Source organism: Hyla sarda, chromosome 6, assembly GCF_029499605.1.
Source record: "Hyla sarda isolate aHylSar1 chromosome 6, aHylSar1.hap1, whole genome shotgun sequence".
Taxonomy (NCBI): domain Eukaryota; kingdom Metazoa; phylum Chordata; class Amphibia; order Anura; family Hylidae; genus Hyla; species Hyla sarda.
Window position 1 is genome coordinate 185,043,003 of NC_079194.1, and position 144,179 is coordinate 185,187,181.

The 144,179-nt window shown below is 45.6% G+C and overlaps 3 protein-coding genes across 5 annotated transcripts in view; 2 read left to right on the plus strand and 1 right to left on the minus strand.

The window, feature by feature from the left end:
* Positions 1–3,146: 3,146 nt before the first annotated feature.
* On the minus strand, positions 3,147–12,984 carry TRAPPC2L (trafficking protein particle complex subunit 2L). Its single transcript, XM_056526054.1, has 5 exons — positions 12,839–12,984; positions 8,463–8,635; positions 7,271–7,358; positions 3,944–4,023; positions 3,147–3,860 (listed from the first exon to the last, which is right to left on the minus strand). Exons 1-5 carry the CDS (start codon positions 12,869–12,871, stop codon positions 3,815–3,817), a joined length of 420 nt encoding a protein of 139 aa, XP_056382029.1. The 5' UTR covers positions 12,872–12,984; the 3' UTR covers positions 3,147–3,814.
* Positions 12,985–13,033: 49 nt separating this feature from the next.
* On the plus strand, positions 13,034–112,564 carry GALNS (galactosamine (N-acetyl)-6-sulfatase). Of its 3 annotated transcripts, none has more exons than XM_056526051.1 (15): positions 13,034–13,260; positions 65,527–65,613; positions 81,959–82,082; positions 83,849–83,923; positions 84,438–84,540; positions 85,573–85,716; positions 86,446–86,512; positions 87,232–87,359; positions 87,910–88,049; positions 88,154–88,257; positions 92,630–92,766; positions 97,179–97,281; positions 97,578–97,696; positions 106,315–106,432; positions 111,241–112,564. In XM_056526051.1, exons 1-15 carry the CDS (start codon positions 13,150–13,152, stop codon positions 111,325–111,327), a joined length of 1,647 nt encoding a protein of 548 aa, XP_056382026.1. In that variant the 5' UTR covers positions 13,034–13,149; the 3' UTR covers positions 111,328–112,564. The 3 variants fall into 3 exon arrangements, with proteins under 3 accessions (XP_056382026.1, XP_056382028.1, XP_056382027.1); XM_056526053.1 differs by lacking the exon at positions 13,034–13,260 and adding an exon at positions 15,933–15,979; XM_056526052.1 differs by lacking the exons at positions 13,034–13,260; positions 65,527–65,613 and adding an exon at positions 81,035–81,174.
* Positions 112,565–135,804: 23,240 nt separating this feature from the next.
* Positions 135,805–144,179, plus strand: part of APRT (adenine phosphoribosyltransferase) — an 11,078-nt gene continuing 2,703 nt past the window's right edge. Inside the window, exons 1-4 of the mRNA XM_056526055.1 lie at positions 135,805–135,983; positions 136,479–136,582; positions 142,956–143,089; positions 143,549–143,627. Coding sequence (XP_056382030.1) covers positions 135,901–135,983; positions 136,479–136,582; positions 142,956–143,089; positions 143,549–143,627 — 400 coding nt within the window. The 5' untranslated portion in view covers positions 135,805–135,900. The remainder of the gene's footprint in view (positions 135,984–136,478; positions 136,583–142,955; positions 143,090–143,548; positions 143,628–144,179) is intronic.

A 144,179-nucleotide genomic window follows, 5' to 3' on the forward strand; every position in this document is an offset into this window, starting at 1 on the left:
GGTGTGGCGGCCGTAATGCCTCCTCCCCTAGACTTGCATTAAGGGGGCGGAGCCTCATCACTATGCTCCAGTAACTGTTACCACTTCCCCATTTGTCTTTAGGAGTACATCACAGCAGGCCCAAACAATCTAATAGTGACTATATAGTCTGTTTCTTCTGTGCTCCTCCAAAAGAGTGTACATTTGGGAAACTGACACAAATGCAGTCTACTAATGATCCATTAAAGTAGAAGGGGGACCTTCATCACACCTTGTGCAGAGGAGTTGCCCATAGCAACTGATCAGATTCCAGCTTTTATCTTTCAGGAGCACTTTTTAACATGAAAGAAGCAATCTGATTGGGTTGCTATAGGAACTGTCACTTTGCAAAAGGTTTGATAAATCTCCTGCGGTGGAACACACCAGCATATATTTGCAGATAAAAAGACAACCTACATTGAAAATATTATGTGAATGGGGCTTAGGGATATGGTGGTATTTAAGATATCGGAGAAATCACCGAAAAAACTCTGACAACCTTTATTAGGCTGGGTTCACACTACGTTTTGTCCCATACGGGAGCGCATACGGCAGGAGGGAGCTAAAAGCTCGCGCTCCCGTATGTGCTCCCGTATGCCATTCACTTCAATGAGCCGACCGGAGTGAAACGTTCGGTCGGCTCATTTTTGCGCCGTATGCGCTTTTACAACCGGACCTAAAATCGTGGTTGACCACGGTTTTAGGTCCGGTTGTAAAAGCGCATACGGCGCAAAAATGAGCCGACCGAACGTTTCACTCCGGTCGGCTCATTGAAGTGAATGACATACGGGAGCGCATACGGTCACATACGGGAGCGCGAGCTTTTAGCTCCCTCCTGCCGTATGCGCTCCCGTATGGGACAAAACGTAGTGTGAACCCACCCTTAGGCCATTTAAAAATAGAAACCATCCAAAATACTAAACCAGGAACCACAATTGTGGTCCAGGTCATGATAGACAAATTTTTTTTTTTAGAAAATGCAATAATCGCATAACTCTGCCAGTCACAATATATATATAGAAGTATGAATGATAGGAGGTGAACTATCTAAAGGTGGGGTGTAGGTAGGGAAGGAAGGGGGAGGATCTGTCCGGGGGTGCAATAGGCCTAGATTATATAGATGGCCACTACCTCACAATCTCCCTGTTATTTATTCCCTCACACTACCACTAACCCTAGGCTGAGTTTATGCCCTGATAAGGGTGGCCCCGCACAGGAACCTAGTCTGATCTGAACCTGTATACCCTATGATAAGGGAAAAATGAGTGAGTGCCTGTCTCTCTGTGATGCCCTAAATAACTTATTGGACAGGGAGGTGAAACCCAGAACTACGGTAAGTTATTTAGGGCACCCCAGTGAGAGAGAGGCACTCACTCATTTTTCCCTTATGATAGGGTATACAGGTTCAGATCAGACTAGGTTCCTGTGCGGGGCCACCCTTATCAGGGCATAAACTCAGCCTAGGGTTAGGGATAGTGTGAGGGAATAACAGGGAGATATTGAGGTAGTGACCATCTAGATCTAGGCCTATTGCAGCCCCAGACAGGTCCTCCCCTACCCACCTTTTTAGAAAGGAGGTGAACTATCATTCATACTTCTATATCTATTGTGACTGGCAGAGTTTCTTTTTATTTTTGTCTAATTATCGTGACCTGGACCACAATTGTGGTTGGTTCCTGGTTTTTGGTTTAGTATTTTGGATGGTTTCTGAGGACCCTTATGGGTTTCTCTTTTTAAATGGCCTAATAAAGGTTAAGTCTTAGTGGGGTTTTTTTCGGCGATTTCTTTGTCCGCTAAGAGCATTCTTGTACAGTGACTTTTATTTAAGATATCACATGCATGTACTGTGACTGTTTGGTGGAGCTGTGACACTTGATCTAATGCAAAATAGACCCAGTGCACGGGGTGGAAAATCCAAAAATAGAGATAATCGAGTCTTGGACTTTTAGGAGCATAACACATTGGGGGATATTTATCAAAGCTGTCTATGTCCCGCATCAATATAGACCAAACTACAGAGGGTTAGGCTGGTCTATTGTGCGCCTAATTTATCAAAAGGAGAAAGGCTCTTAATAAATTCTGTGCACAGACTTTGAGATCTATACTTAAGATTGTATGTAAACCTGCTCCAACATGGACTGACATTTCAGTGTACTTTCAGCCGATGCAACTTGTCGCTGAAAAGTCGCTTTTGATAAATTCAGCACCAATGCACTTTTCTGTCCAAAATAGACTAAAATGCATCATATTCTAAAAATCCTCTAAAGCAAAAGTCTCACATATTTAGAGTGCGACTTGCTGTGCAACAAATTTAGACAGTAATAACCAGTCTAAATCCTTTGATAAATCTCCCCCATTCACTCCCATGGTATTCCTTTCTTTTATCCTGTGAACACATCAATATGAAGGGCTGAAGCCCAGTATATGATAGGGCTGCACGATTTGTGGAATGTGTGATTATGTTATGAGATTGCGATACAGATGGTAAAATCCCCCCATTTCATATAGATATTCCCATCATGTGATTATAGCCATTTCCACTCATTTTATCATAGACATTCTCCTCCATACTATAAGGGGAATGGCTATATGAAATGAGGGGATGAGCTATAGCAGGGGAAACTGCTATATCACATGAGGGGAATTGACTTTAGGAGGACAATAGGCTATATAACATGAGGGGAAATTGCTAAATGAAATGAGGGAATGGATATATAAAATTCATAGCCATTCTCCTTATTTTACATATCCCATTTCCCTCCTATATACATTCATGATTTCATTTAACCCATTCCCCTCCTATAGCCATGAAATGGGGAGAAATATATTTAATTCCTCCTCGAATATCATGTCATGGACCATGACTGGCCTATGCACAATGTCCTTAGTTATTCCAATCTTCAGAGTAAATAAATGAGATGCACTCACCCAAGCCTATATCTTGCGGCAAACTATTTCTTATTCATAAAAATGGCACAGTGGGTAGATGCGGGGGGAAGCAGCCTCGCAGCAACTGTTTCTAGCACGCCAAGCGCACTTCCTCGGGCAGCCCGAGGAAGTGCGCAAGAAACAGTTCTGTTGCTGCGAGGCTGCTCCCCCCCCCCCCCGCATCTACCCGCTGTGCCATTTTTAATAAGAAAAAGTTTGCCCCAAAATATAGGCTTGGGTGAGTGCATCTCATTTCTTTACTCTGAAGATTGTTTGCTGTGCTGGTTCTTATTGGATTGCACCCACGTGTTTCTATTTTGCTTCGGTCTCCCATAGACCCTATTTGTGGATTGCAGTGCTGGACTCACTTTACCTTTCTTTGTTGCGGAATCCTTTGTTAATCTATTTCTCCCTCCCATGTGTCTTCCATGACAATATTGGAGCACTGGGAGGAAGTAGCTTTAAATCACTTTCTCCCAGTGCTAGGCGGAGCAACGTTCTGCGCATGCCGGCAAGCAGCCGGAGCCGCAACATGGAAGCCGGGGTGAGCTGCTACCATCACCAGAGCAATCGGACCAGCCAGAAGTAGTGAACCTGCAGCCGCAGGTAATAGCATCATTTTCCCAAGGCCAATATCGACATATTGCAATATGCAATTATCGCGTTGTGATTGCAATATATTGTGCAGGCCTAGTATATGACATACTCCTTTCATGTTATATGGGTATGATTGGCAGAGAACTGATCCATTGGGATATTAACAGTTTCACGGTTACTGACATCAGGATGGGAATAGCATGAAGTATCATAAATGACTGGAAACAGAAACTGGCCTCAGTCACTTCAATCATAGAAAATCCTAGGATGTTCAGCATGCTGCTATCATCATAGAGGTGACAGTGTTATCAAAGGCCCTGAAAAGAAATGAGAAGATAAAGTCATCTATCAGAACAGTAATCATTCTACTGGAAGTTATACGTTTATTTGGCAGGTTTACCGTGATTGAATAGGGTCTCCAGGGTTATAGAAGGGGTTACACATCACATCTGTATAGGAGTTATGAAGCTTCCGGAACATCTGATGTGTTAAATAAAAACACTTAGAAACACATTAGAAAATCTAATGAATATCATCAAAGTCATCAATCTCATTTGTATATTAGGAAAATGTATACAAAGCATGAGAATCACAATATAAATATTTACATTATTTCTTCTGAGGATGAGCTAGACTATAGTAATTCAGAGCAGTGGTCTCTAAACTGTGGCCTTCCAGATGTTACAAAACAATTCTCAGCTGGGAGTTGTAGCTTTATGACAGCTGGAGGGCAACAGTTTGGAGAAGAGTGTAAAAAGTATGTGCATAATTTAGGTATGCTGACATTTTCAGCCCCATAAGCGGGCAAAATAAAGTACACACACAGTGTAAAAGAAAAAAAAATTGAGCATCTGGCCAAAATCCCACAATATTTCAGGGAACGCATAGTCCTTTTTAACCCCTTAAGGACCAAGGACGTACCGGTACGTCCTTGGTCCTGCTCCCGTGATATAACGCGGGGTTACACGGTAACCCCGCATCATATCACGGCGGGCCCTGCGTCATAGTGAAGCTGGAACCCGCCACTAATAGCGCGCGGCGCCGCGCGCTATTAACCCTTTAGCCACGCGCTCAGAGCTGAGCCATGCGGCTAAAAGTGAAAGTAAAAACTGCCGGTTAGCTCAGTGAGCTGTTCGGGATAGCCGCAGCGAAATCACGGCATCAAGAACAGCTTACAGGACAGCAGGAGGGCCCCTACCTGCCTCCTCGCTGTCCGATCGCCGAATGACTGCTCAGTGCCTGAGATCCAGGCATGAGCAGTAAAGCGGCAGAATCATCGATCACTGGTTTCTTATGAGAAACCAGTGATCAATTTAAAAGATCAGTGTGTGCAGTGTTATAGCCCCCTATGGGACCTATAACACTGCAAAAAAAAAAGTGAAGATTTAACCCCTCCCCTATTAAAAGTTTGAATCACCCCCCTTTTCCAATAATAAAAAACAGTGTAAATAAAAGTAAAAATAAACATATCACCGCGTGCGGAAATGTCCGAATTATAAAAATATATCGTTAATTAAACCGCTCGGTCAATGGCGTACGCGCACTTTTCGATCAATAAGTCCTATCAATGCAAAAATGGTACCGTTAAAAACTTCAGGTCACGGCGCAAAAAATGAGCCCTCATACCGCCCCATACACGGAAAAATAAAAAAGTTATAGGGGTCAGAAGATGACAATTTTAAACGTATTAATTTTCCTGCATGTAGTTATGATTTTTCCAGACGTACTACAAAATCAAACCTATATAAGTAGGATATCATTTTAATCGTATGGACCTACAGAATAAAGATAAGGTGTCATTTTTACCGAAAAATGTACTACGTAGAAACGGAAGCCCCCAAAATTTACAAAACGGCAGTTTTTTTTCAATTTTGTCGCACAATGATTTTTTTTTCCTGTTTCACCGTAGATTTTTGGGTAAAATGACTGATGTCATCACAAAGTAGAATTGGTGGCGCAAAAAATAAGCCATCATATGGATTTTTAGGTGCAAAATTGAAAGAGTTATGATTTTTTAAAGGCAAGGAGGAAAAAACGAAAATGCAAAAACTGAAAAATCCCCGGTCCTTAAGGGGTTAAAAAGTTATTTAGGGAAAAAATTTTATACATCAACTGGCTCCAGAAAGTTAAACATATTTGGAGCTGCTGAAGTTGAGTTGTTTTGTTCTTTTCTGCTGTGCTCTCAGATGACACCTGTCTCGGAAACTGTCCAGAGTATAAGCAAATCCCCATAGCAAACCTATTCTACTCTGTGTAGTTCCGAGACAAGCAGAGAGCACTGTTGCCAGACAGAAAAGAACAACTCAACTTTAGCAGCTGATAAAAAAACCTTAATCCTTCCAGTACTTAATAGAAGTAATTTACAAATCTGTTTAACTTTCTGGAGCCAGTTGATCTATATTTAGCAAATTTTGGAAGGTTTTGTTTTAACGTTGTACACTTTTCGCTAAAAATGACATGTTTTCTTTATTCTGTGGGTAAATCCAATTAAAATGATACCCATGTTATATGCTTTTCTATAATTGTACCGCAAAAAAAAAAAAAAAAAATCTCAAACCATTTTAACAAAATTAGTATATTTGAAATTGCCCTATTTTGACCACCTATAACTTTCTCATTTTTCCGTATATTTTTTTATGTTTATGCCGTTCACCGTATGGGATAATTAACAATATATTTTAATAGTTCAGACTTTTACGCACGCGGCGTTACCAAATATGTGTTTTTTTTACGCTTTTTTGGGGGGTAAAATGGGAAAAATTGATGTTTTACTTTTTTATTGGGGAGGGGGATTTCAAATTTTTTATTTTTTTTAAACTTCAATAGTCCCCTTAGGGGACTATTGCTAGCAATCATTTGATTGCTAATACTGTATAGGACATAGCACTGATCAGTATTATCGGGAGACGGCTGGAGCCAGGTGAGGGGACCTCAGGCCACCATGCTGGATGATCAGATCCCTGCGGCAGAGCTGCGGGCGATCCGATCATCCATTCAAAGTACCGCGATCGGTATTGATCACGGCATCTGAAGGTTAATGGCGGACATCCGCGCAATCGCGGATGTTCGCCATTACCGGTGGGTCCCTGGCTGCTGATAGCAGCCAGGAACTGCCGCGCCGGTCATGGCGGCGCACAAATGTATGTCATGGTGCGTTAAGTACCACAGCCCCATGACGTATATTTACGTTCATTGTCGTTAAGGGGTTAACTACAAGCAGGACCAGACTCAGTGGGAGATTAAAACCTGTGTAGAGAAAATGTTGACCAGTTGCCCATAGAAACCAAACAGATTGCATTTATAAAAAAAAGAGGCCTCTTAAAAATGAAAGCGATCTGATTGGTTGCTATGGGCAACTGGTCAACTTTTTCTCTACATAAGTTTTGATAATCTCCCCCTCAGTGTTTATGAAAAAATAAATAGCTTTTTTCCCTTTGTGTACGAATTAATTATTTCTCTTGAATGTAAAAAAACAACAAAAAGCCCCAGATCAGATCCTGCATTTTTTTTAAAAACTGCCATTGACACAAAAAGTGAACCCAAATGAGGAAAAATGTCGCACAAAAATCACTGTAGGTGGAGCATTTCATACTTCTCTACTACCTTCAAGCTAACGTGTTATTTTTCTGCAAAACAAAGAAAATGTAGGTAAAAGTGTACAAATGTTTTACATGTACTTCACACTTGAAACTACAAGTCAGCTATTGTGGCCCCGCTCTGTACTTACACTGCGGATCTCATTGTCGCGGAGAGCTGTGTTTGAGGAGTCAACCACCATGACAAATTTGACTTTGGAATTTGTAACATAACCATATCTGAAGGCCAGTTAAGTATGATCATATTCAGAGAGAAATGAAGTCTCATTGATTTCAGTAGGGTTCCTCCCATGCAAAGTTTTCCCTGTAGCCGCTGCACTACATAAAGTGCTATGTTCTGTTCAGGGAGCTCATCTACAGAATTTGTCAAAATAGGAGGACATGAGGGAGAAAAACAAACAAACTGTATTTTTTTTACCCATTCAAATCCTGCAAACAAACAGAAACCCAATGGACCCCATTAAAAGTTACAGGGTGGTGTCCATTTTGCCGAGTATTGCCCAGCTTTCTCTCTATTGATGCGCAGACTGCACATGTTGGGTCATTGTTCAGCACCACAATGGATGATCAGCTGATCACCACTGCAGATCTCCATGTATGACACTCATTACTGTGATGGAACCACATAATGATAACAAGGTGTTTTAGCTTCTGCTCCAGAACAAAAGCAGCAGTAATATGGTGGCCTAAAATATTAGCCCCAATAACTAGTAAAGATGTCGTCTCATCACACAAAACCCTTTTCAAAACAGCTCAATTTACCAAGAAAAACCATAGCGAGCAAGACACTTTCCATACAGTGGCTAATACATAGGACGTGTAGTATTACATGGCGTCCATTTAGACAAGTAGTCCGACATAATACAATGATGGCCTTATCCTTTAGAACAGGAGCCTTCTCTATGAGGTCTATATGCTCTAATACAATGTTTTTTAAACATTGTGTGGGAGATTTATCAAAACCTGTGCAAAGGAAAAGTTGCCCAGTTGCCCATAGTAACCAATCAGATCGCTTCTTTCATTTTAAACAAGGCCTCTGCAAAAGGAAAGAAGCAATCGGATTGGTTGCTATGGGCAACTGGGCAACTTTTCCTCTGCACAGGTTTTGATAAATCTCCCCATGTCTCCAGCTGCAAAACTACAACTCCCAGCATCCCAGGACCGCTTTTGGCTGTCCGGACATGCTGATAGTTGTAGTTTTACAACGGCTGGAGACAAACTGTTAGGAAAACACTGCACTAATAGGACATTTGGACTTCTACTGTCTTTTTTTAGGGAATGGAAGAGTAGGAGGTCCCGATGGTGTTCTTCTAGAAAGGATACACTTTGTAGTCTTCTGTGGGATAAAGAAGTCCCAGGTACAGTTCCCTTTGATCCACGAGGGCCTTCCCCATGGCTGAAATCTTCTCATCCACCACATCCAGGGAGGTGTGCACAGTGTAATGGAACTTTAGCTGGTTCTCGGTGGGAATGCTGCGGATGTAGAGCGGATAATTCTGCAACAGAGACCAACAAATGTTACTGCATCCCACTGTGGGAGGTTCATCACATGACCAGTGTAATGTTAGGCCCCTTTCACAATATAAAGTTGTTCCGTTAAAAGATCCGTAATAAACTTCCGTTAGAAAAGCCTTAAAAACAGATGATAAACTTCCGTTACAAAATCCCATTCAAGTCTATGGGATTTTTTTGATTATCCGTTATGACCCGTTATAGCCAGTCATGAATAATGGACGTTAATTGTGACGGAAGAAAAAACGGCACATGCACTAATTTTTCTTCCGTCACCAGAAAAGGGTAAATTAATGGCCATAATTTTTAACATAGAAGTCTATGGCAAACAGATGAGCCTTTATGTCATCTGTGTGCACCTGGTTTATAATATCAGTTATTACTTCTGAGCATGCTCACAAGAAGTGACATCAGCAGACACCTGCAGTGCTGAGGGACTACTACTACTCCCATTATGGAACAGACTTGTTTCCATGATGGGAGTAGTAATTCCCTGGCTGCGGGAGTGTGCAGACAGCTGATGGATTGATCACACCGGGTCCCACATCTGAGACCCCATGCGTTCAGAAGTTATTAAACAGGGGAGCGGGTGGTATGCTCCACTCCCCTGCGATGTACGATGTATTTTGCTGCTGAAAGAATACTTGTCTTTCATAGCGCTGCGGCAGCATCTGTATATAGAAGTACTGTGGGGGGCAGATAACGCTATATGTCTGGCCCCCACAGCACTTCTCCAATCATATGCCTCCGCAGCACTATGAATGAAAAGTATTCTAACAGCAGCGCATTTTAACAATAGCATAGAATACTTTTCATTCACAGCGCTGCGGCAGCATATGATTCTAGAAACGCTGTGGGGGCCAGACATATGGATATATGTCTGACCCCCGCAGCGCATCTATATACAGAGGGGGAATCATACATATACACATGGAGGGAATAAGGGGATGCACTGAAGTTTAAAAACCCCGCAGTATGGAAGAGCCATTCAGGGCTCCTGGCGGGGAATTTAAAAATGAAAGTAAAATACATTGTATAATCCAGGGGAGTGGAACATGTCGCCCGCTCCCCTGTTTAATAACTTTTTATCACATTGGGTCTCAGAAGTGAGATCCAGTCTGATCAATCCCCCAGCCCCTGTACTACAACCCCCATCATGGAACAGAGTCTGTTCCATGATGGGGGTAGTAGTACAAACACTAATGTAGCCTCCCCAGCCTCCGGCAGACTCCCACAGCCAAGGAACTACTACTCCCATCATGGAAACAGGTCTGGTACATGATAGGAGTAGTAGTAGTTTCTGCGGTGGGAGTCTGTAGGCAGGGGTGTTAAAACGGCCATACATGACCGATGTTATAACAGGTCTTAACGGATGAATACTCATAGGTGGAGATTTATCAAAACCTGTGGAGAGGCCAAGTTGCCCAGTTGCCCATAGCAACCAGTCAGATCGCTACTTTCATTTTTCATAGGCCTTGTTAAGAATGAAAGAAGCGATCTGAATGGTTGCTACGGGCAACTGGGCAACTTTGCCTTTCCACAGGTTTTGATAAATTTCCCCCATAGTGTGAAAGGAGCCTAAGGCTAAATTTCCACTTGTTTTTTTCTTTCTGGCAGTTTTTGAGCCAAAGTCAGAAGTGGATCCATAAGGGAGGAGAAGTGTAAGTTCTTCCTTTATATGTCCTATTCCTTTTGAATACATTCCTGGCTTTGGCTCAAGAACTGCAGTGACAGTTTTCCAAAAACTGCCAGAAAAAAAAAAAAACAAGGGAAACTTGGCCTATAGGCAAAGCCTAAGGCTATGATAGTTGCAGGTTCTGCACATAACCCTTGAACTACATCTAATAACTGATCCTCATAATCAGAGAACGGAAGATGCGTGCTTGGGCTTTGTAACATCTTACAAAACAGCATTTTCCTACCAGTGTGCCTCCAGCTGTTCCAAACTACAGCTGCCAGCATGCCTGAACAGTCAAAAGTTCTATGTCTTATTAGAGCAGGGTTTTCCAAACAAGGGTACCCCCCCTCAGTGTACAGTACCTCTATAATGTCCTAGAGCAGGGTTTTCTAAATCATGGTACCTCCCACTACTGCAAAAATACATTGTAGTTTAGCAACAGCTGAAGGCACCCTGGTTGGGAAATGCTATAGACAAACAACCCCCAACACATCCTCAAAATCAGAGTATAGCAGTTGTATGCAGAGGGCTGTTGTAACTCAAGGGGAACAACAAATCCCTGCATATCCTCAAAATCAGAATATAGCAGTTGCATGCAAGGAAAAGTACAAACCCATGATGAACTAGAACTATCAGCATATCCTCAGACTAAGTCAGGAGCTGGAAAAACTCTCAGAGAACTACAAATCCCAGCATATCAGAATAAAGCAGATGTATAGTGAGTTGTAAAACCCTATGGAGAACCACAACTCCCAGCTTATCTTTACAATCAGAAAAGTTCATGCTGGGAGTACTACACGATCAGTAAACAGCACTTATGGACTGTGAGTATTGAAGCCATGGCTGCATTCACACCACGTTTTTGCAATACAGTTCCCGTATCAGGTTATTGAGGAAAAACGGATTCCTCAAAACCTGACTAAACTGTATCAAAACGTGTGTACAAATTTTAACCCGTATACAGTTAAAAACCGTATCCGGTTTGAAAACTGACATCCGGTTGCATCTGTTTTTTAAGAAAAAAAGTATAAGTTTTTAACTTTTCACTCCATTTTGAATAAAGTTTTACTTGTTTGATTTAAATTCCAAGAAAAAAAAACTGTGCAAAGTCAAAAACCGTATGGTGAAAACCTGATGGAACTGTATGCACATACAGTTCTGTACGGTTCCCATTGACTCCCATGTTAAAAAAAAAAAAAATGTATACGTTTAATACAGTTTTTCAACCGGACCTAAAACCGTGGTAGGCTGGGTTCACACCACGTTTTTGCCTGCGGTCGGGAAACCGCATACGGCCGAAAAAGCAGCCGACCGGAGGCTGCGGTTCACTCCGGTCGGCTCATAGACATACATTAAATACGGTTCCCGAATGCGGCTGAGTGCGGGCGCCGCGATTAAGCCCCGCCCCCTCCTCCCAGCCGTATAAGGGAACCGTATTTAACAAAACGTGGTGTGAACCCAGCCGTAGACTACAGTTTTGGGTACAGGAAAAAAACCTGACAAAACCTTACAGGATGCAAAACGGACACAACCTGATGCATCTTTTGGCATACGGTTTTCAATATGGTGCCATACGGTTTTCACATAGAAAACTTATACGGGAACTGTATTGCAAAAACGTGGTGTGAATGCAGCCTTAGGGTGGGTTCACACCATGATTTTACTATACGGTTTCATAAAAAAAAAAAAAAAACGTATGCAACTGTACAGAAAACCGTGCCCATAGACTTCCCATTCAAAACCGTATGCACCATAATGTATACGGTTGTCTCAGTTTTTCAAACCATACGTTTTTTTTTACTTTCGGACAGAAAACCGTGGCCCACCACAGTTTTTGGTCTGGGTGAAAAGCTGTATTAAACCGTATACATTTTTTTTTTTTTTTAACATGGGAGTCAATGGGAACCGTATGTGCGTACAGTTCCATCCGGTTTTCACCATACGGTTTTTGGCTTTGCTCAGTTTTTTTTTCTTGGAATTTAAATCAAACAAGTAAAACTTTATTCAAAATGGAGTGAAAAGTTAAAAACTTTTACTTTTTTTTTCTTTAAAACCGGATGTAACCGGACATCATTTTTCAAACCGTATACAGAAAAAAATTTGTACACACGTTTTAATACAGTTTTGTCAGGTTTTGAGGTATCAAAAACCTGATACGGGAACTGTATTGCAAAAAGGTGGTGTGAACCCACCCTTAGAAAACTACAAGTACCAGCATATCTGCACAATGGAAGCAGTCAGGTATCTATAACGATAGAGAGGGCCTATAGCAGCGTTTCCCAACCAGGGTGCGCCCAGCTGTTGCAAAACTACAACTCCCAGCATGCCCGGACAGCCAAAGGCTGTCCGGGCATGCTGGGAGTTGTAGTTTTGGAACAGCTGGAGGCACCCTGGTTGGGAAACACTGACCTATAGGCTGATCACAGATAACACAGTAATCTGTGATCAGTACGGATCTTCAGTATCCACCATTAAGATTATTTCTATATAAAACTGCGCTTTAGCTCACCTCCTTAGCGATGACAGACACACACACCGCCATCTTTGTCCTCCCACCAACGTGACGTCCGCTACCAGTCACGTGCAGTATTACCCGACAGACAGGTTGTAGTTGTAATCACGTGATAAACGGTTCACGTGGTTATCCTTCTGGTCTTACGGAGGCCGTGCTAGTCCAAAAAACCTTGCTGACATTGCGCATTGCGTTCCTGTCAGAACATATGTGTCTCTGTGTGACTCTTGTGGCTTTCCCGCCTTCTTGCTTCTGGACTAAATCCTGGGATAAAGCCTCCAGAACTGACATTTTTTCAACAGCCTTATATGTTTTGCCATTGCCCCCATAAAAGAGGCAGCTGTCATATGTTACTTCAAATCACAGGACCACAAAATATGTGCAAGTGTGTCTGTCCTATTGTGTGCTGCTTCTCTGAGGTAATTTAGTACCTCCATTAGGGTACGTTCACGTGCAGATTTTTCTGTGTTTTTTGCTGCAGATTTGGAGTAGCTGATTTTTCTACCAATTGAAATCTGAGGCTGGAATTCCACTTTTTAGTTTTTTAACAAAAACGCCAGTTCTGCTGCATGGCGTTTTTGCGGGCAAAAAATGCTGCTGCCAGATGTTAGCTGTTAATGAAAAAACACAAAATTCTTTTTCCACTTAGCGTTTTTCAGTTTGGTGTTTTTTCACTCTTTTTCAGCTCCATGGCGGTTTGGCAAAATCGCAGCATGTTGAGCCTATGGCGTTTTTCTCTCATAGAAGTCTATGGGAGTAAAAAAAAAATGCCAAGAAAAAAACGCCATGTGGGTTTTAACTTTGGCGTTTTTGCAGGCGATTTTTATTATTTTTTGGACTTTAGCGATCCAAAAAAGTGATGGAGATACATTTTTTAATAAAATTTCGTAGAGTACCATTAAAAAAATAATAAAAAAGATACAGTAGTAATGGAATTTTTTTCCAATTTTTAACCCCTTGAGGACCATTTTGGCCTTAAAGGAGATGTCCGGTGCTCACTTTTCTTATTTTATCCGTTCTGGGCTGAAAAATAAAAGAAAATAAGCTTTCTCTTACCTGCCTAGGCTCCCCCGATGCTCCAGTACAGGCATTCGGTCCCCGGGCTGTATTCTTCTTACTTCCTGTTAGCCCGGCACATCACACGGAGCTTCAACCTATCACCGGCCGCAGCGATGTCCCGCCTCGGCCAGTGATAGGCTGAAGCTCCGTGTGATGTGCCGAGCTAATAGGAAGTAAGAAGAATACAGTCCAGGGACCGAACGCCTGTACCGGAGCACCGGGGGAGCCTAGGCAGGTAAGAGAAAGCTTATTTTCTTTTTTTTTGCAGCCCGGAACGGATACAATAAGAAAAGTGAGCCCCGGACATGTCCTTTAAGGACCAGACCAATTTTATTTTTGCATTTTCGTTTTTTTCCTTCTCGCCTTCTAAAAATCATAACTCTCATATATTTTCATCCACAGATGCATATGAGGGCTTGTTTTTTTGCATCACCAATTGTTCTTTGTAATTACATCACTTATTTTACCATAAAATGTACGGTGCAACCAAACAAATATTATTTATGTGGGGAAATTGAAAAGAAAACAAGAAAAAAAGGTTTTGTTTTCACGCTGTACATTTTCCGGTAAAAATGACATGTTTTCTTTATTCTGTGGGTAGATATGATTAAAATTATACCCATTTAAATGCTTTTCTATAATTGTACCGCTTAAAAAAAAATCTTAAACCATTTTAACAAAATTAGTATGTTTGATATTGCCCTATTTTGACCACCTATAACTTTCTCATTTTTCCGTATATGGAGCGGTATGAGAGCTCATTTTTTGTGCCATGATCTGTAGTTTTTATCAGTACCACTTTTGCTTAGGTTTTACTTTTTATACATTTTATTAATTTTTTACGTTTACGCCGTTCACCGTATGGGATAATTAACAAAATATTTTAACAGTTCAGACTTTTATGCACGCGGTGATACCAAATTTGTGTTCCTTGATGGGAGTAGTAGTACCTGTAATAATTGACAGATCGCCCTGGGTCTGTTGCGATCCTCCCGTATAATGTATAGATGCGGCCGGCCGCTCTTCTATGGTCCCCTGCACTGACGTATATATACACCTATTCATATTCCCCGCAGAGAGCTGTGATTGGTCGGATGGTTCCAGCCAATCACAACTCTCTGTGGGAAATATGAATATGTGTATATATACGTCAGTGCAGGGGACCATAGAAGAGCGGCGGCTGCATCTATACAGTATACAGGAGGATCACAGTGGGTGTCAGGAGTGACATCCGCTGCGATCATCCCATGTTGGGAGCAGTAGTACCTGCAGTTAAAGACAGATCACAGCAGGTGTCACTCCTGACATCCACTGCGATCATCCCTGAGATGCGGAGCGGCTTTCTCCTGCGCTTGCATCTCTGCTCTGTACTCTGGCTGGCCAGTGATATGAATAGAACATCACTCATTCATATTTCCCTCAGAGAGCGGTGATTTGCTGCAACCATCTGGGCAATCCCCACTCTGGGTGGGAAATATGAATGAGTGAGGTGAATTTTTATTCACATCACTGGTCGGCCTGGAGTACAGAGCAGAGATGCGAGCGCTGTATAGAGCCACTCCGCATCTCGGCAATATTGTGGACGATCGGATCTGGAGTCAGAAGTGACACCTGGGGCGATATGTCTATTAGTACAGGTACTACTACTCCCATCATGGAACAATGATGAAACACACACATTATTTTTGGTACCCAACAGATTTTGTAAAAAAAAAACGCCAAAGGGGCCAAAAATGCAATTTCAACTCAAATGCAATTGCACTGGCGTTTTTTCTGACGTTTTTTCTGTGAAAAAAAATGCAGGAAAGAAAACCAAGTGGAATCCTAGCCTAAGGACAGCAAAATCCCTAGCCGGAAATTTGCAGCAAAATACATGTGTGAACAAACCATTAGGGTCAGTTCACTCATCCTTATCAAATTTCGCTGCCCATTGACTTCAATTGGTAGCAAAATCTGCTACAGCAAATCTGCAGCAGAACATACGCATGTGTGTGTGAACGTACCCTTAGACTAAGAAACAATTAGCTAATATGTCACAGATTCACAAGACGTACACTGAACTCTACAAAAATCCTGCAGGTTTGGATTTTTAGCGACTGTTGTGTCACTTTTGTATAATGTTTTGTGTAGTAATGCAACCATATTCACTATCATTACTTGTAATGTCACCACTTAGCCCTAGCCTTGTATTAGACCTAAATACCCTCACTTTTTCAGTGCCAGAACATCAACGACCCTGCCTTCCAACCTTCTGACAACATACATAGGTATATAATAATAATGACAGCAGCTGTGCCCCCACAAGAAGAAGCCAGCGCCTCCATAATAATGACAGCAGCTGTCCCCCACAAGACATAGCAAGCGCCTCCATAATAATGACAGCAGCAGTGCCCCCACAAGACATAGTCAGCACCTCCATAATAATTACAGCAGCTGTGCCCTCACAAGACATAGCCAGTGCCTCCATAATTATGACAGCAGCTGTGCCCCCACAAGAAGAAGCCAGCGCCTCCATAATAATGACAGCATCTGTGCCCCCACAAGAAGAAGCCAGCGCCTCCATAATAATGACAGCAGCTGTCCCCCACAAGACATAGCCAGTCCCTCCATAATAATGACAGCAGCTGTCCCCCACAAGACATAGCCAGCGCCTCCATAATAATGACAGCAGCTGTGCCCCCACAAGACATAGTCAGCACCTCCATAATAATGACAGCAGCTGTGCCCCCACAAGACATAGCCAGTGCCTCCATAATAATGACAGCAGTTGTGCCCCCACAAGACATAGCCAGTGCCTCCATAATAATGACAGCAGCTGTGCCCCCACAAGAAGAAGCCAGCGCCTCCATAATAATGACAGCAGCTGTGCCCCCACAAGACATAGCCAGTGCCTCCATAATAATGACAGCAGCTGTGCCCCCACAAGACATAGCCAGCCCCTCCATAATAATGACAGCATCTGTGCACCCACAAGACATAGCCAGCCCCTCCATAATAATGACAGCAGCTGTGCCCCCACAAGAAGCCAGCGCCTCCATAATGATGACAGCAGCTGTGCCCCTACAAGACATAGCCAGTCCCTCCATAATAATGACAGCAGCTGTGCCCCCACAAGACATAGCCAGTCCCTCCATAATAATGACAGCAGCTGTGCCCCCACAAGACATAGCCAGTCCCTCCATAATAATGACAGCAGCTGTGCCCCCACAAGACATAGCCAGTCCCTCCATAATAATCACAGCAGCTGTGCCCTCACAAGACATAGCCAGTGCCTCCATAATTATTACAGCAGCTGTGCCCCCACAAGAAAAAGCCAGTGCCTCCATAATAATGACAGCATCTGTGCCCCCACAAGAAGAAGCCAGCGCCTCCATAATAATGACAGCAGCTGTCCCCCACAAGACATAGCCAGCGCTTCCATAATGACAGCAGCTGTCCCCCACAAGACATAGCCAGCGCCTCCATAATAATGACAGCAGCTGTGCCCCCACAAGAAGAAGCCAGCGCCTCCATAATAATGACAGCAGCTGTCCCCCACAAGACATAGCCAGCGCTTCCATAATGACAGCAGCTGTCCCCCACAAGACATAGCCAGCGCCTCCATAATAATGACAGCAGCTGTGCCCCCACAAGACATAGTCAGCACCTCCATAATATTACAGCAGCTGTGCCCCCACAAGACATAGCCAGTGCCTCCATAATAATGACAGCAGCTGTGCCCCCACAAGACATAGCCAGCCCCTCCATAATAATGACAGCAGCTGTGCCCCCACAAGACATAGCCAGTCCCTCCATAATAATGACAGCAGCTGTGCCCCCACAAGACATAGCCAGTCCCTCCATAATAATCACAGCAGCTGTGCCCTCACAAGACATAGCCAGTGCCTCCATAATTATTACAGCAGCTGTGCCCCCACAAGAAAAAGCCAGCGCCTCCATAATAATGACAGCATCTGTGCCCCCACAAGAAGAAGCCAGCGCCTCCATAATAATGACAGCAGCTGTCCCCCACAAGACATAGCCAGCGCTTCCATAATGACAGCAGCTGTCCCCCACAAGACATAGCCAGCGCCTCCATAATAATGACAGCAGCTGTGCCCCCACAAGACATAGTCAGCACCTCCATAATATTACAGCAGCTGTGCCCCCACAAGACATAGCCAGTGCCTCCATAATAATGACAGCAGCTGTGCCCCCACAAGAAGAAGCCAGCGCCTCCATAATAATGACAGCAGCTGTGCCCCCACAAGACATAGCCAGTGCCTCCATAATAATGACAGCAGCTGTGCCCCCACAAGACATAGCCAGCCCCTCCATAATAATGACAGCATCTGTGCCCCCACAAGACATAGCCAGCCCCTCCATAATAATGACAGCAGCTGTGCCCACATAAGAAATAGCCAGTGCCTCCATAATAATGACAGCAGCTGTGCCCCCACAAGAAGCCAGCGCCTCCATAATGATGACAGCAGCTGTGCCCCCACAAGACATAGCCAGTCCCTCCATAATAATGACAGCAGCTGTGCCCCCACAAGACATAGCCAGTGCCTCCATAATGATGACAGCAGCTGTGCCCTCACAAGACATAGCAAGTGCTTCCATAATAATGAAAGCGCCTGTCCCCCTACAAGAGATAGCCAGCGCCTCCATTATAATGACAGCACCTGTCCCCCTACAAGAGATAGCCAGTGCCTCCATAATAATGACAGCACCTGTCCCCCCTACAAGAGATAGCCAGCGCCTCCATAATGACAGCAATTTTGCACCCACAAGAGCTAGCCAATTCCTCCATAATAAAGAAAGCATCTGTGCCCCTACAAGAAATAGCCAGTGCCTCTAGAATAAAGACAGTAACTGTGCCCCACAAAAGATACACAAAAGAGTACCCATGTCACATTTTTGTAAATATTTTATTTTATAATTTAAAGTAGACCTGGCCATCTCTAAAAGAGAACAGTGGTTCCTGCAGACGTTGGGTCCAATCTGCAGGACCCCATTGGTAGGAAGGCTGAGGGGGTCTCTAGAGACAACATGTTGGCCTCTTTTAAGTCAGTCATTTTGGGCATAGATTTTTTTGTGTGATGCTGCCCCCCGGCAGCTCAAACTATCCACAAAATCTATGACCCTTGTCATCCAAACATAACTTGTGTAGCCTTCCATTAGAACCCAGCATATTGTTTGACAAAGAGCTAGATCGCATTATGGAAGGAATGCCAGACAAGAAGTGCATAAGCCTTTCCCAACAGTCTAAACAGTTATGAAGACACAGCAGTTGGCACTCCAACCTCTAATATTAAGCTGGCAAAAATGAACACTTCACGGACACAGGTAAGTGTATACTGGAGGTTGTGATAATCAGTATCGCAGCCACTGTGGTGCAGCAAGCCCAATGAAACAAAAGTCCAGCAATCAACTATAGTAATAGAATTGAATGGGCCGCACTCACCGGATCCATGTGCAAAAGATACTTTACTTTATTTTCTTCAGTGCAGGTTAAAATATTCCATACATGTAGACGTAGGAGATAAAACCAACGCTGTGAGTCAGGACATCATCAGACTGATGAAGCGAGTCTGAGCATGTGCAATGGCTGTCACCCAATGATGTCCTGACTCACAGCGTTTGTTTTATCTCCTACGTTTCCTACGTCTAAATGTATGGAATATAAGTAACCTGCACTGAAGAAAATAAAGTAAAGTATCTTTTGCACAAGGATCCGATGAGTGCGGCCCATTCATTCTATTACTATAGTGGATTTCTTTCCCAACAGTACTTTTGTGGTCAGGGTAGGCATTTAGTGGGCATGTCTGCTTCTCAGCCGAGCACCCCAAAGAGACTGGCGTGCACAGTCCCGGGTTACAAGACATTCCCAAAGTTCTAAGGATAAAACATGTTCACTCTGACTTTGGGTCTCATCAAGGTTTTTGGATTTAAGCTGGTCGGACTTTGCCGATCTTACATCCTGCTGCCCTTCTGCTTGTTTTTTGTTTTTTTTAAACATATTTTTATTGATTTTCAATTAACTGAATAACAGACATATAAACAGTTCCCATAAACCCTCCCCCTCCCCCCCCAACCCAAGTAAGGAAGAGGATGCCACACAAAAGAACACCAACACGAGGACAACACCACAGACAAATCCATTCACACACACTAAACCAGCCATACCTCACGAGCCCCTCAGCACCTGTATAGCCAGGTTAAGTAGGAGAGGCACCCCAAGTCGGAGGATCCGTAGAGACATCCAGCAACAACCATGGAACCGAAACCTTGTCAAATTTTTTTGGACATTTCCTACTAACATAAAGAGCGTGATATAAGGGGACATATTTATTCAATAGAGCTATCCACCGAGCCAGAGGGGGTGAGGACACATCCTTCCAGGCCATCACTACAACTTTGCGTGCACAAAACAAGAGGAATCGGACCAAAATACATCTATAGGAGCCCTTCTCCAACCCATTTACAACTCCCAGCAGACACACTTCTGGCGTTAAAACAAAGGGGAATTCCAAGTAATCTGACAAGAAAGTCATCACCTCCCTCCAGAATGGTGCAACACAGGAGCAATTCCAAACCGCATGGAGAAAGGTCCCTCTTTCTCTCCCACACCTAAAACAGACCTCCGACCCCGAGACCCCCATCCGATGCAGTCTAACAGGGGTATAGTACAAATGAAGGATAAACCTGGATTGAATAAGCATATCCCGGGCGCTTACTACAGTAGGATAATACGTTTTAACAACCTCCCTTCACATATCCTCAGACAGAGTAGGAATATCCTTAACCCACTTCTCCTTCACCATAGCAAACGGGTCCGGACCCACTGAAGAATAACTCTGTGTAAGTGGCTTTGCCAAGTCGACGGTCCCCAGGAGCAATTCCAGATCGTTAAAAACAGGGGTAACCTCCAGGGAGCCAAACTGCGTAGAGACCGCATGTCGCAACTGAAGATACCGGAAGTGGGCATCCCGAGGGACATCAAAACGGTCTCGAATCTCAGCAAAGGAAAGAACGGCACAGTCATCTCCAAACAAGTGCATGGCAAATTTGATTCCCCGGGAGCTCCAAAATCCAGCTGCCTCCAACCCCCGTAGGTGTTCCAAATGTGGATTACCCCACAGGGGTGCTCTTGGAGAGACATCCGGCTGAGGAAAGCGTCTGGTAACCACCGACCAGACCGCAGCCACCGTCTTAATAGGGGCTGGTAAAGACAGAGAGGGAACATACCTGTATAAAGTATTTGTCAACATAGTTACATAGTAACTCATAAGAACCCAGGAAAGCCCCCGCCAAAGCCGTAGAAGCATTAGAAAGGTCCAGGTCGATCCACCAGGCTGCGTACACCAGCTGCGAGGCTAAAAAGTAATTATGCATATTAGGGTCGGCTAGTCCCCCCTGCTGCTTAGTAGCCTGGAGCAGAGCCTGTCCCAACCTTGGAGGTTTATTCTGCCAGTAGAAGGATCTCAGAGCCCGGTTAAGTTTAACAAAGAAACCCTTGGGAGGAATAATAGGGGATAAGTGAAACAGGTAGAGAAACTTGGGGAGATAAATCATTTTGAATATATTAACCCTACCAGCCAAGGACAAAGGCAAGGAGCCCCATGCCTGCAAGCGAACAAGTGTAATGTTGAGGAGGGGATCTAAATTAAGGGCCTGAAACTCAGAATTGCTAGGGGACACCTCCACTCCCAAATATCGAAAGCGGTTTACTACCTGCAACCCGTTAGGAAGTACAGAGGGCAAAACCCCTGTACGGGACAAGGACATTAGAGACGACTTAGCCCAATTAACCCGCAGACCCGAGACTTACCCAAATCTCTCCAACAGGCAGAACAGAGCGCTCAAAGAGTCCCCAGTGTCAGCCAAGTATACTAAGGTGTCATCTGCATGTAGAGATATGTTCTCAGTCAGGGAACCCCTAGTGACCCCCCTAATCGTGGCAAAGGAGCGAACTGCCGCCGCCAGGGGCTCCACAGCTAAAGCAAACAAAAAGGATGATAGAGGGCACCCCTGCCATGTGCCCCTACCCAAAGGGAACGACTCTGAGATCTCCAAATTAGTATGTACCCGGGCCCTGGGGGAATCATACAACAGTCTAACCCATTTCCGAAAAATAGGTCTGATCCGCTGATTCGCATCAAGCACCAAATATAGTGCCACTCAACGGAATCAAAAGCCTTATAGATACCAAGGCTAACCACGTAACCAGGGGAGACACTCTCCTCCGCTGCGGAGATGTTGAGCTGAAGTGGCATTACATTCACATCAGTCACCCTCCCCGGCATGAACACAGTCTGGTCAGGGTGAACTATAGAGGAAATGACCCCCCGAAGTCTGTTTGCAAGGAGCTTCACTAAAATATTTATTTCCACATTGAGGAGGGAAATTGGGCGATAAGAGTCCGGCAAGGTCGGATCCTTCCCTGGTTTAGGCAGCACCACAATCAGAGCCTCCCTCGTAGAATCAGGCAAGGCCCCAGACTCAAAGGCCACCGTATACAAATTAAGGAGGATGGGGATCAATTTCTCCTCATTCAGCCTATACCAGTCCCCCACCAAACCATCAAGTCCCGGAGTCTTCCCAGAGGGCAAGTCTTTAATAACCCTGGAGACCTCTTCAGCTGTAAGTGGGTCATCCAGTCCAGAGGACTGGAGCAAGGTCAGCGGGACAAGGGGGAGACTTCTCAGAAAGGACAGTATCATCTCAGGGGTCACCCCAGAGGAGGAATATAAGGAGCTATAGAAGGAAAGAAATACCTCATTAATGACCGATGGGTCAGAGCTAAGGGATCCATCCCCAGCACATACACAGGGTATGGAAGCCACAGGGCGGCTTTCCCTAGACAGGTAGGCCAGAAGTTTACCATTTTTATCTCCAAATTCAAATATAGCTGCCTCCCTCTCAGCCAGTTTCAAATGAACCCTATCCTTCTGGACAATTAAAAGTGACCTCTGAGCCCTAGCCCACTCCCTCTCAGCCTCCGGGGTAGGGTCCCGCACCATCACTGGCTCAAGAACCCCTATTTCTGACTGTAGCGCCTGCTCCCGAGCCCCCAACATCGCCCTTCTGCCTGCAACCTCCACCATAAATGCTCCCCTAACCGAGGCTTTATAAGCGTCCCACTGGATGAGGACATCCGGATGGGAGGCATTATGGGCCCAATAGTCTGAGTGAGCAGTCTCCAAGGCAGAAGAAATTTCGTCCGCCTGAAGCCACCCAGGGTGCATTCTCCACAAACGAGAGGAAGGCCTATGACCCATGGACAAGGTAACTATTAAGGCGGAATGATCTGAGATCCCTCTACTAGTATAGCACACCTCACTCACCGCCGGCAGCAGGTCAGCCGAAGCAAAGGCGAGATCGATTTGGGAGAAGGTCCTATGCACCGAGGAGTAATATGAGAAGACGGAGGCATCCGGGTTTTTCGATCTCCAAAGGTCAGTAAGGCCTAACCCCAGACGCCAAGAAGCTAATGCAGAGGATACGGAGTCCACAGCACTGGTGCGATCGAGCCGGGAATCAGGAACCACATTGAAGTCTCCTATAAAAAGAACAGGGTCAGTAGGGAAGGAAGTAGGCTTATCCACAATCGATTCTAAGAGGGTCACATGAAAGGGAGGAGGCACATACAAAGAGACTAGATAAAAGCAGAAAGAAGACAACGCACAATGTAGTATCACATATCTACCAAAGTGATCACAGGAAACTTATCAAGGGGAGGGACTTAGAGACAAGGACAGAGACCCCTCTAGCAAGAGAAGAGTATGAAGAGTGATAACCCTTTGCAACCCACGCCCTCTTCAGGGCCAGAACCTTTTGACCCGTGAGTTTCCTGCAGACAAACTATATGTGGGGAATGTCTCTTGACAAAGTCTAAGCACAGCGCCCTCTTAAACTTGGAGTTGAGACCACGGACATTCCAACTTAAAATCTTAAGGGACCCCATCATGAAGCCTGAAAAAAGCATTAACTAGCCTACCCTAGCACAAGAACCCAACTAGAGGAGCTCCCATGCACACCACAGACAACACAGACAGACAAGACCGACATTACACAACCAAACAGCAAAAACAGATGAGAACTGTAAAACATCCCCAGAAAAAAAAAAAATAGAAAAACAACAATCCCTGTCTAACACTAACTAAACCAGTGCAGACCTGTACCCCAAACTAGAAATACGTAGCATGCGAGTGCAAGAGCCCTACACAATCCACCAACCACTGCCCGTCCCATTAACAAAGAACAGAACCCCCTGACCCACTATCCCAGGGGTCGGCAACCCGTGGCTCCGGAGCCGCATGCGGCTCTTTTAAGCCTTTGCTGCGGCTCCGCGAGTCTGTCCCGGTCACCCTTACCTTTACGTTTACTCACCTGCCCTGGTGCCATCGGAGCGGAGTCTCTTCTTCCGGGGCCGCGCGGATCCTCACTGTCATGTGACAATGTAACGTCACATGACAGTGATGTCGCCGGCCTGTGCGCTCAGTCGAGGAGCGCCGCCAGGAGAGGAAGACGCCTCGCGAGGAGCTGGTGAGTACCATTACTCACTTGCTTAACCCCTCACCCGCAGCAGCGTTAATGCTGCCGCGGGGTGAGGGGTTAACGCTACAGCTGCCCCCCTCTCCCCAGCCCACCTCAGGCCAGGGCCTAAAAAAAAGCCCACCCCAGGCCTGGGCCTAAAAAAAAGCCCACCCCAGGTCTGGGCCTAAAAAAAAAAACACCCCTGGCCTGGGCCTAAAAAAAGCCCACCCCAGGCCTGGGCCTAACTAAAAAAGCCCACCCCAGGCCTGGGCCTAACTAAAAAAGCCCACCCCAGGCCTGGGCCTAACTAAAAAAGCCCACATCAGGCCTGGGCCTAACTAAAAAAGCCCACCCCAGGCCTGGGCCTAACTAAAAAAGCCCACCCAGGCCTGGGCCTAACTAAAAAAGTCCACCCCAGGCCCTGGGCCTAAATAAAAAAAAGCCCACCCCAAGCCTGGGCCTAAATAAAAAAAAGCCCACCCCAGGCCTGGGCCTAACTAAAAAAGCCCACCCCAGGCCTGGGACTAAATTTAAAAAAAGCCCACCCCAGGCCTGGGCCTAACTAAAAAAGCCCACCCCAGGCCTGGGCCTAAATAAAAAAGCCCACCCCAGGCCTGGGCCTAAACATTGTTAAGTGAAAGTCCTTTTTTTCTTCAGATTGACAGCTGACTGCACGATCTTTTTGTCTTAAAGGTTGCAGACCCCTGCACTATCCAGTGAATTCCTAGAGGGAAGCACAAACCTCGGCCAGCTATCACTGACATCCCAGCCGCTAGCTAACTAACTAAAAGAACCAGCAGTCCATCAGGAACATCATTCTGGCGGCTGAGTCGCTCTAGGCGTGGCCTCCGCCCACTGCAGCGCCTCCACAGGTGAGGTGAAGAATTTGGTGGTGCGTCCATCCACCACCCGAAGCCGAGCCGAAAATAGCATGGCATAGCGATACCCCTTGGAGCGGAGTGTGGCCCTGACTTCAGTGAACTGGGTGCGCTGTTTTCTCAATTCCACTGAGAAGTCTGGGTAGAAGGAGACCCTGCTGTCACCAAAGAGCACCTCTCCCTTGATCCTCACGGCTCTCAGGATAGCGTCCCTGTCTTTAAAGTGAAGAATCTTTGCTAGAAATGGGCGTGGAGGCCCCCCGGGCACAGGAGGTCTGGCAGGGACCCTATGGGCTCTCTCCACAGAGAAGAAGGGAGAGAAGGTATCCGCAGGTAACAGCTCTCTCAGCCAGGACTCCAAGAATGCCACAGGATCAGTACCCTCCGCCTTTTCCGGAAGGCCTACCAGCCGAACATTGTTACGCCGCAGTCGGATCTCAAAGTCGTCCGCTCTATCCACCACACCCCGGAGCTGCCGCTGCAGATCAGAAATCTGTTGAGGGATAGGGCGAAGTGTGTCCTCGACAGTAGAAACTCTATTCTTCACCTCCGTGGTGCGTTCCCGAAGCTTTTGGGTCTCATGGCTTCGGGAATGCACCACGGAAGCTCGTCCACTATAACAGGAAGTTATGGTAGAGAGAATTTCCGTAAAGCGCAAGTCCAGGAGAGCCCCATCATATTGGAACTTATCCGGCGAGGGGAGATGTGAAGGCAAGGCACTACCAGACGGCTCCTCAGATCTGGAAAACTGTTGCAACGTTTTAGCAGCATTGGCCGCCACCGTGGAAGATAAAGGAGTCTGGGGGACAGAGTCCCTCTGGGAGAAACCACTAGCCTCAGAGGGGCCATCATCTGAAGAAGCTTCATCATCCAAAGGAGGAAGAAACATCCCAACGCCTGACTTGCTGCGCTTGGATCGGTCCCATAGTTGTACACAAGATAGCAAGAGGTTCCAAGGCAAGAAATGCAGCAGCAGTATGGGGCCACCCAGGAGTAGCAGAGCCCCCACAGTAACAGCAGCACAGTCCAACACAGAAGAAGTTAACAGTAGTACCAGAGCCCTCGCAGGAACAGCAGCACAGTCCAGCACAGAGGGAATTAACAGTAGTACTTGAGCCCTCACAATAACAGCAGCATTGTCCAGCACAGAGGGAGTTAACAGTAGCACCAGAGCCCTCACAGTAACAGCAGCACAGTCCAGCACAGATGGAGTTAACAGTTGTACTGGTGCTCCCACCGTAACAGCAGCACAGTCCAGCACAGAGGGAGTTAACAGTATTATCAGAGACCCCGCAACAGCAGCACAGTCCAGCACAGAGGAAATTAACCGGAGTAGCATAGCCCCCTCAGGGACAGCAGCACAGTCCAGCACTGAGGGAGTTAACAGAACAACAGCCAACACTGTGCTCAACCGTCAGCCTCTCTTAAGTCCCAGCAAGACTTGTATAGGTAGTACTACTTGCAGCTCCAGGAGTTAAAGGGCACAACACTGCAGCGGCTACTCACTAATTTAGCAGGTATGGGAGCTAGCCGACAGTCACTCCCCTCCACCAGCAGCCAGGATAGTACAGCAGCACCTGCAATTGTTTCCGGCCGTCCCAACAGCCCAGAGAGCGGGGGTTGCCCCGGTAACCAAGTCCAAGACGAGGCCCCACCCACGAAGCACAGCAATGGCGGGCTGCTGCACTGTAATCCAGCGGCCTGCCGAGACCTTAACAACAACGGGGACACCCTGGGGCACCTCACCGGCGTTTCCAGGAGCTCTCCAGAGGTCGCCCGGCACCCAACACCACCTCCACACAGTCCCCACCGCAGCCGGCTCTGCGCTGCGCTCGTCCTGCCGTTGGCACCGGAGTGGAACCACAAGCCACACCACTGACAGCACCAGTGTCCGGGATCTCTGAGATACCCTCAGGGGAGAGATACGGTGGGTCAGGGGGGAGCAATAAGGGGAAAAATCACAGGGTGAGCGGGAGCTCAGCAGTAGTGCGTCCGTTCAGCTCCCCATGCAGGCCACGCCCCCTGCCCTTCTGCTTGTTGACGGATGCCTATATCACTTTTTAGATGCCTGGACCCTTCACATTCACGACTCTTGGGTCCTAAGAATAACTGCAGAAGATTATTTCATAGACCTCGAATCTCCCCCTCTAGACAACTTTGTAAAGACCAGGATTCTCTCTCATTACAGACAGAAAATTCTAGAGGCCTACATGCTGGAATATATGCAGAAAGGCACCTTGGAGAAGGTTCATCTTCTAGAGCGTGGAGCAGGGATCTATTCCGCAGTCTTTTTAGTACTCAAAGTTAACAGGGACTGGAGGATAATTATAGATCTAAAATTTTTCTATCAGTATGTAGAGCTCAAGCGATTTCAGATGTAGACAATGCCATCAGTTGTCAATCTTTTTTGCCAGGGTATTTCCTAGCAACCTTGAATCTTATGGATGCCTGTCTTCATATTGCGATCCATCCTGCATTGGAATAAGGATCGTAGTCCAGGTCTGGGGTGGGAAAGGGGCCTGAAACACCTTCAGTTTATAGCCCTTCTATTTGGAATTTCTGTGGCCCCACACACATTTACCAAAGTGGTGGTTGCAGTAGCTAAACATATTGTACTCCCTGTCTTATCAAGCATTGTCCTCCCTCAGTTAGTTGGTGGTGTCGTGTACAACCCTCGTGGATCATACTTACTACAGATGCATCCCTTGTAGGTTGGGAAGCTCACCTTCTGAACAGGACAGTTCAAGGCTCTTGGACTTAACACGAGAGACTTTCTGATTTTCTGAACATAACTAACGAGGAAAATATGTTGTTTACATCTGTTTTGGGGGGATTTGACCTTAGTTTCTTGGATGTCAAGTTGGTCGTGAGGAATGGTGCGCTTACCACTGAGGGCTACCGCAAGGAAATTGCTCGCAATTCCTTGCTCCATTTTAATATTTCCCATCCCTTACATGTTAAGCGCAGCATTCCTTACTCCCAATTTCTCCGTTTGCGTAAAGTAAATAGTGACGACACAGTTTTTTTGACTCAGGCAACTGACTTAAAGAAAAGACTTATTGAACGACAATATCCTGTAAGTGTAATTGAGGACGGTTTCGACAGAGCTATGACAGTTAGACGGATGGACCTACTGAGACCAAAGGGTAGAGTAGACCTTAAACCAAGGAGGTTTATATTTTCATTGGCTAATTCCCATATGAATCGCACTGTCGCTAATGCCATTAGAAATAATTGGTACATCATTGAGTCAGATACTGATCTCAAAGATGTGGCCAAAAACTGTCCTCTTATCACTTATAGGAAAAATCGAACACTAGGTGATAAATTGAAGCATGTCCAATCTGTTGGACAGAAACCGGCTTTAAAAGGTTGTGAATGGCTTTCTGGTTCCACGCCTAAGGGCAATTTCCGATGTGGAAATTGCTCATTTTGCTCCCAATTCTTGTGTACTAAAAATCTACGTTTGGGAGTTTTTTTGCATGAAATAACTGATTTAATCACATGTTGTACCTCCTTTGTGGTCTACAGTATTTTTTGTCCCTGCGGCTTCTTCTATGTGGGCAAAACCATTCGACCCCTCCATGTGAGATTCCGTGAACATTTACGCTCTATACGGACTGGAGTTGGAGTCCCTAGGTTAGTTGCCCACATGGAAGAAGCCCACCAAAAGGATCCTAGTGTCCTCAAATTTGCGGGTTTAGAAAGGGTGAAAGATCTCCCAGGAGGTGGCGATCGTCAGACTTATCTTTTGCGCCGTGAAGCCCACTGGATCCTAAAATTGGAAGCCACGGGCAGTTTAGGCTTTAATGACCGGGTAGAATTAGCGCCTTTGTTATAATGTATCATTATTTGTATTACATTACTATCATTCAATGTTAATGTAGATTATATATGTTTTTACATGATTTTGTTTTGGTCTATATACTTACGTCTACTGTATATTTTAGCTTGTTTTATGAGCGGAGCCAGGACTTACCTTCGGGAGTCACATGATATCCTCTGTTTACATGTATCACGTGATGAGTGACGTCTCCGGATGTGACGCCTATTTTAGGTGTCGCCCGGAGACGGAAATCATTCACCGGCTTGAAGAAGCGCCAAACAGGCGTGAAACAACTTTTTCCCGGAGCTCCTGTCCCCCCCGCCTCCACTTATGTCATTGCCTTGCGTATTGGTGACGGAATAAAGAGTTGAATTCCTGGTGAGCGCGATCCTTCTTCTTTGTTTATGCATGAACTTTCATCTTCCTGTTTATGGAGACGCACCACTATAGGCAACCCTCTAGCTAGCCCCGCAGCCCCCTCGGATACTAATAGTGCCAGTAGCCTTTAATTCTGATAGTGCCGGATCCATTTTCTTCTTACTTTGAATATACTTACTACAGATGCATCCCTTGTAGGTTGGGAAGCTCACCTTCTGAACAGAACAGTTCAAGGCTCTTGGACTCAACACGAGAGATCATTGTCATCAAATCTAGGGATCACAGCTATCGGGTTAGCCCTGTTACACTTTACTCACCTTATCCAAGGCAATGTGGTAAGAATTCAATCAGACAGCATGGCTATTGTGCTTTTATATTAACAAGCAGGGAGGGAGGCATGTAATCACAGAGGCACAGAGGTTTGATCTTAGATTGGGCATATATGGACCACACCCATCTATCTGCTGTTCACATTTAAGGATCTCTCAACATGATTGCCGATCACCTAAGCCAGGGACTTCCAACTGGAGAGTTGGCTCTCTACCCAGATATGTTCAATGAATTTACGCTCAGTTGGGGTCTGTCAGAGCTCGATCTCATGGCTATGAGGTTGAACGCAAAGTTTGGGAGATTTTGCTCCCTTTACAGAGGTCCGCATTGCCTCGACATATTGAGATGTCTGTGCATCTACCTAGATAGATCCAGACCATTAGGGCAGTAAAGGCTGTACTGCTGTCTGGGGCATGGACCAGAAGCACTGTGTACAGGGCCACTGCTGCTGGCTCTGCCACCCTTCTGGTGCACTCCACACTGCATGTTAGTAAAAAGAACAAGCTGCTTGCAAAGCAGCAGGGATTGTTCTTTTTACTGAGCTAAAATCAAGCTTTTTGATCAACTTTTATCAAGCTATTTCTCCTCTAGTTTTGGCTCCACATCTCTCTTCAGATGATGAAAGAGGTCTGCATTGCTTAGACATATCGAGATGTCTCTGCCTCTACCAAGATAGATCCAGAACCGCCATTAGGGCAGTAGAGGCAGTACTGGTGTGAAGGGCCTGGACCAGAAGCACTGTTTACAGGGGCCTGCTGCTGGCTCTGCAACTCTCCTTCCGCACTACACACTGCATGTCAGTAAAAAGCACAAGTTCCTTGTAAAACAGCAGGAATTGTTCTTTTTACTGAGCTAATGCCTGTCATGCCTAGACCCTGCAGGGCCTACCTGCTTGGAAGCTTCTCGGGCTCATCACTTCCCCACACAGGCAGAAAGCTGTACCTGGGCCCCTCTGCTCTCTCCTGGGCCCCTCACCCACCCCGGCATCTTGCTGTATACAGCTCAGCAGTTGGGGATAGGAAGAGGGGAGGTGGATAGGTGCACAGTATGAAGCCTGGAACTGAAGTGAAACTGGAAGTCACACAAGATGTGGACCCCCCTGGAGCTGATCAATAATACCTAAAAAGTAGGTCTGTGCGTGTATATGTGCTGAGCCTAATCATGTGTGTGTGTATATCAGTTAGCATTATGAAGGTCATGTGGTCTCATGAGTAGTGTTGAGCGGCATAGGCCATATTCGAATTTGCGAATATTCGCGAATATATGGACGAATATTCGTCATATATTCGCGAATTTTCGCATATTTTCGTTTTATTTTCGCATATGTGAAAATTCGCGATTGCGAAAATTAATATGTGCGAAAATTAGCATACACAAAATTAGCATAAGGGAAATTTCGTATATGCGAAAATTAGCATATGCAAATTTTCGCATATGCGAAAATTCGCGCACCAGTCTCACACAGTAGTATTAGAGCCTTCTTTACACCACACAAGCTGGAAGCAGAGAGGGGTGATCACTGTGATGTGTACTGTGAAAAAAAATAATAATAATAAAAAAAAAAAAACGAATATTCGTAATTACGAATATATAGTGCTATATTCGCGAATATTCGCGAATTCGCGAATATGCGATATTCACGAATAAAATTCGCATTGCGAATATTCGCGAGCAACACTACTCATGAGACAGAATAGAGCTTTTTAGTCTAAACTCCACTCACCGTGTTTGGAGGAAGTAGAAGGATGAGTACAACCCCAAGAACACCATCGAAACCATGAAGCATGGAGGTGGAAACATTCTTTGGGCTGCTTTTCTGAAAAGGGCATAGGACGACTGCACCGTATTGAGGGGAGGATGGATGGGGCCATAGTTACATAGTTAGTACGGTCGAAAAAAGACATATGTCCATCAAGTTCAACCAGGGAATTAAGGGGCAGGGGTGTGGCGCGATATTGGGGAAGGGATGGGATTTTATATTTCCTCATAAGCATTAATGTTATTTTGTTCCAGGAATGTATCTAATCCTGTTTTAAAGCTGTTAATTTTTCCTGCTGTGACCAGTTCCTGAGGTAGACTGTTCCATAAGTTCACAGTTCTCATGGTAAAGAAGGCGTGTCGCCCCTTGAGACTAAACTTTTTCTTCTCCAGACGGAGGGAGTGCCCCCTCGTCCTTTGGGGGGGTTTAACCTGGAATGTATCACAAGATCTTTGCCAACAACCTCCTTCCCTTAGTAAGAGCATTAAAGATGGGTTGTGGCTGGGTCTTCCAGCATGACAATGACCCGAAACACACAGCCAGAACAGCTAAGGAGTGGCTCCGTAAGAGGCATCTCATGATCCTGGAGTAGCGTAGACAGTCTCCAGACCTGAAACCAATAAGAAATCTTTGGAGGGAGCTGAAAGTCCGTATTGCCCAGCGACAGCCCTGGAACCTGAAGGATCTGGAGAAGGTCTGTATTGGAGGAGTGGGCCAAATTCCCTGTTGCAGTGTGTACAAACCTGGTCAGCAACTACAGGAAATGTTTGATCTCTGTATTTGCAAACAAAGGTTTCTGTACCAAATATTAAGTTATGCTTTTCTGATGTATCAAATACTTATGTCATGCAATAAAATGCAAATTAATTTTTTTTAAATCATGCAATGTGATTTTCTGGATTTTTTGAAGAGTACCTATGATAAAAATTACAGATATCTACATGCTTTGTAAGTAGAAAAACCTGCATAATCGGCAGTGTATCAAATACTTGTTCTCCCAACTGTATGTGTGTATCCCCTGTGTGGGGCAAAACATGGGTATATGGGGGCTCTCTTCAGGAGACTGGGAAAACTGTTTGACAGGCAGTACACATTATAGGGCTTTCACTACTTCCACAGCTTTATGTCACCCAGCTTTCCCACATATCTGTCTGGTGAAGCAGCCATATTGGAGAGGTGACATGGAGTGCACTAACAGGTGTCCCACTAGTACTCATTAAAGGAGTCTTAGTGCCATTAAATGAGTCTTAGTGCAGGACTTACTGAATATCAAAATACTAGTGTGACATATTGTACTTAATGGGCCTCATTTACTAAGCTGAAACCGACCAGTTTTTGTCTGGTTATTTTGCCTGAGACATGTCTGAGACATGAGTCTGCGCCAGCGTGCGACAGTCTGCACCTGAAAAACACGACAAACCCGAAAAAGGGGCGTGGTCTGTCACAAAAGGGGGCGTGGTTTCACAACCCGACCGATTTACTATGGAATTCACAGAAAATCCTGTGGGTAAATGGCTGGAAAAATCGACCTAGAAAAAGTTGGTCAGAAAATGTTCCCGACTTTTCCCAATAGTAAATAGAGAGGAATCCTGCATGTCTGAAACAACTTTTCCCACTAGTAAAAACCTTAGTAACAATCTTAGTAAATGAGGCCCCATATCTTAAATATAGCTGCTTCACCATACATATATTCTCTTCAGGAGGCTAGGAAATCTGGGTGACAGTACATAAAGCTGGGAAAGTAATGTGAGCCCTGCACTGTGTACTGCCTGTAACCCAGCTTTCCTAGTCTCCTGCCCGTCCTCCCGCTACTTGTCACTGAGTATGGAAGCTATGCCGTCTCCCTGCCACTGCCCTTCACACTATCTTCCTCTGTTCCCCTGGCAGGTATTGAAACAGGTATCAGGAACATTTGTCATGCAAATGTCCAGTAATGGCACTGATACCAATATTGGAACATCCCTACTATAAACTGTGAGGGGCACTATAATAGGATCTAACTACTGTGTGGAGGCACTATTAGGGGGCATAATACTGTGTCAGAGCACTATTATGGGGAAAACTACAGTGTAGGGAGGCAATATTAGGGGCAGACATCTTTGTGTGGCCACTATTGGGGGCAATCTACTGTATGGGAACACTACAGTCTGCAGCACACTTTTCAAGAAGCACTATTATTGTTTGGGTCATTATTACTATATGGGGCACCATGGACAGAAAGTTTGTATAGGTGTAGGATGCAGGAAAAGTGCAGTGCCTAAAATGCTTGTCTGACAGATTCTGTGGAAACAAGTCACAGCTGGAAGAAGTGTCCATCTAGGAACAAAAAAGTAAAATAATAAGAGAAGACATCACCTGTATATCACCTGGATGTAACTGCACTTTACGGTCACTGTATAGGAATAATGTTGGTTTGTATATAGTGTTTGGTATACAGTAACAGTATGACTGCATTATTCAGTCATTGAAGGGAAGGAATATGTGATCAGGATGTAACTGATTATTTGTCCCCTGTATAGAGGTATCATTGGTAATATTGGTCTTGGTAATACTGAGTTTTATTCAGTATCAGTATATGGCGACATTATTCGGTCACTGTGTGGGGGTACTGTATGATAATGAGGTTATTTTGGAGTATTGCTTTTGGTGAAGGGGGGGCCCAGATGCTATGACTTTATGGGGCCTAAATTCCTGATGGTGGTGCAGGATAGATACAAGGAGTTTAGAACGGACGGAAACCTCCTTTTTCCGCTGCCATAAGGGTAACAAAGCCTCAGAACCCTTTATCAGTAGATGAGTGAAGGAAGATATTCAAGAATCCCTAGTTTCTCAGAATGTGGAACCGCTAAAGTTCAGAAAGCTCACTCTACCAGAGCTGTATATACTTCTGTATATACTGTATATATCTGCCGCCAGGCATGAGAGCCTTCCCATATAGGGTTTCTGCTTGCCAAATACCCATCTGTGCTGCTGGTGGGACATAAGGAAATCGTAAATTTCTAATGATAATTTGTTTTCCCTTAGTTCTAACAGCAGCACAGTAATATGCCTCCCTAGTTTCTGTTGATTAGTTTTGTTGCTTGTTATAATACACAATGGACTAAAGGTGATCTTCCTCTTTAACCCCTTAAGGACTCGGGGGTTTCTGTTTTTGCACTTTCATTTTTTCCTCCTCACCTTTTAAAAATCATAACCCTTTCAATTTTGCACCTACAGACCCATATGGTGGCTTGTTTTTTGCGCCACCAATTGTACTTTATAATGACATCAGTCATTTTACCAAAAAATCTATGACGAAACAAAAAAAGAAAAAACTTGTGGGACAAAATTGAAAATAAAGAAAAAGCCAATTTGTAACTTTTGGGGGCTTCTGTTTCTATGCAGTGCACTTTTTGGTAAAAATTACCTTTATTTCAAAGGTCCATACGATTAACATGATACCCAACTTATATAGGTTTGATTTTGTTTTACTTCTGGTAAAAATTATAACAGTTTGCACGAAAATTAGTACGTTTAAAAAATGTCCTCTTCTGACCCCTATAACTTCCTATTTTTCCGCAAATAGGGCGGTATGAGGGCTAATTATTTGCGCCGTGAATTTATTGGTACCATTTTTGTTTTGATGGGACTTTTTGATTGCTTTTTATACATTTTTTTTAAATGGTATACAAATTGATCAATAATACACAATTTTGGAATTTGGAATTTTTTTACAAGTACGCCATTGACCGTGCGGTTTAATTAACATTATATTTTTATAATTCAGACATTTACGCACGCGGCGATACCACATATGTTTATTTTAGTTTTTTATTAGGGAAAGGGTTAAATCACAATTATTATTTTTTTTTTTTTTTACAATTGTATAGCCCCCATAGGGCTATGCCATAGCGTAGCATTGATCAGTGTTATAGGCGCTCCATTGCTCCAGCCTTGATCTGGTGATCCCGCTCAGCTCTGCTGAGCTTTCGAGAAGTATTTTTTTACATCTTAGATGTAACGATCAAAGTTGACGCCACGTGGTCTCGATCAGCGTAGCGTACCGTCTAAAGGGTTAATACCAGACATCACCACGATCTCCTGGGTTTTTCAACCTAGTGCTACAGATTTTATAGTCTAAGATAGATAAAAAGAAGTATTCCTGTCTAAAATGAAAACAAACAGTTGTGTTTAATGCATCAGGTTAATACACATTTAATGATCACCAGCAGTAAAAACAGTAAATTGAGTCAGTAAATAGGACCTCATAGCAATAGTGGAATATTGTAAAAATGGCACACTCCAAACAGGCTTTCCCTGGTGGGCATCTGCCATGAATAATAATGATGCATAGACCCAATAAGCACTCTTACAGTAAATGTCTTTTTCTGTATCAGCATTGTTATTTATTTATGAACTGCTTACATTCTGCATAGCTGAATATAGTTTTGCATAGAAGTGAATTTAGTAGACCTCAAGGTGCAGAGAAGTAACTTTCTCTTCTGGGCCCTATCTAAACATCTGTAACAGGGCCACCCAGTCATGGGTGCACATCACATCAGTTACAATTTGGTCTCCTCATGTGCACAAAGGGACCTTTATGGCCTCAGAAATGAGGGATGGGGTGTAGGCAAAACCTCTGTTTCCCCTGTAGTCAAGATCTGTGCACCCACAATTGGAACCTGCAATATCCACTTTCTTGAGTCCATGCTCAAACCATATCATTTTATATCTCAGTAAGTTTTGTTTTTATATCCAGTTTAATAATGCAAAAGTCAGGAATTCAAGTGTTGTCATTTAAAAACTATTTGACACTTCATAGACACATAGTAGCCACTAGGGGAAATGAGAAAGGTTATGCTAAAAAGTACTGGAAAGATTAAGATTTTTTTAACAGAAGTAATTTACAAATCTGTTTAACTTTCTGGCACCAGTTGATTTAAAAAAAAAAAGTTTTCCATGGGAGTACCCCTTTAATCTGTTTTCCCTTAGTCTGTCTGCAGCACAATGATGGGTTGATTCCGCCCCGTGCCCTGTCAGGACCTAGTAATTTTTACTACCCACCAATGAAAAATCTAGACTGTGGATATAACCCCCCAGCCACTCCCCCATCGAGTAATTACAAAGTATATCATAAGTTAAATAAAGGGAGGGAAGCTTGTGCTGCTGACAGACTAAGGGAAAACAGATGAACTACTTAAATCTTAACTTCCCTGTCATCCTGTCATAATGGGGAGTTTCACAGTACATAACATTGGGTGGGATTAAGTATTAAGTCTAACAGTATCTAATACTGATTTAAAGTACAGTCTACTAGAAGATAAATTGGCCAAAGTATAATGTTTGAAGAAAGTACCAGGTGTGCTCCACAAGGCACTCTGCTCCAGAGGAACCAAACCTCGTTCGGCCCAAGTGGTAGACATGGCCCATATTGAATGGACTGTGATAAACTCTGGAGGCGGAGTCAGTAGTTTCCTTAGAGTGTCCTAGAGTTTTCAAGCATCTCAGTCCTCACCATTAGAAATGTTGGGCGAATATTCAGTAAGGACCATCACCTGATTATTATTTGCAAAGGATGGTACTTTAGGTACAAACTGTGGAAGAAAGCGTAGTAATGCTCTGTCCTGCATTAAGATGGTGTACGGCTTAGAGGATGACAAAGCCTGTAGTTCTCCAACCCTTTTTGCTGTGACAATCGCTAACAAGAATGCAGTCTTCAGCATCATAAACTTTAAAGTCACTTCTTCCAGAGGCTCAAAAGATGTAAACACAACTGCTTCTACAACAGAGAGGTCCCAAGACGACACAGGCTTAATCCAAGCGGGTCTTAGTCTTCCTAGGGCTCTCACAATGCTTTTTACCTCCAGAATCAAAAATAGATTTTTACATACAAAGGCAGACATAGCTGAGACTTGTAAAGAAATGAAGAGAGTCCAGCTCACCTCCCGTGTCGTGCTATGCACGGACCGGTGCCCGGCCAGGTGCCCCGGATACTGGAAATGAAGAAGGAGTCCAGCACTGCAGTGAAGGCAGCTTTATTGTGTGAGGAGCAAGCGATAAAAGCACACTAGTCAGACATGTTTCATGCGCGAACGCTCTTCCTCGGTGGAAGTCAGTGTGAGCACAGGTGAACCATTATATACCCAAATCAAAGGGTGGGGCAAGATGAAACAACACCCATGTACCTGGCATCACACTGATAGACAGGGATCGAGGTATGCAGGTAAAATGCACATGCAAGATACAAAATACAAAAGAAGTATATATATAAAAAATGTATACATAAAAAGTGTATCAAAATACATAAGTAAAATGTATAATACCACATACCAAAAAGGCTAGAAACTAACAAGAGGGTAACAAGACTAACAGGACAAAATATGTGAAATTAATAATGGAACAACAGTTCCCGTCGGATATTTAAACCTGTGGGACTACGTGTTCCTAAAGTGAACTGCCAGAAAGCTTCTCTGTCAGCTAATTTTTTCCTGATACATCCTCCTCTAATGTTAGATTTAACAAGTTCGATAGCATAGATGGTAAAGCCACTCGTATTACCATGATGCACAGTTTGAAAGTGAGCAGATGCAGCTGATCTGTGTCTGCTCGATGTAGTGGTACTGTCATTCAAATGCTCTAACGCTCTGGTTTTTAACTTTCTGGTTGTATAACCCACATACTTGAGTTGACAGAGTGAGCATTCTATGATGTACACCACATTGGTATAGTTACAATTAATGTATGACTTTATGGAAAAAGTCCTGGTGCCATTGGCAGAGGTGAAAGTTTTTGTGGGTTTTGCATAATTACAAGTGCGGCATATTCTCTGTCCGCACTTGAAAAAACCCTTTTGAGCTAACCAGTGTGAGTGACTGGATCTTTCACTCACCACCACACTTGGCGATAGCTGGTCACCAAGTGTGGGGGCCCTTTTGGACACTACTTGGCATCCCTCACTCAGAAGGGATGATAGCATTCCATCCCTCCTGAGGAAGTGAAGGTGTCTATTAATAATTTGTTTGATGTTATTAAAGTATAGTGTTGAGCGGCATAGGCCATATTCGAATTCGCAAATATTCGCGAATATATGGACGAATATTCGTCATATATTCGTGAATATTCGCATATTCGTAATATCGCCGTCTTATTTTCGCATATGCAAATATTCGCGCATGCGAAAATTTGCATAAGAGAAAATTCGCATATGTGAAAATTAGCATACGCAAAATTTTGCATATGCAAAAATTCGTGCCCCAGTCTCACACAGTAGTATTAGAGCCTTCTTTACACCACATAAGCTGGAAGCAGAGAGGGATGATCACTGTGATGTGTACTGTGAAAAAAAAACAAAAAAAAAAGAATATTCGTAATTACGAATATATAGTGCTATATTCGCGAATATTCGCGAATTCGCGAATATGCGATATTCGCGAATAAAATTCGCATTGCGAATATTCGTGAGCAACACTATTAAAGTAGGGTGAGTAAGTGAGTGCCACAATGGGTTTTTTACTTTGTTTAGTTGGTGCGTGTTGTGGATTAACAAGAGCACTTCTATCCTTGTTGGCTACAATACCTTCAGCCCTATTTAAGGTATGATGGGAATAACCCCTATTAGACAACCTATTCTTTAATTCCTCGGCCTGAGATTTGTATGTGGTCGTGTCGGAGCAATTTCTCTTGAGTCTAGTGAACTCCCCTACGGGTATGGATCTGGTGGTGTGTAATGGATGATTGCTGTCAGCTCTGAGGACAGTGTTACCGGAGATGGGCGTGCGGTGAGTAGAGGTAGAAATTTGACTTGATGAGTTGGTGGTGAAAGTTAAATCCAAAAATGCCATGGTCTGTGAATCATACTGGTATGTAAATTTAAGATTGTATGGATTATCATTCAGATATGCAGCAAACAGTGGTACGGTCGCGACGCCCCCCCTCCAATTGAGGAGGAGGTCGTCAATGAAGCGACCGTACCACTGTATGCTGTTGGCAAATGGATTATCATCTTGTCCCACCCTTTAATTGGGTATATAATGGTTCACCTGTGCTCACACTGACGTCACCGAGGAAGAGCGTTCGCGCTTGAAACATGTCTGACTAGTGTGCTTTTATCGCTTGCTCCTCACACAATAAAGCTGCCTTCACTGCAGTGCTGGACTCCTTCATTTCCAGTATCCGGGGCGCCTGGCCGGGCACCGGTCCGTGCATAGCACGACACGGGAGGTGAGCTGGACTCTCTTCATTTCTTTGCTGTTTGCTACCGGCTCTCTCGTGCTCCCTCCCAGCAGCCTGCAACAGTGAGATCTAGTGAGAGTAATCTGCCCTCACAGAGCAAGCGTACACACTACTACGTGGATCGGCATCATGAGTTCGACTGCACCTTCCGCTGTTACCATGGATCGGGCACAGAAAGCTGCTAACCTGTTTGTCGGGTCTGGATCTGTGGACACTTCTACAGTGAACCTTCGGGTTCTAATGCACAACCTTGAAAGGTTACAACTACAAGAAACCAGAATTTGGTGGGATTGTACCACGCTGTCTAATTATATCTCCAAGGACATAATCCCAAGGGGCTTAAGAATTAAAAAGATCCCTACAACCATCTATTGCGAAGAAATTCTGATGGAATGGCACGAGGCCATCACGGTCTGCTCCAATCGATTCATGAATATCATTGTTAAATATGAGACCAAGAAATTGGAAACCTTGAATGAGGACATTTCCAAGCTACAACAAGAATTGGAGCCATTCCAAGGTATGGCAGACTTTTCTGATTTATTAAAAGTTACTAATGATCGCATTGCCAAGTTAGAGGAGGGTATTATGGAGTCTAAGAAAATCAAGTTGCAGAGGGATATGCGGGACTTTGAACTTAAGCAACAATATGACTGGGGTCGCTGGGACAATTCTCGCATGCAACCCAGATCGATATTAAAAAACAAGAAACGTGGATATAAAAAATGCACACCCCTGCAGAAGGTTACCTTCAGCTCCTCTGAGATGGACTCCGATCGCGAGGGTGAGAGCACAGAGTCTGATGTCCCCATACCTCCACTGTCCCCATACCTCCATGGGCACTCCGCGACATGCAGCTCAGTCAAAAAACGTGGAGCGCAAGACAATAAACCCAGGAGGAGGAGGAGGGGCAGGAAACATCGAAAAAGATCATCCACGCCTTCGCAGTCAGGCTCGGAGGAACTAGCAGTGATGAACCTGTCTAGCAGAGTTCTCTCCCCGGATCAAACCTCATTACTTACCAGGGGGTTGAATTTTTCACCGGTCAATGGACTTAATGTGTTTGGCTCCCTTTGTGAAATAAATCGTTTTGTACGCAACCTCACCGTCAGAAAACATTTTTTCAGTGAGGACTCTATTGAAACAGTTGATTCTCATTCCCATATGCATGTTAATAATGAATTTCAGGGACAATCATTTTCTGACCAGATTACTTTGAGTCAACTCACTGAGCTGAATGCTCATAATGTTCAACAAGTTGAGGTTGTATCCAAAAATTTCATGCATGTCAACAAAAATCCCTCATTTTACCCTCTATCCTCCCGCACTGACGGTATGGATCTTTTCCAGGCCGCGGTAGAGGAGGATCTCATCTCCCTTGGTAACACCGCTTCTGCCACTCCCCCCAGGTCAGACAACCTTACTCGTAAGGAGCATACTGCTCTACAAGAATTAACCACTTATGATGATATTATCATCAGGATGTCTGACAAAGGGGGTTTGGTAACGGTTATGAATAAGGATATGTATGTTGAGGGAATCAATACCCTGTTGCGGGATCATACCACATACCAAAAACTTACTGCTGATCCCACCATGAAATTTCAACTTGAGCTATCCAAACTACTTGATGAAGGTGTTGCACTGGGGATCATCACTGGGAGGGATAGAGATTATCTCTTCGTGAATGAACCAGTCATTCCGGTTATATATGCCCTGCCCAAAACCCATAAAGGGACGATCCCTCCACCCATGAGGCCCATTGTTTCCAGCAGTGGGTCCTTGTTGGAGCGACTGTCCAATTGGGTTGATTTACTACTGCAACCTCTGGTACAACGTGTTCCGGGATATCTCAGGGATTCTAGGGACGTTTTGAGGGCCATGGAAAATGTACAGTGGATATCAGGCGCATATTGGCTCTCCTGTGATGTAGTGTCTTTGTACACTAATATACCTTGGGTAGTTGCCATGACTGCTCTTGAATTCCACCTTAATACCTATAGCCAATATTCATCAGATCTTAAAGAATTTATCAAAATGGTCATCTGGTTCCTCATGTCCCGCAACTATTTCATATTTGATAGAACATTCTATGTACAGACTAGTGGTGTTTCCATGGGAGCCAAACACTCACCATCCCTGGCCAATTTGACTATGTCCTTTTGGGAGTCCAATTACATCTTCACTGCTTATAATCCATTTGCCAACAGCATACAGTGGTACGGTCGCTTCATTGACGACCTCCTCCTCATTTGGAGGGGGGACGTCGCGACCGTACCACTGTTTGCTGCATATCTGAATGATAATCCTTACAATCTTAAATTTACATACCAGTATGATTCACAGACCATGGCATTTTTGGATTTAACTTTCACCACCAACTCATCAAGTCAAATTTCTACCTCTACTCACCGCAAGCCCATCTCCGGTAACACTGTCCTCAGAGCTGACAGCAATCATCCATTACACACCACCAGATCCATACCAGTAGGGGAGTTCACTAGACTCAAGAGAAATTGCTCCGACACGATCACATACAAATCTCAGGCCGAGGAATTAAAGAATAGGTTGTCTAATAGGGGTTATTCCCATCATACCTTAAATAGGGCTGAAGGTATTGTAGCCAACAAGGATAGAAGTGCTCTTGTTAATCCACAACACGCACCAACTAAACAAAGTAAAAAACCCATTGTGGCACTCACTTACTCACCCTACTTTAATAACATCAAACAAATTATTAATAGACACCTTCACTTCCTCAGGAGGGATGAAACGCTATCATCCCTTCTGAGTGAGGGATGCCAAGTAGTGTCCAAAAGGGCCCCCACACTTGGTGACCAGCTATCGCCAAGTGTGGTGGTGAGTGAAAGATCCAGTCACTCACACTGGTTAGCTCAAAAGGGTTTTTTCAAGTGCGGACAGAGAATATGCCGCACTTGTAATTATGCAAAACCCACAAAAACTTTCACCTCTGCCGATGGCACCAGGACTTTTTCCATAAAGTCATACATTAATTGTAACTATACTAATGTGGTGTACATCATAGAATGCTCACTCTGTCAACTCAAGTATGTGGGTTCCACAACCAGAAAGTTAAAAACCAGAGCGTTAGAGCATTTGAATGACAGTACCACTACATCGAGCAGACACAGATCAGCTGCATCTGCTCACTTTCAAACTGTGCATCATGGTAATACGAGTGGCTTTACCATCTATGCTATCGAACTTGTTAAATCTAACATTAGAGGAGGATGTATCAGGAAAAAATTAGCTGACAGAGAAGCTTTCTGGCAGTTCACTTTAGGAACACGTAGTCCCACAGGTTTAAATATCCGACGGGAACTGTTGTTCCATTATTAATTTCACATATTTTGTCCTGTTAGTCTTGTTACCCTCTTGTTCGTTTCTAGCCTTTTTGGTATGTGGTATTATACATTTTACTTATGTATTTTGATACACTTTTTATATATACATTTTTTATATATATACTTCTTTTGTATTTTGTATCTTGCATGTGCATTTTACCTGCATACCTCGATCCCTGTCTATCAGTGTGATGCCAGGTACATGGGCGTTGTTTCATCTTGCCCCACCCTTTGATTTGGGTATATAATGGTTCACCAGTGCTCACACTGACGTCACCGAGGAAGAGCGTTCGCGCTTGAAACATGTCTGACTAGTGTGCTTTTATCGCTTGCTCCTCACACAATAAAGCTGCCTTCACTGCAGTGCTGGACTCCTTCTTCATTTCCAATAGCTGAGACTTGTACCTATACTGTATTTCGGGACAGACCCTTGTCAAAACCGTCCTGAAGGAACTCCAGGATATCAGGAATTGAAGGAGTTGAAGGATCTATGTTCTTAGCCATACACCATGCAGTACAGACTCTCTTTACTCTAGCATAGGTCTTATTAGTGGCCTCACTCCTAGAGTGGGATAATGTATCAGGAATTCTATCAGAGAAGCCCTTAGTTCTCAATACTGACCTGTCAACCTCCAGGCAGTCAGATTGAGACCAGGAAGGTTCTGGCAAGTCAAAGATCCCTGAGATATCAGATATTCCTGAAGGGGAAGCCTCCAATAAATCCTATGACTCATTGGGGGATATTTATCAAAGGATTCAGACTGGTTTTTCCTGTCTTAATTTGTCGCACAGAAAGTCGCAGTCTAAATATGTGCGACTTTTTTGCGACTTTTGCACTAGAGGATTTTCAAAACATGATGGATTCTAGTCTATTTTAGACGGAAATGTATTGGTGCTGAATTTATCAAAAGCGACTTTTCAGCGACAAGTCGCATCGGCTGAAATGTCAGACCATGTTGGAGCAGGTTTAAATACAGTCTAAAGCATAGTCAGTGCGCAGAATTTATCAAGAGCCGTGCGCCTTTTGATAAATTAGGTGCACAATAGACCAGCCTAACCCTCTGTAGTTTGGTCTATATTGATGCGGGACATAGACAGCTTTGATAAATATCCCCCATTCTCTTTAATAGACGGAACCAAGATCTCTTGGTCCTCCTTTTGGATAGGGAATAAGATGTTTTTAGGCAGAGTTACCCTTTATTGCCATGGACCCCTGACCAGCAGCAGCCACATAGCTCTTCTTAAACGGGTTCTCCGGTGGAAAATAATGTTTTTAAAATCAACTGGTGGCAGAAAGTTAAGCAGATTTGTAAATTACTTCTATTTAAAAATCTTAATCCTTCCAGTACTTATCAACTGCTGTATGTTCCAGAGGAAGTTCTTTTCTTTTTGAATTTCTTTTCTGTCTGACCACACTCTGCTGACACCTCTGTCCATTTCAGTAACTGTTCAGAGCAGGAGAAAATACCCATAGCAAACCTCTCCTGCTCTGGACAGTTCCTGAAATGGACAGAGGTGTCAACAGAGAGCACTGTGGTCAGACAGAAAAGAAGTTCAAAAAGAAAAGAACTTCCTCTGGAACATACATATAGTAATTTAAAAATATGTTTAACTTTCTGGCACCAGATGATTTAAAACATTTTTTTTCCACTGGAGTACCCCTTTAACCCCTTAACGACAATGGACGTAAATGTACATCATGATGACGTGGTACTTAATGCACCATGATGTACATTTACGCTCCGACATGACCGCAAGCACCGGACCGGTGCTCGTGTCATGCGCGGCAGGTCCCAGCTGCTATCAGCAGCCAGGGACCCGCCGGTAATGGCGGACATCCGCGATCGCGTGGATGTCCGCCATTAACCCCTCCGATGCCTTGATCAATACAGATCACGGCATCTGCAGCATTGTGGTAGTTTGAATGCGCTGCTGTGGCGATCCGATCATCCAGCATGGCGGCCGGAGGTCCCCTCACCTTGCTCCGGCCGTCTCCCGGGGTCTTCTGCTCTGGTCTGAGATCGAGCAGACCAGAGCAGAAGATCACCGATAATACTGAGCAGTGCTGTGTCCTATACATACAATCAATGGATTGCTATAGATAGTTCCCAATGGGGACTATTAAAGTGTAAAAATGAAAGTAAAAAAAGTTTTAAAAAAATTTGAAAAATCCCCTCCCCCAATAAATAAAAATGTAAAATGTCCTTTTTTCCCCATTTTACCCCCATAAAGTGTAAAAAAAAATAATGAATACACATATTTGGTATTGCCGCATGCGTAAATGTCCGAACTATTAAAATAAAATGTTATTTATCCTGTACGGTGAACAGCGTGAACGTAAAAATAAAAAAGTGCAAAATTGCTACTTTTTTGTCACATTTTAAAGAAAATAAAAAAAATAATTAAAGTTTTATAAACACAAATCTGGTATCAATAAAAAGTACAGATTATGGCGCAAAAAATGAGCCCTCATACCGCCGCTTATACGGAAAAATTAAAAAGTTATAGGTCATCAAAATAGAAGGACTTTAAACATACTAATTTGGTTAAAAAGTTTGCGATTTTTTTAACGCGCAACAATAATAGAAAAGTATATAATCATGGGGTATCATTTTAATCGTATTGACCCACGGAATAAAGAGCACATGTCATTTTTACCGTAAATTGTACGGCGTGAAAACGAAACCTTCCAAAATTTGCGGTTTTCTTTTTAATTTCCCCACACAAATAGTATTTTTTGGTTGAGCCATACATTTTATGGTAAAATGAGTGATGTCATTTTGAAGGACAACTGGTCACGCAAAAAACAAGCCCTCATACTAGTCTGTGGATGAAAATATAAAAGAGTTACGATTTTTAGAAGACGAGGAGGAAAAAACGAAAATGAAAAAATAAAATTGGCCTGGTCCTTCAGGCTTGATCTGTCCTCAGCCGGCAAAATTATTAGCTTTGAGAGCTTAGCTATGGCCGTGTCTACTTAAGGGGAGGAACCCAATCCTTAGATTGGGATTCCTCCAGGGGATACATTAGCTTATATCTCTTGGAAAATACTAAAACTTTTACCGGTTTCTTCCTTTCTAGAAGCATAAGGTTAGTGATTATCTGATCCTTCTTGAAGGTCCTTGACCCACTTGAAGTAAAGGGAGCTTCTCCCTCTCCCTCCCCAGAAGGCTGACCCTTGGCCCGCACAAATATAAGGAGTTTCTGGGTCTTATCAGGGGGAAAGTAAATTTTCCCCAAATCCTCTGCTTCCTCTTCAGTCTCTTGACACTTACAATCTTCCCTCATAGATTGAGGAGATGTTCTTGAGTATCTTGGTCTCTTCCTTGGAGTAGGAGCAGGAGGAGGAACAGGCGAAGGAAAAGGAGGCGTCCAGGAGTCCTTAAGCTGTTGAATGGACCCCTGGATGAAATCTCTCACCCATACATACATCTCCTGCATAGTAGGTTCACCATCAGGAGGACAACAAGCTTGACATAAAGTAGAATCACTATTATCCTGCAAAGGAATGTTGTAATTTCTACAAGCCAAATGCCTCCTTTTTCTCTAGGCTTTTGCCTCTTGAACGATTACTATCGGCTTCCCTGTAAAAAAATGTAACAATAAAAATTTAGACAGAGAGTACCATCAACAGACAGGCCCAAAGGAAGGTTATGCCTACATAGTAGAAGACAAGGCACTCTTTAAACACACAGCAAGAGAGAGAGCACAAAGTACAACCAGCCACACTGCAAGGCTCAAAGTCTAGAGCCTCCTTATATATGGTACACTTCACCTGATCTAAAGTGGCTACGCCCCACAGGCATGTAAAACAAACACACCCAAGAAAAAATAAAGGAACTTATAGGAACCAAAAGAACCTAAAAAAAAAAATTTACCCAGTTTCAGGGAAAAGGAATTAACAACTGAAAAGAAATATATCTACAGAACGCATGTCCGAATGATGTCATCCCCTGGCACTTGGGCCCAGCTGAACCCTCACAAAAGCAGGCACGGATGCTGCACGCAGCCAAAAGGGATACAAGGCTGCTGGACTCCGCTTCAAAGTCCGGAACACCTGAGGAGATAAAGGTAACATTAGAACACAGCAGCATTAATTTAGAAAATAAATAATCTAGGTATTAAAGGTCCAATGGTAATCAAAATCACAGACCACCTAGTAAAAAATAAAAAAAATTCGTCCTGTTAGGGCACAGGACTGAAAAAAAACGCAATGTAGGAGTGGCCTGGTTTTTTTTTATATCCCCTTGGAATTCACAGTCTAGATTTTTCATTGGTGGCAAGTAAACATTTCTAGGTCCTGATGGGGCACACGGGCGGAATCGCCCCATCATTGTGCTGCTGACAGGACGACAGGGAAATTGAGAGTTGAGGGACACAAATTGTTACGCCTAGCGCTCCGGGTCCCCGCTCCTCCCCGGAGCGCTCACGGCGTCTTTCTCCCTGCAGCGCTCCGGTCGGTCCCGCTGACCGGGAGCGCCGCACTGTCATGGCCGTTGGGGATGCGATTCGCACAGCGGGACGCGCCCGCTCGCGAATCGCATCCCAGGTCACTTACCCGTCCCGGTCCCCTGCTGTCATGTGCTGGCGCGCGCGGCTCCGCTCTCTAGGGCGCGCGCGCGCCAGCTCTCTGAGACTTAAAGGGCCAGTGCACCAATGATTGGTGCCTGGCCCAATTAGCTTAATTGGCTCCCACCTGTTCCCTGGCTATATCTAGTCTCCTCCCTTGCACTCCCTTGCCGGATCTTGTTGCCTTGTGCCAGTGAAAGCGTTTAGTGTTGTCCAAAGCCTGTGTACCTGAACTTCTGCTACCCATCCTGACTACGAACCTTGCCGCCTGCCCCCGACCTTCTGCTACGTCTGACCTTGCCTCTGCCTAGTCCTTCTGTTCCACGCCTTCTCAGCAGTCAGCGAGGTAGAGCCGTTGCTAGTGGATACGACCTGGTTGCTACTGCCGCAGCAAGACCATCCCGCTTTGCGGCGGGCTCTGGTGAAAACCAGTAGCCTCTTAGAAGTAGCCTCTACATTTCCGCGGTCAACGGAGCCAGATTGGACTGCACCGTGCGTTACCGCACAGAGCCCCTCCTCATGTCTATTGGACCCCACCTTGAGAGGATTGAATTCTTCATTCTCCCCAACTGTACCTCTGAGGTTCTCCTCGGTCTGCCTTGGCTCCGGCTTCATTCCCCCACCATTGATTGGACCACCGGGGAGATCAGGAACTGGGACTCTGCCTGCCACAGGAAGTGCCTCTCCCCCCCTCCCAGTCCCGTCAGGCAAGCCTCTGTGCCACCCCATGGCCCCCGTCCTGGTGTCACACTGCCCCGTGCCAGGCCTCGCCCTCTGCCCTCCCTCCCCATTCCCACTCCTGCTGTACTGCCTGCCGTTGAGGAAACCCTCCATTCTTTCCCGGTGTCCTCATCCCAGGGGAGGCAGTTACTGGACAAAGAGAAGGGGAGACCTAAGGGGGGGGGTACTGTTACGCCTAGCGCTCCGGGTCCCCGCTCCTCCCCGGAGCGCTCACGGCGTCTTTCTCCCTGCAGCGCTCCGGTCGGTCCCGCTGACCGGGAGCGCCGCACTGTCATGGCCGTTGGGGATGCGATTCGCACAGCGGGACGCGCCCGCTCGCGAATCGCATCCCAGGTCACTTACCCGTCCCGGTCCCCTGCTGTCATGTGCTGGCGCGCGCGGCTCCGCTCTCTAGGGCGCGCGCGCGCCAGCTCTCTGAGACTTAAAGGGCCAGTGCACCAATGATTGGTGCCTGGCCCAATTAGCTTAATTGGCTCCCACCTGTTCCCTGGCTATATCTAGTCTCCTCCCTTGCACTCCCTTGCCGGATCTTGTTGCCTTGTGCCAGTGAAAGCGTTTAGTGTTGTCCAAAGCCTGTGTACCTGAACTTCTGCTACCCATCCTGACTACGAACCTTGCCGCCTGCCCCCGACCTTCTGCTACGTCTGACCTTGCCTCTGCCTAGTCCTTCTGTTCCACGCCTTCTCAGCAGTCAGCGAGGTAGAGCCGTTGCTAGTGGATACGACCTGGTTGCTACTGCCGCAGCAAGACCATCCCGCTTTGCGGCGGGCTCTGGTGAAAACCAGTAGCCTCTTAGAACCGGTCCACTAGCACGGTCCACGCCAATCCCTCGCTGACACAGAGGATCCACTACCTGGAAGCCGAATCGTGACACAAATGTTGCACTGGTGACACCAGGCCAGACTACTGACTAGCAGTCACCCACTTCCCCAGGAGAGAAATGCTGAACTAGGGCCTTTCTCCTGCAATGACTGGTTTAGGAGATGCATGTGACCAAACTACTATTCAGTTGTACATTATATGCAACAAATATTACCCATAGTGCAGTGCACATTAATACATTTTTCCAAACTGCCCAGTACCTGATATACACAATATACATTAAGCAAACCTTTTACTCCTAGCCACCCGAGAAGAGTATGAATGGTTTCATAGAAGAAGCCATTACAGTACAGCACTTTTATAGCACAGGAGGGGTCAGACTATGTTTACTAAGGGTATGTTCACATGTTCAGGTTTTTATTTGCAATAAAGGAATTTAAAGGCATGGATGAATCATGAATGAAGGACTTGTACAAAGGTAATTTCCTAATTTCAAATGCATTCCTGGCTTTGTGTTTAATAATAAATGAAAAACCTGAACATGTAAACATACACATACAGTGTGATAGCTGAATGCTTTTTCAGCTCTCAACTATCTCTCCTGATCCATAGAGCTGGATGATTTTACCATCTGCTGACTACAGACCTTTTAGATTTTACAGTAGTCTCTAGTTAGATTATAATCACTGTCTGATGCAGTGTAGTTTTGTATAGTTTTTTTATTTATTAATTTTTTATTAAACAAAAACAATTAGGTGCCACAGCAGACTATAATCCTGCAGGGGGTGGTTAAGTCTCCACATCCAAGAAGAAACAGGAAAGCAGGAGTTCCCCTAAATAAATGTATATGTTTGGAAAGTGGCCCGAACATAGTCACTAGATGAATTATTTCAGCCATTAAAGGGAGTGAACCCACTGGTATAGTTTAAATTGGCATCTTGTTTTTGGCATCACACTGCCTAACACAGTATACATTTGAGCCTTTCTTTATCATGTACACTGCTCAAAAAAATAAAGGGAACACTTAAACAACACAATGTAACTCCAAGTCAATCACACTTCTGTGAAATCACACTGTCCACTCAGGAAACAACACTGATTGACAATCAATTTCACATGCCGTTGTGCAAATGGAACAGACAACAGGTGGAGATTATAGGCAATTAGCAAGACACCCCCAATAAAGGAGTGGTTCTGCAGGTGGTGACCAGAGTCCACTTCTCAGTTCCTATGCTTCCTGGCTTATGTTTTGGTCACTTTTGAATATTGGCAGTGCTTTCACTCCAGTGGTAGCATGAGACGGAGTCTACAACCCACACAAGTGGCTCAGGTAGTGAAGCTCATCCAGGATGGCATATCAATGCGAGCTGTGGCAAGAAGGTTTGCTGTGTCTTTCAGTGTAGTGTCCAGAGCATGGAGGCGCTACCAAGAGACAGGCCAGTAAAACAGGAGGTGTGGAGGAGGCCATAGGAGAGCAACAACCCAGCAGCAGGACTGCCTCCGCCTTTGTGCAAGGAGGAGTACGGCCAGAGCCCTGCAAAATGGCCTCCAGCAGGCCACAAAATGTGCATGTGTCCACTCAAATGGTCAGAAACAGACTCCATAAGGGTGGTATGAGGGCCCGATGTCCACAGGTGGGGGTTGTGCTTACAGCCCAACACTGTGCAGGATGTTTGGCATTTGCCAGAGAACACCAAGATTGGCAAATTTGCCACTGGCACCCTGTGCTCTTCACAGATTAAAGCAGGTTCACACTGAGCACATGTGACAGAGTCTGGAGACACCATGGAGAACGTTCTGCTGCCTGCAACATCCTCCAGCATGACTGGTTTGGCAGTGGGTCAGTAATGGTGTGGGGTGGCATTTCTTTGTGGGGCCACACAGCCCTCCATGTGCTTGCCAGAGTATGCCTGACTGCCATTAGGTACCGAGATCCCCAGACCCTTTGTGAGACCATATGCTGGTGCGGTTGGCCCTGTGTTCCTCCTATGCTAGACCTCATGTGGCTGGAGTGTGTCAGCAGTTCCTGCAAGAGGAAGGCATTGATGCTATGGACTGGCCTGCCCGTTCCCCAGACCTGAATCCGATTGAGCACATCTCGGACATCATGTCTCGCTCCATCCACCAATGCCACGTTGCACCACAGACTGTCCAGGAGTTGGCGGATGCTTTAGTCCAGGTCTGGGAGGCCATCCCTCAGGAGACCATCCGCCACCTCATCAGGAGCATGCCCAGGCATTGTAGGGAGGTCATACGGGCACATGGAGGCCAAACACACTACTGAGCCTCATTTTGACTTTACATTACATCAAAGTTGGATCAGCCTGTAGTGTGGTTTTCCACTTTGATTTTGAGTGTGACTCCATATCCAGACCTCCATGGGTTGATAAATTTGATTTCCATTGATCATTTTTGTGTGATTTTGTTGTCAGCACATTCAACTATGTAAAGATGAAAGTATTTCATATGATTAGTTCATTCATTCAGATCTAGGATGTGTTATCTTAGTATTCCCTTAATTTTTTTGAACAGTGTATATGAGTTAAATGAGTACTAAATTACTTCTATTAAAAAAATCTTAATCCTTTCAGTACTTATTAGCTGCTGAATACTACAGAGGAAATTCTTTTCTTTTGGAACACAGAGCTCTCTGCTGAATCACGAGCACAGTGCTCTCTGCTGACATCACTGTCCATTTTAAGAACTATCCAGAGTAGGAGAAAATCCCCATAGCAAACATATGCTGCTCTGGACAGTTCCTAAAATGGAAAGAGATGTCAGCAGAGAGTACTGTGCTTGTGATGTCAGCAGAGAGCTCTGTGTTCCAAAAAGAAAATAATTTCCTCTGTAGTATTCAGCAGCTAATACGTACTGAAAGGATGAAGATTTTTTAATAGAAATAATTTATGGGGGCGTGGCTTGCATGGAGAGCTGAGCGGTTGCAACTCGCTGTGCTCCCGCTGACCCAGCTCTGAATATCCTGATTTAGCATCCGTTGGGGCCCCGACTCATCTGCTGAGAACTCCGGTGGTGCAGGGGAGTCTGGAGGTGCCGCTGGCGACATCCAGGATGGCGAAGTTGTAAGGAGGCCGACTGGTGCGGACGCCAGTGGCTGCTGCCCGGAAGCGCCGTGGAGCCGTGGGTCAGAGCCCTTGCTGCGGCCGGACTCACGAAGGACGGCGGTGAGAGCTCCAGGCGGTGAGCGAAGGTACCTGCGGTGCGGCGGGTGAACGCAGGAACTTGATAAGGGGCCATAAGTCCAAGGAGGCGGCCGCCATTTTTTTGCCTTCGTGGGCGGAGCCAGTGGTTGCCTGGGTAACTCCCGCGCCCTGGTGAAGGAAAGTGTCGGGGACGGCTGCTGATGCTGGTGTAGGGGGAGCGATATTAACCCCTGCTGCCCTCTGCTGCTATTGGAGGATCCTGCACGTGCTGGCTCTGAAGGCAGTTTCTACTGATACACCTGAGTGAGGTTGGTGGTTGGCTGATTGAGCTTGGGGACAAGCTGTTGGAAGTGAGGTGTCCCTAGTGAGGTGCCCCCCAGTTGTCCTTGTCACCTGTACCACAGGAGCCCTTCTGTGCTGGTCCTGGAGGGCCTATTTTACTGCTTGTGTGCATCTATTGTGACTCTTGGTAAATCCACTTTGCAATGGCTGTGCCTGTGCTGCATTTGCTGAACATCTACTGTGATTTCACTGGGCAATTGTTGAGCATCTACTGTGACTATACTGTGCATCTGCGGAGCATCTACTGTGACATTCCTGTGCATCTGCTGAGCATCTACTGTGACTTTACTGTACATTTGCTGAGCATCTACTGTGCCTTTACTGAGCATCTGCGGAGCATCTACTGTGACTTTACTGTACATTTGCTGAGCACCTACTGTGCCTTTACTGAGCATCTGCAGAGCATCTACAGTGACTTTAGTGTGCATCTGCTGAGCATCTACTGTGGCATTCCTGTGCATCTGCTGAGCATCTACTGTGCCTTTACTGTGCATCTGCGGAGCATCTACTGTGACATTCCTGTACATCTGCTGAGCATCTACTGTGACTTTACTGTGCATCTGCAGAGCAACTACTGTGACTTTACTGTGCATCTGCGGAACATCTACTGTGACTTTCCTGTGCATCTGCTGAGCATCTACTGTGACTTTCCTGTGCATCTGCTGAGCATCTACTGTACCCCATGGTGCATCTGCTGTACCTCTACAGTAGCCTCACTGAGCCTCTGCTGTGCCTACATCGCATCTACTCTGCTGTTGGCGGTCATGGGGGGCCCGAGACGCAGATCGAAAAAGGTCAAACCAGCGGCCGAGGCTGCCAGGCAGTCCTTGGGAGATGAGCTCTCCTCGATGAGGGCCCTCCGCCTGCTGAGGAACATGCCGGGCGAGACTCATCTTCTACTACACCCTTGGTCTCTAAAGTTTCTGCACATGCTGCGAGGACTCTCAGCCAATTTACAGGACCCTCGGGGGTGGAGGGGGGCCCCTCCTCAGCTTCTGCTCCCTCTCCCCCTCTGTTCCCTAGCTTGGAGGGATGCTGCTCCCCCCATCACCCTTCATGCACTGCTGACTTGGTGGACCAGAAGTTTACGCAACTGTTAGCGGCATTCACATCCTGCCAAACCATGATGGTTACTAAGGTGGATGAACTCCGTCAAGATTTTGTGCTTCTCCGCCACGAGACTCAAATGCTCCGCGAACATACTGGTGAGGTTGAGGTCTCCACTATTGAGGACACTCTATCGCCTATCCCGGAACAGGTGACGTCCATGCAGAGACAAATTAAGGCGGTTCTTGCCAGGGCAGATGACATGAAGAATAGACTGAGACGCAACAATATCCGCCTGGTGAGTTTGCCCGAAAAAGCAGAGGACCTGGATCCTGTGGCCTTCCTGGTGTCCTGGCTCAAGGATGTGTTGCCTGCAGATACCTTCTCCCCTTACTTTACTGTTGAAAGGTCTCATCGGGTCCCGGCTCGCCCCCCCCCCCCCCTCCCGGGCTCCTCCTAGGCCATTCCTGGCGAAGCTGTCGCATTTTCGGGACAGAGACGCTATCCTGAGAGCCGTGCGACTTAAAGGGGAAGTGCGCTTTAATGATAGCAGGGTGGCGTTCTATCTGGACTTCTCAGTGGAGCTGCGCAGCCAGAGGAATAAGTTCACTGAAGTTTGTGGTCGCCTCCTTGCCAAGGGCTACCGCTATGCCATGTTGTTCCCAGCCCGTCTGTGTGTGGTGGATGGGACGAATACCAGGTTCTTCACGTTCCCGGTTGAGGCCTTGCAGGGGGTGGATGCGGCTCCTGCGGCTGCTCCTCCAGACTGAGCTACCAACAGGATCAGTAGTCCTGCTTCTGTTTGTTAGTTAGTGAGAGCAGGGGGTTAGGTTGTCCCTTAGCTTCCCTCCTTGAGTTTACCATGGACTTCCTCCTTGGACTCTTCGGCCTTTATGATGGGTACAGTAGTGGGTTGGCCCCAGTTTTTTTTTTTTCCCTTAGTTAGTTGGGGTTGGGTGGGTGGGAGGCTTGTGGATTGTTCAGGTCACTAGGACTTTGCTTCCTCCGTCAGGCTAGTGTTACAGGGTTAAGGTCTGCACGTGTTCTTTAGTGTTAGACAGGTATCGTTGGGGATGTTTCTGTTCTGCTTTGCATTAGTTTTTGTGTTTGTCTCTCGGTCTGTCTGTCCGTTCTGTCTTCTGTATGGTTTGTGGTATGTGTGATGTGTGTTCCCGGAGTCCCTCGTGAACTGGAGTTATTTCTCACGTATGCCCTTTGATCTCTTGCACTTCGTGGGGAGGGGGCAGGGGGGCCCTATTGGGTTCTACATATGCTGTAGTTGGTCTTGTCAAAACTGGATTGATGAGGTCCCTTAGAATTGTGAGTTGGAATCTTCAGGGCATAAATTCCAAATTTAAATGGGCGTTATGTTTTGACTTCGTTAAGAAGCTATCCCCTCACCTGATTTGTCTACAAGAAACCCACGTATCAGGTCAGAAAATACTAGCCCTGATGAGGGCATGGATAGCGAGGGGTTACCACTCCGTCTTCTGCGAGGGGAGTCTCGGTATTGGTGACTAAGTCCTTTTTATACCACTAGGGGGATTTCTGATCACTCAGCTCTCGTACTGTCCTTGGGTCTGGCTGGCTGCAGGAGGAGGTGGTGACGGCATCACTTCTAGAAGCCCATACCTGTTTTTGGGAACTCAATAGCTCCCACCCCGACAAGCTAGTTCAATGGGATGCATACAAGGCACATGTCAGGGGGGCCTTTATGGCTGGGGTTGCTGGGCAGTGGAGGTCTTACTCGGCTAAGGAGAGGGCATGGCAGGTGGAAATTGGCATTCTGGAGGCAGAGGTGGTGCGGAACCCTTCCCCTGACACTGAAAATAAATGGTTAAATGCTCAGTGAGCCCTATTAATTCTATAGAAGGAAAGGGTTCAGAAAAAAATGGTGAATAGGGAGGCTGCATTATTCGAATTTGGAGATAAAAATGGCAGGTTATTGGCATATTTGGCTAGAGAAAGTAGACCGGTGGCTGCCATACCCTGTATTAGGGGGGCCGATGGGACACTGGAGACTGATCCGAATGGTATTAACAAGGTGTTTAGGGACTTCTATAGAGATCTGTATACCTCTCAGTCACCGTCTGTCCCGGTAGGTTTGGTTTCCTTTTTAAGGGGTTTGCCTCTCCCCCCCTAACTACAGCACAGGCACATGAGTTAGATGCCCCCTTCACTGATGATGAAATATCGAGGGCTATTGCTTCTTTACCACCAGGAAAGACTCCGGGGCTGGATAGGATGATTGGGGATTGGTACAGGGCGAATGAGGAGCGGCTGGTCCCTATTCTGCAGAATCTTTTTAGTGTGGCCCTAGAGGCTGGGAGACTCCCTGACTCTATGAGAGAAGCCCTTATTGTAGTTCTTCCCAAGCCGGGCAAGGATCTGACTCTGCTGGATTCTTACAGGCCAATTTCTCTCCTTAATGTAGATATCAAACTTCTGGCTAAAGTGTTGGCCAATCGGCTGTGTAGGGTTCTAGCCGCTGTCATCCATCCTGACCAGACGGGTTTTATGCCGGGTAGGGCTACGAATATTAATGTTCAGAGATTATAGCTCAACATAGCTGCTGCTGCGGAGGATGCTTCTGGGGGATATGTCGTTAGCCTAGATGTTTATAAAGCCTTTGATTCGGTAGAATGGCTGTACTTGCGAGGGGTGTTGGGGGCCCTGGGGTTTAGTCCTCGGTTTCGGGCGTGGGTGCGGTTACTTTATGACTGTTCTAGAGCTAGGGTGCGTACCAACTTGGAGGTTTCTGACTCCTTCCCGCTAGGAAGGGGAACGCGGCAAGGGTGTCCCCTATCCCCTTTTTTGTTTGCCCTGGCAGTTGAGCCCCTGGCTGCTGCTATTCGGGCGTCCTCCCGTATTAGCGGGGTCTGTAGAGGTCCCTTGGAAGAAAAAGTGTCCTTGTATGCAGATGATACCTTGGTTTACTTAGCGGATGTCAATTGTTCCCTTGGGGCCTTATTTACTCTCCTAGATGATTTCGGTGCTTTTTCCGGTCTTAGGGTCAATTGGGCCAACTCTTACTTGATGCAGCTATCTGTGTCGGCCAGTCAGGTCCCTTCACTTCCTCATGCGTTGCAGGTAGTCTTTCACTTTAAATATTTGGGAGTAGAGGTTTCTGCCAATGTGCGGGACTATGTGAAGTTAGATTTGGACCCTGTGTGCTATCTGTTACTAACAAATTACAGGCCTGGTCCCCTCTGCCCCTGTCTCTGGCGGGCAGGATTAATGTGTTTAAAATGATATATCTTCCGAAGTTTCTCTATCTCTTTCACCTATCCCCTGTGATTCCCCCCAAGAGATTTTTTATGAGACTGAGTGGCATTTTGAGATCCTTTTATTGGCACAATTATTTTCTAGCTTCTCAACTGGTGTATGCTGCCTGGTGGATCTGGCGAACGCTTCTACTGCTCTAGCGGGAGCTCTCATGGGTTCGTATGAAACACTGACTAATACCCTTTATAGATTTACCACCTCTTCTAAGTTGTTACCCTCTATTAGGACTGTGGCTGAGGTGTGGTCGGTGGTTTCTAGATGCTTCCCGTTGCCGCTACTGTCTCCCAGGGCACCCCTGTGGGGGAATCCTCATCTTGAGCACCTACAGGAGTTGGAGGCTGCCGGGTTCTGGAGTGCTCACAGAGTCAAATTCGCCACGCATTTGTTTGGGGACTTTTCTTCTTTCCCTACATTCCAGGCACTGTGTGACCGCTTTAATCTCCCTCAGAGTGCCCAGTTTCGGTACTTCCAGTTGAGACACGTGGTGGTGGCGCAATTTGGCTCGCTTGATGTGACCCCTGCCTTTTCTGAAGTGGAGTTGCTGCTGGGAACCACCGATCTTACTAAACCTTTGACCCAAGCTTATGCATTGCTGCAGTCGGTGGGTCCTGCTCCATTCGAGTTGGCCTTTGAGAAATGGGCAGTAGATCTGCCAGGTTTATCGGGGGAGCAATGGAAAGAAGTTGTTAAGTCGTACTATCCTACGGTGGTCAGTGCTAGAGATTTACTTATTCAGGTTAGACTTATAATCGGCTATATTATACTCCGGTTAGACTCAAATGGGTGTCTCTACTTCAGATGTATGTTTTAGGTGTCAGGTAGAAGTGGGCACTCTGCTCCATGCTATGTGGAGCTGTCCATGTGTGGAACCCTTCTGGAGGGAGGTGTTACAGTTCCTGTCGGACCACTTGGAATTCCCCTATGTGTTTTCCCCTGCTGTATGTCTGTTGGGGGTCATTGATGAATTAGTCTCGGGCTCCCATAGGTGCCTTCTTATGTGATTTCTATTGTTTTGTGCCCGGAAGGTGCTGATTATGGCCTGGAAGGATACTTCTACTCCCCCCATTACAAGTTGGTTTAACCTAGTTAACAAATATGTACCGATGTACAGATTGTTGTACATTAGCCGTAAATGCCCTAAGAAATTTGACAACATTTGGATGCCATGGCTCCTTATAGGGGAGTCGGTTGTCCCACCGGAGCGTGTAAGTTCTCCTGGGTAAGAGGATTGCCCTTCTCTTGCAGGGACGGTGGGGATCATCCAGGAAGTGTGTGTGCATGAGTGTGAGTGTGTTGTCAGTGTCTTGTTTTCTGTTTTGTGTCAGCTGGGGGTGGATCTCCTAGTACCTGCTGTAATGGTGATGTGCTGCGGGTCATGTACTCCCTTTTTTTTCCGGGGGTGGTTGGGGCTTTATCTCCAGCTATATGTTATTCTACCCATGTATTGTGTTGTTGTTAATTTTGGAATTATAAATAAAACCTTTAAAAAAAAAAAAGAAATAATTTACAAATCTGTTCAACTTTCTGGCACCAGTTGATTTAAAGCAAAAAAGTTTTCCACCAGAGTACTCCTGTAAAGAGGTTGTTCCATCAGGACAAACACTGTCTATATGCTCTATTAGGGCCTATGGGTGTGTATATATGCTTTATTAGGGCCTATGGATGTGTCTATATGCTCTATTAGGGCCTATGGATGCCATGGGAGGCAATACCCTGTCTAGTAATTGGAACCTCAGAACTGGAAAGTATTTCTTTTTTTGAAATTTCTATTAAATGTCACAATACAAAATTACACTTAGAATCTATGGACAGATCTTTCGATGTGTCCATAGATCCAGCCATCTGAGAGCTATTAAGTGAATGATAAAACACTAAAGTAACAAAGCTGCGGTCTCCAGAGATAAATCTTTGTACGACACAGAATCAATGAAGCAATTTATCTCCAGGGGGTCAGAATGTGATTCTCATTTAAATTATTCTATTTTCTTCTGTCTGTTACTGGAGGTATGGATTATGCGGTACATATTGCTGCAGTTTATGTTTTCTGGACTTTTACAATTAAATTTTACAATGAGCCATGTCAGCCATTATGGATTTGTTTTTAAACTGGAGCCAATGAGTCATGAAAGATCCCATTGACCTATATTGGAGTCATCAGGATTCTATTGAGGCTCCAGTATATTTGATGGCAAGAATTAGCATTACTACCTGGAGGCAAATGTGAAAAGAGCCTTAGAAATATGTTTTGTACAAAGCCTTTGTAGCCTTCATGTCTTTGTATTGTTCCAACTTGATTATGATGCCCATATTATAGAGGAAAGCAATCAGTCTACTATAAACAGTGACAGATGGGTAAATACATGCTTTGTTTTACTGTACCATTATATAGACAGTCCAAGGCATATGACATGCAACCAGACCTAGGGTCCCACAGGTCTCTTCAGCATCAGGAATGTGACTTCAGTGTCTTCATCTCCAGCTGCTCCCCGCACCGGAAGCTCAAGTCGAGCACCAAAGGAGCAATTATAATAAATGAAGTGAGTGCACTGTACACCTGTGCTCAGGGCCCCAGGGACAGGACAGGCAGGTCTTGGAAAAAGAGGGAGGGAGGTGAGGGTCATCCATCAGTAGGAGATTTCCAAAGCAATCTATGCGCCTAGTCTGAACATAACGGAACCTCCTGCTCGGTTATTATCTCCATTCTCATTAGAATGTCTCTTGTGTCAGTGAAAGGGTTAATCCTGACATCACCTGTGCCAAAGTACCAGAGGTAGAACCAAGCACCGTATAGGTGACAATTAACAATCTGCATTCCTAGGCTTCCTTTTAAAGCTTTTATCATGTACCTCATTTCGCACAGTACATACAAAAGGAGTTTTATCAAGCTCCATAGTAGATTTTGTTTTGCTTAAAAAAGTAGCACGTACTTGCGCACGTGCGACTTTTCTATACATGCTGCGACTTTTTGATTTTTGCTTATTCCAACGCACCTTTCTGAAATCTTCTCACGTAGTGTTTTTTTTTTTTTTACTTTGCAGTGGTCATGTATTCATCAAATGCGATAGTCGCTATTTATGAAGAAAAAAATTAGCATCTCCGTTTAAAAGTCGCATATGTATCCCAGGTCCAACCTGGCTTGCAGAAATGCATACGTCTGCAGAAAAAGAAAATTAACACCCACTTTAACAACTGTTCTTGTTCAGCATCATGAAACAAAGCTACTACATTAATGTTAATTATGGAAAAATTTATTATATACCGTATATACTCGAGTATAAGCCGACCCGAGTATAAGCCGAGACCCCTAATTTCAACCCAAAATCCCAGGAAAAGTTATTGACTCGAGTATAAGCCTAGGGTGGGAAATACATCATCCCCCCCTGTCATCATCCAGACCCTCATCATCATCACCTGTCATCATCCCCTTGTCATCATCCCACACATCCCCCCTTCATCATCCCCTTGTCATCATCCCCACCCCCCTTCATCATCCCCTTGTCATCATCCCCACCCCCTTCATCATCCCCTTGTCATCATCCCCACCCCCCTTCATCATCCCCTTGTCATCATCCCCACCCCCCTTCATCATCCCCTTGTAATCATCCCACACACCCCCCTTCATCATCCCCTTGTCATCATCCCCACCCCCCTTCATCATCCCACACCCCCCCTTCATCATCCTCTTGTCATCATCCCACACCCCCCCCCTTCATCATCCTCTTCTCATCATCCGCCCTCAGTGGTCTTCAACCTGCGGACCTCCAGAGGTTTCAAAACTACAACTCCCAGCAAGCCCGGGCAGCCATCGGCTGTCCGAGCTTGCTGGGAGTTGTAGTTTTGAAACCTCCGGGGGTCCGCAGGTTGAAGACCACTGCAGCCTTCGACATCATCCAGCCCCCTCTCACCCCCTTTAGTTCTGTACAGTACTCACCTCCGCTCGGCGCTGGTCCGGTGCTGCAGGACTGTCCAGAGAGGAGGTGGTCCGGTGGGATAGTGGTTCCGGGCTGCTATCTTCACCGGGGGCGCCTCTTCTCGGCGCTTCCGGCCCGGAATAGAGGCGTTGCCTTGACAATGACGCAGAAGTACGTTGGCAATGAACGTACCTCTGCGTCGTTGTCAAGGCAACGTGACTATTCTGGGGCCGGGCCCGAAGCGCTTAGAAGAGGCGCCCCCGGTGAAGATAGCAGCCCGGAACCACTATCCCACCGGACCACCTCCTCTCCGGACAGTCCTGCAGCACCGGACCAGCGCCGAGCGGAGGTGAGTACTGTACAGAACTAAAGGGGTTTGAGAGGGGGCTGGATGATGTCGAAGGCCGCAGTGGTCTTCAACCTGCGGACCTCCGGAGGTTTCAAAACTACAACTCCCAGCAAGCCCGGACAGCCGATGGCTGCCCGGGCTTGCTGGGAGTTGTAGTTTTGAAACCTCTGGAGGTCCGCAGGTTGAAGACCACTGCGGGTGGAGAGTTCACTCGAGTATAAGCCGAGGGGGGTGTTTTCAGCACGAAAAATCGTGCTGAAAAACTCGGCTTATACTCGAGTATATACGGTAACTATATAACTCTATTAATTTTAAGGTTGAAAATACACACTGCACACCTTGGTAATTTTAGGACACGTACATGCTGGCGTACATGGGGCATTATATTGAGGAGCACATAACAGTGGGACACATGATATGTGCCCCTCACATATAATGCCCCTGTCATGTGCCCCTCACAATAAATGTCCCCTTTTATGTGCCACTATGTTTTCACAAGGCACTGTGTACCATACAATGCCCCTGTGGTGTTTTCTACAGTTTTTTTTTTTACTTACACTGTGCATGAGTCTTTTAATGCAATTATTTTTCTGCCAATGTACACACACACTCACAAACACAGACACACACACACATTCAGACACACACATTCACACAAACACAAACTCTACTGCAGGATCTTACAAAAACGAAAATTAGGTAGCCCAGCAAACAGCTTACTGTTCAGGCACTGTGCGAACTGCAGTGACGTGATCTCTCTGCGCTGGCGCGAAGATGTGATGTCATCGCGCCACTCTGCTGTGGATCGCGTCCCCCCAGCTCAAATTCTGCAAACAAAGAGCAGGCAGCGTGAGAAAGGTGGATTAATGGTGGAGCGGAAGCTGAAAGCTCCCGCTCCACCATGCTAGAGTATGGAGGTGGGGGCAGCAATCTCAAGGGGGGGGGGGGAGCAATTGCCTGTTTTCACTGGGTTTTTTTTCACTGTCCCCTCCATTACTGTGCATTATGCCGGCAGTCCACCCTCCCCTCTACATTACTATTCTTCATGAAAGCGGAACCTACCCATAAACCGGATCCAAAAACCCCAAAACAGTCAGCTAACATAAGTCACACCGACCCTCCTACATGCTGATTAGACCCCCAATACCCCTGGTTTTTTTTTTGGGGGGGGGGGGGGAGGCTTCACTATTGTTTATGTGCCTGCTTGTGCTACGCTGTCTTCCTTCCTGACATAAACTCCTGCAAGACTCTGCCCATCAACATCACAACATGCGGCCTCAAAATTAAACAAAAAAGCCTACGGATATTCACGGTGCGGCTTAGTATGTTTTTAATATTTTTTAATTTCTGAGGAGGGTGGGTAGGTTGTTGCGGGATAGTTGGGAGTGCAGCTATTTAGTGCCAGGTGTCACCCAATGCGGTACGCACCCTCTCCACGTCACTTTCTAGCAACGCTACTGGTAACAAAGGGTAGATAAAGAACTTCGGCTATTAACATAAGGGAAAACTTTTCTGCTTTAAAAATGCTTTTGTTAGCGGGTTTCCCTGGTTTTTCTTACGTGCGATTTATTTATCAAGGTCGTGCGAATTTCGCCACTGAAATTGATCCGCTGAAAGAATGAACATGTTCATTTGTTCGACAGAAATATGCACGCACTGCACTGCCGTCAATGGTAACGGCATGCTGGAGGATTTCAGCAGCGGAAAAATCTAGTTTGGAAATTCCATAGCAGCAGTCATTTGTAATGGGATTCTGCTGCACCATGCACATGGTGGAATTTCTGCATCGGACGCATCTGTCGCAGAAATTCCCATTCTGTCCCACACAGAAAGAATTTTTAGGGTCAGTTTAGGGCTCACTCTCCCTGTCCCCTGGTCGGTCCCTGACAGTTATATTTTAGTAGTTCACAGATTTTTGCATGTGACAATACTAAATATCTTTATTTATTTTAAAACTTAAAAAAAAAATGTAATGGCCCACAGGGGACTATTTATATGAATCTTTTGACTACTATTGCTGTTCAGTGCTTTACATAGGCATAGCACTGATTAGTGATATTGCAGTCTAATTGTATAGTCTGCCAGAAGGCAGACCATACAAGAGGATTCCCAGAGGGCCTTGGAGCAGGTGAGCAGAGATCTGGCTTCCATCTTGACCTATCAGACCCCTGCAATTGTACTGCTGGTGGTCCAGTGAGTATCACAAAGCCACAGCAATGCTTTAGACACTGTGTTTAGTATTGCTCTAATGGCATCTAATGGTTTAATGGCGGACATTAGCAGGATCGCTGATGGCTGCTATTAGCAGCCTATGAAGCAAGCGCAGCTCCATACATGCCACAGGGCATAAATGTACCCAATGATGCACTTAGTTCCAGGCAGCCCGGGCATATATCAACGCCTTGCGTTCTCTAGGGGTTAATTCCCAGTGGAATCCCTTTGCAGCAGAATTCCATTTAATTCAATGGGTTTCTGCTGCTCAGTACACACTATAAAAGTTCTATAGCAGAACTTCTGATGTGCATCTGGATTCTGCTGAAAGAATAAACATGTTCATTCTTTCAGTGGAATCCGCCCACAAAAGCCCATTAAGAAATGGCACTTCGAATTACAGGGGTTAATTTCTACTGCAAATTTTGAGTGAAATTAAACCTTATTTCAGACGTTGCAGATGTCCTGGTGGAATTCAGCAACCAAAGTCCTCATTGAATTTCTGTAATGTGCATGGGACCTTATACTTCAGGGGTGAGGAAATTTAATAAAAAAAACTACTTGTCCACGGGACTAAAACAGAGCAAAATCTACTTGTCCCTCATGGCGATCCACTTGTCCGTGGCCAATTTTCGATTTTACACTAATTTTTTCCTCCTCGCCCTATAATAGCCATAACTACCTACTATAATGATACCTTCTCATTTTTCAATAACATTCTCAGAACCAAAAAAAAAGAATGAAAAAAAATATATATTTATATATAAAATCGGTGAAGTGAAATTGAAATAGTAAAAGATAATTTAGCAAATTTGGTGGTTTTCTTTTCTACACCGTTTACCTTGTGGTTGAGATAACATGTTGTTTTGATACTTTAGGCGCCTGATTACAGCAATACCAGATTTGTATCGTTTCCGTCATTTTTTACTAATTTAAAAAAATTCTGAACTTTTTCAAATTTGTTTTATTGCCATTTTTTGTCTACTGTAGCTGTATGAGTGCTCATTTATTGCCACATGATCTGTTTTTTGTATCGGTACCATTTTGGTATTGATCTGACTTTTTAATCGCTTTTTAACTCTTTTTTTTTCTGGGATATTATAAAAATTGCAATTCTGTGGTTTGGTATTTTTTTTAACATTTACGTCATTTACCGTATGGGATACATAATGTTATATTTTAATAGTTCGTACAATTACGCACACAGTGATACTAAATATGTTTATTTTTATTATGTTTACATTTTTTTTATTTAGGAAAAGGGGGTGATTTGAACTTTTAAGATGGAAGGGGTTAATGTGTGTCTTTTAAACTTTTATTAAAACTTTTTTTTTTTTTACACTTTATTAGACTTTTAGGAGGAATCATTAGATTCCTCACACATATCAATATTGAACTCCATTTATCTGTGTGCTATGTGATCCATTGATAGAGCCTGGTCCAGCCGGGCTCTATCGACAGAGCTACAGACACCAGTGAAGCAGAGGTAAGCCCTCCAGCTACCTCTATAGTTTATCGTCCGTATACCCCCCCCCCCCCCCCTGGGATTGCGCTGCGGAGGGGGGGCATCCACCCCACTAGCCCACCAGGGGGGCTAAGGGCGTCGGGCAATAGGTTTTCACATCCCTGTACTTCTTTGTCCTGCTTTCTTCTGGCAAAAAAAATTGCTATGCGTAACGCCAGCCTTATCTCCTCCATTTATTGTTTGCTCCTGACTTGGGCCTCAAAAACTGAATGTGGAAACACAGGCTTACACTTATGGGGCCAATGGGACGGCACTTCTTACTCACCTACTAAATAAATCTGAGTAATTAGATTTGTATGCAGAGTAGCAGGTGCTCTGTAAGCTTTACTATGTTGTCATAATGCTATGTAGGATTCAGTTCTCCCTTATTCCCTCCTGTTCTATCTTGTTGACAGGCAGAGGATTTCCTTTGTGATCTTGCACTGGGAATCTGTGCTCTCTGGAGGCGACCATATCAGCGAATGTTTGACCTGGCTGTCATGGTGAGTGGCTGGAAGATCCCACCAGGGTTGTGTATATCCCACATACAGGAAAGTTCCATGTAATATTGCAAGCAGAATTACATAAGACTCAACTAATGTTTCATGAACTCCCAATGCTGCCTGAAGAATCATTACATATAGTTATTATAGGGTTCAAAACTTTCTGAGCTTTAATATAATACTGGTGTTGGTAAAATATTAAATCATTGCTGAATATCAAAGCAATGTTAGTCCTTTATTTATAATTGCCATTTCTTGCTGGACTGGAGTGGAGGATCTCTGAGTGGACATTATGCAAACTGTATGCATGATATGCCGGCACTAGGGCCCCTAAGGAATGCGCCTTTTCATAGACTGAAATGCATTCCATGCGGAGTCTGAAGAAAGAATAGACATGTTCATCCTTTCTGCGGACACAGGAATTAGAATTTCCGTGCCAGATGTTTCTTGTGCGGATATTCTGCCATATGCACAGTGCAGCAGAATCCCATTGAAAGTAATGGGACTCTGCTGCTGCAGAATCTGTGTGCATGGAAATTCCTGCATGTGAACATAGCCTTTCTGCTGTTATTTAGCTTCTGAGAGTGCCCTCCATGGTACACAGCTATTTCTCATTTTCTCAATTTCAGGGAATAAGACCAGAACGTGACTGTTTTTCAGTTGTAACCATACAGAAACTTCTTTTCCCTGAATTCTCTGGCTCAAAAACTGCAGTGGCAGTTTTCCAAAAACTGCCAGAAAAAAAATCAAGTGGAAACCTAGCCTAAAACAAGAAGTTAATAAATGTGATTTAACCCCTTCCCTAATAAAAGTTTGAATAACCCCCCTTTTCCCATTTTTTAAACAAAGTCCAAAGCTGTGCATTTTTGATCACAATTTTAACCTTAAAGGGGTACTCCACTGGAAAATATTTTTTTTTCATCAACTGGTGCCAGAAAGTTAAACAGATTTGTAAACTACTTCTATTAAAAAAAATCCTAATCATTCCAGTACTTATCAGCTGCTGTTATGATCCACAGGAAGTTCTTTTGTTTTTTAATTTCCTTTCTGCCTGACCAACGTGCTCTCTGCTGACACCTTTGTCCATTTTAGGAACTGTCCAGAGCAGGAGAGGTTGCTATGGGGATTTGCTCCTACTCTGGACAGTTCCTAAAATGGAGAGATGTTTCAGCAGAGAGCACTGTGGTCAGGCAGAAAGGAAATTCAAAACGAAAAGAACTTCCTGTGAATCATACAGCAGCTGATGAGTACTGGAAGGAATAAGATTTTTTTAATAGAAGTAATTTACATCTGTTTAACTTTCTGGCACCAGTTGATTTAAAAAAAAAAATGTTTTCCAGTGGTTTACCCCGTTAAGGACAGAAGTTTTTTTTTCACTTTTGTTTTTCCCATCTCACCTCACATAACGCTATAAATTTTCCACCTACAGACCCATATAAGGGCTTGTTTTTTGCGCCACCAATTGTATTTGTAATGACATCAATCATTTCACCATAAAAATCTATGGTGAAACCAATAAAAAATTATTTGTGGGACAACATTTTCTGTAAAAATGACACCTTATCTTTATTCTGTAGGTCCATACGGTTACAAAGATACCCAAGGTTTTATTTGCTTTAGCTTCTTTAAAAAAAAAAATTTGCATGTTTAATAATGTCCTTTTCTGACCCCTATAACTTTTTTCTTTATTATGGAGTTGTATGAGGGCTCATTTTTAGCACTGTGAACTGTAGTTTTTATCAGTACCATTTTATTTTGATGGGACTTTTTGGTCGCTTTTTAAGGTACACAAAGTGACCAAAAATACGCAATTCAGGACTTTGGTATTTTTTTACATATACGCCATTGACCGTGCGGCTTAATTAACATTATATGTTTATAGTTTGGACTTTTATGCATGCAGCAATACCATATATGTTTGTTTACTTTTGTTTAAATTTTTTTTTTCTAAATGGGAAAAGGGGGATGACTCAAACTTTTATTAGGGAAGGGGTTAAGTCACATTTATTAAATATTTTTTTTAAACTTTTTTTTACACAATTTTTTAGTCCCAATAGGGGACTATTACATGCAATCATTAGATTGCATACAACGTTAAATGCTATGCCTTGAGGAAACAATCGGACGGCGAGGAGGCAGGTAAGGGCCCTCCCGCCGTCCTCTTAGCTGATTGGGACATCACAGTTGTACCACACTGTGCCTGCAAGGCTCTGCACAAATATATTTTTTGTCAGTTTTGCCGTAGATTTTGTTATGAAATGGTTGATGTCATTACAAAGTACAATTGGTGACGCAAAAAACAAGCCCTTATATGGGTCTGTAGGTGCAAATCTGAAAGCATTATGATTTGTAGAAGAGGAGGAGGAAAAGACGAAAGTGCAAAAATGAAAATTGGTTTGGTCCTTGAAGGGGTACTCTGCTGGAAAACACTTTTTATTGACAGTAGAGATGACCGAATTTTCGAAAAATTCAATTCGGCCAATTTGCCGAATTTTCCCCCCAATTTTTTTTCGGTTCGTATTTATTCGCGGTGAAACGCTATTAAAAACAGCTATTTATGGCCTACAGAGAGCCTCAATAGGGGTGTAGAACACTTTGCCTTACTGTAGCACGCATAGGTTGTGTGCTGGGTTAGTGAAATAATACTTTTATTCAGTATGACATGCAGATCAGAGGTGTCGCTATTAGAATCACTGTTGTAGAGCGGCACAATGACAGAGCCTGGAGGTGGCATAAGTATGAGGATACACATGCATAGGGCAAATATATAATGACTGCTTGCCAACTATATTAAATCATTGCAAGTGAGTTGAAATTCAAGACATAACTCACATAACTCACGGTTACATTGGAAAAATTCCTCCGGCTTTAATTGTCATTTTTCATATTGTACATCGGCTAGTCTCGCAGGACCTTTTAAAACAGCATATTAGCAGCATATTGTGTAGTTTCACCAGTCATGGCACAACGTTTCAGGGGTGGACCCCCTTATTCATGTGCGTACGGGCATATATTTGGGATGAACTTTTCATAAGGGAACTTAATTGAGTTGTCGTTACGTGGAATCAATATGAGGAGAACATATAGCGGCTGAATGACACAGCGTGGAGGTGGTGGCAGCATGAGGAGACCATATAGTGGCTGAATGACACAGCGTGGAGGTAGTGGCAGCATGAGGAGACCATATAGTGGCTGATTGACACAACATGGAGGTGGCGGCAGCATGAGGAGACCATATAGTGGCTGAATGACACAGCGTGGAGGTGGCGGCAGCATCAGGAGAACATATAGTGGCTGAATTACACAGCCTGGAGTTGGCGGCAGCAGGAGGAGACCACATAGTGGCTGAATGACACAGCCTGGAGTTGGCAGCAGCATATATAGTGGCTGTATGACACAGCCTGGAGTTTGCGGCAGCATGAGGAGAACATCTAGTGGCTGAATGACACAGCCTGGAGGTGGAGGAAGCATGAGCAGACCATATAGTGACTGAATGACACAGCGTGGAGGTGGCGGCAGCATGAGGAGACCATATAGTGGCTGAATCACACAGCCTGGAGTTGGCGGCCTCATGAGGAGACCACATAGTGGCTGAATCACACAGCCTGGAGTTGGCAGCAGCATATAGTGGCTAAATCACACAGCCTGGAGTTTGCGGCAGCATGAGAACATATAGTGGCTGAAGCATACAGCCTGGAGGTGGCAGTAGCATGAGGAGACCACATAGTGGCTGAATCACACAGCCTGGAGTTGGCAGCAGCATATAGTGGCTGAATTACACAGCCTGGAGGTGGCAGCAGCATGAGGAGAACATATTGTGGCAGTATGAGGCAGCTTGGAGCTGGCATCAGCATGAGGAGAACATATTGTGGCAGAATGAGACAGCCTGGAGCTTGCATCAGCATGAGGAGAAAATATGGTGGCAGAATGAGACAGCCTGGAGGTGGCAGCAGCATCATCAGGACTCCTGAAAGTGACCCAGTGACAGAGTGGTGCGGTGGGTGGCAATACCAGTACCCGGTGACGAAGGTGGGTGAAAAAAGGAGAACTTGGCATCAGATGTGTGGCATCAGGCGGGTGGCAGGATCAGAATAGTAGCTGAGGCAGGTAGGCAGAAGAAAACGGTCTCTTTTGTAAAACTGTTAGTGTGCACAAGTAAGTATTGAGGTTATGCATTACGTAAAACTTAACTTTTAATACTATGCTTAGGATAAAATATATGGACCCCCAATTTTTTTTTTAAATCAAACAAAAGGAAAGGTGTGCAAAAAATACCATGTGCCACCTACACCCCAAAGTATTGGTGTGATGCAAAGACCTCTAAAAGGTGGAAGGAAACAACGTATGGTTCATTGTAACCGGTGGGGGTAAAAACTTCCCCTGTAAGGCCCTACTCTCACATTATTATTCCCTTCTTTGCAAGTGTTACTCGCCCTAAAAAGGGCGGGCCCACACAGGAACCTCTCCCTATTTCCACCTCCATTTCCCAGGGTTTTTAGGGGGAAATAGGGATTGGTTCCTAAGTGGGGCCGCCCTTTTTAAGATGAGTAACACTTTCCTCGAAAAGGTGGAAGGGAACAACGTATTGTCCATTGTAGCAGGTGGGGGTAAAAACTTCCCCTGTAAGGCCCTACTCTCGCCCTATTAATTCCCTTCTTGGCAAGTGTTACCCTAAAAAGGGCGGCCCCACACAGGAAACTCTCTATTTCCACCTAAAAACCCTGGGAAATGGCGCTGTTTGTAGGAGGAAATAGGGAGAGATCCCTGTGTGGGGCCGCCCTTTTTAGGGCGGGTAACACTTGCCAAGAAGGGAATTAATAATGCAAGAGTAGGACCTTACAGGGAAAGTTTTTAACCCCACCAGTTACAATGGACCATACGTTGTTCCCTTCCACCTTTTAGAGGTCTTTGCATCACATCAATACTTGGTGGTGTAGGTGGCACAAGGTATTTTTTGCACACCTTTACTTTTGCTTGATTTAAAAAAAAAATTGGGGTACATATATTTTATCCTAAGAATAATATTAAAGGTTAAGTTTTACGTAATGCATATCCTCAATACTTACTTGTGGTCTTATGCCGAGGAATGTCTAACTGGGGAGCAGTGCCTTAAAGGGGTACTCCCATGGAAAACTTTTTTTTTAAATCAACTGGTGCCAGAAAGTTAAACAGATTTGTAAATTACTTCTATTAAAAAATCGTAATCCTTCCAGTACTTATTAGCTGCTGAATACTACAGAGGAAATGGTTTTCTTTTTGGAACACAGAGCTCTGCTGACATCATGACCACAGTGCTCTCTACTGACATCTCTGTCCATTTTAAGAACTGTCCAGAGAAGAAGAAAATCCCTATAGCAAACATATGCTGCTCTGGACAATACCTAAAATGGACAGAGATGTCAGCAGAGGGCACTGTGGTCATGATGTCAGTAGAGAGCTCTGTGTTCCAAAAATAAAACCATTTCCTCCGTAGTATACAGACCCTAAAAAGTACTGGAAAGATTAAGATTTTTTTATAGAAGTAATTTACAAATCTGTTTAAATTTCTGGCACCAGTTGATAAAAAAAAAAAAAAAAGCTTTCCACGGGAGTACCCCTTTAAATATTTTTAGCATTATACATATTTGTGAAGTGTTGGTGTGGCACCATGGTCAATCTACTCTGATGCATTAGGCATTTGTGGGTGGAAATCCTGGCTGATCCATGCCTGATTCATCTTCACAAAGGTCAGTCTCTCCACATTTATCATGGACAGGCGAGTTCTCCTTGGGGATACTATGGCCCCTGCCACACTAAACATCCGCTCTGATGGCACACTAATCAAATTTGGCTGCTCAGAAATCCAGCGGCTCTTCAAGGTGTGTTGGCATGGTCATGTCACGGTATGCCACCACCTGCTGGTTCAGGTCCTGCTCCAGGTCTACCTGCTGCTGATGAGTTGCTTCACTATGCGGGTGAAGAAAGCTACTCATCAGCGACTGTAGACTCATTCTGCTGCTGAAGGAGCTGATACTGCTCCTGCCACCCCTCCCCAGCAGCCATGACAGTGGAAGGTTAGCGCAGAGGGCCCCCGAGTCAGACCTTTGAGAGGATGGACGATGGCGCAGATTGCATTGGACAACTGACTACGTAGGATGTCTCTGTAGTAGGTCAGTTTGTCCTCCCCCCTCAGTGGGTGTAAAAAAGGCCCCCATTTTGTGGTGGTAGCCAGGGTCCAATAAGGTGGAGAGCCAGAAGTCATCGCGCTGCCGAATGGTGACAATTCGGCGGTCACTACGCAAGAAAGTGGGAATGCATCGTGCAATTTGTGCAAGTGACTCGGAGGGACTCCCTGCCTCCATCTCCACTGCATACTGCCACAGTGTGTCTGGATTCTCTGTCTCACCTTCCTCATAACCCTCTAGCTGCTCCTGCTCCTCCTCAGATGACTAGAAAAAGCGCCCATCTCGCGAAACCTAATCTGTGCTACACTGTGCCCCTCCCCCTCCAGTTCAGCCCCCACAGGGCTCATGTGGCCATGAGATGTAGGTGCCATGTCTCCAGTGCCCTGACCAGCCATTGTTTCCAACACGTGTTGTAGTAGATGAAGCAGTGGAATGACATTTTACATTCCGTAATCCTGGTGACTAACTAATAATGCTGATGAAGCGCACATGCGCGAAGCGCGTTGCATACTGGGAATAAATGTTTTACCGCTTCTACCCTGTTTGGTCCTTCAGCACCTGAACTCCACGTTCCTTGGAGGTTTTTGTTTTGCATTGCTACACTGGTGGAACGGCAGCAGTGGACCACTATCACATACTCTCACCCAAGTTGTGCTGGCTCATGCACAACTTGTTTTGGTAAGCGCTATTTTCCACCTAGTGTCTTACATTGATTTGGCGATATTACACCATGGAGCGCTCCTTCTTTGTCTTTTTCTAACTAATAATGTGGCTTTCTCAAAGGGCTTGAGCAAACGGCAGGTGTCACGTATGAGCTGCCACTGGTTGACATTAACCCCTTCCCGCAAATGGACGTGTATACACGTCCATTTTTTTCTGTGACTTAACGCAAATGGACGTGTATACACGTCCAATACATTTTCTATCACCATGTCCGTTGGCATGGTGATAGAAACGTCATCTCAGCTGTTCTGGACAGCTGACCGATGACACTATGCAGCAGGGGACCAGTCAGACTGGTCCCCTGCTGCAGATCATTGTCATTAGTCAGTCAGTTAGTCACTGACTAATGACAAGGACTTGCGGGGTTCCGGGCTGATCAGGTCTCTGGTGACCAGATCGCCCGGAAAATAGGGATGATCGGAGCAGTCAGAGACCGCTCCGATCCATCCTGAGTGATAGGAGCGAGGTGGCAGCTGCCACCTCGCTCCTAAACCCCTGCCATTGGTCGTTAGGACTAGCGACCAATGGCAGGAGGGGGGCGGGAGGTTAGAGATGAAATCCCCACTCTGCCCCGCCCCTGGATGTCGGGGCAGAGCGGGGGGAAGATGGCGGATGGTCCCAGGACCAGCGATCATGTCCCGGGAACGGCGATCGTGTTGGGACCCGCGGCAGAGGCAGCGGCGGACGCAGCAGTGAAGATCAGCGGTAAGTGATCTTCACTGCTGCGTTCCAGGAGTTGCCAAACTACAACTCCCAGCAAGCCCAGACAGCCAAAGGCTTTCTGGTCATGCTGGGAGTTGTAGTTTTGCAACATCTGGAGGCCCACAGTTTGGAGATCACTGTGCAGTGGTGTCCAAACTGTGCTCTTACAGATGTTGCAAAACTACAACTCCCAGCATGCCCAGACAGTCCAGGCATGCTGGGAGTTGTAGTTCTGTAACATGTGGCCCTTCAGATGTTGCAGAACTACAACTCCAAGCATGCCTGGACAGTCTGGGCATGCTTGGAGTTGAAGTTTTGCAACATCTGGAGGGCTACAGCTTGGACACCACTGCACAGTGGTCACCAAACTGTGACCCTCCAGATATTGCTAAACTAACTCCCAACATGTCTTTCGGCGGTCTGGGCATGCAGGGAGTTGTAGTTTTTCAACAGCTGGAGGCACCCTTTTTGGGAAACACTGAGTTAAGTAACAAACTCAGTGTTTTGCAACCAGTGTGCCTCCAGCTGTTGCATAACTACAACCCCCAGCATGCACGGACAGCCAAAGGGCATGCTGGGAGTGTTAGTAGTATGCCTCCAGCTGTTGCATAACTACAAGTCCCAGCATGCCCTCAGTTGCCACTGCATGCTGAGAGTTGTAGTTTTTGCAACGGCTGAAGGCACACTGGTTGTGAAGTTTGTTACCTAACACAGTGTTTCGCAACCAGTGTGCCTCCAGCTGTTGCAAACTACAACTCCCAGCATGCACTGATAGACCGTACATGCAGGGAGTTGTAGTTTTGCAACAGCTGAAGGCACACTGGTTGCGAAACACTGAGTTAAGTAACAAACTCTGTGTTTTGCAACCAGTGTGCCTCCAGCTGTTGCATAACTTCAAACCCCAGCATGCACGGACAGCCAAAGGGCATGCTGGTAGTGGTAGTTTTGCAACAGCTGGAGGTCTGTACAGGGTACATTCACATGGGCGGGGGTCTACAGCGAGCTTCTTGCTACAAGTTTGCCGCCGCAGCTCAAACTCCCAGAGGGAAGCTCACTGTAGACCCCGGCCGTGTGAGTGTACCCTAAAAACACCACACTATACTAAATTACACAAAATAAAAAGTAAAACGCTACATACACATACCCCTACACAGCCCCCCCTCCCCCCCCAAAATAAAAAATTTCTCGCATGACACTGTTTTCAAAACGGAGCCTCCAGCTATTGCAAGACAACTCCCAGTATTGCCGGACAGCGATTGACTTTCCAGGCATGCTGGAAGTTTTGCAACAGCTGGAGGCACCCTGTTTGGGAAACACTGCCATAGGGTATTTTTGGTATCGGAGGCAAGTGTCATTCTTGCATCCGGTTCCGTCCCTTATTTAGTCCTCAAATGCGCATAGCGCGCTCTCACTTCAGAGCCCTCTCGTATTTCAAGGCAACAGTTTAGGGCCACATATGGGGTATTTTCGTACTCAGGAGAAATTGCCTAATACATTTTGGGGGGCTTTTTCTCCTATTATCCCTTGTAAAAATGTAAAATTTGGGGGAAAACCAGCATTTTAGTGAAAAATTTTATAAATTAATTTACACATCCGACTTTAACGAAAAGTCGTCAAAAACCTGTGGGGTGTTAAGGCTCACTGTACCCCTTGTTACCTTCCTTGAGGGGTGTAGTTTCCATAATAGTATGCCATGTGGATTTTTTTTTGCTGTTCTGGCACCACAGGGGCTTCCTAAATGTGACATGCCCCCCAAAAACCATTTCAGAAAAATTCACTCTCCAAAATCCCATTGTCGCTCCTTCCCTTCTGAGCCCTCTACTGTGCCGATCGAACACTTTACATACACATATGAGGTATTTCCTTACTCGAGAGAAATTGGGTTACAAATTTTGGGGGGATTTCTCTCCTTTTACCCCTTAAAAAATACAAAAACTGGGTCTACGAGAACATGCGAGTGTAAAAAATTCAGATTTTGAATATTCTCCTTCACTTTCCTCCTATTCCTGTGAAACACCTAAAGGGTTAACACACTTACTGAATGTCATTTTGAATATGTTGAGGGGTGCAGTTTTTATAATGGGGTCATTTGTGTGGTATTTCTAATATGAAGGCCCTTCAAATCCACTTCAAACCTGAACTGGTCCCTGAAAAATTCAGATTTAGAAAATTTGGTGAAAAATTAGAAAATTGCTGCTAAACTTTGAAGCCCTCTGATGTCTTCCAAAAGTAAAAACACGTCAATTTTATGATGCAAATATAAAGTAGACATGTTGTATATGTGAATCAGTATATAATTTATTTGGTATGTCTATGTTCCTTACAAGCAGAGAGTTTCAAAGAAAATTGCAAAATTTGATGCAAGTATCATCAAAATTTTACTGCTATGTTAAAGTAGAATATGTCACGAAAAAACAATCTCGGAATCAAATTCATAAGTAAAAGCATCCCTGAGTTATTAATGCTTAAAGTGACAGTGGTCAGATGTGCAAAAAACGCTCTGGTCCTTAAGGTGAAAATGGGCTTGGTCCTTAAGGGGTTAAAGTTACAGAGGGGAGTCCCCCTATCCGCTTGGATCATCAAGAAATCGGTGATGGCTTTTCTCTGTTCGTATAGTCGGTCCAACATATGGAGGGTGGAATTCCAACATGTGGAAACGTTGCAAATCAGACTATGTTGGGGGATACCGTTCTGATGCTGCAGCTCAAGGAGGGTGTGCTTTGCGGTGTATGAGTGGCTGAAGTGCATGCAAAGTTTCCTTCCCATTGTTAGGATGTCTTTCAGATGGGGGGAACACTTCAGGAACCGCTTGACAACCAGATTGAAAATGTGTGCCATGCAGGGCGCATGTCTCAGGCTTCCTTGTCGCAGCACAGACAAGATGTTCTTCCCGTTGTCAGTTACCATGGTTCCCATTTCCAGTTTTCATGGAGTAAGCCATGACTCGATTTCTTGATGAATGACTTTTAGCAGTTCCACCCCTGTGTGACTCTGTTCGCCAAGGCAAACCATGTGAAGAACAGCATTACACTGCGATGCCCTGCACACATGGTATGCTGGAGGGGCACTGAGACTTGTCCGTGCAGTGGAGGCTGAGGACACGGTGGAGGATGAGGAGGCGGAGTCGCACACTGTTGCAGGACCAACGGCCTGAGATCGTGGAAGCGGCGTGACCTTTCCAAGTTGCTGTTGTGGCTGTGCAGGAGCCACATTCACCCAGTGGGCCGTAAAGGACATGTATTGTCCCTGACCACGTCGGCGCTGCCGTGCACTTTGGTACACACCGACAGGCTCAAGGACTGGCCTACCTTCTGTTCCACAAAATTGTGCAAGGCTGGTACTGCCTTCTTTGCAAATAAATGATGGCTTGGGACTCTCCATCTTGGCTCAGCACAAGCCATCAGTTCTTTGAAAGGTGCAGAGTCCACCACTTGAAAAGGGAGGGACTGCAGCACCAGCAACTTGGACAGGAGCACATTCAGCTTCTGCGTCATTGGATGAGTGTGCGCATACTGTTGTCTCTTGGACATGGCTTCACCAATGGATTGCTGGCAGAATGACTGACTCAAAGTAGAAGGAGCAGGAGCATCTGGAGCGACAGAAGATGGGTATGACATACAGCTTCCTTCTGCTGAGGTGGTGGAGCCTTGGCTGGCTGAAACAGGGAGCCGCATGCCACTGGGTGATGCAGGAGGCTGGACCACCACATCGGAGCCACGGTTCTCCCAGGCCGCTTTATGGTGACGCTGCATATGTTGACGCAGGGCCGTGGTGCCAACATTGGGACCCTGGCCACGCTTCACCTTCTGCCGACACATCTTGCATGTGGCCAGGTTAACATCCTCTGGATGCTTGATGAAAAACTGCCACACCGCCGAGTAGCTGATTTTCCCACCAATAGTCCGCACTGATTGACTGCTACTGCCGCCGACTCCTGGAACCCCTGTTCCACTACCTTCCGGGAAGGTAGGCTGCCTCGAAGCAGGTGGTCCACCCCGGACATGTTTGGCTCCAGACTTTCCACTTCTGCCAACCAGGCTACCACCTTGCTGGCTGAGCTGCTGCCTCACTGGCAACCTGCAACCCTCTTCTTCTTCTGATGATGAAGCCCCTTCTGCACCCGGCTCCCAAGTGCGATTGGCTTTATCATCATCGAGTTGTGTCTGCATGTCACTGATGTCCTCCTCAGGTTCCTCAAAAGTGGCTGCTTCAGGAGCCTGAATGCTCGCAACACCACCTCCCACGCCACTCTCCTCATCACTACTTGCCCGCCTAGTGTAGGAAGTGGCGGATGTCTGCTCCATTTCTTGGCTAGGCACTAGCTGCTGACTGTCCTCTAGTAGATCGTCCTCACTAAATAGTGGAGCTTTACCCACAGCATAAGATACTTCTGTGGGGGGAGGGAACAGCATAGGACAGAGGCAATGGGAGGATAGGGACTTCTCCCGGGCCATGCCAAGTGAGGGTTGTGTCTGAGGAACCCACCGACTGTTGACTGGGGGTGTCAGAGGTCACTTGAAGTGGATTAACCAATCGATAACGGCAGATGGGTTGCTGGTCGAGACACGACCAGTAGCTGATACCGGGAGCTCAGGCCTCTAGCTGCGACTCCTGCTGCCACTCGCCCCTCATCTCTGCCTGATGAATTTAGGCCTCTGCCACTCCTCTGTGCATAGAGAGGAAAAAGAAAAAAAAAAGAAAAAAGACAGGTGCGCTCCTAGTGCAGTATTATTAGCTTTGAATCGGCCTCAAAAGGTAAATTCAGGCTTACCAGAAAGGGTTGTGCTAAGAGCACAACACCTCTTCAGGCATGTAGACTCGCTTGATTATAGAGGTCAGCTACTCCAGAGTCCCTTTTGGATGACAGGTGTCAGACCCAAAATTAGTAGTAGAGATTAAAGGTTTGGCTGCCGATTATATAGGGGTGGTTGGCTGCTGATAGGCTGCATGCTGCTTGTGATTAAGGGTCATCCCACCTACCTGCCTTCCCAGGATTCCTTGCCCAATGTCCTCACTTGTGGATCCGCCATTTTAGGTGCCCTGGAGCCTGGACCGCACTAAATGGAGTTTAATGAAGCGATTCGCATTCGCTGCGAATCAAATTTTTCCTGAAATTCGTAACAAAGTCGGATTCCTCAGATCTGATTCACTCATCCCTAATTGACAGGTTTAATGTTTTTGCAGAATCTGGATAGCAAAATTCCGCAGTGGAAATTCTGCTGTGTGAATGGGACAGCGGAATCTCCATTCAATGCAATGTGCAGTAAATTTGCCGGAATTTTTCTGCCAGATTCCGCTTGGAAATTCTGCAGTGTGAACATGGCCTTATAGGTGGTGCAGACCGATATTATGAGCAGAATTCACTCACAGTGCATGGGCTCTAGGATGCCTGAGCCACTGTTAAAAATCTGGCACAATCTTAGATTATCCAGTCTAAGGGTACGTTCACACAGTCGGATTGCCTGCAGATTTTGCTACCATTGACATAGTCAATGGGTCAGCAGAAAATCCGCAATAGAGGCAGATTTGCTAAGTTTTTTTCCGGACCCATTGAAGTCAATGGTAGTAAAATCCACTGTGGATTTTAACCCCTTAAGGACACAGCCCTTTTTCACCTTAAGGACTGAGCCCTTTTTCGCAATTCTGACCACCGTCGCTTTATGAATTAATAACGCGAAAACGCTTTTACCTAATATTCTGAGATAGTTTTTTTGTGACATATTTAACTTTATTTTGGTGGTAAATTTTCGGCGTTACTTGCATCCTTTTTTGGTGAAAAATCCCAAAATTTCATGAAAATTTTGAAAATTTTGCATTTTTCTAACTTTGAAGCTCTCTACTTGTAAGGAAAATGGATATTCCCAATAAATGTTATTTCTATTCACAAATACAATATGTCCACTTTATGTTGGCATCATAAAATGGACATAATTAGAGGGCTTCAAAGTAGAGCAGCAATTTTCAAAAATTTCATGAAAATTGCTAAATCTGAAGGGACAGATGTTACAGAACTACAACTCCCAGCATGCCTGGGCAGTCCAGGCATGCTGAGAGTTGTAGTTTGGCAACATCTGGAGGGCTACCGTTTGGGCACCACTGTAACAGTGGTCTCCAAACTGTGACCCTCCAGATGTTGCAAAACTACAACTCCCAGCATGCCCAGACAGCCTTTGGCTGTCTGGGCATGCTGGGAGTTGCAGTTTGGTCTTCCTAGTGGTTGCCACAGTAAAGATCACTTTACTTTCACTTTCAATTGCCAATTGCCGCCACATCCCCCCCCACCGTAACTTCCATACCTGAGCCAGGATCCAGCGAAGATCGGGGATCCCCAGGCATCTTCTCCTGCAGGTACAGGCCTTCATCTTCTGTCCATGTTCCCCTCGACATCCAGGGGTGGGCAGAACGGGGGGTTGCCATGGTTGCCAACCCACTGTCCTGCTCTGCCATTGGTCAGAATAAGTTCTGACCAATGTCAGGGGATAGGAGGAGATCGCAGCACTGCGACCTCACTCCTAGCCCTCAGGATGATCGGGGCTGTCCCTGACAGCTCCAATCATCGCTATTTTCCGGGTGATCGGGTCACCAGAGACCCGATCAGCCCGGAATAGCAGAAAATCGCATGTCTGAATTGACATGCAATTTTCTGCGATCGCCGACATGGCGGGGGGGGGGACCCCCCTGGGCGATGTGCCGGGATGCCTGCTGAATGATTTCAGCAGGCATTCCGGTCCGGTCCCCAACCGGCTAGCAGCGGGGACCGGAATTCCCACGGGCGTATGCATACGCCCCAAGTCCTTAAGGACTCGGGATGCAGGGCGTATGCATACGCCCGGCATCCTGAACAGGTTAAGCAGCAGATACGCAATGGAATCCGCAGGTTATCTGCCTGTGTGAAGGGGAACTAACAAAGTTTTGTTTCCAATGCTTCACAATAAGGCTATGTTCAGACGGTGGAATTTCCGCACGGTGAATTTCCATGCGGACATACCATCGACAGCAAATCGAGGATCACTCGGAAATGCGCCATCCTAGACGGAATCTGAATTTCTGCAGCAGAAACATCTGCTGCGGAAATTCTGCCGTGTGCACAGTGCAGCAGAATCCTATTGAAATCAATTGTATTCTACTGCTGTGGAATGTCCGTGTGAAATTCCGCATGGAAATTCCATCACGTGAACATAGCCTAAGAAAGCACACTATAGTATCCAGCATTGTAATCATAAGCCATGATGCTGGTGTGAACAGAGCTTTATATTACTAAATCATGCATATCATAACTGCATTTGGTATACTGATTCAATATATTCTATTGTTTTCTGTTATCAGCCCCTTTAGTAAAAGAGGAAGCTCACTGTAATGTTTATTTATGGCATCACTTTATCACGTACATGCATATATGTTGTGTTTGTGAAGTGTAGTGCATGAGGGAAGAACTAAGGGAGTCTATTCCAGAGGTCTTCAAGTCCATTCCATTTCAACTACTCTATAGTACAGGGTTACCCAACTAGGGTGCCTCCAGCTGTTGCAAAACGACAACTCCCAGCATTGGCTGTCCGGGCATACTGGGAGTTGTAGTTTAGCAACAGCTGTAGGCACCCTGGTTAGGAAACACTGCTATAGAAGCTTATTGCTAGAAGCTGCTGACCTTAGGTTTAGTGCTTCTTTAAACCAGCACATAGCAGGGAATGATCTATCCTGCCTAGTTATTTAGGGGTTAACACCCACATGGGCACACCTTTGAGACAACCCACTACCAGCATTCGCAGCACTTCTTTACGCCTCCCAAGCCTGTCACAGGTCACATGATCGTAACATTATCACGTGTCCTTTAACCCCCTAAGCCCCAGCAACCACAGTCTTTCCTCCTGCAGTCATGTTTCCTGTATACTCTCTGGTGGTTCTATTTCTTTTTTCTACAGTTCTGGCAACTAATGGGACTGGACCCAACATTATACTGCTGCTGATGGACGATGTGAGAGCACTGGGCGGGCTGGGGTCATGTTTTCTACTTTATGCTAAAAGTTGACTGTTTACTTTGTGGGCAGCTGAACTTGCTTCAGCTGCTTGCACGCCACTTATTTCTGCTTATGTATTAATATTTGATATACTAAAATTATTGTAACTTCTTTTTTTTAACTATTTTTAAGTATTAGACTAGTTACACTACTTTTACTGTAGTAGTTGTACAATAGGTGCTAGTCGAAAATGGTCAATTCATTTTTATAATCTAGACTAGGGCTCCAATGCATTAACCATATTATCAATTCCCTATGAGGAATTGGGCGAATTAGAATTCATAACAATTGTTGTAAGTGGCCTGCAACCCCTACCCAAAAGGGAGGCATTCTGGTCACGGTAAAGCACAATTTTTTTCCGGTGAAAATCTCTTTGGTGCATTAGCCTTAAAGTGTACCTGTTGCTTTGATTTAAAAAAAAAAAAAAAAAACGTCCTAGAGACATGTCAAAAGTATTGATCAGTTGGGGTCTGAGTGTTCAGACCCTGATTGAACAATAGATTGAGCGGTAGGAGAAGTCTACGTCTGTGCCAATCCCATAGACTTGCATTGTAGGTCTCTCGGTTACATGGCAGGAGAGAACATTTGAACACTCAGACCCTGACAGATCAAAACTTTTAAAATGTCTCTACAACATATCAAAGGTTTTTTAAAGTAACAGTGCCCATTTAAATCTAACATCTGTAAATAGTAAATACCACTATGTAAATAACAATTTGGCATATATTTTTTCCACTACAGATGGGATGGGGAGATCTCGGTGTGTTAGGTGAACCCTCCAAAGAGACCCCTAATATGGATCAGATGGCATCAGAGGGCATCCTTTTCCCAGATTTTTACACAGCCAATCCTCTGTGCTCCCCATGTAAGTTTATAAACTTTTGTGAGAACTAAAACAAGCACACAAGTGTCATGTGAAAAGTTTCTTTACTATATTAAAAACTATTACTGAAAGGAATTAGTATGTGTTATACATTCTTATACATACTTAGATGCTGGGGGAGGAGTGAATGTCCCCCCAAATACTAGTCACAGGTTCCATGGCTTTTATAAATATCCCCCATAATGTAGAACAGGGGTACTTAACTTATTTTCCAAAATCCACTTACCTAATTGTTGTTAAGTGGGCGGTAATAGGGGAGGTAGTACGGGATATGGTGATAGCGGGACACATGGGAGTAGTGTGTGACCGCAGAGGACAGGGGGTCCCTATGGGGCACATGGGGGAAGTGTGTGGCAGTGGGGTACATAGGGGCCAGTGTGCTGCAGTGTATGGCAGCCGGGCACATGGGGAAGGTGTGTTGCAGTTGGGCACTTGGGGACAGTGTGCGGAATTAGGGGAGGCAGTGGGTAGCAGTGGGGAATATGGAGACAGTTGGGGCAAAGAGGGAAGAGGTATGTGGCACTCGAGGACATTGCCAGTGGGGGATTTGTGGCAATGTGGGACATGGTGACACTGTGTGGCAGTAGTGGTACCAGGTGGCAGTGTGGGAGACCTGGTGGCAGTGGGAAGACCAGGATAAGCAGCATATGGAGTCTCCACCTTGCCCAGAACGAGCTAACCAATTATCGCTTGCCTTTTCAGGCTGAAGTGAGCAGTTATTAGTTGTTTCTCTCACCAACAAGTGCTTCTGTCAGTCTCAAAAGGAAAGCAATCATTGGTTTGTGCGCTCCTGATTGCAGAGAAGCGATTCCTGCAGTCAGCACGAAGATCCCAGCCCCAGCAATGTCAATAGCAGCCTGAAATAACGGGGTTGGGACAAGTATTCAGGCAGGCAGGCAGGCTGGGAAGTGGCACAATGTTGCTTCATCATTTTTTGTTAGGCTGTGACCCCTGCATCTAGCTGTCAGGTGGAGGCCTTGGTCTGGGTTCAGACTGTTATCCACCAGTTGAGGACCTCTGATCAAGAATATCTCTGTATTTAGATACATATACCTTGTTGCCATCCAAAATCTATGTTGTCACACTGCTCCAGCAACACTACCAACAACTGTCTAGTTATAAGGGTAGGGACAATGCACGGCCAAATGTTAACCATAACATAAGTGAACTTAGTTATATGTAGTTGGTTGTATGTAGTTCCTGTACATATATCAGTTAATGTACTGAATATAATTGTGTGTTGCTACAGTTTGTGAAGTATAGATAAGGGAACCACTATTGTGGAAGGTCTATTAGCACAATTATATACTCATGTAACACTTTAGGCATGTTCTGCAGGGTGGCTCTATTTATTTGCAAGAATGTATGTACCATAGTGGCAGACTGCATGTCACTGCTATGGGGCCCTTGGAGAGAGGGGAGCCCTGCCCTGGTTAGTCCCTTCCTTTTTTTGTTGGTAAGATACTGCAGAAATCGTCTCTCCAGGAAACAGCAAATTAATGGAGGGGAATATTAACCAATAGGCCACGATAAGCAAAGGAAAATAAACTCCAGCCCTTTCTGTCCTGGGAGGCTAAATCGGACCCCATAATTGGAGGACTCTTTCGATTTTTGCTATGAGGCCGCCTTTACTTCTATGTACACCACAGTTTATTTTGATCAATATTTATTCAGTTTCCACATATCCTATGTCTGATATTACATGGGCAATCTTTTTTACAGTTTTTTTATTCCCTTTTATTGTATAGCCAGAGCGTCTTTACTAACTGGACGCCTTCCAATACGGAATGGTTTCTATACTACAAATGACCATGCCAGGAATGGTAAGAACACCTTTGATTGGTCACTGTAAGCTACTGTATTATGTCTCCATTTATTTCTATGCATCCTATATACAGATGTTTGTTTGATTCATTCATGCTGTTCTCTAGCCATATTCATAAAAACCAAAAGTCCAAACAAGCAGCACATCCGCTGATGAATTAGAAGTATAAGGTGCACGCCATCATCGGGTTCCTGGTCAGGGAATTCAGCATCAATCCATAGGAAAGGATCGCAGCACACATGGAGGATCAAATAAAGTGCAGTGTTTATTTCCTCCTAATGCGAGAGGCCTCAGAAACGTCGCACTTTGCTATATGAGGATGAAATAAACACTGCACTTTATTTGATCCTCCATGTGTGCTGCGATCTTTTCCTATGGACATATTCATGAAAAGCTATTAAGAGATACAAAAAGCATATTTTATTTTTTAGAAATTGTACAAACTATTTGCTGGTTAAATGCTAAAGATAAAATAGACATGTGTGAATTCTAATTAGTCCTCCTGTTGACAGCTTACACACCACAAGAGATACTAGGTGGGATTCCGGAATCTGAGTTGCTGCTACCGGAGCTGCTGAGGAAGGCTGGATACATCAATAAAATTATCGGCAAATGGTACAATTCCAGTAGTTCTTATATAGGTTACAGAATGGCTAAGATGTGCCATCACTTTGTTATTGATAGGGGTTTGACCTCTGTGGCCCCACAGATACTGAGAATAAAGGGGCTGGTTTAGTGCTGTGTCCCAGCAAATCTCTGTGCAGGAAACTGCAGCACAGCCTCATTCAGGCCATGGACAGTTGATGGAAAGAAGAGGGATGTGATGCTAAAGTAGCGCTGCAGCCCCTACATTTTTAGAATTAGTGGTGTTCACAGAGATGTATCAATCACAGTGTGATAGTAATATGCTATCACTTTATAATGTGTGGTGAAAATCCCAGTCACTTGATTTGAGTGGATCCTTTACAGAATTGTACTTGATGTGACTTTCAGCACAACCAGTTCTATACTCTGGAGCATGGACTCCAAACAATTGTCTACAGATAGCTTTCTCTGGTTTGGCCAATGTCTCTAGTCAGGTGGCACTAGAGAAAAGAAAATCAATTTGTGTAAATTGTCTTAGGGGACATTATCTGTAAGAGTCTCCTACACCAGCTGGATCTCTGCATGGAAAACCCTACCTCCCCCGCCCCCCCCCCCAGAGGTCTAACTAAAAATATTAACCTCTCTGACATCAAGAGACATGGCCTAGCAAAAAATTTGAGAAGGGGATGTATAAAATAGACTCCTTAAAAATAATCCATGGAAGTAACTAATGGAACAAATTTTTAATCGGTTGAGGTCTTTATGTTCAGACCCCCACCAATCATTAGCTAAATGTGATAGACGATCTTGGATAAGTACTCCACTCCTCGGCTTGAAACTTTTCTGTTTCTTTGCAGGCAATGGGTTCCATTGTCAGTCTATGGAGCCCATCTTATGCCATGAGACAGGGCGACAGTTGGGGTCTGACTGATCAAGACTTCTGCCATGTTTGTGTAGCATTCCATAAGTTTTTGGAGTGACAAAGACAATTTAGGAAGCTTTATATTTATTTATTAGAACATAATACTATTCATTTTTTTATCCTGATCTCTAAACATAAAGGCATTTGGGGCACAGAAGAAAATATCACCCACTAAGTCGTGGTTTTGATGAATGGTTTGGTTCTCCCAACTGCCATTTTGGCCCATATGATAACCAAGAACGTCCAAATATACCAATGTACAAGAACTGGGAGATGATTGGAAGGTAACGTATCAAGTTTGCAACCCCATTAATAGGAATGTCTAGTTGAGAAAACTCAGCACCTACTGTAGATTTCTGAATTAGTAAATGTAAGGGTAGAAAGTGGCTACACAGTATCTCCCTCTGGAGGACCCAACACATTTATGCATTACACAGAAACTCCACAGGCGTCAATAAAAACTGTGCGATTCTTTATAACTTCCATGGTGGTGCTGCAAAAAATTGGCCACTTGTCGCTAAATTCCACTACAGACTACTGCAGATTTTTGGAAATCCCATTGGTGGAACATGTCCAAAGCGAACAACACCTTTTTTAAACATACACTGTATCATGTTCTTTTGTTTTTCTTTTTTCTTTTATTTCTTTTACTCACCATTCTCATTGTTTGCGAAGCAAATGCAGAATTCCAATGTATAATGGTAGTTCTAATTTTCCTTTGTGCTCTTAGTATATCCACACTTTATACAATCCGGTTTATATTGTGAAGTTTCAATAAATATTATTTTAATAAAAAAATACAAAAAACAACTTATGCTGTATCAGTGGTCATGGTAGCTCTTCCCTAAAAGATTTGTCTCACTGTTTTCATGGATTTCTCACAAAATTTCAAGGTACCTTAAAAATAAACCATCTACTATGATAATCAGAAGTAAAGGAATACTTTTTAATATTTGTAACTTTTTTGCCATTTCTTTTGCATGGTCATACTCATTGTTATTGTCTCCCTCTAGATATTATGAAGACATATATATTAATCACAAGACAGGAGAGTCAAACCTAACTCAGATATACTTACAGGTACTAATCTAAGACACCTTTGAATTAGTGGTCATTTTTATTAGGTAATATTTTCCATAAACATTAGCTCTTGGTTACAGAAATATTCATTAATATTATTTAAAGCTTGAAATACTGTTGTCATAATGTAATTTATAATAAGTGCAACTATGGCTTTAGGGGTGCTGTCACAAATGTTGATACCTATTGTAGGCATGGAGGAAACAATCTAGTCCAACAGTCCATGTTCCTCCTTACTACTTGTAAGGATTAGACTCTAGCGCCACAATGTTATCTTTAGATTTGTAAGCACCTCTCCTGGCAACAGGCGTACAAGACTGGTTTCGCAGATGCATTTTTGCATCACTGTTATGGCTTCAAGTCCTGGCCTGACTGCGGGTCTGATAGCTCACGTCATCAGACCAGTGTTCAGGACAGGACATGGATATGGATGGAAAAAATGCATCCTTATTATGCTAGTATGAACCCAGCCGAAGAAGGTGGCTCAGGTGGATTCTAGAATACTTAGGAGCAGATAGGAGCAAGGTCCCATACACCAATGTATGGGTGGGCTGCAAGCAGATGTCAAGTATTCGAGTGGAGATGTTAGAATATACCAGAAGCAGACAGCACAGAGCTGAGATTTTGTGTTCAAGCTCCAGAACCACAACCTTTTCTAAAACACTTCATTGCTTTTTGTTATCCCTGCTGATATATTTATATTTTTATTCTGTCATTAGGAAGCCATCAATTTTATTAGCAAGTATGGGATTTCCGAGAAGCCATTCTTTATGTACTGGGCAATTGATGCCACTCACGCTCCTGTGTATGCCTCCCGTCCTTTCCTGGGAACAAGTCAACGAGGATTGTAAGCTATGTACCTTGTTTGTTCATTCTTGCCATTGACGCTCAAAGGAAAACATAGTGTTTTTTTTTTTTTAAATAATTGTTTATTTTCACAATTTTGAAAATTTCCAGTGTTTAAATATGAATGACTGTAATATAACAAATAGGGGAACTTGTAATCAAAGAAATGAATGTTCCTACATTATAAACCACAAAATCTTGCATAGTGGGTGGCACAAAGCATTGCATATGTAAGGCCACGTTCACAAATCTGAAATCTCTGTGCAGAATTCCTCATTGGAATTCCATTGGAGATTCCGGAGCAGTAGAGTCCCGTTGACAATGGGATTCTGCTTCGCTGTGCACGCAACGGAATTTCCATGCCAGATGTTTTGGGCACGGAAATTCTGAATTCCGTGTCCGCAGAAAGAATGAACATGTTCATTTTTTCTGTGGAGTCCTCTGCATAGCGGTCCTAGCACTCTTTGGAATGTCCGTAAGGAGATTTTCTGTGCGGACATTCCGGACGTGTGAACATAGTCTTACCTACTTTACCTATTTACCAACTCTAGGTATGGAGATGCAGTTCGTGAAATTGACTTCAGCATAGGGAAAATCTTGGAGCTCCTAAAGAACTTGGGAATTGCCAAAGACACTTTTGTGTTTTTCACATCTGACAATGGAGCTGCACTTATCTCTGCTCCAAACCAAGGTAAGAGGCCACGCATTTTCTGTTGACATATGATAATCTAGTTTCCTATGTCTGATTGTTAAAATATTAATGTCTGCAGCTTATATTCATGAAATATATTCCAGGTGGCAGTAACTCTCCTTTTCTTTGTGGAAAGCAGACAACATTTGAGGGCGGTATGAGAGTGCCTGGCATTGCCTGGTGGCCAGGACACTTGGCTGCTGGTACGGTGAGTTTTTCTGTAATCTGCTTATTATTAGGGAACCCTTTAAGCATAAAAAGATTGCCCAAATTGGACAGCTCCTTACTGATTAGGGCCAAAAACTGAAATTTCTGAAATTATTTTTAGTACATTATTATGGGGGGGGGGGGGGGGGGGGCGCCACCATCTGAGCTGTTATTAAAGGGAAGCTATCATCAGATCTCACCATATATAACACATGACAATGCATTACAAATGTTGTGTAACTGACATTTGAGCTCCCACAATGCACTGCTTTCTGGTAACTGGAAATCAAAAGAATTTAGAATATAGTTTTAAATATGAATGTATAAGTACTCACCTAAAAAGTAAAGCATCTACAAAATCGCTCAGCGATTAATATAAGTATAAACTGTATGATGTTAAGTTGTCTGAGTTTTCTTTTAAGCAGATTTGATAGCAGGAAGGTTTTGCAAAGATTGTAAGGAAGTGAAATACAGAAGGAAAATGACTACATGTCTGTGTCTTACTGATAAAAGTATGTGACCAGCTGAGATCATTCATTCTTTCCTATATTAGCAAACTGCTGGATGTCTTTATATATTTTTTTTCTTTTTATATTTTTGATTCTAAACTCTAATATTTATCAAACATTATTTAAAAACATGTTATGCAAATTGCAGGGCGAAATTCAAAAATCCTTTCACCAGTGAGGTGTCATCTTATTGGACTATCATTATTATTATTGGGGTTTATTCTATGCCACTGTATTAATTGTGATTCAAAATTGTTGATGTTTCTATTTCTTCCTGCCACTTTCTGGATGACCAGCCAAACTCTTCCTAGTCTGGAATTATTTTATTCTGCGTAAGGTCACACACAGCCTGCACAGTGGGAAATATGCTGCATATTCTCCTATAAGCAGAGACACAGGGCTCCCTGGTGGCAGCCCTGTGTGTGCAGTGAGGTTTGGAGGCAGGCCACACAGTCACTTCAGTCACTATGTGCTTGCTCATAGGAGAATATGCAGCAATATTTACCGTTGTTGTTCATTGTTGTCAGACTAGAAGAGGGAATCCCTCGGATAAAATTGGAAAATAAGTTTTGTGCATTTTAACCCCTTAAGGACCGAGCCCTTTTTCACCTTAAGGACCGGAGCGTTTTTTGCAATTCTGACCACTGTCACTTTAAACATTAATAACTCTGGAATGCTTTTAGTTATCATTCTGATTCCGAGATTGTTTTTTCATGACATATTCTACTTTAACTTAGTGGTAAAATTTTATGGTAACTTGCATCCTTTCTTGGTGAAAAATCACCAAATTTGATGAAAAAAATGAAAATTTTGCATTTTTCTAACTTTGAAGCTCTCTGCTTGTAAGGAAAATGGATATTCAAAATATTTTTTTTTTTGGTTCACATATACAATATGTCTACTTTATGTTTGCATCATAAAATTTATGAGTTTTTACTTTTGGAAGACACCAGAGGGCTTCAAAGTTCAGCAGCAATTTTGAAATTTTTTACAAAATTTTCAAACTCGCTATTTTTCATGGACCAGTTCACGTTTGAAGTGGATTTGAAGGGCCTTCATATTAGAAATGCCCCATAAAAGACCCCATTATAAAAACTACACCCCCCAAAGTATTCAAAATGACATTCAGTAAGTGTATTAACCCTTTAGGTGTTTCACAGGAATAGCAGCAAAGTGAAGGAGAAAATTCAAAATCTTCATTTTTTACACTCGCATGTTCTTCTAGACCCAATTTTTGAATTTTTGCAAGGGGTAAAAAGGAGAAAATTTTTACTTGTATTTGAAACCCAATTTCTCTCGAGTAAGCACATACGTCATATGTCTATGTTAATCGTTCGGCGGGCGCAGTAGAGGGCTCAGAAGGGAAGGAGTGTCAAATGGTTTTTGGGGGGCATGTCACCTTTAGGAAGCCCCTATGGTGCCAGAACAGCAAAAAAACACACATGGCATACCATTTTGGAAACTAGACTCCTCAGGGAACGTAACAAGAGGTAAAGTGAACCTTATTACCCCACAGGTGTTTCACGACTTTTGCATTTGTAAAAAAAATATTTTTTTTTAACCTAAAATGCTTGGTTTCCCAAAAATTTTACATTTTTAAAAAAGTGTAATAGCAGAAAATACCCCCCAAAATTTGAAACCCAATTTCTCCCGATTCAGAAAACACCCCATATGGGGGTGAAAAGTGCTCTGCTGGCGCACTACAGGTCTCAGAAGAGAAGGAGTCACGTTTGGCTTTTTGAAAGCAAATTTTGCTCTGGGGGCATGCCGCATTTAGGAAGCCCCTATGGTGCCAGGACAGCAAAAAAAAAACACATGGCATACCATTTTGGAAACTAGACCCCTCGGGGAACGTAACAAGGGGTTAAGTGAACCTTTATACCCCACAGGTGTTTCATGACTTTTGTATATGTAAAAAAAAAATTTTTTTTTACCTAAAATGCTTGTTTTCCCAAAAATTTTACATTTTTAAAAAGGGTAATAGCAGAAAATACCCCACAAAATTTGAAGCCCAATTTCTCCCGAGTACGGCGATACCCCATATGTGGCCCTAAACTGTTGCCTTGAAATACGACAGGGCTCCAAAGTGAGAGTGCCATGCGCATTTGAGGCCTAAATTAGGGATTGCATAGGGGTGGACATAGGGGTATTCTACGCCAGTGATTCCCAAACAGGGGGCCTCCAGCTGTTGTAAAACTCCCAGCATGCCTGGACAGTCAGAGGCTATCTGGCAATACTGGGAGTAGTTGTTTTGCAACAGCTGGAGGCTCCGTTCTGGAAACAGTGGCGTACCAGACGTTTTTCATTTTTATTGGGGAGGGGGGCTGTGTAGGGGTATGTGTATATGTAGTGTTTTTTACTTTTTATTTTATTTTGTGGTAGTGTAGTGTAGTGTTTTTAGGGTACAGTCACATGGACGGGGGTTCACAGTAGTTTCTCGCTGGCAGTTTGAGCTGTGGCAGAAAATTTGACGCAGCTCAAACTTGCAGCCGGATACTTACTGTAATCCTCCGCCCATGTGAGTGTACCCTGTACGTTCACATTGGGGGGGGGGGACATCCAGCTGTTGCAAAACTACAACTCCCAGCATGTACGGTCTATCAGTGCATGCTGGGAGATGTAGTTTTGCAACCGCTGGAGGCTCCGTTTTGGAAACAGTGACGTAGCAGACGTTTTTCATTTTTATTGGGGAGGGGAGGGGGGCTGTGTAGGGGTATGTGTATACGTAGTGTTTTTTTACTTTTTATTTTATTGTGTGCTAGTGTAGCGTTTTTAGGGTACAGTCACACGGGCGGGGGTTCACAGTAGTTTCTCGCTGGCAGTTTGAGCTGCGACAGAAAATTTGCCGCAGCTCAAACTTGCAGCCGGATACTTACTCTAATCCTCCGCCCATGTGAGTGTACCCTGTACGTTCACATTGGGGGGGAGAAACATCCAGCTGTTGCAAAACTACAACTCCAAGCATGTACGGTCTATCAGTGCATGCTGGGAGTTGTAGTTTTGCAACAGCTGGAGACACACAGGTTGTGAAACACCGAGTATGGTAACAAACTCAGTGTTTTGCAACCAGTGTGCCTTCAGCTGTTGCAAAAGCTACAACCCCCAGCATGTACGGACAGCGGAAGGGCATGCTGGGTCTTGTAGTTATGCAACAGCCGGAGGCATACTACATTGGCTGGGGATGCTGGGGATTGTAGTTATGCAGCAGCTGGAGACACACTGGTTTACTACTTAACTCAGTGTGCCTTCAGCTGTTGCAAAACTACAACTCTCAGCAGTCACCGACAGCCAACGGGCATGCTGGGAGTTGTAGTTATGCAACCACCAGATGCACCACTACAACTCCCAGCATGCACTTTAGCTGATTGTGCAAGCTGGGAGTTGTAGTTACACAACAGCTGAAGGTACACTTTTACATAGAAAGAATGTGCCTTCAGCTGTTGCAAAACTACAAGTCCCATAAGGGCATGCTGGGAGTTGTGGTGGTCTGCCTCCTGCTGTTGCATAACTACAGCTCCCAGCATGCCCTTGTTGCATGCTGGGAGCTGTTGCTAAGCAACAGCAGGAGGCTGTCACTCACCTCCAACGATCCAGCCGCACAGGTCAGTCCCTCGTCGTCTCCGACTATGCATTTCTGTGAGGCTCTCTCTGTGGCTCCATATGTACTAAATATGACTTATTTTAGGAAACAGGAGCCAGGAATTAAATTTATTAGGAAATAAGAAAACAGCAGTTTAAAATCATAGCCAAGATACCCATTTATTTCTGTATCCTGGAAAACCATTTACCCACCTTGCTTTATTTTGATTCAATACCATGTTTATTCTCTATTTGCCCAACATTGGATTGATTTATTCCTCTTAGGTGAGCCACCAGCTGGCCAACATCATGGATCTGTTTACAACAAGCTTGGTTCTGGCAGGACTGGACCCTCCTGCAGACCGACAAATAGATGGAATTGACCTATCACCTGTCATCCTGGAAGGCAAAGAAATTGAGAGGTTAGCATCTCACACAGTATTTATGTATTACAGCTTGTACAAAGCAAAGTCTTGTTGGCCATAAACTGACAATACACATGAGATAATGGTCAGGGGAAGTAAACAATTTTGGCCGACATTCATCTGCCGAAAATGTGATCAGCTGCATTGGATTTTGTGTATGACATAATCTGCCGGATTTGGACAATTATCTGTCACTTTGCGCAGGCTTACTGTGGAAGATATATCAAAACCTGTGTAGAGGAAGAGTGGTGCAGTTGCCCATAGCAACCAATCAGATTGCTTCTTTCATTTTTTAAAGAATCTGGTTGCTATGAGCAACTGCACCACAAGTCCAGCTGTTATTGTAAAACATAGAGCATATCGATATGGATGGTTTCTATCAGGGCAATAGGACATAAAAGAGGAGGTCCCCATCTCTGGATTATACTCTATCAGTCAGAACAGAGAGCTGCTCTATACAAGCAATTCCTATTGTGGTGGATTTGAGCAGTCCTTGGATTACAAGAGCAACCACTTAACTAAATAGCCACCAAGAAAAGGAGTGCCGCAGGAAAAATATCTGGCTTACTGCAGCTTTCCCAGCACCCTCAGCTGTTTGCCAGGGGAATAAGACAAAGGATGATCATCTGTATGCCACAGGGAGGCATTCTAAATAGGATAGATTCTAAGGCCATGTTCACACGTCAGAATTTCCATTGGAGTTTAATTCAAAAGGATTCTGCTGCTCTGTGCACAGGGAGGAATTTCCGTTCCAGATGTTTCTGACACAGAAATTCCATTTTCCGTGTCCACACAAAAGAATGAACACGTTCATTCTTTGTGCGGAGCCCGCACGGAATGCATAGCCGTCTATGAGATGGCGCATTCCTGTGCATAGTGCCGGCATGTTATGCCGGTGCCCCGCAGTGTCCAGAATGTCCGAATGGAGATTCTCCATGTGGACATTCCAGTATGTGAACATCGCCTAAAGACAAAACACCTTTTAGAGAAGGTGCTGTATTTTGATGCGTATTTGCTAAATCAGCTGCAGAAAATACACTGTAAAATTTGGCACATGTGACCCTAACCTTAACCCCTTAAGGACTCAGCCCATTTTGGCCTTAAGGACTCAGACAATTAAATTTTTACGTTTTCATTTTTTCCTCCTCGCCTTCTAAAAATCATAACTCTTTTATATTTTCATCCACAGACTAGTATGAGGGCTTGTTTTTTGCGCGACCAGTTGTCCTTTGTAATGACATCACTCATTATATCATAAAATGTATGGCGCAACCAAAAAACACTATTTTTGTGGGGAAATTAAAACGAAAAACGCAATTTTGCTAATTTTGGAAGGTTTTGTTTTCACGCCGTACAATTTATGGTAAAAATGACATGTGTTCTTTATTCTGAGGGTCAATACGATTAAAATGATAACCATTATTATATACTTTTATATTATTGTTGCGCTTAAAAAAAATCACAAACTTTTTAACCAAATTAGTACGTTTATAATCCCTTTATTTTGATGACCTATAACTTTTTTATTTTTCCGTATAAGCGGCGGTATGGGGGCTCATTTTTTGCGCCATGATCTGTACTTTTTTTTGATACCACATTTGTATATAAAAAACTTTTAATACATTTTTTATAATTTTTTTTTTAATAAAATGTATTAAAAAAGTAGGAATTTTGGACTTTTTTAATTTTTTTTCGTTCACGCCGTTCACCGTACGGGATCATTAACATTTTATTTTAATAGTTCGGACATTTACGCACGCGGCGATACCAAATATGTCTATAAAAAATGTTTTTTACGCTTTTTGGGGGTAAAATAGGAAAAAACGGACGTTTTACTTTTTTATTGGGGGAGGGGATTTTTCACTTTTTTTTTACTTTTACTTTTACATTTTTTTACATTTTTTTTTACACTTGAATAGTCCCCATAGGGGACTATTCATAGCAATACCATGATTGCTAATACTGATCTGTTCTATGTATAGGACATAGAACAGATCAGTATTATCGGTCATCTCCTGCTCTGGTCTGCTCGATCACAGACCAGAGCAGGAGACGCCGGGAGCCGCACGGAGGAAGGTGAGGGGACCTCCGTGCGGCGTTATGAATGATCGGATCCCCGCAGCAGCGCTGCGGGCGATCCGATCGTTCATTTTAATCGCGAACTGCCGCAGATGCCGGGATCTGTATTGATCCCGGCACCTGAGGGGTTAATGGCGGACGCCCGCGAGATCGCGGGCGTCGGCCATTGCCGGCGGGTCCCTGGCTGCGATCAGCAGCCGGGATCAGCCGCGCATGACACGGGCATCGCTCCGATGCCCGCGGTTATGCTTAGGACGTAAATGTACGTCCTGGTGCGTTAAGTACCACCTCACCAGGACGTACATTTACGTCCTGCGTCCTTAAGGGGTTAAAGACAACCTCTCAGCTTTTCCGACCTGTTTGCTTTTAATAGTAGTTTGCAATTAAGTAATATGGGGCATATTTTCTATGAACTCTGTGCTATGCCATTCCTCTGATATTCTTCCTGGAAATGTATAAATAAATAGCTTGCTGGGTTTTTATTATTCACTTTACTAAAGGGACATCTCTGTAACCCCCTCTGCAGTATTATGCAAGTAGTTTAAAAGATGCTGATTTTGAATCTGTTATTCAACTCATTGTCATTTTACTCATTGGAATTTCCCTGCTAAAATTCCACAAAGTAAACAAATGAAAATACCACACCAAACCACAATTAAAACACAAACTAAATTGTATTCATAGAATAAAAAAATGAAAATGGAGCTCTCGCCATGAAGAGTCTTAAACAGGAGACCAGCGTTAAAGGGGTTATCCAGGGAAAAAAACTTTTTATATATATATATATCAACTGGCTCCAGAAAGTTAAACAGATTTGTAAATTACTTCTATTACAAAATCTTAATCCTTTCAGTACTTATTAGCTGATGAAGTTGAGTTGTTGTTTTCTGTCCAAGTGCTCTCTGATGACACATGTCTCGGGAACTGTCCAGAGTAGAAGCAAATCCCCATAGCAAACCTCTTCTACTCTGTGCAGTTCCCGAGACAAGCAGAGATGTCAGCAGAGAGCACTGTTGCCAGACACAAAAGAACAACTCAACTTCAGCAGATGATAATTATTGAAAGGAGTAAGATTTTGTAATAAAAGTAATTTACAAATCTGTTTAACTTTCTGGAGCGAGTTGATACTTAAAAAAAGTTTTTTCCTGGAATACCCCTTTAAATAAAGATATCATGTTTAATGGGGAGATTTATCAAAACCTGCATACAGGAAGAGTGGTGCAGTTGCCTATAGCAACCAGTTAGATTGCTTTTTTAATTTTTCACAGGCCCGTTTACAAATGAAAAAAGCAATATAACTGGTTGCTATAGGCAACTGCACCACTCTTCCTCTACACAGGTTTTGATAAATCTCTCCCTAAGGCTCTTTGTGGTGAGTGTTTAATTTTTTTTTCTATATTCTAGTTATTCTGGACTTTTATATATTAATGTGAAGCACCACTGAGCATTTAAATAAGGAATGTTTGCATTGCCATGTATTAAATTAAAACTTTAAGTCACATAAATTTTATTCATAGTCAGAAAATTCTTAAAATGTACACAAACATTAAGATATTATGGCACACAAGAAACAATGGCATGGAGGGGTCTATATAGTAATTCTGTGAAATATATATACACCTCAATGTAGTGTTGTGTAAACTTCCAAAAGGTGCAGACTAACGCTCAAGTAATATCCAAAACATACAAATCCATAAAAAGGGAAAAACAAGTATAACTATAACGTAAGAAAAACAGTCTGTATGATGTTGCTATTTTTACTGTTTATTCTTATTTTTACTTTTTCTTTGGGATTAGTATATTTTGCACTTTAAAATTGGGACATTACTTGAGCCCTAGTCTTGTACCTTTTGGAATTTTAAATACCACTTCAGTGAGGTGTATGTATATCACCTATTGCTACACTATATACCCCTTCACACCATTGTATCTTGTGTGCCATCTTATCTCACTGTTTGTATCAACTTTTTTTTTTTTTTTCAATAGTAAAGTTTATTAAAGATTTTAAACATACAAAGTAGTAAATGTGCAAGTGACCAAGGGGCCAAAATATGTTGTTTGTATCAACTTTATGATTTTTTATTACTGTAAATAAAATTTCAGTTTTATTTTAATTGTGGTTTTGTGTGCTATTTTCATTTTGGTGCTTACTGTCCAATCAGTGCTGTCAGTTTCAGACTGTGTGAGGAAACTTCCTGTTTGCAAAATAAATGATAATGCCATGTTATCAATTTCTTTATGAAGTTCTTGAAGGAATTACAGAGATTGCAATAGAAGCAGTGCTAAACATCTGTTTCCCCCCAATTTGTAACCATCTCTTGTCCACTAAGGCCAATATTCTATTATCGTGGTAATGAGCTCATGGCAGTCCGGTTGGGGCCATACAAGGCACATTATTGGACCTGGAGTAACTCATGGGAGGAACTGTCCCAGGTAAGTAGTCATTTAATATGTTCTAAGCCAGACAAGAGCTGGCAGATAGACAGATAGATGGTGCAAAATATAACAGCAGCAGACAATAGTAGTTTATTAAATAGAGAGCGCAAGCCATCTATGTCTGGGGCCTTATCCAGGAGACTGTGAAAGAAGATTATTAACCAGTATGAAAATGCACACAATGACTGTGCTTACATAAGTTATCTATCTTTTTATATCTACATATGTAATAATAATAATAATTGTACATGTAATCCCAGCACCAGTCCAAAGCAGTGTGCTTCTTGTTACAGGGTATTAATTTCTGTCCTGGACAGAATGTTACTGGCGTCACAACACATGACCAAGTGGAGAACATTAAGCCTCTTTTGTTCCATTTGGGAAGAGATCCTGGTGAAAAGTATCCCATAAGGTAAAAAAAAATTCCTACCAATCGAAATATGCCTTATAAGGACATCACACATAAATGCTCAAGCAACAGCAACCTAGAGGGAGCATCACAGTGAACAGGATGCCTGGGTGCAGTAGTTCCAAAGCCTGTCAGGGTTCCGATCCGTTTGGCAAAAGGTTATCTCACACTTCATGAACTGAAACAGTGAAAAGGGGCTGCACAGTTGGTGTTGAAGGTACTAGTTTTTTGGGGGCACACACTATGTAGTGTACGGTAGGTAGCAAGAGATGTGGGGTGCCATTGATATTAAGTGTGCAGACAGTGTGCCAAAAGCAGAGAAATAGGGAAAGGTAAGGCAAAATTCTTTACTGACCAAACAAATCTTCCATTATAATGGAGGAACAGTTACTTGTAGAAGACAGAACCTTGGCTGGAGTGGGTGAGGGGGCGTAAGGAAAGTATGGTACTATGTGGGAGTCCTAAATTCAGTCTATATCTTCCCCTCTCTGAATCCCTCAGAATTAATTAGGAAGATGACTGCTGGGATGTTTCAGCCACAAAAATAACAAATAACCGTAGTCCTCCCCAGAGGGCAGAGGCAAAAAAGAGCTGGCTAGACTTCACACTAAACACACAGACAACCTCTCTTTAGGATAGGCTGTCCCTATACCGAATTAGTCTGAGCTAGTTTTCCTTTCTATTGGGGAATGTTTCTAATGTTGTGATATGAGTTAATGCTCTTACCCTTATTCTATTTTATACTGTTATGCATCCTTATACTGTTTTATACTGTTATGCGCCATTGTACTGTCTAAGGGTACGTTCACACATAGCAAGTTGCCAGCGTGTATCACACAGCAGATTTACCTGCATGAAATCTGCTGCTAAATTGTTGAAAATCTGTAAGTTCTACACTCCATAAGTCAGGTTCAGAGCACCTTGTTCAGAACAGGGGGACCTACACTTTTTTTTTTTTTTTTTTTTTTTTTTAAAGGGGTACTCCGGTGGAAAACATTTTTTTTTAAATCAATTTAAAGAATTTCCTCTGTAGCATACAGCTGGTACAAAGTACTGGAAGGGTAAAGATTTATTTAATAGAAGTAATTTACAAATCTGTTTAACTTTCTGGCACCAGTTGATTTAAAAAAAATGTTTTCCACCAGAGTACCCCTTTAAATAAATAGAAAAAAAACAAAACAACATAGCGCCGCCACTATTTTCCGTAACCAGATAGATACAGTAAAACAACAACCAGGGTGTGAAAGCCACTGTTTTTGCACTTCCCCAGTCTAATAATACCAGCCTGATGCTGCCTCAATACCTGACCATTAATAGATAGTTGTGGCCAGGACCGTACCTCGCTCTTCCCAATACCCCTGTTGCTGTGGGTACCAGTGTAATTATGGAAGGTTAGTGTGCAGGACAGATGAAGATATATAGCCAGGTAAGAATTCAGTCCCCAGAGAGGAGCAGAACACCCTCCATTTTGATATTTGTTCTGCTTCTCTACAGTAAGCAGGGATTGCTTATAGCGATACTCTGCATTGCTGTATAACCCCTTCCTCACTTGGACAGTGCAGAGCACTCAGACCGGCGAGTAGGGGGGGTAGTATGCGGCAAAGTATTTAGATTAGTGCTTAGTGTCGGGCTGGCTGGGAAGCATACAATGTATACCTTCTGCTCAGACCAAGCTGCGCCATTTAGGAAGCCAACCCCATTTAGGGCATCTTCTATACAGTAAACAACGGTGCATGTGATATCCGCAGCGGATTCGATATGTGTGAACATGCCCTACAGATGCATAATCACACACAAACAGTATACAACAGTACAAAATCACAAACCCATAAATGCCTAAAAGTTTTCTTTTTTTTCTGCAAAAAGCCAAAGCAAAAAATAGCCAATTTTTTATTTTACTTTACACTGTATGAATATGGTCGTACAGCGTTCCATATGAGCTGTATTTTCTTTCTATGTTTGTACACAGCATACGATACTCCCTTGCTTACTGCCTTGTAACTGCGCACATCTTTCTTCAGTCTGTGTGATTTGCCCTCCAAGGTTTCCCTCTCCCCTGTCTACTATCTCAGCTGGTATGTGACCCCCCTCCTTCTGTTATCACTAATACTGAAAAGGCAGAAAGTGTGTTAGACTGATAGACTTACCTTTCCCTGAGTAGCAGCTGAATTGTAGGAAATGTCTAATGAAGAATGTTGTTTTACTTTGCATTCAGCCTTAGGGTAGGGTCACACAGAGTGCATCCGCAGTTTATTTCATGCTGCAGATGTGCCAATGGCAGTCACAAGAGCGAGCTCCCTGCTGCGGCTGGGTAGCTTTGTATGTCCGCTCATAGCGGCGAATTTCCTGCGGTGTGTCTGCTACCAGCAGTCACTTTGTCTACAGCAAAGATACACTTTGCTACAAGTGGAGACATAGAGCTACCTGGCCGCAGCAGGGAGCTCGCTCTTGTGACAGCCGTCTGCGCATCCACAGCGTGAAATATGCTGTGGATGCATTCTGTGTGACCCTACCTTTAAAGTGTATTGGAGCTCTGTAATCTAATTGGCCCCGCATCCATATGAAACGTTGATAATAGAGATGAGCGAATTTTTGAAAAATTCGATTCGCCCGAATTTTCCCAAAAAAATAGTTTCGGTCCGAATTTATTTGCGGCAAATCGCTATTAAAATCGGCCTACAGAGAGCCTCAAAGGGGTGTAGAACACTTTGCCTTGCTGTAACCCGCAAAGGGTGTGTGCTGGGTTAGTGAAATAATACTGTTATTCAGTATAACATGCAGATCAGAGGCATCGCTATTAGAATCACTGTCGCAGAGTGGCACAATGACAGAGCCTGGAGATGGCATCAATATGAGGAGACCATATAGTGGCTGAATGACACAGCGTGGAGGTGGCGGCAGCATGAGGAGAACATATAGTGTCTGAATGACACAGCCTGGAGTTGGCGGCAGCATGAGGAGAACATATAGTGGCTTAATGAAACAGCATGGAGGTGGCGGCAGCATGAGGAGAACATATAGTGGCTGAATGACACAGCCATGAGGTAGTGGAAGCATGAGGAGACCATTATAGTGGCTGAATGACAGTGTGGAGGTGGCGGCAGCATGAGGAGACCATACAGTGGCTGAATGACACAGCGTGGAGGTGGCGGCAGCATGAGGAGACCATATAGTGGCTGAATGACACAGCCTGGAGGTGGCGGCAGCATGAGGAGAACATATAGTGGCTGAATGACACAGCCTGGAGTTGGCAGCAGCATGAGGAGAACATATAGTGGCTGAATGACACAGCATGGAGGTGGCGGCAGCATGAGGGGAACATATAGTGGCTGAATGACACAGCCCGGAGTTGGCGGCAGCATGAGGAGACCATATAGTGGCTGAATGACACAGCCTGGTGTTGGCGGCAGCATGAGGAGAACATATAGTGCTGAACCCACAGCATAAGATACTTCTGTGGGGGAGGAAACAGCATAGGACAGAGGCAATGGAAGGACAGGGACTGCTCCCGGGCCATGCCAACTGAAGGTTGTGTCTGAGGAACCCCCGTGTTAACCCATCGATGACGGTAGATGGGTTGTTGGTCGAGACACGACCGCTAGTTGATACCGGGAGCTCAGGCCTCTCACTGCGACTCCTGCTGCCACTCGCTCCTAGTCTGCTGACTGATGAATTTAGGCCTCTGCCACTCCTCTGTGCACATCCTGGCACCGCTCTGCGGCGTCCCCGTCCCCAGGAAGGGGAATGACGTCAGTACTGCTGGACCGTGAGGCCTGTGCCGGACCAACGGGGGCTCGTAGGAAGGTATGTATGAGTTCATTTTGTTTATTTTTGAGTCCCGGGCACGGGCATATGTAAAACGGTACCACTACTGTTGTCCTCTGCTGCGACCTCTACCTGATCAATTTAGGCCTCTGCCACTCCTCTGTGCACATCCTGGCACCGCTCTGCGGCGTCCCCGTCCCCAGGAAGGGGAATGACGTCAGCACTGCTGGACCATGAGGCCTGTGCCGGACCAACGGGGGCTCGTAGGAAGGTATGTATGAGTTCATTTTGTTTATTTTTGAGGCCTGGGCACGGGCATATGTAAAACGGTACCACTACAGTTGTCCTTTAAGACTTTAACAAGAACAAAATAGTACACCACTGAGGTGTACATATGTGGTATGCACTTATGAGGGGAGGACTATGCACTCCAGTACACTTAACGACGCCGGACGCAAATGTACGTCCTGATGAGCTGGTACTTAACGCACCAGGACGTAAATTTACGTCATATTCACAACCGCGAGCATCAGAGCGATGCACGGGTCATGCGCAGCAGGTCCCGGCTGCTGATAGCAGCCAGTGACCCGCCGGTAATGGCGGATGTCCGCCATTAACCCCTCAAATGCCATGATCAATACAGATCACAGCATCTGCAGCATCGCGGTAACTAAAATGAATGATTGGATCGCCCACAGCGCTGCCGCGGCGATCCGATCATCCAAAACGGCAGACGGAGATCCCCTCACTTGCCTCCGCTGCCTTCCACAGGTCTTCTGCTCTGGTCTGTGATCGAGCAGACCAGAGCAGAAGATAGCCGATAACACTGATCAGTGCTATGTCCTATGCATAGCACTGAACAGTATTAGCAATCGAATGATTGCTATAAATAGTCCCCTATTGGGACTATTAAAGTGTAAAAATAAAAGTAAAAAATAAAAGTTAAATAAATTTGAAAAATCCCCTCCCCCAATAAAAATGTAAATTGTCCCTTTTTCCCCATTTTACCCCCAAAAAGTGAAAACAATATTATAATAATTTTAAGAAACAAATTTGGTATCGCCGCGTGCGTAAATATCCGAACTATTAAAATATAATGTTAATTATCCCGTACGGTGAACGGCGTGAACGTAAAAAAAAAAGTCCAAAATTGCTGCTTTTTTTTTATACCATTCTATTCCAAAAAAATTTTTATAAAAAATGTCTTAAAAGTTTTACATATGCAAATGTAGTATAAAAAATAAGTACAGATCACGGCGCAAAACATGAGCCCTCATACCGTTGCTTATACGGAAAAATGAAAAAGTTATACGTCAGCAAAATGGAGGGATTTTAAACGCACTAATTTGGTTAAAAAGTTTGCAATTTTTTTTTAAGCGGTACAATAATAGAAAAGTATGTAATCTATTTTACCGTAAAGTGTACAGCATGAAAACGAAACCTTCCAAAATTTGCGGTTTTCTTATCAATTTCCCCACACAAATAGTATTTTTTTGGTTGCACCATACATTTTTATGGTACTGGAGACAATGCGCTCCAGTACGCTTAAAACAGTATTTGTCTACAACACCAGCAGTACACAGCAGTGTTGCAGCACACAGTCGCTGTGTACTTTCCCCAAAATTGCACTTTCTCTCTCTATCTCACTCTCAGATAGGGTTGAGGTGAATCACTGCTGTTCTGTGCAACACACTGCTCTCTGTCCCTCTCTGTAATAGAACGCTGTAGGGACTGGGAGTTGAATCGCTGCTGGAAAAATGCTTTTCTGTGCAACACACACTGCTGTCTGTCCCTCTATACCTCTCTGCAATAAAAGGCTGAAGTGACTGGCTGCAAGATGGCTGTCGATTATATAGAACTGTGACATCACAGGGGTGACTGGCTGCTGATAGGCTGCAAGCTGCATGTGATTCAGGGTCATCCCGCCTACCCTTGTTCCTGCCTTCCCAGGATATCTTGCCCTTGTCCTCACATGTGGATCCACCATTTTAGATGCCCTTAAGCCTGGACCGCGCTAAATGGAGTTTAATGAAGCAATTTGTACAATCGAAACGCAGCGATATTCGCATTCGTTGCGAATCAACTTTTTCCTGAAATGCGTAACGAATACGGATTCATCAGATTAGATTGCTCATCAGTTGATAATAAAGATTTAGTTGTTCTGTTGATCTAAACAATAAATGTTTACCTTCATCACAGAAAAATCTTAAAAATAGTGAGGAGTATTATAGCATTTTCTTATATAGTACATATGTTTTAATTGTTTAAAGAGGTAGTCCAGGATTTTAAAGCTTTTAACCTATGTACCCCTGATGCCAAGTTATGTGTGGTGTTAAAGGGGTGCTCCGCTGCCTCAGTGTTCGGGACATTTTGTTCCAAATGCTTTGAGTGGGCGGCGGGGGTCGTGACCTCACGGCCAAGCCCCCTCCCATAGACTTGTGTTGAGGGTGTGTGGCGTGACGTCACAAGCCCCCCGCCACCTGCACCCAGCATTCTAAATGAACGCTGGGTGCTGCACAGAGATCCTCCGCGATCAGACGTCTTATCAAAGGATAGGGGATAAGATGTCTAGGGGCGGAGTAGCGCATTACTTGGCTTGAATTATTCGTATGGAATGGATTTTTCTTTTTGTTTCTTTTGCCCCTTGAAGTTCATCATTCTTGCGCATTATGTATTACTGTTGTCTCGAGCCTTTTTCATCTACCTATGGGCTTGAGACAACAGCTAATCAAAGAAGGCTTGGCTTTTTCTCCTGTCCCCTGACAAGCCAGCCGTCTGATGACATGCAGTGAAGGGAAAAAAAAGGGAAAGAGACCGCACGAGTGGCGCCTTGTGTATTACCTCAAGCAATAGAGGGAAGACTAGATGTCGGGGCTACCGACGCCTCTAGTAGATGGTTTCTCACCTTTAAAAAGGGGATAAATGCGCCTATCACCCTAGTATATGTAGGGTAGAGATCCGCTGCTGGAGCCGGGAGGTCACAGGAGGTCGGAGGAATCCAATCCTGAAGAATTGCTAAATAAGACGGGAAGAAGAGGACCTATAACCCTGGTGCTGCGGGTGTTCGTCTCAAGAATACAATGGAGACAGATGTGAGCACATACAGATCCCTCGGCAGGGACCACTGTATTGAAGTAAAATAATAAAAACATAGGGTACAGATTACACGTTTCGAGGTAAACACCCTCTTCATCAGATCTGGCTACAGTACAGTATATGGCTCTATGAGCGACCAACACTAAACACACCCCAGCAATAACATATTCACACCCCCTTCTAAGCCCACACTGTAACCACAGACCATATTGTAATGAAGTTTCCATCTATCTAATGGATTCTCAGACCGTCAGATGGGAAATAAAATTCCAAATATCATAGGAACAGGGGGGTCCAATCAACATAGCCTAATAAGGTATGTGATCAGGGCCCCTTAAAGGGGTACACCACCCCTAGACATATCCCCTATCCAACGGAAGATGTCTGATCGCGGGGTTCCCGCCGTGCGATCTCAGCTGTGGCACCCCAGTAATCTGGTGCAAGGAGCGAACTTCGCTCCATGCCGGATGACTAGTGGTGCAGCGCTGAAGGGGATAGGATGTCTAGGGGTGGTGTACCCCTTAAACTAGCCCTGATCACATACCTTTTTTAGGCTATGTTGATTGGACCTCCTGTTCCTAAGATATTTGGATTTTTATTTCTTATCTGACTGTCTGAGAATCCGTAAATACTGGGCCCTGTTTAGCGTTGGTAGCACATAGAGCCATATACTGAACACGTAAATGGAGTTGCCAGCCCCGCGATCTACCTGCAGCACCCGGCTCTGGTGCCAGAGGCTCGTAACCTCACGGCCATGCCCCCCGTGATGTCAAACCCCCTCAATGCAAGTCTGTGGGAGGGGGTGGGGCATTGAGAGGGGTGTGTGACATCACGAGGGGGCGTGGCTGTGACGTCATAAGCCTCCGGCACCGTATTTCTAGTCATTTGACATGGAGTGAGGTTCACTCCTTGCACCATATGACTGGGGTGCTGCAGGGAATAAGATGTCTATGGGTGGAGTACTCCTCTAACCTGTATTCATGCTAAAAAATTAAAATGATAATATGGATTTGATCACAGGTCCTCTTTAAACCAGAATACAACAATGACCAAAGGTTACTTATCCTTCTGTGTCACTGTCACTAGTCAGCTCAAACTTTACTGCAGTCGCAATTGGAGGATGCAGAATATTGCATTCTCAGAGTACATTTACATGTAGCATATCTGATACTTATTTAATGCATTATTCACTCATGTAGTTACATTGAATTTAAATATCATCAGATCTGCAACAGCAAACCTGAAGCATCAACTCACAGCATCAAATCTGCAGCAGTTTAGTAAGGATTTGACCACAGGTCCTCTTTACCAACAATCTTTATTTTTAGAGTTATGCCACATACTTCTAGCCATTTTATGTTCCTCAAATTAAGCAGGTGAGACAGATAGGGTTGAGATCTTTGCACCCCATGTCATGCACCATGTCTTTTCTGTATCAGGAATGTGACCCTGCTGTCTTGCAGCACAGCTGCTCCCCACACCAGAAGCCCTAGCACATAACTGAAGGGTCAATTATAGTAAATGAAGCAAGTGCACTGCACACCTGTGCTATGGTCCCCGAGGACTCCCTATTAGATTGTGAAAGCTCTGAGGCAGTAGAAGGGTTAATTCTATATTTGCACCTGCTCCAGATAACACAACAGCACCATAAGGACCAGCTTTGCAGCCAGGCCCAGTATACAATATATATTTAGGTTGTTACAGCTACATTGACTGTCACTTTCCAAAGCTTCAATTACTTTCTGTGCTTTATTTTACAGAATATCAAGTGTTGAGTACCAGACTGCAATGTTAGAAATTTCCCCTGTGGTTAGTAAGCACAAGGACTCCATGATTCCAGGGGAACCTCAGCTGAATGTATGTGACCTAGCTGTTATGGTAAGTCTGTATAAGTATCTGAAGGCTTACAAAATGCTGCAATATAATAAGATTTCATATTGGTCTTCACAACTCAATCTGTGCAGCTTTTGTATTCAAAAATTCTCCTTGTGACTCGTTCTATTTATAAGCTGCAGTCGCTCTCTAGTGGCCAAACTATTGCACACATCAAGCTCTAGTGTATATCTTGGGTACTGAGTAGGCTTTTCTAACTAAAGTCTATGAATAGTCTATCTGAACTCTTGTTTCAAGAATACAGTTTGTGCCCTTAGCTTCAATGCAAGAATTGAGCCAGACTTGCAGTACCTGACCACCTTAGCAGCTTCAGTCTGAATAGGGGTTGCCATTTTTTTTGACAACTTTTTTCGAATTTAAAATCCTTTTATCTGAAAATTACTTAAACACTTATTCCCTAGAAGTATAATTATATATAATGGTAAACAATGCAAACTAAACTAAGGGTAGAATTTACTAAGTAAATCCCTGCCCTACAATAATCCTGGATTTATTGGGTGGCAAATACCTCTTAAAAAGACAAAACACACAAACGCTATGCCGTAGTCTCAGAAATAGTAGTCAATTCACCCCTTTAGTTGGAAACCCTGCCCCCTCTGTATTAAGCCCAACCCACTTGTCGATTAGGGCACAGAATTTAATAAATCCCCCCCCCCCCTAAATTTCTATTGCCAATAAATATGTGTAAGCAAGTATGACTCTTTATTGAACTGAGCGTTCATCAAAATTCAAGATAGCAGCTAAAGTCTTTTCTACAAGAAACGTGTTTCAGGGATATGACCTTTTTAAGACAGAGCAGAGATAATAACAAATGTACATGATCTAAAAGTTACATATGTTCAGGTAAGCTAAGGTACACAAAAAATGTAAATAACATTTTAAATATAATATCAAGTGGGCAATATTTTCAAGGTAAAAGGTAATTTAGTAGGGTAACAAAAACCATTATCAAAGCTAAAGAAAAGAAATAATCACCTTACAATAATTATATAAATATATATATATATATATATATATATATATATATTAAAAAATAAATACATATATAGATATATTTTAATCATAATGGATTAGCAAATACAGAATAAATGCTCATCCATAAGTAAAGGATATCAAAAATGGTGACACAACTAACTATTATTTACTCCGAAATGCCTGGTGCATTAGCTGTTACTCTCAGGTATCATCCCTACATTCAGTGCTTTATAAAATAGCTACATTGCCAAATTAAAACACTTTTTATAATTCATGGTATTATAAAAAATAACGTACTCTTGCAATGACTGACATCTTTTTCCTTTCCTTTCCTTTGACTTCTCCTCTTCTGCATTTTACAGCTGTCAGTCAACTTTTAAAGTTTAAGTTTAAAGAAATCCTGTTGGGAGAATTTAGGCCCCTTACACACTGCCGTTGCTCCCCAAGAGCATGGCCGTCAAAGCCTCTTTTTTTTTATTTTCCTGACTTTAACGGCTGTTCTCGTGATGGGGAGCAATGGCAAACAACGGGTCCCGGCAGCTTCCATTTACTATTATGGGGACAGCCAGGCGCTGTTATGACTAGCGGGAGAAAGAGACGGCACATGCAGTAATTTTTCTCCCGCTATTCTGCCTGGCTTTCCTGGTGGCCGTCACACAGCCGTGCACTGATGGCAGTGTGAAAGAAGCAGGCTCATAAACTACCACTTTGGCATTTTACCAAATGGGAATAGGTTTATAAAGACATCCATGCATAGACTGCAATAAATGAATTTATAATACCATGAACTGTAATGAAGTCATGCATTTGGGCTCCAAAACCTTTTCTCCATGTTTGATTGGCTATAAGGGTAGTCTAGCAGCCTCAAAGCTCCTGATGTGTCCCCTTTAAAGCTGTTCTACAGTATAATTACATGCCGAGACAGCCCACCCTCAGTAAGTGAAATGCATTGCCAGACCCCTCAGTAAGTGAAATGCATTGCCAGACCCCTCAGTAAGTGAAATGCATTGCCAGACCCCTCAGTAAGTGAAATGCATTGCCAGACCCCTCAGTAAATGAAATGCATTGCCAGACCCCTCAGTAAGTGAAATGCATTGCCAGACCCCTCAGTAAGTGAAATGCATTGCCAGACCCCTCAGTAAGTGAAATGCATTGCCAGACCCCTCAGTAAATGAAATGCATTGCCAGACCCCTCAGTAAGTGAAATGCATTGCCAGACCCCTCAGTAAATGAAATGCATTGCCAGACCCCTCAGTAAGTGAAACGCATTGCCAGACCCCTCAGTAAATGAAATGCATTGCCAGACCCCTCAGTAAGTGAAATGCATTGCCAGACCCCTCAGTAAGTGAAACGCATTGCCAGACCCCTCAGTAAATGAAATGCATTGCCAGACCCCTCAGTAAATAAAATGCATTGCCAGACCCCTCAGTAAGTGAAACGCATTGCCAGACCCCTCAGTAAGTGAAACGCATTGCCAGACCCCTCAGTAAGTGAAATGCATTGCCAGACCCCTCAGTAAATAAAATGCATTGCCAGACCCCTCAGTAAGTGAAACGCATTGCCAGACCCCTCAGTAAGTGAAATGCATTGCCAGACCCCTCAGTAAGTGAAATGCATTGCCAGACCCCTCAGTAAGTGAAATGCATTGCCAGACCCCCTCAGTAAGTGAAATGCATTGCCAGACCCCTCAGTAAATGAAATGCATTGCCAGACCCATCAGTAAGTGAAATGCATTGCCAGACCCCTCAGTAAGTGAAATGCATTGCCAGACCCCTCAGTAAGTGAAACGCATTGCCAGACCCCTCAGTAAGTGAAACGCATTGCCAGACCCCTCAGTAAATGAAATGCATTGCCAGACCCCTCAGTAAGTGAAATGCATTGCCAGACCCCTCAGTAAATGAAATGCATTGCCAGACCCCTCAGTAAGTGAAATGCATTGCCAGACCCCTCAGTAAGTGAAACGCATTGCCAGACCCCTCAGTAAATAAAATGCATTGCCAGACCCCTCAGTAAGTGAAATGCATTGCCAGACCCCTCAGTAAGTGAAATGCATTGCCAGACCCCTCAGTAAGTGAAACGCATTGCCAGACCCCTCAGTAAATGAAATGCATTGCCAGACCCCTCAGTAAATAAAATGCATTGCCAGACCCCTCAGTAAGTGAAACGCATTGCCAGACCCCTCAGTAAGTGAAACGCATTGCCAGACCCCTCAGTAAGTGAAACGCATTGCCAGACCCCTCAGTAAATAAAATGCATTGCCAGACCCCTCAGTAAGTGAAACGCATTGCCAGACCCCTCAGTAAGTGAAATGCATTGCCAGACCCCTCAGTAAGTGAAATGCATTGCCAGACCCCTCAGTAAGTGAAATGCATTGCCAGACCCCCTCAGTAAGTGAAATGCATTGCCAGACCCCTCAGTAAGTGAAATGCATTGCCAGACCCCTCAGTAAATGAAATGCATTGCCAGACCCCTCAGTAAGTGAAATGCATTGCCAGACCCCTCAGTAAGTGAAATGCATTGCCAGACCCCTCAGTAAGTGAAACGCATTGCCAGACCCCTCAGTAAGTGAAACGCATTGCCAGACCCCTCAGTAAATGAAATGCATTGCCAGACCCCTCAGTAAGTGAAATGCATTGCCAGACCCCTCAGTAAGTGAAACGCATTGCCAGACCCCTCAGTAAATGAAATGCATTGCCAGACCCCTCAGTAAATAAAATGCATTGCCAGACCCCTCAGTAAGTGAAACGCATTGCCAGACCCCTCAGTAAGTGAAACGCATTGCCAGACCCCTCAGTAAGTGAAATGCATTGCCAGAACCCTCAGTAAATAAAATGCATTGCCAGACCCCTCAGTAAGTGAAACGCATTGCCAGACCCCTCAGTAAGTGAAATGCATTGCCAGACCCCTCAGTAAGTGAAATGCATTGCCAGATCCCTCAGTAAGTGAAATGCATTGCCAGACCCCCTCAATAAGTGAAATGCATTGCCAGACCCCTCAGTAAGTGAAATGCATTGCCAGACCCCTCAGTAAATGAAATGCATTGCCAGACCCCTCAGTAAGTGAAATGCATTGCCAGACCCCTCAGTAAGTGAAATGCATTGCCAGACCCCTCAGTAAGTGAAACGCATTGCCAGACCCCTCAGTAAGTGAAACGCATTGCCAGACCCCTCAGTAAATGAAATGCATTGCCAGACCCCTCAGTAAGTGAAATGCATTGCCAGACCCCTCAGTAAATGAAATGCATTGCCAGACCCCTCAGTAAGTGAAACGCATTGCCAGACAATGGCCTAACACAGCAGCTCACCATTTCCTGCTCGATGCTTCCACATGTAAAGAGTTGAACTGTTGCTATTGTATTATGCCTTTGCTGGAATAAAATGAAGTGGATGCTTGATGTATTCAGCTCACATATTCAGAAGTCTGCTGGGGTTTTTCCCACCTGGTCAGTCCACGCATCTAACATGGCTAGGTGAAGTGGTGCAGTCTCATTGGAACTCTTTTCATGACTGCATGGCATGTCAAAAGTTTTTTTTACGATAGAAACACTTTTTATCTGTAGAGCGCTGTGTTGGCGCTAGCCACAAATGGGGACAACAATAAAATGTCGTGTCACACCATTTGCAAATTGTCAGTCACATTGGCGACATTTTAGTCACCATCTGGAACCCTGGAAGTTCTTTCGCTTCTTGTAAATACTTCTAAGTTTCTATATTTGAACTTCCAGAGCTTTTTGTCTTCGGTGGAAGGCTGATCATGATCATTTCTGTCCTTACTTTGCTGTGTTTGATTTCTATAACATACTTCTTCATGTCTGGCAGAACTGGTCGCCGCCTGGATGTGAGAAGCTTGGGAAGTGCCTGACCCCTCCAGAGTCAAAGCCATGGAAATGTATCTGGCCCCACTGATCAGTTTCCAGATTTGCATTATAGTCGGACATTGATTCCTACCTCCAAAGCAGCGATTAGAGCATCGCTTTCCTGACATTTTGAATTCTTACTACTTTGTTTTAGCCATTCATAAAATTTAGCATGCCTTCAGGAAACTGTAAGACAGGGCTGTAGGGACCAGCATAGTATCAACCAAAGGTCTTGTTCCACAACACAATGCCAGTTAAAAAAGAAAACAACCTTGCAATCATGTGACTATTGCATGTCTGGCATTTGAAAACCCAAGACACCACCAAGGGATAGCCACTCAAATTGCCTGTAGTATATTACACTCCAGACATTCAGATCATTGGCTGATTATGTGATACATAACTTTCTCTCTGCTATAGCTCACAGAAATCTATGTGCATGGGTTCTAATAGAGCAATAACTAATTTTACATAGTGGTGAAATAATGCACTATGCTAGAATATCTACAAACAATTTTCTTTACATAGGTTGTGGAAGCAAAGTGTTTGGTTACTCATTCTGTAAAACATCAGGGTAACATGGTTTTTGAGAGTCTAGAAAGAAGAGGAAATGGATTATAAACATAATAAGTTCAGACTACACAGAGATTGTTTGTAGTCTGTAACTAAAGAGACACTTAGGAAGTTTAGATATAAATTGGTAGGATATCCAAATTATCTGCAGTGTTGCTTCATATATTTTAGATTATTGAGCCAAGCAAGAAAATGATTGTGAAGGTGGACAGAGTATTTAAGCACTTTAATGATAAAGGGACTCTAGGAAACTGGTGCCAAACTGCTGGCATGGTTACTAAGTGGTGTGGCCAAGAGACTGAGGTTCTCCTGCTCTGTATCACCTCTTTTCTTAGTGCCATAAGATGATTTTCTTAGAGGCTTAGATAATTATAACCTAGAAGGAAATATCAGGTTATAAAATAACTCTATACATCTGTTGTTGTATGCTTGATATTTATGAAACATTTCCCTACCGCAATAGAGAAATGTAGGGACCAATCAGATTCCAGCTGTCATTTTTTCCATTTCTGGTTATAGAAGATAAAAGTAGCGATCTGATTGGCTGCTGTAAAGTGCCCTTTTTTATAAATAGCTTTATAGCCTGCTGTTAGGTGCTCCATGTGAATTACCGTGAGATTGATAGTTGTATCATTGTGTTGTATGTGCACAAAGCAATGCTTGAATTGAAATACGCTAACCATGCAAACCATTTGAAATAAAGACTTTAGGCTACCCCAGAGTCATGCTCTTTTTAATGTTATGGGTAATGTGATTGGGGGGGGGGGGGGGGGTTCTGTGTAAGAGGAGCCTTTATATGATGGACACCTTGTATTATGGGCTAATAGTAAATCAGTGGATCTCCTTTTTTATCAAACAATATAAAGCAGGAATGCCTGGTGTTTGGATGATCCACATGTTCTCCAAATACAATAGGGGATTGTAGGGCACTGCCAAAAAATTCTATTTTTTTCCAGCATAAAATGCAAGGACAATGAGTAACGTACAACGCGTTTCAAAGCTGGTCTGGCTTCTTCCTCTGGTACCTGAGGAGGAATTGGCTTTGAAACACGTTGTATGTTAAGGGAACCAGTATCGGTGAAAACTACCATGCCTATACTGTACAAAGATGATATCCATGGCAGAGCTGCAATAGCCAAACTTTTGTTGACTCCACAAACATGGTAACTGGAGACATGGAAACATGTCATAAGGTCTTATTTTCTACCTCCGCTCATATATATGTCTGGAGATCATCGGTTGTAGCCTACAATGTTCACTGCCTACAACGCACTGTCAAGCATGGGTTACAGTATGATTTGGAGTGTGATAATTGTCTTTTACGGTAAAGTACCAGTCTAGAAGCATCTGGATAGTCTAGGGGACCAACTCCATTCCATGGTCGAGACTTTTGGGGATATATATCAAAACCTGTGCAGAAAAAAGGTTTAACCAGTTGCTCGGAGCAACGATTTAGATTTTTATTTTTTATTTTTTTTAGGCTGCCCCAGAGCCATGCTCTTTTTAATGTTATGGGTAATGTCATTGGGGGTGGGGGGGGGGGGGGGGTTCTGTGTAAGAGGAGCCTTTATGTGATGGACACCTTGGATTATGGGCTAATAGTAAATCAGTGGATCTCCTTTTCTATCAAACAATATAAAGCAGGAATGCCTGGTGTTTGGATGATCCACATGTTCTCCAAATACAATAGGGGATTGTAGGGCACTGCCAAAAAATTCTATTTTTTTCCAGGATAAAATGCAAGGACAATGAGTAACGTACAACGCGTTTCAAAGCTGGTCTGGCTTCTTCCTCTGGTACCTGAGGAAGAATTGGCTTTGAAACACGTTGTATGTTAAGGGAACCAGTATCGGTGAAAACTACCATGCCTATACTGTACAAAGATGATATCCATGGCAGAGCTGCAATAGCCAAACTTTTGTTGACTCCACAAAACATGGTAACTGGAGACATGGAAACATGTCATAAGGTCTTATTTTCTACCTCCGCTCATATATATGTCTGGAGATCATCGGTTGTAGCCTACAATGTTTACTGCCTACAACGCACTGTCAAGCATGGGTTACAGTATGATTTGGAGTGTGATAATTGTCTTTTACGGTAAAGTACCAGTCTAGAAGCATCTGGATAGTCTAGGGGACCAACTCCATTCCATGGTCGAGACTTTTGGGGATATATATCAAAACCTGTGCAGAAAAAAGGTTTAACCAGTTGCTCGGAGCAACGATTTAGATTGTTTGTTTGTTTTTTTTTATTATTTTTTTCCCAGAGGCCTTTTAGATATGAATGAAGCAATTTGGTTGTTGTGGGACAACTGCATCACTCTTCCTCTACACAGGTCAATGAAAAGCACACAGGACAATGCTTCTATCTACACTGCTCAGTGCATTTGACTGGTTCAAGGAAAATGAAAATTAAGTTAAAGGGATATTCCAGTTTTTCTTCAGTCTTTGAGCCCATGATGCAGTGTGCTGCTTTTTTCATGCACAGGACCCACACCCTGATGTAGAGCATGACTTTTCATTTTACTGTTGTCTCTGACCATTCCCAGTATTACAGTGATCCCTCAACTTACAATGGCGTCAACATACACTTACTATTCTGGACCATTGTAACTTGAAACCTGACAACATACAATGCTATGGACAGTCCAGATCTGTGAAACGTGTCAATGGCTGGAAGAACTGACCAATCAGAATGGGCATTCACTAGTAAAACCCCTGTATTACTGAAGTGCATGCACCTACTGGCTGTCTGGTAGCACCCCCTACAGTACAGGGAGGTACTACATGTTCTGTACTACTCTTTACCTGTGCCAGGGTTAGCTGCTCCTTTGGACACCAGGTGAGGGCGGCTCCATTTTACTTTTTTAGGACATTGTGTGTACTGTACAGGATCCTGAAGAAGCTCCTGTCCTCTACATAGACAGTGATTTACAGCTTCCAGCAGATCTTTCTTACTTTTATATGTAAGGACTTTCTTTTTCTATATTAATCTACTTATTTTTCTTTAATCCTCACTTTTTCCAATTTTTGGATGACAATTTGGGGCTTCAGAACCAATTACCAGGTTTCCATAGAGTTATGGTCTCAACATACAATGGTCCTCCTGGAACCAATTACCATGTTTCCCCAAACATAAGACACTGTCTTATATTTATTTTCTTCAAAAAGGCACATGGCTTATTTTCAGGGGGCGTCTTAAGCATGCATGACGCCCTACATGTCAGCTGCCATCCCAGGACCCACCGCCACAGCTGCACAGAAGTCACGTCCCGCTGATCAACTGGGACACGCTGCCCTGCATGTCAGCTGCCGTCCTTGGTCAGCTGGCACACGGGACCTGCCGCCGCTGCAAGGAAATCCCTACAGTACGGTACCTGTCAAGAAGGGCTGGCTGTCTTCATTAGCTTCAATAAGCCACACCTACCACCATGGCTTATTTTTGGGGGTATGGATTATATTAGGCATATAGATAGAACTGCTGGTATGGCTTATTTTATGGCTTTGTCTTATTTTTGGGTGGCCAGAGACAATATGTCATAAATCACATGGTCTCCAGGGAGCGCAGCTATGCTGCATTGGGTGAATAGCATTACTTCAGTAAATCCCTTCCTCCCTGCTATACACCCACCCACTGCAGCCCAGTCACACCAAACTGATGAGGGGTGGGTTGGGATACTGTAGATGTCACTGATGAGGGAGTGGGTTGGGATACTGTAGATGTCACTGGTGAGGGGGGTGGGTTTGGATACTGTAGATGTCACTGGTGAGGGGGGTGGGTTGGGATACTGTAGATGTCACTGGTGAGGGGGTGGGTTGGGATACTGTAGATGTCACTGGTGAGGGGGTGGGTTGGGATACTGTAGATGTCACTGGTGAGGGGGTGGGTTGGGATACTGTAGATGTCACTGGTGAGGGGGTGGGTTGGGATACTGTAGATGTCACTGGTGAGGGGGGTGGGTTGGGATACTGTAGATATCACTGATGAGGGGTGGGTTGGGATACTGTAGATGTCACTGGTGAGGGGGTGGGTTGGGATACTGTAGATGTCACTGGTGAGGGGGTGGGTTGGGATACTGTAGATGTCACTGGTGAGGGGGTGGGTTGGGATACTGTAGATGTCACTGGTGAGAGGGTGGGTTGGGATACTGTAGATGTCACTGGTGAGAGGGTGGGTTGGGATACTGTAGATGTCACTGGTGAGGGGGTGGGTTGGGATACTGTAGATGTCACTGGTGAGGGGGGTGGGTTGGGATACTGTAGATGTCACTGGTGAGGGGGTGGGTTGGGATACTGTAGATGTCACTGGTGAGGGGGTCGGTTGGGATACTGTAGATGTCACTGGTGGGGGGGTAGTATAGATGTCACTGGTGAGGGGGTGGGTTGGGATACTGTAGATGTCACTGATGAGGGGTGGGTTGGGATACTGTAGATGTCACTGATGAGGGAGTGGGTTGGGATACTGTAGATGTCACTGGTGAGGGGGGTGGGTTGGGATACTGTAGATGTCACTGGTGAGGGGGGTGGGTTGGGATACTGTAGATGTCACTGGTGAGGGAGTGGGTTGGGATACTGTAGATGTCACTGGTGAGGGGGGTGGGTTGGGATACTGTAGATGTCACTGGTGAGGGGGTGAGTTGGGATACTGTAGATGTCACTGGTGAGGGGGGTGGGTTGGGATACTGTAGATGGCACTGGTGAGGGGGTGGGTTGGGATACTTTAGATGTCACTGGTGAGGGGGTGGGTTGGGATACTGTAGATGTCACTGGTGGGGGGTAGTATAGATGTCACTGGTGAGGGGGTGGGTTGGGATACTGTAGATGTCACTGATGAGGGGTGGGTTGGGATACTGTAGATGTCACTGATGAGGGGGTGGGTTGGGATACTGTAGATGTCACTGCTGAGGGGGTGGGTTGGGATACTGTAGATGTCACTGGTGAGGGGGTGGGTTGGGATACTGTAGATGTCACTGGTGAGGGAGTGGGTTGGGAAACTGTAGATGTCACTGGTGAGGGGGGTGGGTTGGGATATTGTAGATGTCACTGGTGAGGGGGTGAGTTGGGATACTGTAGATGTCACTGGTGAGGGAGCTGGGTTGGGATACTGTAGATGTCACTAGTGAGGGGGTGAGTTGGGATACTGTAGATGTCACTGTGAGGGGGGTGGGTTGGGATACTGTAGATGTCACTGGTGAGGGGGTGGGTTGGGATACTGTAGATGTCACTGGTGAGGGGGGTGGGATGGGATACTGTAGATGTCACTGGTGAGGGGGTGGGTTGGGATACTGTAGATGTCACTGGTGAGGGGGTGGGTTGGGATACTGTAGATGTCACTGGTGAGGGGGGTGGGTTGGGATACTGTAGATGTCACTGGTGAAGAAGTGGGTTGCGATACTGTAGATGTCACTGGTGAGGGGGGTGGGTTGGGATACTGTAGATGTCACTAGTGAGGGGGTGAGTTGGGATACTGTAGATGTCACTGGTGAGGGGGGTGGGTTGGGATACTGTAGATGTCACTAGTGAGGGGGTGAGTTGGGATACTGTAGATGTCACTGATGAGGGGGGTGGGTTGGGATACTGTAGATGTCACTAGTGAGGGGGTGAGTTGGGATACTGTAGATGTCACTAGTGAGGGGGTGAGTTGGGATACTGTAGATGTCACTGGTGAGGGGGGTGGGTTGGGATACTGTAGATGTCCCTGGTGAGGGGGTGGGTTGGGATCCTGTAGATGTCACTGGTGAGAGGGTGGGTTGGGATACTGTAGATGTCACTGGTGAGGGGGTGGGTTGGGATACTGTAGATGTCACTGGTGAGGGGGTGGGTTGGGATACTGTATATGTCACTGGTGAGAGGGTGGGTTGGGATACTGTAGATGTCACTGGTGAGGGGGTGGGTTGGGATACTGTAGATGTCCCTGGTGAGAAGGTGGGTTGGGATACTGTAGATGTCACTGGTGAGGGGGTGGGTTGGGATACTGTAGATGTCACTGGTGAGGGGGTGGGTTGGGATACTGTAGATGTCCCTGGTGAGGGGGTGGGTTGGGATACTGTAGATGTCACTGGTGAGAGGGTGGGTTGGGATACTGTAGATGTCACTGGTGAGGGGGTGGGTTGGGATACTGTAGATGTCACTGATGAGGGGTGGGTTGGGATACTGTAGATGTCACTGATGAGGGAGTGGGTTGGGATACTGTAGATGTCACTGCTGAGGCGGTGGGTTGGGATACTGTAGATGTCACTGGTGAGGGGGGTGGGTTGGGATACTGTAGATGTCACTGGTGAGGGAGTGGGTTGGGAAACTGTAGATGTCACTGGTGAGGGGGGTGGGTTGGGATACTGTAGATGTCACTGGTGAGGGGGTGAGTTGGGATACTGTAGATGTCACTGGTGAGGGGGGTGGGTTGGGATACTGTAGATGTCACTAGTGAGGGGGTGAGTTGGGATACTGTAGATGTCACTGTGAGGGGGGTGGGTTGGGATACTGTAGATGTCACTGGTGAGGGGGGTGGGTTGGGATACTGTAGATGTCCCTGGTGAGGGGGTGGGTTGGGATCCTGTAGATGTCACTGGTGAGAGGGTGGGTTGGGATACTGTAGATGTCACTGGTGAGGGGGTGGGTTGGGATACTGTAGATGTCACTGGTGAGAGGGTGGGTTGGGATACTGTAGATGTCACTGGTGAGGGGGTGGGTTGGGATACTGTAGATGTCCCTGGTGAGAAGGTGGGTTGGGATACTGTAGATGTCACTGGTGAGGGGGTGGGTTGGGATACTGTAGATGTCACTGGTGAGGGGGTGGGTTGGGATACTGTAGATGTCCCTGGTGAGGGGGTGGGTTGGGATACTGTAGATGTCACTGGTGAGAGGGTGGGTTGGGATACTGTAGATGTCACTGGTGAGGGGGTGGGTTGGGATACTGTAGATGTCCCTGGTGAGGGGGTGGGTTGGGATCCTGTAGATGTCACTGGTGAGAGGGTGGGTTGGGATACTGTAGATGTCACTGGTGAGGGGGTGGGTTGGGATACTGTAGATGTCACTGGTGAGGGGGTGGGTTGGGATACTGTAGATGTCACTGGTGAGAGGGTGGGTTGGGATACTGTAGATGTCACTGGTGAGGGGGTGGGTTGGGATCCTGTAGATGTCACTGGTGAGGGGGTGGGTTGGGATACTGTAGATGTCACTGGTGAGGGAGTAGGTTGGGATCCTGTAGATGTCACTGGTGAGAGGGTGGGTTGGGATACTGTAGATGTCACTGGTGAGGGGGTGGGTTGGGATACTGTAGATGTCACTGGTGAGAGGGTGGGTTGGGATACTGTAGATGTCACTGGTGAGGGAGTAGGTTGGGATACTGTAGATGTCACTGGTGAGGGAGTAGGTTGGGATACTGTAGATGTCACTGGTGAGGGGCTGGGTTGGGATACTGTAGATGTCACTGGTGAGAGGGTGGGTTGGGATCCTGTAGATGTCACTGGTGAGAGGGTGGGTTGGGATACTGTAGATGTCACTGGTGAGGGGGTGGGTTGGGATACTGTAGATGTCACTGGTGAGGGGGTGGGTTGGGATACTGTAGATGTCACTGGTGAGAGGGTGGGTTGGGATACTGTAGATGTCACTGGTGAGAGGGTGGGTTGGGATACTGTAGATGTCACTGGTGAGGGGGTGGGTTGGGATCCTGTAGATGTCACTGGTGAGGGGGTGGGTTGGGATACTGTAGATGTCAGTGGTGAGGGAGTAGGTTGGGATCCTGTAGATGTCACTGGTGAGAGGGTGGGTTGGGATACTGTAGATGTCACTGGTGAGGGGGTGGGTTGGGATACTGTAGATGTCACTGGTGAGAGGGTGGGTTGGGATACTGTAGATGTCACTGGTGAGGGAGTAGGTTGGGATACTGTAGATGTCACTGGTGAGGGGGTGGGTTGGGATACTGTAGATGTCACTGGTGAGAGGGTGGGTTGGGATACTGTAGATGTCACTGGTGAGGGGGTGGGTTGGGATACTGTAGATGTCACTGGTGAGGGGGGTGGATTGGGATACTGTAGATGTCACTGGTGAGGGGGTGGGTTGGGATACTGTAGATGTCACTAGTGAGGGGGTGGGTTGGGATACTGTAGATGTCACTGGTGAGGGAGTAGGTTGGGATACTGTAGATGTCACTGGTGAGGGAGTAGGTTGGGATACTGTAGATGTCACTGGTGAGAGGGTGGGTTGGGATACTGTAGATGTCACTGGTGAGGAGGTGGGTTGGGATACTGTAGATGTCACTGGTGAGAGGGTGGGTTGGGATACTGTAGATGTCACTGGTGAGGGGGTGGGTTGGGATCCTGTAGATGTCACTGGTGAGGGGGTGGGTTGGGATACTGTAGATGTCAGTGGTGAGGGAGTAGGTTGGGATCCTGTAGATGTCACTGGTGAGAGGGTGGGTTGGGATACTGTAGATGTCACTGGTGAGGGGGTGGGTTGGGATACTGTAGATGTAACTGGTGAGAGGGTGGGTTGGGATACTGTAGATGTCACTGGTGAGGGAGTAGGTTGGGATACTGTAGATGTCACTGGTGAGGGGGTGGGTTGGGATACTGTAGATGTCACTGGTGAGAGGGTGGGTTGGGATACTGTAGATGTCACTGGTGAGGGGGTGGGTTGGGATACTGTAGATGTCACTGGTGAGGGGGGTGGGTTGGGATACTGTAGATGTCACTGGTGAGGGGGTGGGTTGGGATACTGTAGATGTCACTAGTGAGGGGGTGGGTTGGGATACTGTAGATGTCACTGGTGAGGGGGGTGGGTTGGGATACTGTAGATGTCACTGGTGAGGGGGTGGGTTGGGATAATGTAGATGTCACTGGTGAGGGGGTGGGATGGGATACTGTAGATGTCACTGGTGAGGGGGTGGGTTGGGATACTGTAGATGTCACTGGTGAGAGGGTGGGTTGGGATACTGTAGATGTCACTGGTGAGGGGGTGGGTTGGGATCCTGTAGATGTCACTGGTGAGGGGGTGGGTTGGGATACTGTAGATGTCAGTGGTGAGGGAGTAGGTTGGGATCCTGTAGATGTCACTGGTGAGAGGGTGGGTTGGGATACTGTAGATGTCACTGGTGAGGGAGTAGGTTGGGATACTGTAGATGTCACTGGTGAGGGGGTGGGTTGGGATACTGTAGATGTCACTGGTGAGGGGGTGGGTTGGGATACTGTAGATGTCACTGGTGAGGGAGTAGGTTGGGATACTGTAGATGTCACTGGTGAGGGAGTAGGTTGGGATACTGTAGATGTCACTGGTGAGAGGGTGGGTTGGGATACTGTAGATGTCACTGGTGAGGGGGTGGGTTGGGATACTGTAGATGTCACTGGTGAGAGGGTGGGTTGGGATACTGTAGATGTCACTGGTGAGGGGGTGGGTTGGGATCCTGTAGATGTCACTGGTGAGGGGGTGGGTTGGGATCCTGTAGATGTCACTGGTGAGGGGGTGGGTTGGGATACTGTAGATGTCAGTGGTGAGGGAGTAGGTTGGGATCCTGTAGATGTCACTGGTGAGAGGGTGGGTTGGGATACTGTAGATGTCACTGGTGAGGGAGTAGGTTGGGATACTGTAGATGTCACTGGTGAGGGGGTGGGTTGGGATACTGTAGATGTCACTGGTGAGAGGGTGGGTTGGGATACTGTAGATGTCACTGGTGAGGGAGTAGGTTGGGATACTGTAGATGTCACTGGTGAGGGAGTAGGTTGGGATACTGTAGATGTCACTGGTGAGAGGGTGGGTTGGGATACTGTAGATGTCACTGGTGAGGGGGTGGGTTGGGATACTGTAGATGTCACTGGTGAGAGGGTGGGTTGGGATACTGTAGATGTCACTGGTGAGGGGGTGGGTTGGGATCCTGTAGATGTCACTGGTGAGGGGGTGGGTTGGGATACTGTAGATGTCAGTGGTGAGGGAGTAGGTTGGGATCCTGTAGATGTCACTGGTGAGAGGGTGGGTTGGGATACTGTAGATGTCACTGGTGAGGGGGTGGGTTGGGATACTGTAGATGTAACTGGTGAGAGGGTGGGTTGGGATACTGTAGATGTCACTGGTGAGGGAGTAGGTTGGGATACTGTAGATGTCACTGGTGAGGGGGTGGGTTGGGATACTGTAGATGTCACTGGTGAGAGGGTGGGTTGGGATACTGTAGATGTCACTCGTGAGGGGGTGGGTTGGGATACTGTAGATGTCACTGGTGAGGGGGGTGGGTTGGGATACTGTAGATGTCACTGGTGAGGGGGTGGGTTGGGATACTGTAGATGTCACTAGTGAGGGGGTGGGTTGGGATACTGTAGATGTCACTGGTGAGGGGGGTGGGTTGGGATACTGTAGATGTCACTGGTGAGGGGGTGGGTTGGGATAATGTAGATGTCACTGGTGAGGGGGTGGGATGGGATACTGTAGATGTCACTGGTGAGGGGTGGGTTGGGATACTGTAGATGTCACTGGTGAGAGGGTGGGTTGGGATACTGTAGATGTCACTGGTGAGGGGGTGGGTTGGGATCCTGTAGATGTCACTGGTGAGGGGGTGGGTTGGGATACTGTAGATGTCAGTGGTGAGGGAGTAGGTTGGGATCCTGTAGATGTCACTGGTGAGAGGGTGGGTTGGGATACTGTAGATGTCACTGGTGAGGGGTTGGGTTGGGATACTGTAGATGTCACTGGTGAGAGGGTGGGTTGGGATACTGTAGATGTCACTGGTGAGGGAGTAGGTTGGGATACTGTAGATGTCACTGGTGAGGGGGTGGGTTGGGATACTGTAGATGTCACTGGTGAGAGGGTGGGTTGGGATACTGTAGATGTCACTGGTGAGGGGGTGGGTTGGGATACTGTAGATGTGACTGGTGAGGGGGGTGGGTTGGGATACTGTAGATGTCACTGGTGAGGGGGTGGGTTGGGATAATGTAGATGTCACTGGTGAGGGGGTGGGTTGGGATACTGTAGATGTCACTGGTGAGGGGGTGGGTTGGGATACTGTAGATGTCACTGGTGAGAGGGTGGGTTGGGATACTGTAGATGTCACTGGTGAGGAGGGTGGGTTGTGATACTGTAGATGTCACTGGTGAGGGGGTGGGTTGGGATACTGTAGATGTCACTGGTGAGGGGCTGGGTTGGGATACTGTAGATGTCCCTGGTGAGGGGGTGGGTTGGGATACTGTAGATGTCACTGGTGAGGGAGTAGGTTGGGATACTCTAGATGTCACTGGTGAGGGGGTGGGTTGGGATACTGTAGATGTCACTGATGAGGGAGTAGGTTGGGATACTGTAGATGTCACTGGTGAGGGAGTAGGTTGGGATACTGTAGATGTAACTGGTGAGGGGGTGGGTTGGGATACTGTAGATGTCACTGGTGAGGGGGTGGGTTGGGATACTGTAGATGTCACTGGTGAGGGGCTGGGTTGGGATACTGTAGATGTCCCTGGTGAGGGGGTGGGTTGGGATACTGTAGATGTCACTGGTGAGGGAGTAGGTTGGGATACTGTAGATGTCACTGGTGAGGGGGTGGGTTGGGATACTGTAGATGTCACTGGTGAGGGAGTAGGTTGGGATACTGTAGATGTCACTGGTGAGGGGGTGGGTTGGGATACTGTAGATGTCACTGGTGAGAGGGTGGGTTGGGATACTGTAGATGTCACTGGTGAGGGGGTGGGTTGGGATACTGTAGATGTCACTGGTGAAGGGGGTGGGTTGGGATACTGTAGATGTCACTGGTGAGGGGGTGGGTTGGGATACTGTAGATGTCACTAGTGAGGGGGTGGGTTGGGATACTGTAGATGTCACTGGTGAGGGGGGTGGGTTGGGATACTGTAGATGTCACTGGTGAGGGGGTGGGTTGGGATAATGTAGATGTCACTGGTGAGGGGGTGGGTTGGGATACTGTAGATGTCACTGGTGAGGGGGTGGGTTGGGATACTGTAGATGTCACTGGTGAGAGGGTGGGTTGGGATACTGTAGATGTCACTGGTGAGGGGGTGGGTTGGGATCCTGTAGATGTCACTGGTGAGGGGGTGGGTTGGGATACTGTAGATGTCAGTGGTGAGGGAGTAGTTTGGGATCCTGTAGATGTCACTGGTGAGAGGGTGGGTTGGGATACTGTAGATGTCACTGGTGAGGGGGTGGGTTGGGATACTGTAGATGTCACTGGTGAGAGGGTGGGTTGGGATACTGTAGATGTCACTGGTGAGGGAGTAGGTTGGGATACTGTAGATGTCACTGGTGAGGGGGTGGGTTGGGATACTGTAGATGTCACTGGTGAGAGGGTGGGTTGGGATACTGTAGATGTCACTGGTGAGGGGGTGGGTTGGGATACTGTAGATGTGACTGGTGAGGGGGGTGGGTTGGGATACTGTAGATGTCACTGGTGAGGGGGTGGGTTGGGATAATGTAGATGTCACTGGTGAGGGGGTGGGTTGGGATCCTGTAGATGTCACTGGTGAGGGGGTGGGTTGGGATACTGTAGATGTCAGTGGTGAGGGAGTAGGTTGGGATCCTGTAGATGTCACTGGTGAGAGGGTGGGTTGGGATACTGTAGATGTCACTGGTGAGGGGGTGGGTTGGGATACTGTAGATGTCACTGGTGAGAGGGTGGGTTGGGATACTGTAGATGTCACTGGTGAGGGAGTAGGTTGGGATACTGTAGATGTCACTGGTGAGGGGGTGGGTTGGGATACTGTAGATGTCACTGGTGAGAGGGTGGGTTGGGATACTGTAGATGTCACTGGTGAGGGGGTGGGTTGGGATACTGTAGATGTGACTGGTGAGGGGGGTGGGTTGGGATACTGTAGATGTCACTGGTGAGGGGGTGGGTTGGGATAATGTAGATGTCACTGGTGAGGGGGTGGGTTGGGATACTGTAGATGTCACTGGTGAGGGGGTGGGTTGGGATACTGTAGATGTCACTGGTGAGAGGGTGGGTTGGGATACTGTAGATGTCACTGGTGAGGAGGGTGGGTTGTGATACTGTAGATGTCACTGGTGAGGGGGTGGGTTGGGATACTGTAGATGTCACTGGTGAGGGGCTGGGTTGGGATACTGTAGATGTCCCTGGTGAGGGGGTGGGTTGGGATACTGTAGATGTCACTGGTGAGGGAGTAGGTTGGGATACTCTAGATGTCACTGGTGAGGGGGTGGGTTGGGATACTGTAGATGTCACTGATGAGGGAGTAGGTCGGGATACTGTAGATGTCACTGATGAGGGAGTAGGTTGGGATACTGTAGATGTCACTGGTGAGGGGGTGGGTTGGGATACTCTAGATGTCACTGGTGAGGGGGTGGGTTGGGATACTGTAGATGTCACTGGTGAGGGGGTGGGTTGGGATACTGTAGATGTCACTGGTGAGGGGGTGGGTTGGGATACTGTAGATGTCACTAGTGAGGGGGTGGGTTGGGATACTGTAGATGTCACTGGTGAGGGGGGTGGGTTGGGATACTGTAGATGTCACTGGTGAGGGGGTGGGTTGGGATAATGTAGATGTCACTGGTGAGGGGGTGGGTTGGGATACTGTAGATGTCACTGGTGAGGGGGTGGGTTGGGATACTGTAGATGTCACTGGTGAGAGGGTGGGTTGGGATACTGTAGATGTCACTGGTGAGGGGGTGGGTTGGGATCCTGTAGATGTCACTGGTGAGGGGGTGGGTTGGGATACTGTAGATGTCAGTGGTGAGGGAGTAGGTTGGGATCCTGTAGATGTCACCGGTGAGAGGGTGGGTTGGGATACTGTAGATGTCACTGGTGAGGGGGTGGGTTGGGATACTGTAGATGTCACTGGTGAGAGGGTGGGTTGGGATACTGTAGATGTCACTGGTGAGGGAGTAGGTTGGGATACTGTAGATGTCACTGGTGAGGGGGTGGGTTGGGATACTGTAGATGTCACTGGTGAGAGGGTGGGTTGGGATACTGTAGATGTCACTGGTGAGGGGGTGGGTTGGGATACTGTAGATGTGACTGGTGAGGGGGGTGGGTTGGGATACTGTAGATGTCACTGGTGAGGGGGTGGGTTGGGATAATGTAGATGTCACTGGTGAGGGGGTGGGTTGGGATCCTGTAGATGTCACTGGTGAGGGGGTGGGTTGGGATACTGTAGATGTCAGTGGTGAGGGAGTAGGTTGGGATCCTGTAGATGTCACTGGTGAGAGGGTGGGTTGGGATACTGTAGATGTCACTGGTGAGGGGGTGGGTTGGGATACTGTAGATGTCACTGGTGAGAGGGTGGGTTGGGATACTGTAGATGTCACTGGTGAGGGAGTAGGTTGGGATACTGTAGATATCACTGGTGAGGGGGTGGGTTGGGATACTGTAGATGTCACTGGTGAGAGGGTGGGTTGGGATACTGTAGATGTCACTGGTGAGGGGGTGGGTTGGGATACTGTAGATGTGACTGGTGAGGGGGGTGGGTTGGGATACTGTAGATGTCACTGGTGAGGGGGTGGGTTGGGATACTGTAGATGTCACTGGTGAGGGGCTGGGTTGGGATACTGTAGATGTCCCTGGTGAGGGGGTGGGTTGGGATACTGTAGATGTCACTGGTGAGGGAGTAGGTTGGGATACTCTAGATGTCACTGGTGAGGGGGTGGGTTGGGATACTGTAGATGTCACTGATGAGGGAGTAGGTTGGGATACTGTAGATGTCACTGGTGAGGGAGTAGGTTGGGATACTGTAGATGTCACTGGTGAGGGGGTGGGTTGGGATACTGTAGATGTCACTGGTGAGGGGGTGGGTTGGGATACTGTAGATGTCACTGGTGAGGGGCTGGGTTGGGATACTGTAGATGTCCCTGGTGAGGGGGTGGGTTGGGATACTGTAGATGTCACTGGTGAGGGAGTAGGTTGGGATACTGTAGATGTCACTGGTGAAGGGGTGGGTTGGGATACTGTAGATGTCACTGGTGAGGGAGTAGGTTGGGATACTGTAGATGTCACTGGTGAGGGGGTGGGTTGGGATACTGTAGATGTCACTGGTGAGAGGGTGGGTTGGGATACTGTAGATGTCACTGGTGAGGGGGTGGGTTGGGATACTGTAGATGTCACTGGTGAGGGGGGTGGGTTGGGATACTGTAGATGTCACTGGTGAGGGGGTGGGTTGGGATACTGTAGATGTCACTAGTGAGGGGGTGGGTTGGGATACTGTAGATGTCACTGGTGAGGGGGGTGGGTTGGGATACTGTAGATGTCACTGGTGAGGGGGTGGGTTGGGATAATGTAGATGTCACTGGTGAGGGGGTGGGTTGGGATACTGTAGATGTCACTGGTGAGGGGGTGGGTTGGGATACTGTAGATGTCACTGGTGAGAGGGTGGGTTGGGATACTGTAGATGTCACTGGTGAGGGGGTGGGTTGGGATCCTGTAGATGTCACTGGTGAGGGGGTGGGTTGGGATACTGTAGATGTCAGTGGTGAGGGAGTAGGTTGGGATCCTGTAGATGTCACTGGTGAGAGGGTGGGTTGGGATACTGTAGATGTCACTGGTGAGGGGGTGGGTTGGGATACTGTAGATGTCACTGGTGAGAGGGTGGGTTGGGATACTGTAGATGTCACTGGTGAGGGAGTAGGTTGGGATACTGTAGATGTCACTGGTGAGGGGGTGGGTTGGGATACTGTAGATGTCACTGGTGAGAGGGTGGGTTGGGATACTGTAGATGTCACTGGTGAGAGGGTGGGTTGGGATACTGTAGATGTCACTGGTGAGGGGGTGGGTTGGGATACTGTAGATGTGACTGGTGAGGGGGGTGGGTTGGGATACTGTAGATGTCACTGGTGAGGGGGTGGGTTGGGATAATGTAGATGTCACTGGTGAGGGGGTGGGTTGGGATCCTGTAGATGTCACTGGTGAGGGGGTGGGTTGGGATACTGTAGATGTCAGTGGTGAGGGAGTAGGTTGGGATCCTGTAGATGTCACTGGTGAGGGGGGTGGGTTGGGATACTGTAGATGTCACTGGTGAGGGGGTGGGTTGGGATACTGTAGATGTCACTGGTGAGAGGGTGGGTTGGGATACTGTAGATGTCACTGGTGAGGGAGTAGGTTGGGATACTGTAGATGTCACTGGTGAGGGGGTGGGTTGGGATACTGTAGATGTCACTGGTGAGAGGGTGGGTTGGGATACTGTAGATGTCACTGGTGAGGGGGTGGGTTGGGATACTGTAGATGTGACTGGTGAGGGGGGTGGGTTGGGATACTGTAGATGTCACTGGTGAGGGGGTGGGTTGGGATAATGTAGATGTCACTGGTGAGGGGGTGGGTTTGGATACTGTAGATGTCACTGGTGAGGGGGTGGGTTGGGATACTGTAGATGTCACTGGTGAGAGGGTGGGTTGGGATACTGTAGATGTCACTGGTGAGGAGGGTGGGTTGTGATACCGTAGATGTCACTGGTGAGGGGGTGGGTTGGGATACTGTAGATGTCACTGGTGAGGGGCTGGGTTGGGATACTGTAGATGTCCCTGGTGAGGGGGTGGGTTGGGATACTGTAGATGTCACTGGTGAGGGAGTAGGTTGGGATACTCTAGATGTCACTGGTGAGGGGATGGGTTGGGATACTGTAGATGTCACTGATGAGGGAGTAGGTTGGGATACTGTAGATGTCACTGATGAGGGAGTAGGTTGGGATACTGTAGATGTCACTGGTGAGGGGGTGGGTTGGGATACTCTAGATGTCACTGGTGAGGGGGTGGGTTGGGATACTGTAGATGTCACTGGTGAGGGGGTGGGTTGGGATACTGTAGATGTCACTGGTGAGGGGGTGGGTTGGGATACTGTAGATGTCACTAGTGAGGGGGTGGGTTGGGATACTGTAGATGTCACTGGTGAGGGGGGTGGGTTGGGATACTGTAGATGTCACTGGTGAGGGGGTGGGTTGGGATAATGTAGATGTCACTGGTGAGGGGGTGGGTTGGGATACTGTAGATGTCACTGGTGAGGGGGTGGGTTGGGATACTGTAGATGTCACTGGTGAGAGGGTGGGTTGGGATACTGTAGATGTCACTGGTGAGGGGGTGGGTTGGGATCCTGTAGATGTCACTGGTGAGGGGGTGGGTTGGGATACTGTAGATGTCAGTGGTGAGGGAGTAGGTTGGGATCCTGTAGATGTCACTGGTGAGAGGGTGGGTTGGGATACTGTAGATGTCACTGGTGAGGGGGTGGGTTGGGATACTGTAGATGTCACTGGTGAGAGGGTGGGTTGGGATACTGTAGATGTCACTGGTGAGGGAGTAGGTTGGGATACTGTAGATGTCACTGGTGAGGGGGTGGGTTGGGATACTGTAGATGTCACTGGTGAGAGGGTGGGTTGGGATACTGTAGATGTCACTGGTGAGGGGGTGGGTTGGGATACTGTAGATGTGACTGGTGAGGGGGGTGGGTTGGGATACTGTAGATGTCACTGGTGAGGGGGTGGGTTGGGATAATGTAGATGTCACTGGTGAGGGGGTGGGTTGGGATCCTGTAGATGTCACTGGTGAGGGGGTGGGTTGGGATACTGTAGATGTCAGTGGTGAGGGAGTAGGTTGGGATCCTGTAGATGTCACTGGTGAGAGGGTGGGTTGGGATACTGTAGATGTCACTGGTGAGGGGGTGGGTTGGGATACTGTAGATGTCACTGGTGAGAGGGTGGGTTGGGATTCTGTAGATGTCACTGGTGAGGGAGTAGGTTGGGATACTGTAGATGTCACTGGTGAGGGGGTGGGTTGGGATACTGTAGATGTCACTGGTGAGAGGGTGGGTTGGGATACTGTAGATGTCACTGGTGAGGGGGTGGGTTGGGATACTGTAGATGTGACTGGTGAGGGGGGTGGGTTGGGATACTGTAGATGTCACTGGTGAGGGGGTGGGTTGGGATAATGTAGATGTCACTGGTGAGGGGGTGGGTTGGGATACTGTAGATGTCACTGGTGAGGGGGTGGGTTGGGATACTGTAGATGTCACTGGTGAGAGGGTGGGTTGGGATACTGTAGATGTCACTGGTGAGGAGGGTGGGTTGTGATACTGTAGATGTCACTGGTGAGGGGGTGGGTTGGGATACTGTAGATGTCACTGGTGAGGGGCTGGGTTGGGATACTGTAGATGTCCCTGGTGAGGGGGTGGGTTGGGATACTGTAGATGTCACTGGTGAGGGAGTAGGTTGGGATACTCTAGATGTCACTGGTGAGGGGGTGGGTTGGGATACTGTAGATGTCACTGATGAGGGAGTAGGTTGGGATACTGTAGATGTCACTGATGAGGGAGTAGGTTGGGATACTGTAGATGTCACTGGTGAGGGGGTGGGTTGGGATACTCTAGATGTCACTGGTGAGGGGGTGGGTTGGGATACTGTAGATGTCACTGGTGAGGGGGGTGGGTTGGGATACTGTAGATGTCACTGGTGAGGGGGTGGGTTGGGATACTGTAGATGTCACTAGTGAGGGGGTGGGTTGGGATACTGTAGATGTCACTGGTGAGGGGGGTGGGTTGGGATACTGTAGATGTCACTGGTGAGGGGGTGGGTTGGGATAATGTAGATGTCACTGGTGAGGGGGTGGGATGGGATACTGTAGATGTCACTGGTGAGGGGGTGGGTTGGGATACTGTAGATGTCACTGGTGAGAGGGTGGGTTGGGATACTGTAGATGTCACTGGTGAGGGGGTGGGTTGGGATCCTGTAGATGTCACTGGTGAGGGGGTGGGTTGGGATACTGTAGATGTCAGTGGTGAGGGAGTAGGTTGGGATCCTGTAGATGTCACTGGTGAGAGGGTGGGTTGGGATACTGTAGATGTCACTGGTGAGGGAGTAGGTTGGGATACTGTAGATGTCACTGGTGAGGGGGTGGGTTGGGATACTGTAGATGTCACTGGTGAGGGGGTGGGTTGGGATACTGTAGATGTCACTGGTGAGGGAGTAGGTTGGGATACTGTAGATGTCACTGGTGAGGGAGTAGGTTGGGATACTGTAGATGTCACTGGTGAGAGGGTGGGTTGGGATACTGTAGATGTCACTGGTGAGGGGGTGGGTTGGGATACTGTAGATGTCACTGGTGAGAGGGTGGGTTGGGATACTGTAGATGTCACTGGTGAGGGGGTGGGTTGGGATCCTGTAGATGTCACTGGTGAGGGGGTGGGTTGGGATCCTGTAGATGTCACTGGTGAGGGGGTGGGTTGGGATACTGTAGATGTCAGTGGTGAGGGAGTAGGTTGGGATCCTGTAGATGTCACTGGTGAGAGGGTGGGTTGGGATACTGTAGATGTCACTGGTGAGGGAGTAGGTTGGGATACTGTAGATGTCACTGGTGAGGGGGTGGGTTGGGATACTGTAGATGTCACTGGTGAGAGGGTGGGTTGGGATACTGTAGATGTCACTGGTGAGGGAGTAGGTTGGGATACTGTAGATGTCACTGGTGAGGGAGTAGGTTGGGATACTGTAGATGTCACTGGTGAGAGGGTGGGTTGGGATACTGTAGATGTCACTGGTGAGGGGGTGGGTTGGGATACTGTAGATGTCACTGGTGAGAGGGTGGGTTGGGATACTGTAGATGTCACTGGTGAGGGGGTGGGTTGGGATCCTGTAGATGTCACTGGTGAGGGGGTGGGTTGGGATACTGTAGATGTCAGTGGTGAGGGAGTAGGTTGGGATCCTGTAGATGTCACTGGTGAGAGGGTGGGTTGGGATACTGTAGATGTCACTGGTGAGGGGGTGGGTTGGGATACTGTAGATGTAACTGGTGAGAGGGTGGGTTGGGATACTGTAGATGTCACTGGTGAGGGAGTAGGTTGGGATACTGTAGATGTCACTGGTGAGGGGGTGGGTTGGGATACTGTAGATGTCACTGGTGAGAGGGTGGGTTGGGATACTGTAGATGTCACTCGTGAGGGGGTGGGTTGGGATACTGTAGATGTCACTGGTGAGGGGGGTGGGTTGGGATACTGTAGATGTCACTGGTGAGGGGGTGGGTTGGGATACTGTAGATGTCACTAGTGAGGGGGTGGGTTGGGATACTGTAGATGTCACTGGTGAGGGGGGTGGGTTGGGATACTGTAGATGTCACTGGTGAGGGGGTGGGTTGGGATAATGTAGATGTCACTGGTGAGGGGGTGGGATGGGATACTGTAGATGTCACTGGTGAGGGGGTGGGTTGGGATACTGTAGATGTCACTGGTGAGAGGGTGGGTTGGGATACTGTAGATGTCACTGGTGAGGGGGTGGGTTGGGATCCTGTAGATGTCACTGGTGAGGGGGTGGGTTGGGATACTGTAGATGTCAGTGGTGAGGGAGTAGGTTGGGATCCTGTAGATGTCACTGGTGAGAGGGTGGGTTGGGATACTGTAGATGTCACTGGTGAGGGGTTGGGTTGGGATACTGTAGATGTCACTGGTGAGAGGGTGGGTTGGGATACTGTAGATGTCACTGGTGAGGGAGTAGGTTGGGATACTGTAGATGTCACTGGTGAGGGGGTGGGTTGGGATACTGTAGATGTCACTGGTGAGAGGGTGGGTTGGGATACTGTAGATGTCACTGGTGAGGGGGTGGGTTGGGATACTGTAGATGTGACTGGTGAGGGGGGTGGGTTGGGATACTGTAGATGTCACTGGTGAGGGGGTGGGTTGGGATAATGTAGATGTCACTGGTGAGGGGGTGGGTTGGGATACTGTAGATGTCACTGGTGAGGGGGTGGGTTGGGATACTGTAGATGTCACTGGTGAGAGGGTGGGTTGGGATACTGTAGATGTCACTGGTGAGGAGGGTGGGTTGTGATACTGTAGATGTCCCTGGTGAGGGGGTGGGTTGGGATACTGTAGATGTCACTGGTGAGGGAGTAGGTTGGGATACTCTAGATGTCACTGGTGAGGGGGTGGGTTGGGATACTGTAGATGTCACTGGTGAGGGGGTGGGTTGGGATACTGTAGATGTCACTGGTGAGGGGCTGGGTTGGGATACTGTAGATGTCCCTGGTGAGGGGGTGGGTTGGGATACTGTAGATGTCACTGGTGAGGGAGTAGGTTGGGATACTGTAGATGTCACTGGTGAGGGGGTGGGTTGGGATACTGTAGATGTCACTGGTGAGGGAGTAGGTTGGGATACTGTAGATGTCACTGGTGAGGGGGTGGGTTGGGATACTGTAGATGTCACTGGTGAGAGGGTGGGTTGGGATACTGTAGATGTCACTGGTGAGGGGGTGGGTTGGGATACTGTAGATGTCACTGGTGAAGGGGGTGGGTTGGGATACTGTAGATGTCACTGGTGAGGGGGTGGGTTGGGATACTGTAGATGTCACTAGTGAGGGGGTGGGTTGGGATACTGTAGATGTCACTGGTGAGGGGGGTGGGTTGGGATACTGTAGATGTCACTGGTGAGGGGGTGGGTTGGGATAATGTAGATGTCACTGGTGAGGGGGTGGGTTGGGATACTGTAGATGTCACTGGTGAGGGGGTGGGTTGGGATACTGTAGATGTCACTGGTGAGAGGGTGGGTTGGGATACTGTAGATGTCACTGGTGAGGGGGTGGGTTGGGATCCTGTAGATGTCACTGGTGAGGGGGTGGGTTGGGATACTGTAGATGTCAGTGGTGAGGGAGTAGTTTGGGATCCTGTAGATGTCACTGGTGAGAGGGTGGGTTGGGATACTGTAGATGTCACTGGTGAGGGGGTGGGTTGGGATACTGTAGATGTCACTGGTGAGAGGGTGGGTTGGGATACTGTAGATGTCACTGGTGAGGGAGTAGGTTGGGATACTGTAGATGTCACTGGTGAGGGGGTGGGTTGGGATACTGTAGATGTCACTGGTGAGAGGGTGGGTTGGGATACTGTAGATGTCACTGGTGAGGGGGTGGGTTGGGATACTGTAGATGTGACTGGTGAGGGGGGTGGGTTGGGATACTGTAGATGTCACTGGTGAGGGGGTGGGTTGGGATAATGTAGATGTCACTGGTGAGGGGGTGGGTTGGGATCCTGTAGATGTCACTGGTGAGGGGGTGGGTTGGGATACTGTAGATGTCAGTGGTGAGGGAGTAGGTTGGGATCCTGTAGATGTCACTGGTGAGAGGGTGGGTTGGGATACTGTAGATGTCACTGGTGAGGGGGTGGGTTGGGATACTGTAGATGTCACTGGTGAGAGGGTGGGTTGGGATACTGTAGATGTCACTGGTGAGGGAGTAGGTTGGGATACTGTAGATGTCACTGGTGAGGGGGTGGGTTGGGATACTGTAGATGTCACTGGTGAGAGGGTGGGTTGGGATACTGTAGATGTCACTGGTGAGGGGGTGGGTTGGGATACTGTAGATGTGACTGGTGAGGGGGGTGGGTTGGGATACTGTAGATGTCACTGGTGAGGGGGTGGGTTGGGATAATGTAGATGTCACTGGTGAGGGGGTGGGTTGGGATACTGTAGATGTCACTGGTGAGGGGGTGGGTTGGGATACTGTAGATGTCACTGGTGAGAGGGTGGGTTGGGATACTGTAGATGTCACTGGTGAGGAGGGTGGGTTGTGATACTGTAGATGTCACTGGTGAGGGGGTGGGTTGGGATACTGTAGATGTCACTGGTGAGGGGCTGGGTTGGGATACTGTAGATGTCCCTGGTGAGGGGGTGGGTTGGGATACTGTAGATGTCACTGGTGAGGGAGTAGGTTGGGATACTCTAGATGTCACTGGTGAGGGGGTGGGTTGGGATACTGTAGATGTCACTGATGAGGGAGTAGGTCGGGATACTGTAGATGTCACTGATGAGGGAGTAGGTTGGGATACTGTAGATGTCACTGGTGAGGGGGTGGGTTGGGATACTCTAGATGTCACTGGTGAGGGGGTGGGTTGGGATACTGTAGATGTCACTGGTGAGGGGGTGGGTTGGGATACTGTAGATGTCACTGGTGAGGGGGTGGGTTGGGATACTGTAGATGTCACTAGTGAGGGGGTGGGTTGGGATACTGTAGATGTCACTGGTGAGGGGGGTGGGTTGGGATACTGTAGATGTCACTGGTGAGGGGGTGGGTTGGGATAATGTAGATGTCACTGGTGAGGGGGTGGGTTGGGATACTGTAGATGTCACTGGTGAGGGGGTGGGTTGGGATACTGTAGATGTCACTGGTGAGAGGGTGGGTTGGGATACTGTAGATGTCACTGGTGAGGGGGTGGGTTGGGATCCTGTAGATGTCACTGGTGAGGGGGTGGGTTGGGATACTGTAGATGTCAGTGGTGAGGGAGTAGGTTGGGATCCTGTAGATGTCACCGGTGAGAGGGTGGGTTGGGATACTGTAGATGTCACTGGTGAGGGGGTGGGTTGGGATACTGTAGATGTCACTGGTGAGAGGGTGGGTTGGGATACTGTAGATGTCACTGGTGAGGGAGTAGGTTGGGATACTGTAGATGTCACTGGTGAGGGGGTGGGTTGGGATACTGTAGATGTCACTGGTGAGAGGGTGGGTTGGGATACTGTAGATGTCACTGGTGAGGGGGTGGGTTGGGATACTGTAGATGTGACTGGTGAGGGGGGTGGGTTGGGATACTGTAGATGTCACTGGTGAGGGGGTGGGTTGGGATAATGTAGATGTCACTGGTGAGGGGGTGGGTTGGGATCCTGTAGATGTCACTGGTGAGGGGGTGGGTTGGGATACTGTAGATGTCAGTGGTGAGGGAGTAGGTTGGGATCCTGTAGATGTCACTGGTGAGAGGGTGGGTTGGGATACTGTAGATGTCACTGGTGAGGGGGTGGGTTGGGATACTGTAGATGTCACTGGTGAGAGGGTGGGTTGGGATACTGTAGATGTCACTGGTGAGGGAGTAGGTTGGGATACTGTAGATGTCACTGGGGGGTAATATAGATGTCACTGGGGGGTAATATAGATGTCACTGGGGGGTAATATAGATGTCACTGTTTGTTATGTGACACATTCCAGACGATAGATTAGGAGACTAATTCTTGGTTCATTTCCTAGTAAACCCAATTGGGCTGGCCAGCCGTTTGTGCATACGAAGTAGGTATGAAGATGGTGTACGAAGATGGCTGCTTCCGCGGTCACACGTGGGTCACCCGGACGTCTAGTGATGACGTCAGGCTGTCACGTGAGCTCCGGTAAGAATGAGTGAGAAGAAGAAGCTGGATGTGGTCCGCGGGTCTGTGCGGGAGTTTCCTGACTTTCCTTCCCCCGGGATCTGCTTCAGGTCAGTGAAGAGCGGGTCCTCTGCGGTGTCACCATTGTGTGGTCCGACCTGAGCCTGTATGGGGTAAAGTTCCTGCACACACGTTATACTGAGGGACCCGAGTCATTCGTGGTGAAGCACCTAATAGTTTGTATATTGTGTGTTGTGTGTGGGAGGTGACTGTTCTTGACTTTGTTCACCTCTCTACAATGTTACCTGGTGCTGGTGGAATTGTCTGGATGGGACAGCAGTTTCACGTGTTAGGGCAGAGCTTCCCAACCAGGGTGCCTCCAGCTGTTGCAAAACTACAACTCCCAGCATGCCCGGACAGCCTTCGGCTGTCCGGGCATGCTGGGAGTTGTAGTTTTGAAACAGCTGGAGGCACCCTGGTTAGGAAGCACTGTGTTAGAATATATATAATCAGGTGACGGTGGATCCACTTATCTGCCCTTGGTCTTCACATGTGCACCATCCCTTCCCTTTAATGTCTGTTTCCTCTGTGTCTTCTGATTCCAGGGACATTACTCCAATTCTTAAAGACCCCGCTTCATTCTCTGCGGCCATCGACCTGTTTGAGAGCTACCTCCGAGAACACTTTCCAAAGATCGATCTCATTGCTGGTAAGAAGCACTATGACCTCTGTCTGCTGTCACCAGGTCCAAAGGTTCATTGAGATTAGTGGAATTGGCTCCTAGTCTCTACCTGAAGACTTAATGATAATGCTTGGCCTGTCTGACATCCGTGGTCACGTGACCCGCTCTTGGATTGAAGAGGTTGTGTCATGAGGACATCTCCTGTCTATGCCCTACATCAGTGATCTCCAAACTCTGGGCCTCGATCTGGTGCAAAACTACAAATTTCAGCATTCCTGGACAAACCGCAACAGCTGGAGGTCCACAATTTGGAGACCACTGCCTTGCATAATAGATTGGGACATACTGCTAGGCCAACTGAGCCAAAGTAGAGGGCCGCTTTGGCAGACTCAAGCCATTTATGTATTACAGCTATTCATGTGAATGGCTGCCATGTAATAGTATATTTTCCCAAAAGTGGCTGTTCCTTCCCCTTTGGAGATTAGGCCTTCAGGAGCCCGATCTGTGGGGATCAACTAAACATCATAATAGATCCATTATGAAAGGGATTGCCTGTAATGGAAAAAACAAAAAAACAAAATCAAGCTCTTTTGCACCCTTTCTTGTCAACCCACCCTCCTCCTTGGGAATAGATAATGAGGGGCATTTATGAAAGTTTGCTTAGGTATGCTATTTTTTAGTTTTTTTTTGTTTTTCACTTCCATTCTGCTTACGTGCGACAAATTTACTATATTGTTAATACATTTTTCGCAGGTAAGCAAAAGCGGGACTTTTTTCTCACCTAAGCTAAAACAATAGTCAGTTTCTGTTAGTTAAGCCAAGGTTCGGCTGGAGTATATTTAGTAGGTTTTTAAAGCCTTAGCGACTTTTTTGCGAATGTCGCGGTTGATAAATTTGTGACTATGGCAAGTCAAAATTGTAAAAACGCTTATGTACGGCAATTTGAAAAAAAAAAATGTTTTTCTTACTCTCGTGGCAGATTGTCGCACGAAAAAAGGCGGTGGCGCAATTGCAAATTTTTTGCGACAACTTTATGCGAAAAAACTCGGGTAAATCAGTTGATAAATGTCTGTCCATGAACTTGTATGTCTTTAACCCCTTAAGGACGCAGGACGTAAATGTACGTCCTGGTGCGGTGGTACTTAACGCACCAGGACATACATTTACGTCCTGTACATAACCGCGGGCATCGGAGCGATGCCCGTGTCATGCGCGGCTGATCCCGGCTGCTGATTGCACCCAGGGACCCGCCAGCAATGGCCGACGCCCGTGATCTCGCGGGCTTCCGCCATTAACCCCTCAGATGCCGGGATCAATACAGATCCCGGCATTTGCGGCAGTACGCAATTTCAATGAATGATCTGATCGCCCGCAGCGCTGCTGCGGGGATCCGATCATTCAGAATGCCGCACGGAGGTCCCCTCACCTTCCGGCTCCCGGCGTCTTCTGCTCTGGTCTGAGATCGAGAAGACCAGAGCAGGAGATGACCGATAATACTGATCTGTTCTATGTCCTATACATAGAACAGATCAGTATTAGCAATCATGGTATTGCTATGAATAGTCTATGGGGACTATTCAAGTGTAAAAAAATAAAAATAAAAAAATAAAAAGTCAAATTAAAAGTAAAAAAAAAAGGGAAAAATCCCCTCCCCCAATAAAAAAGTAAAACGTCCGTTTTTTCCTATTTTACCCCCAAAAAGCGTAAAAAATTTATTTAATAGACATATTTGGTATCGCCGCGTGCGTAAATGTCCGATCTATTAAAATAAAATGTTAATGATCCCGTACGGTGAACGGCGTGAACGTAAAAAAAAAATCCAAAATTGCTACTTTTTTTATACATTTTATTTAAAAAAATTTATTAAAAGCTTTTTATATGCAAATTTGGTTTTAAAAAAAATGTACAGATCATGGCGCAAAAAATGAGCCCTCATACCGCCGCTTATACGGAAAAATGAAAAAGTTATAGGTCATCAAAATAAAGGGATTATAAACGTACTAATTTGGTTAAAAAGTTTGTGATTTTTTTTTAAGCACAACAATAATATAAAAGTATGTAATAATGGGTATCATTTTAATCGTATTGACCCTCAGAATAAAGGACACACGTCATTTTTACCTTAAATTGTACGGCATGAAAACGAAACCTTCCAAAATTAGCAAAATTGCGTTTTTCTTTTTAATTTCCCCACAAAAAGTGTTTTTTGGTTGCGCCATACATTTTATGATATAGCGAGTGATGTCATTACAAAGGACAACTGGTCGCGCAAAAAACAAGCCCTCATACTAGTCTGTGGATGATAATATAAGAGAGTTATGATTTTTAGAAGGCGAGGAGGAAAAAATGAAAACGTAAAAATTAAATTGTCTGAGTCCTTTAAGGAGTAGTCCAGTGGTGACCCAGTGGTGAACAACTTATCCCCTATCCTAAGGATAGGGGATAAGTTTGAGATCGCGGAGGGTCCTACCGCTGGGGCCCCCTGTGATCTCCTGTACGGAGCCCCGTCAGCCCGTGGGAAGGGGGCATGTCGACCTCCGCACGAAGCGGCGGCCAACACGCCCCTTCAATACAACTCTAGGGCAGAGCCGAAGCGCTGCCTTCGGCAATCTCCGGCTCTGCCATAGAGATGTATTAAGGGGGCGTGTCGGCCGCCACTTCGTGCGGGGGTCGACACCCGCTATCTGGCCGGAGAGCCGGGGCCCCGTACAGAGTGATCGCAGGGGGCCCCAGCGGTTGGACCCCCCACAATCTCAAACTTATCCCCTATCCTTAGGCTAGAATCTGTAGAGAAAAGAAAGGACCGACTGACGGTGCCTCGTGTATTTACCCTCAATAAATCGGGTGGCTTATAGATGGCCGCTCACCTTGAGATCTATGCAAAAAAGCATATCACCCACGATATAATCTGGGTACTGTAGTGCGAGTCGCTGCTATGCCGATGGGTTGCAGGAGGAAACAAGTCGTCCTGGGAGTCAATATTAGAAGTAGAGCAGGAAAAAACCCTCAGGTATGGCGCTGCAGACTCTTGTAGACAGATGAGGCGGATGCCAAAGGTAATAGGAAAGTCCTCAGCAGGACATTTTATTTAAAAAAAACAATAAAATGGACAAGATTACGCGTTTCGGGAGGATCCCTCCCTTCCTCAGATCAGGATAAGGACAGTACAACAATAGCAGGTTTATATAGCCCAATAATGGGCGCCAAAAACACATGGGAGGAGTAACAATCCAAACTTGAAAATCAAAGTACAGGAACAGAAACAGCACTTACATATAATATACAGTATGAATATACATTAGGAAGCAGTACAATTACAAATTGTGGTAATATAAGGTCAGGTTATGTGTTGGACCATGACTAGCAACTGCTGGAGAACCGCAGTGGGCCGGAAGCTGTCAGCCGCAGCATGTGAACAGTGTAAACAAGGCACTTCCTGTGTGAGAAGCACGTCAATAGCAGTGAGCTCTGAAGCCGGGCTGGTTGCCCTGGACGCGTTGCTATGCTAGGAGGTCACATGGTCAGCCCTCTACCAATCAGCTGTGAATGTGGTTTCTCCTTACTTGTGAAGGCTGTGAGGATCGTACTGGCAGAGGACACTGACAGGCTCCTATTCAGTGTAAGCTGTGCGATTATTATCTATATGCAAATAGTGCTGGGGATACTGGCAGCCTGGTCAGTGTGGGCTGTGAGCACTGTGTATATAAGGATCATGCTGTCAGGGGATACTGACAGTCTCTTAGACACTTCAGGCTATGTGAATCCAGGGCAACCAGCCCGGCTTCAGAGCTCACTGCTATTGACGTGCTTCTCACACAGGAAGTGCCTTGGTTACACTGTTCACATGCTGCGGCTGACAGCTTCCGCCCCGCTGCGATTCTCCAGCAGTTGCTAGTCATGGTCCAACACATAACCTGACCTTATATTACCACAATTTGTAATTGTATTGCTTCCTAATGTATATTCATACTGTATATTATATGTAAGTGCTGTTTCTGTTCCTGTACTTTGATTTTCAAGTTTGGATTGTTACTCCTCCCATGTGTTTTTGGCGCCCATTATTGGGCTATATAAACCTGCTATTGTTGTACTGTCCTTATCCTGATCTGAAGAAGGGAGGGATCCTCCCGAAACACGTAATCTTGTCCATTTCATTGTTTTTTTAAATAAAATGTCCTGCTGAGGACTTTCCTATTACCTTTGGCATCCGCCTCATCTGTCTACAAGAGTCTGCAGCGCCATACCTGAGGGTTTTTTCCTGCTCTACTTCTAATATCCTTAGGATAGGGGATACGTTTTTCAACACTGGACTACCCCTTTAAGGCCAAAATGGGCTGAGTCCTTAAGGGGTTAAAGAGTAGCTCCCACCATCCTTTTTATTTATTTATTTTATTTTTTTTCCTATCCCTGCCTATTGGCCATCTATCCCTAACCCCCTCCCTGCCTTAAATTTTTTTTAACTACATTAAAAATGCCTTTTTGTCTGCCTGGTAGTGTGCTCACTTACCAGTCAGACTTCCACAGCAGGCACAACATCACTGATGCCTGCTGGGGCCGACACTTCCGCCCTTAGTTCATCTATACAGGGTGCCTCCAGCTGTTTCACCACTACAACTCCCAGCTTGCCCTGACATCTATTGGCTGTCAGGGCATGCTGGGAGTTGTAGTGGTGAAACAACTGGAGGCACCCTGTGTTGAAAACAATATTTGTTATGGCCGCAACCCGCTACCCCGAACCCCACATCTCAACCCGCTCTATGAAACCCACCCATCCCCATAACTCACACCCCCTCACGGCTCAGCAGTTGCTAACTTAGTTTAGCTTTCAGGTGCTCCGGTCGGCTGAAAAAGGTGGATACAGTCCTAGGAGAGAGTCTCCAGACCACCGGAACACCTGAAAGCTGAACTAATTTATGCAGGCTAAACAGCAACTGCTGAGCCGAGAAGTTTGTGACTAATTGAATCACTGTAACTTTGCTCATCTCTAATTGGAACTAAACCAAAAAAGTGAGAAAAATGCAAATTGGACATAATGTCACAGCAAACTTCAAAAATGGGCTGGAACAAATTATTGGCACCCTTAACTTAATATTTGGTTGCACACCCTTTGGAAAAAACAACTGGAATCAGTCGCTTCCTATAACCATCAATAAGCTTCTTACACCTCTCAGCCGGAATGTTGGACCACTCTTCCTTTGCAAACTGTTCCAGGTCTCTCTTATTGGAAGGGCGCCTTTTCTCAACAGCAATTTTAAGATCTCTCCACTGGTGTTCAATGGGATTTAGATCTGGACTCATTGCTGGCCACTTCAGAACTATCTAGTGTTTTGTTGGCATCCATTTCTGGGTGCTTTTTGACATATGTTTGGGGGGGGTCATAGTCCTGCTGGAAGACCCAAGATCTTGGACACAAACCCAGCTTTCTGACACTGGGCTGTACAGTGCGACCCAAAATCCCTTGGTAATACTCAGATTTCATGATGCCTTGCACCCATTCAAGGCACCCAGTAGCAGAGGCAGCAAAACAACCCCAAAACATCATTGAACCTCCACCATATTTCACTGTAGGTACTGTGTTCTTCCTCTTCCGTCCATGCCCAGGGAGATTAGCTACAGTGCCATGTGTTGCAAACTTCTTGATAATGTTGTGCACTGTGGACAAAGGCAAATCTAGATCTCTGGAGAGGGACTTGTAACCTTGAGATTGTTCATATTTTTCCACAATTTTGGTTCTCAAGACCTCAGACAGTTCTCTTCTCCTCTTTCTGTTGTCCATGCTTAGTGTGGCACACACACAATGCAAAGACTAAGTGAACTTCTCTCCTTTTTATCCTTTCAGGTGTGATTTTTATATTGCCTACACCTGTTACTTGGCCCAGGTGAGTTTAAAGGAGCATCACATGCTTGAAACAATCTTATTTTCCCACAATTTTGAAAGGGTGCCAATAATTTTGTCCAGCCCATTTTTGGAGTTTCGTGACATTATGTCCACTTTGCTTTTTTCCTCCCTTTTTTGGTTTAGTTCCAATACACACAAAGGGAATAAACATGCGTATAACAAAACATGTTACCGCAGTCCATTTCTGTGGGAAATACTTCATTTTCTTGAAAAATTTCAGGGACACACCTCCTGCACTCCAACTTAAAGGGATTGATCCTATTAGCTAGAGTTTAGCCGCACTTACTGCAGATCTTATTGGTACCATGGCTTCTTACATGGCACTGCCAAGTTCAGCATAGGCTAATGAACAAGCCCCTCATTCCTTTTCTGTGCAGTTAGCACGTTCGTCGGCTGTTGGCCTGCCCCATTACAAAGGGCAATATCAGCTTGTTCAGCCCATAATGGCTCATTGTAATAGGGCCCTAAAGCAAGTTATTAACAGGTGTTCCCTCACTACAGGTCTAGATTCCCGGGGATTTCTCTTTGGTCCAGCTCTAGCACAAAGATTGGGAATCGGCTTTGTGTTGATTAGGAAAAAGGGGAAGTTACCAGGTCCAACCCTTTCTGTGTCTTATTCTCTGGAGTATGGAAAGGTAAGAACGGGGGGGAGATTCCTCAAAACATGTGCAGGGGAAAGTTTACCAGTTGCCCATAGCAACTAATCAGATTGCTTCTTTTATTTTAAAAAATGCCTTTAAAAAAAAAACTACAATCTAGTTGCTCTCGGCAACTGGTCAAGTTTTCCCCTGCACATGTTTAAATCAATCTCCTCCAGTGTACAGGTACACAGTATTAGCAGCACAGCAGTTACAAACCATGCTGGCAGATGGCAAGTGAACCCCAGATGTCTAATGCATTGTGTTGTACTGCTACGGGGGGGGGGGGGGGGGGGGGGCATATCCTATTTTGCTCTAAAGGCAACATTGTTTGTTCTAATTAAATGAGCTAAAGTAAAACTCAAAAAAATATATATATTATATATATAACAATTGACACACTGATTGGGTGGGGTATTATTTTCTTTACTTATACCTGTTTTTGGTCTTCTTAAGGCTGAGATTGAAATTCAGACTGATGCTGTCGACCCTGGACAGAAGGTTGTGATAATTGATGATTTATTGGCGACTGGAGGTAAATATGTTATATTTTCAGATCGTCCCTCACAACAGCACCCGTTAATTCATGTGGTGTTGTCGAATTATCGGTAAGTTATAATTCCGACTTTTCTCGTGCTCTGCAATGTTTGGAAGACAATTCGAGATTGAATGGAGCACTGGCCATGCATGTTTGCTTCTGATTATCCTATTCAGGGGTTTATTGACCTCTGTTCTCTGAGTTGGTGGGGGGAGCCTGCAGTCAGAGCCTTACGGATCAGCTAGGTATACCCTTTCCTGTACGTAGATAAAAGCTTTTAATATTGGGATAACCCCTCCCTGACCCATTATGTACATGGGTTTGATTGTGAAGTGGTCTCAGGAACTGAGCCTGCTCCATACATGGTGGGTGTTGGCTGCTATTGGTAGCAATCTCTTCCATGGTTTCCATGGATATAATCATAGGGTGCCAATCAGTTGTCATGGCAGTCTGTGGCTTTTTGCATGCCCCCATAGTTGCCAATTAATCTCTGCTAGTACAACCTGCTCCATGCAGGTATTGAATTGTATAGGCAATCGCACGATTGCT

Excerpts from the sequence above, each read along its gene's own strand:
- TRAPPC2L (XM_056526054.1), bottom strand. The coding sequence starts at position 12,871 with ATGGCGGTGTGTGTGTCTGTCATCGCTAAGGAG. Across the intron at positions 7,359-8,462 it reads CCCACAGAAGACTACAAAGT|ATATGGTTATGTTACAAATT; the intron begins GTATCCTTTCTA and ends ACTGGCCTTCAG. Across the intron at positions 4,024-7,270 it reads GCGACAATGAGATCCGCAGT|ATGTTCCGGAAGCTTCATAA; the intron begins GTAAGTACAGAG and ends TTAACACATCAG.
- GALNS (XM_056526051.1), top strand. The coding sequence starts at position 13,150 with ATGTTTTGCCATTGCCCCCATAAAAGAGGCAGCTGTCATATGTTACTT. Across the intron at positions 88,050-88,153 it reads TATCTCTGCTCCAAACCAAG|GTGGCAGTAACTCTCCTTTT; the intron begins GTAAGAGGCCAC and ends AATATATTCCAG. Across the intron at positions 97,282-97,577 it reads CATGGGAGGAACTGTCCCAG|GGTATTAATTTCTGTCCTGG; the intron begins GTAAGTAGTCAT and ends TTCTTGTTACAG.